This window comes from Phragmites australis, chromosome 18 (genome assembly GCF_958298935.1).
Source record: "Phragmites australis chromosome 18, lpPhrAust1.1, whole genome shotgun sequence".
Classification (NCBI taxonomy): Eukaryota; Viridiplantae; Streptophyta; class Magnoliopsida; order Poales; family Poaceae; genus Phragmites; species Phragmites australis.
In genome coordinates, this window is record NC_084938.1 from 4,096,052 (window position 1) to 4,236,901 (window position 140,850).

Here is a 140,850-nt window from a genome sequence, read left to right on the forward strand (position 1 = left end):
GACATGTTTGGCTTGGATGATGCCGTTATGCTCCTATTCACTTTTAGAGACCGCTCTAAGTTTGCCGGTTTTGCAGCAACCCCACAAGGAAACTCCGAATACATGCCGTCATCCTTAGTACAGATAGACCTTGCTTTGATTATCGATGACTTTGCTTCTTGCTCAAGTAAGCACCCGACATACCAATTCATTATCCTTGGGGCTCGTCTAGATTCCATTCCCTCGATCCACTCATTTAAATGATGGGATTGGGGCATACCAACCTTCACTTAGTCTTTATTTTTTTATCCATTCTTTATTACCCCAGAGGGGCCCACGTGAACACCATCCAAAAAGATACATGAAACAGGCTGGAGCTATCTCAAGATTACCTTTTTCTATTTGAATACCATGTTTATCAAATTGTTGAACATGGCCGGTGCATTGGTCAGACCAAATGGCATGACCATGTATTCGAAATGGCCTTGGTGGGTCTTGAATGCAATCTAATACACATCCTTCTCTTCCATCCTGATCTGGTGGTATCCCAAGGCCCATTTTTCAGATAATGGTGGCACCACGCAATTGGTCGAGGAGATCATCTATTAGTGGAATGGGATACCGGTTCTTCATAGTTTGTGTATTGAGAGCTCTATAGTAGAAACAGAGCCTCCAGCTCCTGGACTAGATAGGTTTGGCTTTGATCTGATCAATAGGAATAGGAGGAAGCATTGGAGAGGTACCGAATGACTGAAGAGGGACGGTCTATTCAAGGTTCTAAACTTATAGTGGCAACTAAACACAAGGGTTGCGCTTGTTGCGAGACTTAACCCAACACCTTACGGCACGAGCTGACGACATCCATGCACCACCTGTGTCCGCGTTCCCAAGGGCACCCCTCTCTTTCAAGAGGATTCGCGGCATGTCAAGCCCTGGTAGGTTTTAACAACCTTTGGTGAATAGAATTCCCAATTGCCACAAAGCGGCAGGCGTAAGGGCTTCCCCAATCCCTAAACGACTGAGGATAGTTTTCTCCCCCATTCGAAAGGGTAGGTAAGGACCACAACACCTTTCGAACCACTCAAGGTTTTCGTAAGAAGCAAATTTGTTGCTTCAACCTCTGCCATAAACATTGTTGACCAATGGAACGTTTCGCTAGCGAGCCACCAAGTTTGAGAATAAGGTGGGATGACTCCTTTTATGCAATTATGAATGGAACTTTCTCTATTCCAATGCAACTTATCCTTTTGGTCTGACGTTTGGAGTTGTCGTTCGTGCACTTGTCCCCAATAGAAGAATGAGTGATCCCTTCCCCTGCGGATCATGGCCCGACTTTCTATCCACTCTCAGCCAATCAAGAAGAAGCTAAGAAGATAGAAGACCACTCCCGTTTTTGTAAAAAAAAATCCCAAGGCAAGTGCTTGCTTACGCTTTATGTAGTGGTCGGCCTTCCTACCTTCATGCCTCTAGAAGCTTCTATAAAGCTTTGCTTCCGGTAGAAGCTAGTCACTTTAGTAGCTTGCTTTCCAAGCCGCCTATAGGCGAAGGGCCGAAGGATGGAGCATACAAAGTTGATCGTGACCTCCTCTTCTTTGTTTACCTTGAATTGAAATCTTTCGCAATATTTTTTTTATACTTGCTCATAAGAACCCTAGTCCCATTTAGGCACCTCTTTCTAGGGCAACTAATCCATTCTAACAAAAACTACGAAGTCATAGTCTTTTCATCCAAAAAAGCCTTTCTACTTTACTTAAGCTTTACATTTCTAGACATTCTAGTAGTTCGACTGTGGAATTCATTTGTTTTGGTATTTCTAGAATATGAGTGTGTGACTTGTTATAATTGATCCTATTGATAATACATAGAAAGGGCATGTTATCTCTATCAAGCTAGAGAGAATCATGCCTGAAGTAGAAAGAACCAATTACAAGTGTTCATAGTGGTCTAATAAACCCTGACCATGAAGGTTCCTAGTGTTAGTGTGCTCAGCTAGTGAGGAATGAAAGAGGTTCTAGTGATAGGTGTTTCTATGAGTTAGCATAGCCCCAAAGAAAGTAGTCTGCGATCTCCTTCGAAGTAAGTGAAAGGGTGGAGTGAGCAAACTGGATAGCCCCACAGAGTATCGGCGATGATTTCCCTCATACATCGAATTCAATTGGGATGAAATTTTGAGAAGAATTCAGCATAGAAACGACTTTGATCTTCGACAACCGAGGCCTTTGGAAGTGCATGAAATAAGAGATGCGAGCAAGTATTGTGTCTCATTTCTAAATTTCTTCTTAGTTATTCCCATCATCTGGTAACCACAGGATGATCCCAATCTCCTTTTAGTATAGATTTTTTTGGCTTTCTTTCGGCATGAATAGATAGCCACTTAGATAAGAATGATCAAGGCATAGGTCTGCTGACAAGAAATAGGTAGATATGTAGGTAGGATTTTGATGTATCTCCTATTCTCGGTAAAGGAGAAGAAGGCTGAGCTGTTCATCCTAGTCTCCATCCTGAAAATCTTCTAACTCAAATCATTAAGAGCATACTGCGAGTAGGAAGTGGTCGCCAGTCTTAGTTCTTAGAAAATCAAGTAAACCACTGCCTAGGATTTCTTTCTCAGGCTCGCCCCATCCTATAATGTTTCACACACCAGAAAAAACCAGAACGAAGCAAGCTTCATGCGTGGTACCAGATAGATGTCACCCTCTTTGGCTGATATCATGGATGCCACTTCCACTGACAGATTCACCTTCATATATTGCTATATTAGATGCACCTTCAGAGTCTTGGAAATCTCTCAGATTGTCAGCAAACACATATCTTCGCCTAACACAAAGGATCCATTATGCAAATCATCTCAGATCAATAGGCTCAGTTACGCCACTAAAATCACCAGTAGGAATCCAATGATAAGATCATCAGTGACGGGTCGTCCTAGCTAGTCATTAGTGACGGGTCAAGTTGTGACCCATCACTAATGATAAAGTCAGTCATTAGTGATGGGTCATAACTTGATCCGTCACTAATGATCCACTCATTAGTGACGGATCGTCCTATACCGGTTATTAGTGATGGATCAACTTGTAATTCATCACTAATGACCAACTCCAGTCACTAATGACGGTATTCGCAAATATTTTTTATTTTTATTTTATTTTTCTCTTATTTTTCTCTCCTCAACAGTATTAGAATATGAACTATTGTACATTTCTACTCAAGTTTGATATAAGGTGTGACGGCTATGGACACAAACGTGCGTTCCAAAAACGCTGCAGAAACTTTCAGGGGCGAGAACTGAATCTTCAAAGCCGTTTTTAGCCTAAAATTTTTTTCGAACCCGACGTCCGTAACCTTTTTTTAGATGTCTGTAGAGTCAAAAAATGTCAAAATCGGATTCCGTATGCAAAAGTTATGCTCGTTTTACCGAATGCACTCCGGGTCACCTATCAAATTATAACTCTCGACGAAATTTGGCAAAATTAATAATTAGTGATGGGTCATGGTTATGACGCGTCACTAATGACTTTCAGCAAAGAAGGTTAAAAGAATAAAATATCCCGTTTCTATCACAACTACGTGATAGCAGAGGTGATAAGGTGACTACACGCGTGAGGGGGAGGTCGTGGGTTTGATTTCCACGGAACACAAACTTGAAAATAATGTGAAAAAAATGTGGCTTGTGAGGTATATGGGATGGGCCTGCGTTGGGATGGCTTGAGTGAAAAATATTTTTTTCACTTTTTTGTCCAAAAAATACGAAAAATATTCATCGGTCGTTAATGACGGGTCAAGATTACAACCTATTACTAATGTTCAATCATTAGTGACGGGTCGTAGTCTTGATCATATCATTAGTGACGCGATAAGAGTGATGGGTACGAGACCCGTCACTAATGCCGATTATGACCTGTCACTAATAACTTTTTTTACATAGTGTATCTCTGTTAGGCACACATTTATATGGGTCCTCTAGATCCCTGGCCATCTCAAATTTCAAATGATTTTTTTCTGTATCTATTTCAAAAATCCGTTTGAACCATCATGTTATTTGAAATTAATGCAACAATATAAGATCAAATATGATAATATTATTTATTTGTTTTTATATTTTTAAAAAAATAACATTTCAAATGTACTAGTCAACATTTTGAATATAATATTTAAACATTTTCAAAAATATTCAAATGAGGTTTGAAAAAATGTTGAAGTATTTTTCAAAACTTTCGAATTCATTTTCTCAAATATTTAATCTTGTATTTTCAAAAGTGTTAAAGTAGGTTTTTGAAAAAATGTTGATGTAGGTTTTCCAAACTGCTGAATCTGATCTTATAAAAAAAATCAGCATTTTAAATGTACTAGTTTTCCAGAATGTTAAATTATTTTTTGAAAATTGATGGATCTGGTTTTTTAAAATGTTGAATGCACAAAATCTTAAATATATGAATTAATCATAAGGATTAAAAAAAAAAAAGGAAAGAGGAAGAGGAAAAAAACGAACATTTCCCCCGCGGTGGGCTAACTTGGGCGTCCACCCCGCGTACTTGGGCTGATTCGTTCGCTCCGGTGGTGGCCACAGGCTTGGTGGTCTGTCCAATGGGCTGGCAACTTTAGGCTACCCGATGGATAGGCAATCTCGATCCAACTGTTCATGTAGCTACCTGCTCACGCTTGTTTTATGTTCCCCAATTAAAAAAAATATGAAGTACCAACACATGATCTCAATATTGAGTACTATGCATAAGCTAGTTGATCTAAAAATTCTAAATTGAATAGATGGACAGATTATTTATACTTCGACACTCATAACACACTGATCTTGATCTCGAGAAGTTGGGATATACCACCCCGACTCCTTACATTAACTGTGCAAATGCTTCCTGTCAATTGTGCATGCATAAAATACAAACCACCAGACATGAGTACATATCTTCAAGTTTTTTTAGATGGTGGAGTAAGATTATTCTATTAACCTCTGCATAGTAAGATGCACGAGGTCGTTCATTATTACAACGCTACCGCTACACCACATTGAAATATGAAAAAGCTCACCCACAATGTATCTGCGTGTCTTGAATCGACCGTTCATACATTAAGAATTCTTATTAGAAGTGTAGACGGGCCTAAACTCGATGCCCTCGATGATGAGCCCGCGCTTAGGGTACCACCCCAGCACCTCGAAGCTGGCCACCACCTCCTGCTCGCCGTCCCTGGCCGCGCTGGTGTACAGCCGCCCTATCTCCATCTCCCACCACCCGTCCTTCCGCTGCTCCGGCCGCCTCGTCCCCTCGCCCCCTCCTACGGTGCCGCCCCTGAACTTGCACGACTCGGCGTCGTCGGGGCGTAGGCACACGGCATGGCGCGCCACGACGCGGCCGCTCACGGCCACCGCAGTCTCCTGGTCTGGGTAGCTCAGGCCGCGGTGGCCCTCCGCGGTGTCGTACACCAGGTACGCCGCATAGGGCGTCGACGGCGTGAGCGCGGCGGCGGCCGGGAGCCGGCCGTAGATGTCCAGGCTCGTGCATGTCACCAGCTCGGCCACCTCCGAGAACCTGCATGCATGCCAGTACACATGTTGTTTTGAGTGTATCTTTCTTAATGAATCAACTTGAGATCTAGATCAAATAATCAAATATTCTTGTATAATTAAGCCGTAGTTAAGCTAACAACTCGTGTCAGGATATAAGATTGTTTAATGATTTGTATATTTATATATGATCGAAGCAGATGGAAGACAATTGGATCCATCCATTATTCAATGCAGAGACGCGTGTCACGTGAGGACAATTGGGAAGTTAACATGTTGGAGAAAAAGCAGTTCACAATGACTTTCTCTGGTCCCACTTTAACTACAATATCTATAAATATATATTATTTTAAATAGAAATAGCTATTTATTATGAAGGTATATATATTTCATGATGAATCTAGTAACACCAACTTTATATTATCAATTTATATGATTATTGAGCTATTGATGATCAAATTTTAAAAGATTTAACTTATAACAAACCTAAATAGACTTATGTTTAGAATCGAAAGTAGTACGGGATTCATATCTGTCGCCTCAAGATTTCAGCATGCAGTATATAAGGCGAGGTCCCTTCCGTAGAACAGAACTAATCGTCTTCTTTATTATTATTATTGTTGTTTTTTACGCGAAGAATCGTGACCTGAACACCGTGGCTGATTTGATGTGTGACTAGTCAATTCTCGTAGTAGCTGCATTTACACGGCGCTGCGTGCAATTTTTTTCTACATCTTTTCCTTCGGCTCGTTGAAAATCTTGCGAGCTTTAATTTTGAGTAAAAATTAAACGATTAATTTTGACGTGCGTCAAGAACCGCCTGGTCACAATTCTCTGATCGCTTTGGAAAGATGGGACGTGGAACCAAGTGCGTGCCCGTCCGAATAATCGTCATCCAGAACACAGATTTACAAGAAACAGTTTGATTCTTGTAGATATCAGAGAAAAATCACTCGTTCTTCTAAACTGTTCCTAAGATCGACGAAGGATACCGCAAGATCGCAACCGAGATTAATTGATCCTTTAGCTAATCCAACAAAATTAGAATCAATATATCGGTCGCCGACAGTGGCGGATATACATGGAGACGTGAGAATCCTCACTCTTGCTGGACGTGATCGAGTACAACTCACAAATTTTATTTCTTGGACCTAGATACATCATACATAGGTAGGTTGAATTTGGAGAATGAACAGCTCGATCCGGCGCATGGCGGCATAGTATGTATGCAGGAAAATTGATTAAGTGAACCAAATCTTGCTGAGAAGAAGAAGAAGAAGTGAATTAATTACCTGGAGAGTGAGTGAGGCGTCCACCTCCAGCTGAACTCGCCGTCATCCCACGGCAGGCTGAGCCTCCTCGCCGACAGCGCGTAGCACTTGGCGCCACTCGCCCTCTCCAGCCACACCCTGCAGCCGCCGTCGCCGTTGATCGGCACGGCGTTGGAGCCGTCGCAGAGGCGGAGGTAGGCCTCCTTGCTGGTGCTGGTGGTCTTGGATAGGCTCTGTAGGCCTAGGTCCTCGGGGAGGAATCGCCGCCAGACGTGGCCGGAGTCGGCGGCGGCGCGGAAGGTGGGGGAGACGGCGGCGCAGCGGCAGGCGTCCCGCGGGGTGGTGAGCGCGATCGCATGCGCCAGGCAGGCCTGCGGGAGGTCGCCCACCCGTGTCGTGCCCCCCTGATCCGCCGCCGCCGTCGACGCCATGCTTCCTGTGAGGGCCGGGGAAGAACGAGAAAGCAGATATGTATGTATATGCTGCGTGTTTTCCTTGCCTGTACCGTGATTGAAAAATGGAAATGATCGATCAGAGATTCAGAGCATCCAAGACCTTAAATACTTTGATCGATCGAGCTTGGCAGCAACGACGACAGCAGATGCCCGTTTGTCAAGGCGGACGCAGTCATGCAGGCAGCTGCTTGTTTCTTTCCACTAGTGAGTTAAGACTTCAGAGAGGTAAGGGCTGTGGTAGATTATGACCAGGCATTTTAATTTTATTTTACAATTTTTTCATTCATCAGGGAATTTCCTGAAATTTTTGAAAGTTTGATTATTTTTCATTCTCTACCATGTGGGTCTCACATATCAGGATTTTTTTTTAAAAAAAATAGATATTTCATTCTCTTCTAAAATTCCCAAAATTCATAAAATGTCACCAAAATTTCGATGAAATTTTAATCTCTGATGATGACCGTTGATTAATCGTATCTTATATTCTCTAATGAAAAGATATATTGGCTCCACTCAATTAATACACAACAGCTAAAAGGAAATTAATGTAATAATACACATGATTATATTCCCAAAACTAGGCATGCATGTGTGAGCTAGACAGAAGTTTTGCAATTTATCGTGCAAAGCGTAGTGGTGGTCAGCAACATTGCTCGGCACCCATTGTTGCTCCAGTAGTTTATTTGTTATATCTTTTCCTCCGTCGTAAATTACCTCCTATCCTATAAAAGTATAATCGAAGAGTGAAGTCTTCTATTGAAAACCTCATGCATAATATTAAAATTCACTACTATGAAAATTATTTTCAAAGTTGGGTGGTAACTTATTACCAGAGGTGTTCAGCCATTCGTCTCTGGTCAAAGACCTATGAAAATAGATAATTTTCATATGCGTAAAAGAGATCTTATATAAAAATTTATTATCATAGATGGTTCACTTAAAAGAACCGTCTATAAAAATAGGTTTTTATGGACAGTTCTTTAAACGGATTGTTTGTGGAAATAGGTTTTCTTTGACGGTTCCTTAAGCGGACCGTTATGAAAACTGATTTCTATAGACGATTCCTTAAACGGAGCGTCTGTGATAATCGATCCCTAAGGTGATATTTTTTTTGGCAAAAAAAGCATCTTTTAGACTGACCAGACACCCCAACGGCTGTGACGTCATAAGCCATAAGTCACGTGATTTTTTGCGTGAAATATAGACGCGTGTGATTCTTGACACTCGAACTCAAAATCTCATAGCTCGTGCGAATCCTCCTTGCCATCCCACTATTGAATGACTACTAATCTTCTATCTAAAACTTCAAACGATTATTTGGGTATCTAAATAACTTCAAATAAGAAAAAATTAGCTACAAAGTTATAGATCTCATCGAGTGTTACAATTTTTATACAAAATTTAATTTGTCCTAATCCAACTTCGTATGAAAAAATTATGAATTTTTTAAGATAAGCTATCATTCATGCAGAGACACATGCTTATGTAAACTGCTTACGTTAATCACCCAAATTTTAAAGATGATTCACATAAAGAATCGTCTCTGAAAATGATTTATTACCACATACGGTTGCTATAAGAAACCGTCTGTGAAATCATTCCATTTGCACAAGTGATTCACGTAAAAAACCGCATACGTTAATCATTCTATTGTATAGACAGCTGTTGTAAGCAACTACTTGTAAAAAATTTGTTTTCACAGACAACCCGAAACTGCAAGTACTGCCGCCAATTACTCAGACTTTTTTATATAAATCGCTTGTGGAAAGGCATCCTAGACGTCTAAAAAATAGTTTTTATAGTATTAACTATATATTCAGAGCTTGTTCATCATCTTTGGAGAAGTGTCAGGAGGTACCACTAATCATAACTTTGGAGGTACAAGAGTTGATGTTATAATTTTGGTACCTCCCGGCGCAGGCAGGTGCACCGCCGCCGCGTGCGCGCCACGTACGCCGACGTTCGTGGTCGCCGTAGCTCGTGATTCAAACGGTTGAGGTCTGATCACGTCGAGTAGCCGCCGATGTAGCGGTAGCAGCAGCAGTGGCGTCACAAAGCATGGGATCACGGGAGCAAGGAGAACCCGGAAAGGAGGCAGCAGGGACCGGCGTAGGAGAACGAACCCGGTCTTCCCTCACAATCGATCACACGCGAGAGCACATGCAAGATCGATCCCATGGCCGGCCGGAGCAGTGGCTGCTGCTACGGGTCATGTGTGCAGGAGAAGATGAATGCATGCATGGCTACTCCAAGTCCACCGGGTGATGTGTGCTTTGATTAGTTGAGTGGACCGCCGCGAGGAGGCACCAGCTGCATGCAGCTGCGGTCAAGGCAGACGTTCAGCGTCCGCCTTGCGAATTGACCGAGCCGGTCCGATCATGAGCGATTGCTCTATGATTTTTTGTTTCCTATATGACGGAGCCGGGGCATTTTCGCCATTAGGGTGGGTGTCCTCAAAAGTCAAGACTACCGGTTCAATTCTATTTTTTAGGAACTACCGGTTCAATACAAAATTATAATTCAAATACTCTTGTTTGAAGTATTAACAAATCCAAGTCTAAAGTCAAATCCAAATTCAAATACTCCTACTAAAGTTTATCCCAAATCAATCCAAAACATTTTCTTTTCTTCTCGGGTCACATGTTCTTCTTTTCTTTTGGCACAACCCAGCTCCCCAACCCATCCGCGCGGCCTAAAAGGCCAACGACGCTGCTCTCCTCTCCCTCCATGTGCTGGCTGCCACGCTCCTGTGGCCCAGCTCCCCCGTGCGCGTGTAAGCCCACAGTCGTCCGCTCGCCCGCACGTGCTTGTCTCACTGACACGCAGACCCCATCGCCCTTCTCCCTCCTCCAGCGCAATATCATGTGTTGTCCGCACCACACTAATACCATCTTCAATGTTGATTACTGTCGAACCGGCACTGATAGAGCGCTATATATATATGATGTTTTGTAGTAGTGTGAGAGTGCTAGCGGTGTCTAAATTGTATAGCTTTTTTTTTTTACTAGTTAAGTGCTCGTATGTTACAACAAAAATATAAATATTGGGTACAATAAATCAAGTACAAACTTAAAGTATGAAGATGTAAATATGTCGGGAGCGATACCGTAGTTTGATTTCAGATATGATTCGAAAAGAAGTAAGGGATCATCTACTAATTTCTCTCCTAATTTCTTTATTTATTTTGATTAGTAAAATGAATCACATATTTGTAGCCAGTAACAAGGCGGTGAGACTAGAGGACAAAAGCGTATAGCAAAAGTAGATAAATTATTCAAATTTTATGAGTTTTTATTAAATAGGAGGAGACTAGAGAGAAGAGATGACGCGGGAATCAATTTATATTTTATATAGTAGAGATTATTAGTGAATTATATAATTATTGTACCACAAGACCTACCATACACAACCTCACAACAATTGATGCTTTTGTTTAGATTGCTGAAATGAACTAACTTTTGGCAGTGTTTACAATTAAGCAATGTCAATGTTACTTGGTGAGTAAAACAAAGTAATTCTCCTCTTCTTTTTCCTTGTACAATATTAGTAAAAAAATAAAAAGATCTCCTAAATTCTCCTAAACACTACCAAATAAGGCCAGGCCTACTCAAGGACATGAGTGTACAAATATACATCTAAAAATTTTATGTATTTTTTTTTCTATATGCCATGTTTTATAGGTGTGTTTGGTGACTGTGGTCCGCGACGGCCCAAACTTATCTCGCCACGACCTGATGGGTGTTGACGCGGTCACGCATAGCAGCCCCGAAGCCCTCGAGGCACGAGTGACGACCGCGTGTGTGAGTGCATCGGTTCCTAAGAGGTTAAGACTATGTGCGTGATTGTGTGATGACTGCGTGTGTGATGGCCCATGACCTTATGACATGAGTCGCTCTACACTTGACCCGTCAACCGTGAGATGGAGGGCAACGGCAACGCGGGCGTGAGCGAGGTGGGGGCTATGGGGGTGAAGAGTGGTGTGGGCGTGACGGCGACTGTGGTGCTGGCACGAGCGCAACGGGTATGTACATCTAAATTGAAAGTCCTGGGCCCGCCACTACTCTCGAACAATACAAAATTAACAAATTTTCTAAAAAAAATTGCATCTATACCACCACTTGCGATGTATTTTTTATCTATACCATCAGCCTATGTCACTGACATATAGAGCTAGACCTCATATGTCATTGACACATCTAATGGTACAGATGAAAAGTGTATCTAAAATGGTAATATGGATGCAATATCCCCAAATTTCTAATATGAGTGATCACGCTCCTCCCGTTGCTCGCACATGACTTCTTTTTGTCATAGCTGGCTTCCCTTTGACATTTGTGGGCCTTCGTAAACAACTTTTCTCCTCCCTTTTCCTTTCACATAACACAATGGAAGAGGACCCGAGGAGGGTAGAAGAGATCTTGTCTTACAACAACCCATCCCTCTCCACCTCCCACCGCAACAGGGCGCCATTCCATCTTCCGCTGCGGAGGGCGTCCCCTCCACCTCCATCTCCCTAGCGTGTGGCGTGGACTTGAGGAGGTGGCATCCCCGCCACACCGCTAGAGGACGAAGAGCTCGTGCGGCAGCGTCAGTGAAGAAGAAGGTAGCATTCTACATTTTGTATTTTTAGAATTTTTATGTTGAATTCCTTTAGTGATTTTTTTTTTTGAAAAGTTTGAAATCAAACATAGGTCTATTTTGTAAGATTTTTTGTTTCTTTTTTGATAAAAAATACTTCCGCGTTTTTCTAGGTCAAAATCCACATTTCTTCCAGATTTTTACCAATTTTTTGTCAAATTTTTTCCCCAGATTTTCTCTTTTTTCTCAAAAACTTTCTCTTCCATATTTTCTTCCAAGATTTTCGATCAATTTTTTTAACTCAAAAGCTTCTTCCCGATTTGCTTTCTTTTTTGGAAAAAAAAATGCAGAAAAATACAGAGAGGGAGGTGCGGTCCATGCGCCGGCCGCCTGAGGTGGAAGACGATATGGGGACCACTTCTTGTTTCCTGTCTAAAATCAAAAAGAAAATTCTATAGAACCCTTTAAAAAAGATTTCTATGAGACCCTGATCTATATTATCCTTCTCCTAATCTAACAGTTGACGCGTATAGAAGAGAGAAAAATAAAGGCACATATCATATTAGAAGAAGAGGTCTTTTGAATAATCCGATCGTATAGAATTTTCTTCCCTAAAATCGTGCTTGAGTTGAGGTGCTCGCATGCGAATTAGCAGGGCTCCAAAACTAAAGACATCCTAAAGTGTTTAAAAAAATTCTAGTTGCGTGCTGACGTGGATGACAACAATCTCTGCCCAGTGTGACAAAACCAGCACGTAAGGTTGTTGCCATCCGTATCAGTCAGGTAAGTAAACATATTTTTTAGCTGGAGCATTACTCTCCTCCTAAACAGCAATTTTTATACGTTTTCCAAAGAACTCATTGATTAATTGAGCAATTAAAATACAAGCAAATCCTAATCATAATCCAACCCATATTATCATTCACCAGTTCACGCCCTATATTTGTCTTCCCATTTCATCAAACCAACCCGTGCACGTGTTGGTGCGCATGCAGACGAGGAGCTAACCACCTGCGTGCGTGCGTGCGTTGGCTTCGCGTCCGGCGATGGGGTGCTCCAGCTCGAGGGAGGCGCGCGGCGGCGTGGTACCGCCGGCCGCGGTTCCGGCCAAGCGGCGGGAGGGCCTGCGCTCGCGGTCCCTGCCGCGCGCCGCCTCGGCGCTGACCTCCCTCGGCATGTGCCGCGGCGGGCACGACGGCGTGCACGCATACACCAGGCTGCCGTTCGAGGAGAATATGAAGGGAGGCGCCAATGACCAGGCCACGGCTGAGGATAGGCTCCCCGGTGAGGATTCGGCGGCGCAGGTGGAGGGGAGGCATGACGCGCCCAGGACGCCGGCAGCGGTCATGACCGACCTCGAGGATGCCGCGACGGCGGCTTCGTCGTGGACGGCGCAATGGCAAGAAGAACCAGCGCTGTCTTCGCCGCAGCTGCAGCCGGCGCCTGACCTTGACCCGGCGATCTTAGCCGGCTTCCGGCAGACCGTGGACGAGCCGTCGCCGTCGCACCCGGCGCTTCTCTACCCGGAGCACGAGAACCCGTCGCCGCGGGGGCCGACGGAGGAGACCTGCGACACTGACATGGGGACGCCAGCCGCGCGCGGCATACCGGAGGTCACGGGCTTCATGCGCGCGCGCGTCGACGAGTTCCATGAACAGATGGAAAAGAAGAAGAAGGCAACGGCCGACGACGCCCCCGACGTTAAGGACTACGACTTGCCGACGCCAAGGCGCCGGCCGGCGCACGCGGGGAAGGCGGTGGTGCTGTACTTCACCAGCCTCCGCGGCGTGCGCAGGACGTTCGAGGACGGCCGCGCCGTGCGCGCCATCCTGCGGTGCTACCGCGTGCGCGTGGACGAGCGCGACGTGTCCATGCACGCCGCCTTCAAGTCCGAGCTCCGCGACCTTCTCGGCGCGGACTTCGTGGGGCCCGTGCTGCCGCGCGTTTTCGTGGACGGGCGTCACGACCTCGGCGGCGCCGAGGACGTGCGCGCGCTGCACGAGGCCGGAGAGCTCGCGCGCGCGCTGGCCGGGTGCGAGGCCGCGCCGGCGGGCAGGCCCGGGCACGTGGGCGCGTGCGCGTCGTGCGGCGAGGCGCGGTTCTTGCCATGCGAGACGTGCCACGGCGGCTGCAAGGTCTTCGTCGACGACGAGGGGTGCCGCTTCGCTGGCTTCTTCCGGCGGTGCCCGGACTGCAACGAGAATGGGCTAATCCGATGCCCCGTGTGCTGTTACTGAGTGTTCGGTAGAAATCAGTGCTGTAATCAAAAAAGAAAATCATAGATTGAAGTGTTTATCAGGTTGCTTGTTCGTAGTTGGTGGGAATTGAACTCTACTTCTCAGTAAAATTAGAGTAGGAAGGTACTTCAAATGTGAAATTACGGTTTGTTCTCGTAGGTTCCAGATAATCTCCTTTCACCGGTTCATATTGTTCTATACTTAGTGAACCCTAGTTTATTTATAAAAAATATTTAGAATTTTTAAACCACTCTAATACTCTAGATAAAATCGTGAGTTAAATAAAAAACATTAACACACAGTACACACAACAGCTAGCTAGCACAAGACCGTGGATGGCCTTGTCCGAGTTTTTAGGACGGCTCAGCTCATATAGCATGTAAGAGAATATTCTCTTTAATTCAATTGGATGATCCTATCCACTCATGTCCACAAACCAAATACCAGTGAGAGTTTAATGATATATTTGGTTGCGTGTATCAGGGTTGGTTTGGGTTACGAGACAAGATATGCAAAGGTTCACGACTTAGTTCCAAGATCGAATCAGATAATCGAGTACTCCTACAAGTGCTCTGATAAAAAAAACTGACATTAGATGTTATATACACAATGACATATTAAGGGTACGATATAAATGGATACATATTTTACGCGGTTGCTCAAAATGAGAAGAGCATATATCAGAACAGTGATGTTCGTATAAATGCTTATAAGAATGACATACAGAGGGGCACATACTATGATCAAATAGAGGAGATCTGGGAGCTGAACTACTTAGGTTTCAATGTAGCCTTGTTTTGGTGTCGTTGGGTAAATAGGGCAAAGAGTGTCACTAATGACAAGTATGGATTCACTAGCGTTGATCTCAAACATGTTGGATAAAAGTCTGAACCCTTCATACTTACTAAAGATGTTCGTCAAGTCTTTTATGTAACTGACACAACAAAGAAGAAATACTATGTGGTTCTCTTTGAGAAAAGACATATCGTCGAAATTGCAAACGTCGTTGATGAGGAGGAGTTCAATCAATTCGATGAAATGCCCCCTTTTTCTACTGCAATAGTGTCACGCCTTTCGCTGACCGAGAAAGCTCCATACCTGCGCTCCGACCATAACGAAGGGATCCATGTCAAGAAAGCATGGAAATGACGAATTTGAATTTGAGTGTCAAATATTAATGTCAACTTATTTGAATTTGTAATATTAAGGTCAAATTTGAATTTTATGTTTCAAGTTATTTAAATTTCTAAGATGTGAGGGGTGATATTATTAACCTGTCACTTTTATAACTAATAGGTGACGGGTAAATAACATAACCCATCACATATGACATGTACAGCCCGAGTCAAAGTAAAAGATGACGGGTTAAGAATATCACCCATATATTACATATGTACAGGCCGAGTCGAAGTAAAATGTGACAGGTTAAGAATATCACCCGTCACATTTTACTTACAATAAGTGACGGGCGATACTCATAGGTGACGGATGACATTTATTACCCGTCACCTGTGACTTGTATGTATATAACCCTAGCTAGTCCACGCACATGCACACTCTCATTTTGCCTAAGTCTTTTTGCTATGCGCACTAGAGTTCGCCATCACCGTCACCCTCCATCAAGCCGGTCACCGTCACCGTCGAGCCCATCACCGTAGTCACCCTCGAGCCCTCTCCGCCCCCGTCAGAGCCCCACCAAACCCATCACCGCAATCGCCCCCGAGCCCTCTCTGCCCCCGTCGGAGCCCCACCACAGTTGGAGCAGCATTGTCGCCCTCGAACCCGCTGCCGTCACCACGAGTCGCCGCCCCCATCTCCATCGAGCTCGGTGTCCACCTCCCATCTGCGTTGAGTCTAGTGTCTGCCCACCCTCATCTCTGTCAGGTACGCCCCCGCTCCTCCCCCTCTATCTCCTCCCCCATCTTGTACTAGATCTGCTGTGTGGTTGATGGCAAATCATGATGTTTGTTGGAGGTCACTGGTGGATAGTCTTGGTTATACTTATACTTACTGTTGATAGTCTTGGTTCCCTTTTGTGAGCTGATGACATGGATGCAGTGTTTATGCTCTTATGTGTATCAATGGCTTGGCTAGTAAATTTTTGGCCGGCTATTAATGAATTTGAGTGTCCTGCTGCTAGATGGTTGGCCCCTACATTGTTGTCTTGTGGTGGATGATGGTTAGCATCTCAGTTATTTGATATTGTGGCCATGTGCTGCCCTGTTATGTTGCTCACAAGTATTGTCGGCCATTGATGCTTCTTTCCCCTAATGAGTTGATGGTTTGGTGCATCATCAGTAGTCTACTCATCATCATTTAGGTGATGATGTTCAAATTATTAGTTGGCCTTGGTACTTGATACTGTTTTTGGTTAAGGGAGGAGCTTGTTGTTGCCCTCTGGTGGTCAATACTGCTATTAGTAGAATGGTGAATGATTTTGTTCTTTTTGCACTTTGAGTTTTTATATTCTTTTTGCACTGAATAGCATAGTTGTACATTCTTTAGCTTGATGATGATCAAGTACATTGAAAATTGAACTAGCAAGTTGAGTACAATAGATGAGATCTTGAGTAGTTCTCTGATTATTGGATGATCCGGGCAGTAGCTATTTTTGCACTTTGATTCATGTTGGTCGGTTCTTACATACCAATTTTTTAGGCTTTGTAGTCAATCAGTTTACTGTCTGGTTGTGTTGATCTCCTGGACATGTTCTATTGTTGTCCATAATTTGAGTTACATCTGGTTGATTTGAGTTATGGATGAGCGGTATATATTATTGATTCAATAATAGAGGTTTTAGCCCTACTGGTCTGTCATGCTGCTAGTCTTGTGGTATACAAGTGCTTGATTCTTTTTCTAGTGCGCAAGCATCTTCTCAGTATCCATGTCCAAGAAGCAGTAGCATTTTCAGAGAATTTGTGCTCAGGATCTTTATCTAGGTGTGATCTCATTTGCTTGTTCAATTTGTGATTTGATTAGAGATCAGTTTGGGAGCAAACTTTTATAGTTTTGGAGCTAGCGGATAGAATTTTCTGAGACAAAAAAAATGTTAACTTCACATCCTGCTGTTCAGTTCTACAATTATCTATACATGATTGATGTTCTATATGTTTTTACGAGAACAACTTATATTTCCATGATCATGTATATGATATATGTTCAGTTTTGCTCTTGTTATGTTATTTGTGGATTTTTAATATTCATGCTCTTATTATATATATATATGAACTCTGATTCGGCTACCTCTCTGAATTACCATAGCAAGATTGCAAAGACCATAACTTCTTGATTCGGCTTATTTGTTTGTGTTTTTTCACCACCTCTCTTGAGCGATGACAACTTAAGGTGCAAGTTTATAGTAATATGAGCAGTTTGTAGTAATCTTGATTCCTTTTCTTTCCTTTATTGAGAACAGAATATACTACACTTGATTTTCATGGGACAGAAGAGGACTGTCACTCCTGAGAAACCAAAAGCACAGAGGATGCTAGGATTAGAGGCCGCCCCAGCACAATATGGGGTGGATAGGAGCCCAAGCCCGCACCCAACGTCCTCCTCTGGCAGCAGTAAAAGCCAGTATCATAGCTCGAGCGTTGTTCTGTGTGAGCGAGAGAGTTGACATCGGGCAAGTGACGAAGAATACAATCCCGCTGAAGATGTATTGATATGAGTTAATGCACTTTATACTTGTTGAATGGAGGAATATTTTTATTTATGTCAACTCCTCTTGTTTTCTCTCTAGATGGTGAAGCGCAGTCTCCAAGCCAGACAACTGGTAGTGGTGCACGAGCCTAAAAGCTAAGGATATAAACACAGTGGCCAACGGACATGGTTAGCATCATAGGAATCGATGCTGACGGGTTGCCCATGGATGAAAAGGCCCTAAATAGATTCTGGAGGGTCGTAGGGCTCATTGCTCGGGAGATGGTGCCAATAACGACTAAGTTCGATGACCTCAGTGACGAAGCAAAGAGGGACTTGTTTGATAATATCGTCAAGGAGTATCTGGGGTACCCTGGAAACATGAACGAGCGTCAAATGATCGACGTGGCCAATGCAGTAATGAAAACGATCGCAAAACTTCACCGAAGCTTTAAGAGCAAGCTTGTGAATCAGTACTTGGCTAAAGGGGTGGCGCCCTTCGAGAGCTACAAGCACTTGAAAGAGTAAGATTGGGATGCTTTTGTGCAGATGAAGAACTTTGAGTAGTTCAAAATAGAGAGTGAGGAGAAGAAGTAGCTTCGGGCTAAGAACAAGCATAACCATAGGACCGGCGCAACCAGGTATGCTAGGAAAAGGGTGAAATTGCAGGGAGAGGACAAAAAAATAGTCAGAGAAGGCCGCAAGAATCCTTGGTTTCAATTTTAGGGATGATCGCGATCATATTTGCGTGCAAGGGGTGAGCTGTCCGAAAGCGGGGAAATCACATTTAGAAACAGCGAAACCCAGTTAGTCACAGAAAAAGTCAAAGAAAAGGCAGTCGCAACCAGCCATGGTTATTTCATTGGGATCAAGGAACATGATGTTCTCACAACGGCACTGGGAAACCCAGAGCACCCAGGTCGAGTGTGTGGTGTATCAAGTTCTCAGGACTGGAAATATGGCTTTCCTGAAGACATCGGGATGTATAAGAATAGGAAGAGGTCTGCAGTGGACATGGGTGCAATTACACGGGATATTACCCAGAAAGTTTACGCAAGCATCATTGCGCAGCTTCCATCACAGGGAATACAGATTTCTATGCCACGGGAAGCTAGCCCCAGAGCTGTAGGGAAGAGTAGTTGTGCTTCTAAGGAGGTTGAGAAACAAGTAGCTGCTACCGTGACTGAGCCAGATACGATTGACCTGCTAGATGGGCTGTCACGTCCCAAATTCCGTAATCACATGATTAAGCTTAATCATGCATCATTAGCGTCATAATTAGTTTGGAGGTAAATTATTTAAGCACACTAGAGCACTTTTTCCGAGTCATTTGGATGAGAGAAAGAAATTCGGGAGAGAAAAGAATGTGATTCGTAGTGGAAACGGACTTTTTCTCTAACATATGGGACCTACCACCCAGCCCCACACCTCACTCACTCAAAGTGGCAGCAGCCCCACCTGCTCTCTCTCTCTCTCTCTCTCTCTCTCTCTCTCTCTCTCTCTCTCTCTCTCTCTCTCTCTCTCTCTCCCTCCCTCCTGCTCCCACCCGTGCTCAACCGGCCACAAGAGCAGTCGAGCTACTCTCTCCCTCTCTCTCAAGCACTCTCTCCTTCTCCCTCAAAACTCCACCTCAAGACTTGGAATCAAGGTATGCATGTGGTACTCACACGTTCCTTAGCTCCTAAGCTATCTATCCCTCCAATTTATTTTCGTTTTCCCAAAAGATTCGAGTCGATTTTGATATCTTTTGGTGTTCATGGTTAAAGCACAAGAAGCACCAGTGTTCTTTCTCTTTTCGAGCTTTCTTCATTCAACCGACGGTCCCCAAGCTCGGCAAAGTATCTTGGGTGAGTCCCCTAGGCATCCATGGCAAGAATCCGTGTTTTTGTTGGATAGATTTCAAATTTGGAGTTAGGATAGTGAAGTTTATGAGTTCTTGAGGGTTTGGACTAAATTAAAGGATTTGGGGAGATTTGAGTTAGGAATCGTGTTGCTAGGTTGATAAGTGAATTCTAGACTCTCTAAACTATCTCAAACATGTCTCTCTTTGGATTGGAGAAGCTCGCAAATCAAATTGGCCATTTTTCCCTGTGAAGAACAGTTGTTCGGGAAAGTCCGAAGACTCCGCAAAAATGTGGAGTCTCCGCAGAAATTCGCGGAGGCTCTGCAGTTATTGTTCATCAGGCGATGTGAGGCTTGCAAAATTCATAATAAATTCTCCGTTGCTACAAAAATTATGAAAACAATTTTGTTGGTTTCATAATAACCTTCTCTACCTATTAAAAATGTCCCCAGCTGTTAAATAATTAATTAGCATTTTGGGATGAATTAATTAGGTTAAGACTTCATTAATTCACCGTTAATTTTTTACAAGTCTAAAATTGACGAATCTAATTTTGCTAGTCTTCTTATGATTTGTTCTAACTGGGAAAAGTGTTCATGCATTATAAAGCATACTTTTTATGACCTTTCTTCATATCCATATGGTGGCATACATTGTTGCACTTCATTCATGCTCATTATTGCACACGTTCTTGTTTAGTGAACGAAGAACCAGCGCGTGACCCGACTGTGGATGAAGGCGCCCCAACCTTCCCGAGTTCTGTGAGTGTTGTGCGGGGAGTATCAGGCGGTCACCTGAGCAGTAAGACAAGCATCTAAACATATTGCAATCTTGAATGAATTGTGGAGTCTAAATTGATAAATTATGCTTTATGTATGTTCTCATGTTTAGTGAGTCAAAGTCGGGTCGATGTGGGTAGAACCTATGTTGATGCATGATCTCTACCTTGACTTCTTGATGAATCCGTATCCTTATAACCTGGGCTTCATATAAGGTTGTTAATATAAAAGTGATACGAGATGCTTAGCAATGCATAGGTCACCAGTAGAAGTCGAGTGGTGGACTGCTCCATCGCTCGTGAGCTATAGGTTTACTCATGGTTCATACTGCAAATATTGATGATGGTTCGATGAGTGGTGAGGATGAGATGAGATGTGGGCGGTGTTAGGGATATCATCTACCTTGGAGGAGGTTCCCGTAGACCGCTTTGCATCGGTTAAGAACCGACTGTTGGTAGCCATTGGCTTAAGCACTTACCGTACTCACCACATGCTGATCTAATGGTAAGGTAAGCCGAATACCTCTGTAGCTGTGATTATTTGGGCTTGAATATTGATGGTGTGAGCAGACGGGCTTGTAGAGGTATCCAGTTTGCTCTAGGAGTAGTTCTGGATACCTCCGCGCTGAGCGATGCATGTATCAAATGGTTGAGATTTATTGGAAAAGGTAGTCACGAGTACCCCCGTGTGTGCACTTTAGCAGGTGGCACAAGCCGAATGATCCTCGTGTCGTGTGGGTAAACGAGTATCCCCCTGCTGGATGTAAAAATATTTTGAAACGCCGCGCTCTTGGTCATGAGCATGTTTTCTGTCCACGTACACCATCGTAGAGTTTCGTTGTGGGTTAATAGTGGTATGGGTGATGGTTGGAAAATGTTGATGTTGGCTCTGATATATTGCTTTGGTTCCTTTTACACTCATGTACCAATTGTTGGATTTCAATTTATGTTGGTTAAGTATAGGTGCTCACAGATATGTCTAGGTTGCTTAAGCGTATTAAATGTACTTAACCTTGTGTTTGTTTCCTTGCTAATTGCTCAATGCATGATCCTTGGAGTCGGGTTATTTATATGTACTCTATATGGATTAAGTCTTGCGAGTACCTTCGTACTCAACTGCTCTACATGATTTGCAGGTGAGGAAGAGGTGGTGTTTGGCTACTTCACGTCTGCCGAGGGTGGTGGCGGGCTTGGGTAGTACATCCTACTCAGTTGGCATGCTTTTGTGATGGAGCCTAAGGGCACATGGCTCCATCCTCTTTTTGTTGTATAGCTTTTAGTCTTCCGCTTCTTAGTTCCTTTTGCTGGTTAGGAGTTGAGCATGTTTTAGTCGCCTGCTAGCTCTCTTTTGTCGTAAATTGTAAAAACTTGTTGAATGCTTAAGAACCATAATATAATGTTAATTATTCGCTCTTTCTTAAGCTTTGTTGTGATGTATATGTTGGAAAGATATGTGTTCCGATCTTGGACACAAAACACGTGCTGGGACTACCGGGATGATATTCTGGTTAATCATCAAGGTTATGATTATGAATAATGATCCTCTTGGTGATTAGTTAGAATATTATCTTGACGGTTCCTCACAAGGACTCACGCCCTGTAGCCTTTTAATTAGGCCTGGCGGGTATCACATCGAGGTTGCAAGGGGCCAGGTGCTTCCAGGCGTCCGTATCTTACATACGGTTCTGATACGTGCAGGCTATACCATTGTTACGGTGGATATGGTACATAGCAATGCCACTGATCATGTGTTGGAGCTCCCCCAAATGATGAAGTCACAACTCTGGATGAAGCTCTTCGTCAAAGGATCCAGTGGAAGAGGGGTGACATCGTTATCTCCAATGCATCCCAGTCTGGACGAGCTCCAAGTGCACCATTGTCGCTCCCCCACTTCCAGAGAAGGCTGCTTCACTGCCTTCTCCTCCGCATCCAGCAGCCTCGCTTTCAGATCTAATTCTGTCTCCCCCAGAGAGTCCAAAAAAGAAGAAAAAGGAGGCTGGGAAGAAAGGCTCTAAGAAGCACCTGCCAAAAGATGTCGAAGGCCATTGTACCGACAAAGAAGTCCACGGACATTGGAGCAGCATGGACTAGTTCCAACATGAAATTCTAATATAGGAAACCCATGATGACGGTTGATGGCCTAACAAGGGTGGGAAAAGCATGTGTCGGCCTGCATAATTACTACATGCAGGCTTCTAGAGACACTAATGCCACATCCATAGTCATGCAGTACAAACGACGACACCTCTTAAGTAATGACGAAGCTACTTCATCATGGGTTTCAATGACTTATACGACCTCTTCAACCTTGATGGTCTGGATGTTCGTTATTACGGATCTTCACATTGTAAGTCCCTTGACTAAATATTCATGAATTAATATCACTAAGTCTTGAATCTAACTATGTTCTTATGTATAGACACTTGATGAAAGAAACAAAGAAGAATAAGGATTTCATCGCATGTCTTGACCCTAAGGCCATTACAATATCGGTCATCCAACTTCACCTCGACTGTGTTGTGGACCATGTGGCCAGGGCAATGCAACAATATTCCAAAATGCAATACCAGATGGGTGCCCACAACACCGGTGGTCATTGGATCGTACTAGTCATTTGCCTCATTTGGGACTTGGTGTTCTACCTTGACTCGTTAAGACCAGTAGGACCAAAAGGCAAACTTAGACAGCATGATTACAGTGTTGTAAAAGGAATCCTCGACATATAAGTTCTGCCTAACTTAGTTTACATATTTAACTTTTCTAACATTCAAATGCTCCCTAATCGATTCATCTTTAAGTAGGGCTTTTGAAAGTACCTTCATGTTCAACCTGACTACAACAAGAAAGACGGCTGCAGATTGACACACAAGACCAGCTTCACGGTAAGTGCTACCAAACAGATTACCAAATGCTCTTTGTTGCTATTTTTTTCTTTTGATCTAACAATAAATTTTCTTTCCAGCAGTACCACCATAACCATCGGGCAACGCCTGCGGATTCTATGTTGCGTGGAACATGCTCCTCACGCTCGGCATGAAGGATATCAAATCCTCCGAAGTAAGTTTGAAAGTTTAGATGACATAGTCACTGAACTTGGGGATGGTGTTATGAGTGTTGCTAAAGCGATGCACGAATTCACGCAAGGTTTCTTTCTCCATTTTCTCACAATGGTAGAGATCGTTTTTTGTGCTAGGATGAACGTACGTACCTTGGAAGTTTGCTCTTAATACATCACAAAGCTGTTTCCACGAGTAGATTGTCCCTAGCGATAAATTAGTCAGTCATGTACTGGTTGCCCCTTCATGGGTTGTGGTGAGGTAATTCGCCTTTTCCTTCTCATCCCCCTAGCCGCTTGGATAGTCGTGGTACAGATCTGGAGGAATTCAATGGGATTTGTGCTCCTGTTGTATTTCTCGATCAACCCAAGATGGAATCTTATCGGCCAGCTCACGTTTCGTAGACCTGGAGAGAAGGCTAGGCACCCGTTGATGCCATCATGCTTGGTTCTGATGGCCTCGGATGTCTTATCCACAGGGGTCGAGGATCGGCCATGGCTAGAGTGGTGACGAGACGTCCTTTGATCGGATCGTCGAGGAGCGATCGATACCTCCTTAGGGGTTTTTAGTGTCTTCGTCGGTCGATAACCATTGTGCAAGTCGTTGATCGGGTGACCTTTGACCGATGAGGTCCTCCGGCAGTTAGTTGCTCGGTTATCTTCCCGGTTTATCTTGTTTCGAGAATTATGTCTCTCTGAGTCCGATCAATCTCGAGAAGGGGTGATGCAAGATTTCCCCTAATTAGAACTAGCGGCAGCCAGATGGGAGTTCTTGGCATGAATGAGAACCTTCTTCATCATGTTGATCACCGAGTTCATCCAGCCCTTGCCGACAGGGGTTGCCACATATGTGGTCGGGGGGCGCATGAGAGTCTCTTGTAGAAGGAGGAGCCTCTGCGCCGTTGTAGATCTATAGCGTCAAGCCCCCTCCTGATGGTTGTGAGATGGCAAACCCAACACTCCATTAGGATTTTGATTCAGGGGAGGTGTAGCTAGCGGAAGCTAACCGTCGCCTAGACCCGGAGCATGAGGGATCTGAGAGTTTGTAGGATTGTCACCATGATTGCCCGAATTGCCACCCCCATCTTCGACGGTAAAGACTTCTCAAGGGTAATCTCCTCTGGAGGAGGAGTACAAATCCATCATGTTGTCGAAAGCTACGGGGGAGGATCCTGACTTGTGGTGAATAGCTCATTTGTGGTTGTCTTGGCAGCCGAGTGGTTCAAACTCGATGTCGTAGTTTTTGACGCATTGATCCATGAAGTGACTTACCTCATCGCCTGAATCATCGCCAAATAATTCTTTATTGAAGTCCACTGGATTGATTGCTGGTTCATCAGTGGGAGGGGTGAAGTTGTCATGGACCCATAGTTTGAGAACCCGGTCCTCGGTATAGGTTTGGGTGAAGTCGGCGGCATGTTCTATGTAGGATCTTTAATGCTTATTGTCATGATCTCCATGGCTGGCATCAGCTGTCGACTATTGGTGGACCACTGATCTTACAAACTTGTATAAGAGGTGGAGGATGCTTCGAGTAGATGAATCAAAGAAACACACAGAAAGGTTTTTAGATAGGTTAGGGCCTCACTTAGGATAATAATACTATGTCATATTTGTCTTGTACTCCCTCTATTCTGATTTATTTGTCCTTTTAGATGTTTGCACAGGAATTAAGGAGCAGCTAGAATTGACTCATATGCCCTCCATAGCTATAAATTGTGGTCCAGCGCTAGAAGACCAAGGAACAGCACAACCCGTATTAATAGGGTCTAGCCGTCCAGCGCTGGAAGACCAAGGAACAACATGGCGGCAAACTAATGTATGAAAATTTCACATTTGAGAGCACTAAAATTTAAACTTAGAGCCAAATTACAGGGTTATATTGCTAGTACTCCACACAGAGCAAATACTTGCATTTTGGAGTATCTTGTTTCTAGACAATAATGGCTTTGGACCTTAACTTTCCACCTGCAGGAGATGGAGATGAATCTCATCCCATTGACCTTAACAAGAATCCTCATCCATGTGATGACTCAAGCCATTCTAATCATGAGTCCAGTGCAGATTTTGATGAACCACCCGTTGAACTAATGGATGCTGACTATTTGATTCAAGAAGATGAAGCTGACTATTTGATCGAAAAAGATGAGGTCGACCATTTGTTCCAAGAAGATGAGGCTGGCTATTTGATCGAAGAAGATGATGAAAACCATGACTATTGGTTTGATGAAGAGCTAGGTACTTAATCTTGCTGCCTTCAAATATTTATAGTCCTCTTTCCATTTTGATTTGTTTCCATGGAACAAACAGTCATGTCATACACTTTCTCTCTAAGATAAGGTCATGTCATACGCTCCATTTGTTTTGATTTGTAGAGAATTTTTTAATTAATCAGCAAGCTAGGAAGAATGTGGTATTATCAGACCAACAAAGGATATCAATCTATAATGCTTTATTGGAGAGAAGTGCTAATGGCAAATTAAAAAGGAATACAACCAACGAAGTTGCTGCTTTATTCTCAGTGCCCCTAAAAAGTGTACAGAGAATTTGGAAACGAGTCAAAAATACTCTAGAGAATGAAGTTGTTGATGTGTCGAGCAAGAAAATAGGCAATTGCGGTCGTAAGAGAATTGAACTAGATATCAGTGAACTTTGCAATGTTCCTCTAAACAGAAGGACATGTTTACGGACACTAGCTAAAGAGTTGAACTTTACAAGTCATTCAGTGCTACATAGATGTGTGAAGGAGAAGAAGATCTGACGCCATATCTTAAGGAAGAAAACATGCGAACTCGGCTACAGTTCTGCATATCTATGTTGGAGGGTAGCAGTTTACCTCATGAACCAAGATTTGTCAATATGCAGAACATTGTGCATATTGATGAAAAGTGGTTATATATGACAAAGAAAACCCAGGGCTATTACATGCATCTAGTGAAGAAGACCCTCTTCGAACTTGTCAAAGTAAGAATTTCATCAAAAAGGTCATCTTCTTAGTTGCCTTGGCTCGTCCTCGATATGATTCCAATGGAAATGAAGTGTTCTCGGGGAAAATAGGATTATTTCCTTTTGTGACCAAAGAACAAGTAAAGAGAAGAAGCAAAAACAGAGAAGCTGGGACTTTAGAAATAAAACCAATTACTTCAGCCAATAAGGATATTAGTAGAGCTTTCTTGGTTGAGAAGGTTATACCAGCAATCCGAGCTGAGTGGCCAAGGGGGGACTGTAGCAACACGATATACATTCAACAGGATAACGCAAGGACACATGTGAATCCAAATGATGCAAAATTCCAAGCAGCCGCTTCAGCAGATGGGTTTGACATCCGTTTGATGTGCCAGCCACCTAATTCACCTAATTTTAAGATTCTGGATCTAGGTTTTTTCAGTTCAATTCAGTCACTACCGCAATTGATTTCGATTCAGTCACTACAGCATATGCGATCTGTCGACGAGCTTATTCACACTGTTGAGAACGTATTTGACGAGTATTCCTCAACAAAGATAAATCACATATTTTTAAGTCTTCAACAGTGCATGATTGAGACAATGAAAGTCGAGGGATCCAATCGATATAAAACTCCCCACATGAACAAATCTGCCATGGAAACAAAGGGTTGTCTCCCAAAACAACTTACTTGTGATGCTACTTTAGTGCAAACTGTTAGAGCCATTTAAGGTGAGGACATCTAATTCTCTACAATGCCTCATCTGAGCGATAGTAGGCATGGAAGACAACGTCATCTAGTTCTCTGCAATGGCTCATCTGAGTGATAGTAGGCATGGAAGACAATGTGTTCTTTTGTCAGACTGATTTTTCTATATGGTTCCTCTATGTTGTGTTAATCCATATGGTTTGTTGAAAGTTGAAACTAATTTGATGTGACGTATTCTGGTGATTATGGTATGTTAATCCATATGAGCAGCATCGTTGTGATTGATTATGCATGTATTTAGCATTCTTGATTATTATCACTACTGAACTAATAGGGGTAACAAAGTTTGCATGTGACACATGAGATAGGATAAGTAGACACATGAAAATACACATGTTTTGATCACACCAAGGAACTACACCAATAAAAGCATAAAACTAAATAATTTGAGCATAGTGATGGCTAATACCCTTAGACATTCCAAGTTCAGCGGTAGATTACCATGGCCTAGTAGAATCGTGGAAGGTTACTCTTCAACATCACTATTATCACATTCTGAATCGCTTTGTCGGAAAGAAGGTAGCAATAGAACTCTTTGTTCTACATTACTAATGGGGGTAGGTGTCCTTATAATTTGATCAAACACTTATTGATAGAAGACTGCACAGGAAAACTAGTACAACAGCAAGGGTAGTCTAGAAAAAAAAGGCTCAAATATCACCTCGAAGTCCTATAAGGACAAATAAAACGTAACAATTTGGAAGAGCTAAAAGGACATCTAATTTAAAACAAAGAGAATATTGATCTTTAGGACTGTTATAAGGGGTATGTAGCTAGCCTAGATAGATATAACCTAGTTGGATGACTTCCTTACGTGTAGTCGAATAAGATCTAGCTGTGAAAAGCTTATAGATGCAGAGCTTCTGCGGGTGTGTGATGGCTTGTATCTTGGATTCTAATGACTTGTGACTTGTCCTCTGCATGGTCCCCGGTCTCCGTATATATAGGGGAGCGTATGTCCTCTGAAATCTTTCTTCCTATTCTTGGAGATAAATTTTCCTATTTACGAGATATCTAGAATGTCTACGGACAATTTCCATTCCTCTAAGGATCCTCTTCCCGGAGATAAACAAATGCCCCAAGAACAACGAAAAATCCTAGTGTATGCGGATATGGTAGTTACATACTGGACATCGTCAAATAGTTTTATTGGCTTGGCATTGACTCAACTTCTTGGTTTGAATCTATGAAATATTTTTGTTAGTGTACGTGTCTCCATATTTTGAACCATTTCGATCTCTCCTCTCTCGTTTGAACCGGTTTTGAGATGTATGCTCCAAAATCATGTGAAAATTAGGCATAAAAGTGTCTTAGAATTCTGAAATGATTTGCTAAGAGAAATTTCAAAACAAAGCTACATCATGCCTTAAAATTACTTACTTTTTACCTGACCTTAGAAATTATTACTTGATAGAAATAAAGTCTACAAACCATGTAAAAAAGGAGGACAACTCATGGACCAACATAAAGCCCAATATGAAGCTCTTAGAGAAAAAAAAAGATCATTATCCCTCCTTCAACTATTGCGAGAATCTGATTTTACCCCTGAACTCCAAAGAACATGTGTGAACCACATCTGTCATCCTCCTCTCACCTCCTCCCTCTCCTCTCTAGCCCCCCTCGGCAGGTCATTGTTCCTGGTGTTATTCTATCGTTCCGCATTGGGATGTTAATTGGATCCGTGGGTTCGGGTACCTACGGGTTTTGCACTTGACGGGTCTAGATTCAGGTCTAAATTTGCACCTATGGGTTTGCCAGGTTAGGTACCCGAAATGGGCTGGGTCAGGTTTGGGTTTTAAATTTTACCCACAGGTGCCCAAAGGTCCCCCAAAATATCAGTCCAACTCACACTGTCACCCTAACTCGTTGTCTCGCCCATCATCCCAGCCTCGGGCAGTCGGGCCTCCCGATTTTCTTGCCCAGCCTCTCCGCCGCCACACCGTCTGGCCTCCCCAACGGCCAGCCGTGGTCATTCTTATCCGCCTCCGGCCAAAGGACCGCGTGCGCCGCTGCCAAAATTCGTCCTCCACGGTGAGCCATCGGCCAATCCCTCTCTCTCACATCCTCCTCACCCCTTTCATGTATCCCTTTACCCTACATCATCCTGGATCTTTGGCCCACCGAGTCGCACCGGCCATTTCTCCATCCGCCGACCTCCATGCCGACGTGAGCTGCCTCGCCATCAACCGGCCGCTCCGAACCATCCCCGACCCAGCCGAGGCTGCGAAAAGCCTCCCCACGCTCTATGGATGCTAATGCCCACGGCCGTTTGGCTTGAGCTCGATGACAGTCGGCCCTCCACCATGCGACCTCGCTCCTCCATGCCACCTCACCATCCTCGACCACACTTTGGTAGGTCCTATCGGTCGAATGCCCTTGGGTGAGTTCGCCTTCGCATGCTCGAAACGTTGTTTCCCTCCTTTGGTCGAGCTATGGCTCAGCTCGTCACCGGCGAGCACGACCAGAGCCGCCATGGCTCTGCCTGCTCTGACCTGAGGGCACCTAATGGGTGCGAGTATGGGTCCTAAATTTTACCCATTTCCCATTTCAATCTTAGATCGAGTTGGAATCTAGTTTTGGGTTAGACGTGGTTTTGCTCCACCGGCCATGACCTAACTTGTTGTCATCCCTAGTTCCACCCAGCGTCGGCTCCATCCAGCTTGGCCACCTAGCGCTTGCTGAGAGATGGTATCGTTGCGACCGACGTCCCGGTGGCAGCAACACTATCCTTGGAGGCCTTGGCCTAATGGCCTCGGTGCCTACGCCTGAAATGAAGTCCTGGAGCATCCTCTCGATGGCATCAATGTCGTACACCTCGACATGCATGCTTGATGTTCTCAGCAGTGAAGCGGCCCAGCAGCTCTATGGTTAGGCTCTGGAACTCGTCACGACCGACAAAGGCTGCACCGGCTGACAACGCGTTGACGTCCGTGAGGTTGCCAAGTTTGATCTGCCATCCAGGTCGACAGGTAGAGGAAGAGGGACCATAGGCTGATATGTGGGCCTAACTACCTTTCTAAAATTCTAATTTTCTTTGTTTATAATTTATTGCCACGTGGCAAGAAGCATGAAACATGGTGTCTGTATTAACAAGTGACGTGCCAAAACCACTGCCAGCAACTGGGGTGCAAATGGCATGAGCGTGAGGAGATCATGTTTCCGGTTTGAAAAGTTCGTGTTTGAATTTCTCAATCGGTTAGGGTTCTTGAGGTGGTGTTTTGTGCACGTGAAACTTGCGTCAAAGTAGTATAACTTGAAAAGAGATAAATGTAGGTGTGCCAATATACATAAAGTATACGAGTAAAGGAGAATGTCGTAACGGAAATATTGAGCTTTATTAATTTAATATCGTATTCATAAAATACAAGTTTCTCTCATTACACATGTTGCTTATGGGATATGCTGCCTATTGCCTCAGATACTACTGATGAAGTTCGCTAAGGCCCAAGGTTGCATGTTGCCTTGGATACGACCAATGATATTCATACCATGTCCGAGGGGATTAGTAAGCTAAGCATGGCACCGGGTTCCCAATCGCGACTTAATTGTTGCACCGGTTGAATCTATGTGTCGTGTTGTGCTTCTAACCCATCTCTATCACTTTCACTATGCTTATACGACCGATGATGCCCTGAGTTGCCTATTGGTAGATGATGCAATGCTGAGACTAATCTTTATTTATTCCCTAGTGCTATCACCTCTAGAGGAGCTCAGAACAGGATAGCCACTAAGGTAACAAGCAAACATGCTGATCATCATATGCATCGGGCTATTTCCGGCACCTGCAACAGAAGCATCACTCCATGCCAATCACCATATAAGTTAAGCTACCAAAGTGATCAGCAATAGTATAACCAAGAACCATCATCCTCACTTGACTATAGGATAGCAGGAGCCAGGAAGCACCACCATGAATAGTATTTTCTTTTCTTTTTTTTTCTTTTATATTTATTTCATGTATACACATACACATATAAATAGATTTATGTGTGGGTATATATATATATATATATATATATATATATATATATATATATATATATATATATATATATATATATATATATATGCTCATTTGCTTCCAAAATGTCATCGTATAGGTGGCACCTGCCTATCTAGGTTGGAATCGACTCGGTAAAGTTGCTAGTATTTTCTTATAATTAAATTCTAAGAAGAATAATACATGCGCGTACGGATGTGTTAGTGGTCAAAGTGTATACCCGTACTATATAAGATTATACTTTTAATCTTGTTTAGACGAATGTTAGGACACATCTATATAGCTGTGTGTAAACATGAGTATTATATACTTACGTCTGATTGGTACTCTTAAAAAAGGAAAAGGTTGTGTTTCTTGTCTGGTTTGGCAATAGTTGAAGGAGTACATTTTTGAGTTTTTTATTTTTATCATTAATATTTAAATAAATAGATCTTTGATGGTAATATTTACATAAATAGACATCTACCGTCTTCTGAAAATGCTGCAGTATTTTTATAGGGGGGGTAAGGATGGCGACGTGGCACCGGAGGCCTTTACCGCTCTCTGAGAGTGTGGTTAGTCCTTACCGCTCACTCAATAGGTGAGTAGGACCTACCCCGAGCGCCCGCCATGCAGTGCCCCTTATCGCCCTTTGATAGGGCGGTTACCCCATCACTTGGATTTTTTTAGTTTAACTTTTGTATACGTCAATTTGAAAATTAGTGCACATTCATTCGGTGAAAAATGTTAGTTGTGCAAAAAGTGATCAAAATGGTATTGTGGAGTAGTTATTTTTTGAAAATTTTGGATGATGTAAATTTGTCGATATTTGTTTATTTATTTGATGTAAAATTGTATGAGTTTTTTTAGTGACGTAATGTTGGGAAGATACAAAATCTAATTTTTCGAACAATTATAGTTGCAAAGCAATATTAGCATAAAACCCGGCACAAAGGTTATATACGCTGACAAATATTACATGGGGCATGGGGTTTGTCATTGTTGCGTGAATGCACCCTAACCATAAAGACATAATGACAACAAATGTTGACATGCACGGTACGCCTAAAGACTAACCTAATAGCATGCCACTGCTAATCCTAACATGTCTTAGTGAATAAAAATATACCAGGTTACAATAGATACTCTCTACTGAGTGTACCTAGAATATTTGCCATTTCTCAGAGCATCGAGGCCACCCGCCTTAGCTTGACGGGGCCCTCTCTCGCTTCCTTACCCTCTCTGTTTCGTGTGCTTGAGCCACGGTGAGCTCTTCCGCTGTCTTTCTCATGCGTTCCTCCTCCTACCGCTTCAGTCGTAGTCTCTCCTGCTGTTGCTCATACTCCTGAAGTTCGTACGCTTCCCTCCTCCATCGTATGCTCATATCTACCCACCACTTGTAGTCTTTATTTTGCTCCATATCGAGCTATTCCATGAAGTCACAGATAGCTGGAGGAGACTGGACAAATGAAACAAAATATGATATTAGTAAAATAGTGCATGAAATCGTATGGAAAGTGACACATGAATGATCTCTATCGTTATACCAGTGGGTACTCATACGGTCCATATTGAGGCTTATCGTATTGATAGTTAGCACACATGAAGAAGTGTAGACTATAGATGTAGGAGATGTCTTGAGACTCGTGAAGCCTACAAGGGTCGCCACATGAGCACATCGGTGGTTCAACCTCGTGGGGATCAAAATCCCCCAATGTTTCTTGGGTGTACTTGGTGGAGCTAAGGAAGATATTGTAGTTGAGAGAGTTGAGGAATGAGTGGTCTATACATGGATAAGGGTGGAGTTATTTATGGTGGCTGAGGGTTTGTGTATGGACTGAGTGCATAGGCTTGGCTACGAGTTAAAGCATAGGATTTCTTATGAAAGATAGAAAAGTTGTGGTATTGAAGTTAGGCAGAGATTCCCTATGTCATGATAGATGAGTTGTCATTTAATTTATGATTAAAGCTCTGACGTGTGGTCATTTCATGTCTACAGGTTGCGTTAGGATAAGATATTATCATTTTATGGTTAAAACTGAGTCGTGTGGTCACTTCGTATCTAAAGTCAAACTCACGACAGATGTGTTGTCATTTCATATTTAAAGCTATGTTGTGCTTAGATAATACGTTAATACAGTAAATTTATCATCACATTGATTAGACCTAAAATTTACATCTAGTTTGTAACCTAATACGTTAATATAAGACAGAAATCATATAACCATTGAACTGAAATAGTAAAATAGAAATGTATATAAAATAAATAGTCCTAACCGACATTTGCATAGTTATTAATAGATACGTATTGAATATCTATATCATTCCAAGATAAAAAAAAACCAACATGATATGTTTAAAGCCCAAACAAATAGATGCTATCACCTACCTGGGCCGGCCCAAGCATCGGCAGCCGTATGCCATGCCGCTATCACTTGCTTGTCTGGTCGACCCGACTCGAGCCGGGTTTCGTCTGGTCGTGCTCAGCTCAGGTCGCGACACATCAACCCCCCCCCCCCCCCCTAACTCGCTTCCTCCGCTAGGGTTTGTGCCGCGTCGCGAGCACTTGAAGATTCGCGAAACCCAACCCGCGGCTATGGCCACCGTCCAACCCCACTCGCCGGGCCCCACCGCCACTCCTCCTCCGCCGGAGGAGCGGCACGTCGACGCCTCCGGCGAACCCGCCGCCGAGGCCGAGGCCGAGGCGGGCGGCGGGGGCAGCGAGATCGCGGCGCTCGACAAGCAGCTCGCCGTCGGCGGCGGCGGCGAGGAGAAGAAGGCAGGTGGAACTGCCGGCGGTGGGAAGCTGGTGGCGGAGGCCATACGCAAGTACGCCGTGCCGCGGTCGTCGCGGTTCCACGGCGTCACGAGGTATGGGCGCGGCGGCTCCGGCAAAAGGTGCAGCAAACCCTAGGTCATTATGTATGCTTTGGTTTGACTTCGCTGCTTGCTGCTGCTCTGGGGCAGGCTGAAGTGGAGCGGCAAGTACGAGGCGCACCTCTGGGACAACACCAGCCAGGTCGAGGGCCGCAAGCGCAAGGGCAAGCACGGTATGCGCCCGACCAACCCCGGATACCAGCTCTAGCTCACTCGCTAGATGTAAAAGCTTCTGATTGTTTAGGTCGGGTCATTACTGCATCTATGAGATAAGATCAACCCAATGGTTTAACTAGAAAGGCCATGATGCCATGTGCGCACTCGACGGTAATCAGTGTGGCACCAATATGAAACAGCGGGATGAGTTGTTCACTTTACGTTTATTTTCTCTGCAGAATCCAGGAAGTAGCTTGCCAGTAGGTAGAGTACATAACTACCACAAATATTGTTACCATCCTTATCCTGCCCAATGTTTGCAGGATGCCCTAATTGCCTCTTTAATACAGTAACTCATATTCACCAAATCACCTAAGATGGGATATCATGAAAAACCAAGTGCTTGTGGATAGAAAAGCATAACAGAGAAGGTGACTCTGTTAAGACTCTGTTATGCTTTCTATCTGAAATGAACTGTCATCATAATATAAGGTGTAAAAATGTCACCGTAAAAGATAAATGTAAATATGTCATGCTGAAAATGCACAAGGATCAGCTATTACAGCTTGTACCCATGTATGTATGTATTGGATGAAGAGCCATCCTCCCCTAATTGCTCACTTGTCTGTCATTTCCCCTTCTCTTCACTGATCCTTCATTTAATGTTCTGCATGGAATCTGGTTTCGACACTTGGATGCTATTGTGGTCTTCAGTGTACTTAGGTGAGTGGTGCTATTCACGGAAGGAGTTCATTTGGAACATAAAAACAGCTCAAGTTTAACATCTCATTTGGCATCACAGGCAGCTATGTTACTGAAGAGCAGGCTGCCAGGGCACATGATCTGGCAGCCTTGAAATATTGGGGCACAGGTCCAAACACCAAACTGAACTTCAATGTAGGAATTGCCTATTGCTGAGTTCTTACTGATAAACTGAATATCTTGTTCAAGAAGTAAATGACATTAATAGCTTTTACCTTTTCTTATCAGATATCTGATTATGAGAAAGAAAATGAGATTATGAAGACCATGTCTCAAGATGAATTTGTGGCCTACATAAGGAGGTCCGTGATAAATTTGACACCTATATGTTGTGATTTGTTTTTAACTGTTCTGGATTATTATTATATAGGCAAAGCAGTTGCTTCTCAAGAGGAACTTCCTCATATAGGGGTGTAACCAGGTGCTGTTCTCTGCCTTGCTAAAATGAATTAATGATAACCTTGTATCCTTTGAAATGTAGCATTTCCATGATATATTTAACTAAGGAACTCTTAATGGTCTATTGCAAGTTTGCAACTTTCTTTAATCAATCACTTTGACGAACAGGCGAAAGGACGGTAAATGGCAAGCACGAATTGGTAGGATTGGGGAGAGCAGAGACACCAAAGACATTTACCTTGGGACTTTTGGTGAGTAAAGTTTAGTTATTGATCATGTCGACCTTGTGGAACTTCCATGCTTTTTGAATGAGAGAATCACTATGGAATATGAGCTTGTTTGTAAACTTTGTTTAAACTAGAAAGCTATCGATTGATACAATTACCGTTTTTAAGACCAGCCCTCGTTTGCAGAAACTGAAGAAGAGGCAGCAGAAGCTTATGACATAGCAGCAATTGAGCTTCGTGGTCCTCATGCTGTTACCAACTTTGACATTACTAACTACTGTGAAGATGGTTTGAGAAAACTAGATGGCTCATCAGATGTAGCGAAGCTGGAAGGTACATCAGAGGTTATGAAGCTTGCTGAACAATAGATACTAGAATAGCTACATGTAAATTGCTTTCCGTTCCATTTCTTTTTTCATCATTTTGTTATCCTTTGGTTGTTCGTGGTACTTTTTCTTTTTGAGTTTTCTCCGCACCTTGTTGTCAAGTCAGTATTTGCCGGTTCCAAAGATAGGACAATGTTGTGTTTGTACTCTAGCTTAACAAAAGGGGTCTTACTAACCTTTGATGTCACTTGCGGAAGTCAGTGTCGTAGCAAGTTCTGTTCTTTTGAACTCCACTGCGAACTGTTCCGATTTCGGGATGCGATGTTGTTCTTTCCACTGTAGTATAAGGATAAATGTTCATACTTAGAAAATGATGTACGCTGCATATGAATCAAAATAATCTAAAGTTTAGCCCCAGTGTTCTGAATTCTTGGCTTTTGAGATAAAGCTGTGGCAGAGTCGCGTGTCAGCAGAATGGGGTGTTCTTTTTTTTTTAAGAGAAAAGCAGATGCATATTGCAGCCTTAAGGTCCGTTTGTTTGAACTTCTGTTTTTAGCTTTTTAGAAAAGCTATATTTTTGGTTTATCTGAAAAGGTGATTTTAAAAATAGATTGTTAACTTCTATAATAAATTTTAACTTCTCAACATATATCTTCTCAGAAAAACATCTTTTAGCGAGTTTCTCAGCTTTAGTTTATTTTCTTCAGAAGCAGATTTCTGACTTCTTCGGAAGCTACTTCTCTAAAATCCCGTTTATTCTGACTTTTGTCTTAGGCTGCTGTTTCTAATAAAATGGAGGGGGGTAGACACCGTCACAGTTTCACACCATTGTACTGTGAACAATTACATTACATACGACAGAAAAATGCATGCGATTCCTACATAAGCATTCGGCATATGGTTTGGCCGCCATATTTTGCAGGCCATTTAGGTGAGCCATGCAAGCAAAATTAGACCAATGTAGATTGATAATCTAGCACAAGTCTCCTAATCCTTTTCCATTCTGATGATCTTCTCTTTATGATTTTCCATTGTCCTGACGATTGCAGCCAAGGCGGAGCCTCCGTACTTTCATCTTTCCATTCAATGCTAGCGCAAGAACATCATACTCTTCAACATACCATAGCTCTGATACTGTCGCCTGAAATAGTGGTGCCAAATAGGTAAGCGGTGCATGTTAATGTTGCAGCCAAGTTGATTTTGCAATAAAATGTTCGGTAGAAAGGGGCATGTGCAACCTGGAAGCCACGAATCTTCCCATTAACTTGAGCAACCAGCTCATGGAAGAACTTGACATGATCAAAAGATGCTGCACTTTGCTACAAGAGGACACAATAAATGAAATGTCACATGAGATTAACAAAAAAAAATTAAAGACATCATAGCAAACTTTTGGAGATTCAGCGATGTTAACAGCAGCAAAACTTGTTTGCAGAAATGTGTAAGATCATGCTTGAGTGCAACTATGACTGCCTTATCAGGTTTGGGATCCTGTGCTTTAGTGCACTGTGATGCGTAATATAGTTAGCTGAACACAGTACCCTTTCTAAGTTTTTATTTAGTTCATACATTCCACAAATAGTAAAATAAAGAGGAAAAAACATTTTACTAGCCACTGCAATGCCGAACAGAACCTTAATCCCAGTCAGCAGGTTAAATATGTGGTTGTATTGCTCAACAGTTTGAATCTAAACAACACCTGCTGGCGTCCAAAATGGAATCAAATACTGAATTCGTGGAGGAAAGCTTAAGTTCTAAGTGGGCTACCTCTTGTGGGACCTTAGGATGTCCCAGAATTCGTGCAAAGGAGGTGTGAAGCAGAACAGGGTCATACTGTCAAAGGCAAAAATAAGGTTAAGGAACAGATTCATTAAAATGTGCAGAATATCATGTCAATAGCCATCAGTAACCAAAAAATATGTACTACACCACCAGATTGGATCCTGAACACTAAATTTAGCCAGGCACAGGAACCATTTTGTAAGGAAAATGGCATCATCTTTTTCTATACTTCTGTATCTATATCTATACTCTTATAAAATGCACCAGTAGTGACAGAACCAAATAATCTCTACCGTCCACCCGAGTTGATCAAACGGTCACCGTGCAAAGATTCTTCACGTTGCTTCTTTCAAAAATACATTTAAACTCACATTAATTGTCTTATATATCTTGATGTTTAATATTTACCTTCTATACATTCTAAAAATACGTTCACTCTCATTATTTGTCTTCCATAGCTAGACGTGCAATATTTACCTTCTATACATTGCTATACACTGGATTGATTCCAGTGTATGAGAAACACGTGTACAGTTGCTAGTGATGTTTTATTGTAAGATAATGCTACCTCTTGAAAATGGGGATGGAAACATGAGCAACATTTATATCAAATTAGTCTGAGTTGCTCGTACCAGTTGCTTTTGAGGTGCTCGAGGGAGAGCTTCTCTCAGTCTTGAGCGGATTTCAGCAGGATCAGTACCAGATTCAACCTAAAAGGACCAAATCAAATAAACTACAGTTCCATCTGAATACTTGCCAGGAGAGAGGATCACATGCTAAGGATACTTGAATTTAACATCAACAAGAAAACATATTTGTCCAAGAAATCAAATTACAGACAGAACGTTCTGTTTTAAAGATCCAAACCTGCCATAGGCCAAGAAGCACACCAGTTGATGTCAAAACCACTCGATCCAATACAATTTTAAGGGGACAAACAGTCTCGGTGACCTTTTTTACTGCCTCCACTTCGGCTTCAATCTCAACGATATCAGACATAGATATGTCAGTAAAATCTTTTACTCCCATGCTCAAAGAAACCAATCAGAAGGTGTGTTTACCTCATCCTCAGTTGCTACAATGGGCTCCGAGTGATGGGAGGCGTGAAACATACTGAAATGATACATGCTCGTATTTTGGAACCAGACAACTAGCAAAAAAAAAAATTGAACCAAGCCAAGTAATCAACATCTATTGCTTCAACAAAGTTGCAGCTTTATGTTACACTAGGATAAAAAAGATTAACCAAAGCATTCTGGAAAGCAGGCGATTGAAATGAGCATTTGTATTTAGCAACCTTCAGAATATTAAAGGAGCGAATGAGGTGCATAGATTAGGCCACTCAAAATCACCGGATGAAATTCAATTGTTTTGGGGATAACAAAGCAAGATCTTACCTTGATCAAAATAAGGAAGAAATACTTCCTTCACAGCCTTCCTGTAAGCACAAAGCACACTCAATAAAGCACTGTTTTGGCCTGGCTAAAACTTTAATTTATTCTCTCTTGAGGGAAATATCAACTAAATTCCATTTGCATTCCCAGAATGGAATTGGATTCGGGCAAAAGCTCATCACTCACGATATCACAGCGGCGAACTCCGGGTCCAGGTAGAGCACGTTCGCGCGCACCGGCGGGTCGGCGGCCTGAGGAGCGAGAAGCAGCACCAAGCCATATTCAGCGACGCCGTAACAGCCAAGCACACGCGAAAAGTTAACCAGCGGAGCATGGGGAGCGGAGAAAGCTCGCACCTTGAGCCTGGGCACGACGGCGCCGCCGGCGGTGTCGAAGAGGTCCGAGAGCGTGAGCGCCTGCGACGTCTCGCCGCCGCTGAGGAACGCCGCGCCGCGCTCGTCGAGGTCGCGCGCCATCTTCGAGTACAGCTGGGCGCGCCGGGACGGCACCGTGGCGGGACCACCTGCGGCCGGCCAAGAAAAAAAGGCGCAAGATTTCACGACTCAACCGAGACACCGGATGAACAAATTGCGTGGGGGGAGAAAGGTTTAAGAGGATTACGAGGGGAGGTGGGAGGGTAGGAGCCCATGGGCGACCAGCGGAGGAGGAAGAGGAGGAGGGCGGCGGCCGGCAGGAACCAGACGGCGATGGCTGGGGATCTGGGGCGGGCAGAGCAGCTCGGGGGCCTCGTGGCCATGAGACAGGTGGTTGGAAAGGAGCTCGGTGAGTGCGGCGTGCCGTGTGGGCTCTGGTCTCTAGACGTGAGTGCAATTTCGTTTCTCCCACTATCATGGACATTTTCGAGGTCTTTTAGAGCATGAATTAGAAAATATAGGAATTAAGAAAAAAATGTAGGATTGAAATGCCTTATGATATCCTATTCTATGGGATTTTAAAACATAGGAATGTAAGAAGGGTGACATTTGGATGGTTCAGAGGAAATAAAACATAGGAATTTTGGAAGGAACATGTGATAGAGTAGAGAGAGAAAGAGAGAGTGTTGCATTGAACTTCACGTAGGAAAAATAACAAGAGGTTTGAGTTAATGCTTATTTTCCTATGGAATTAGTGTCGTAGGAAATTATTGTCACACCCAGTTTTCAATGAACAAATCAGATATATTTCACATGTATACCAGAATCAAGTTTTCATACATACAGTAATATCATCAGTGATAACATAAACTGTGTCATTAATAACAAAAATATTCCTAACAAAAGGACTCGCAGGTCTAAAAGAAAACACTAATAAATCTTTAAGCGTCAGCAGGACTTACATCCATCCACAGGCGTTGTTCGAGGGAACACCAGCCTATGACATGGTCTTCAGAGTGACGCCTTCCTTTACCTAGAACTCAGCACCATCATCCGGAAGGTCTTTGAAAGCTTCGCCCTCTGAGCAGCATCCAAAATTTGGGAGAAGGCAAGCGTGAGTACACAAAGTACTCAGCAAGTGAGGAAAAAATATGACATGCAGGCTTTATGACAAGGAAAAGCTTGACTCAGAAAAACTGCATCTACGCCCAACTAAACAAGGACTCAAAAGACTTAGCAACCTAATTACTGGGTTATAACTCCAACAATAAAGAAACATAACTCATCGGATTCCATCCGACTACCAGACTCATCAGATATCACATATCCGGCTACCGACTCATCGGGAGTTTCACCACCCAACTACCCAAAACCCACCATATAAGATCCCCACTAATTATGAAGAAGTCCAAGCCCGCTCTTAACCATGAGCACAGCTGATCGATCAGTTTTATTACTCTGCAGAGTTTGCACACTTTACCACAAGTTGTGATTCCTGTTTTGCTTTACACTTCCGGAGTGTAGAGCTGGGGTCTCACTACAAGGCCGTTACAAAACGCTTTCAAATCTATATACACTCACTAAGGCTTCACTGCTAACAGGGATTTCATCCACTGCAGAGGTCCCCTCTTGTACCATTTAACCGTCCACTGGTGCGTATAGAACATGAAGGGTAACTAATTATTTGGTCAGGCCGTACCCATATAGGCCTTGTGGTTGTGTTGTTATGCCGAGTAACAGGCTTCACAAATTGGTCCTTAGGATCCCACACAGGAGCAAACACAACCCTGTTGTGCAGCTCCACCTCAAACTAGCCATCCAGTTGGGATCCCTATTTCATGTTACTACAAGATTACCATACCCAATTTCTTGTTACATAAATATTAGTCCATATTGATATTTACTCCAATCCTGACAGCACTAGCATAGCTACCCATTTTATTTCCCATGACCCTTCAAAGGCTACAAGAAAATATCATATAAATTCTAGTAAAACCGTAACCGTGGGATTTCATATTAAACAAGCATGCACTTAGGGAAAATAAAACTACAATATCCTACAAAGGTGTCAAAGTGGTCAAGAACACTTGCCTTCGAATGCAGGTTGCTCAAAGTCTTCGAATGCCTGGTCTTGTAAGCTGACACACTGCTCGTCTCCTAAAGCAATTGCGCACAAGGGAAAGCAAACAAACACAATAGCTAAGTACAGCACACAAAACAGAGGCAAATCACTCTAAAAAGGGTACTAATGGACAGTACACGCTGCTACGATCTCGTGAGCGCAAAAATCACCTAAATCGGAGCTCGTATGAAAAAGTTATAATAGTTTTACTATGCAGGAGCTTTTTTGAAAGATTATAAGGACTAAATTGTAAAACAGAAGGCTTTAGGGACCTATATGTAAAATTCAAGGACCTATTTGTGATTATCCAAAAGTTCAGGGACCTAAAAGCATAAAACATAACTAACCAGGGGTATATTTATGAAAACAGAAAAGTTTAGGGGCCTAAATATTAAATTACCTATTTTTTGGGAATAAAGGAATTATTTTTGTACTGGAAATCTATTTATTGCGTCAGCAGGCTGACTGGGCTCAGTGGGCTGACGTGGCTGACACGTGAGCGACACGTGGTACTGACGTGGACTACATAATCCAACTGGGATATGAGGCAACGTGGCGGCTTCCTATTGGTTCGCGAAGGGGTATGGGGTATTCTAATCGTGGCCATTCATCTACGATCGGTCGGTCGAGGGCGGTTGGGGAGGGTCGGTGGCCGACGACGATTGAAGGACAGCGGCGCCGCCTCGGATTTCGTCGGAGCATCGCCGGCGACACGCTAAAACAAGCTATAGGCTACCAACGGCTACGGAAAAAGGTGCAATCGAACGGGAAGAGGACGGGGGTTCTCATCGAGGGCTTATCGACGACCGGAGAGGTCTCGGCGGCAGTCAGCGACGGAGAGAGGCGACGGCGAAGGTCTTAGCTCGACGGGGTCTCGTCTACGGCGACGGAGGGGCGAATCCGACGGCCGGGGAAGCTTCCTGGGGAGCACGTGGTGCCGGAGAGAGGGTTAAATCGCTGCGGGGAGCTTCGGTCAGAGCTATCGACGGCGAGGTGGTAGTGGGTCTTACCGGTGTTCGGCGAAATGGCGACTCCGGCGGTGGGGAGGTGTTGTCAAGCGATGAAATGGACTCCTCGAGCTTCGGCGAAGCTGGCGACGGCCTCAAATGCGAAGGGGAAGCTCGGGTGCGGCGGATGGCGCTCGACGAGCTCGGTGGCGGTAGCAATGGCGCTCGGGGTTTCGGCGAGATGGAGAGATGGGGCGGCGATGCTCTGCAGGGGTGGCTTTATAGGCGAGGAGGAGCGCATGCCGTTGCGGGGTCGTGGGCGCGAGGGGCGGAGACGTGCCGGCGAATTCGTGCGGCGTGCGCATGGCAGTTGCGGGCATGGGCACGCGGGCGAGGAAGATGCTGATAGGCAGGGCTCGCTCGTTAGCGAGACAGAGAGGGAGGGAGGTGGGCTGGGCTGCGCTGAATAATCGGGTTGGGCCGGAAGCTGTGCCGCGGCTGAGGAACTGGGCTGGGCCGCAAAATTTCAAACGGAAGTCACAATTATTCTATAGGAATTTTCCAAGCTCAATCATTTGTTCCAAACATGCTTCATAGGGAAAAAAATCCTTAGGGTTGAAATCCTTAAAAAAAAATCTTTGAAAATCCTTCAATCCAAAGAGGACCTCAGATGTTCTTGTTTTGTCACTGAATTTTCCTTTTTGCAACTTCTCATTTTCACCAGTAATATGTTTATCCCAATCAAATTTTGGCCACTATAGTCTATATAATGTTTTTGCGAGAGATTCCATGTAAATTTGTAGGCAAATTTGTGTGCAGATGTCCTCAGTGTTTTTAACTAGATGTTATAAAGAAACAACTATAGTTGTTGCACAGTGAAATGTTATTGTGTGAATGTGTCGCTGCAATTTGACTCGGTCCTAGAATCCTATAGCAACACTTTTAGTTAGCGGTCATTGGTGTGCAGTGAAGCATGATTGTGTGAACGTCTCGTTGTGACCGAGATTTAAGTCATCTGACACTACAGTCCCTTGCCCACTTACGTCATTGCTCTAAACATATAAGCATAGTGTGGCCACTTCAAGGTACTGATGGCTTAAAGTATTTGGTTATATGCATTTCAAATGATTCACTTATTTTTATTTGAAGGAGTAACTTCTTTTGCAATTATAGTTTTTTTCCTTCACACGGTATTTTTTCATTAAGAATAGTGATATCTTTTCTAAAGTGGCTAGTAAACTATAGGTGCTTTTACCTACCAGTGATCCTTAAAAATGTTCCAAATGGTGAGTGTTCTTCCCGCATACATTCCCTTGAGGGCTACCCTATTCCCATAACTTTGGATAGATGTGATGACTTCTAAAAATCGACTCCCCAAGCTAAACTGAAATGAATTCAATCTTCGATCTCCATAGATTCAGCTTTGAACTTACATGCATAAGAAAATACAATTGCAAATAAATTTGAACTAAAAAACTTAGATATAGAATCGTTCGATCTTGAATAAAATGAAACTTTGAGGTACTAAATTTAACTTTGAACTCACATAAAGTTAAGGGATGAAGTGGTGGAGCATGTGGCTATGGAGGAAAGAAGGTGAATGATTGAGCTGGGATAGGTATTGCTCATGTAGGAAGGAATGAAGCTAGGGAGATAGGATGGATATCTTAATGAGGAACAAACATGAGTATCACTGTAATTAGATAGAGAGCCAATGACAAAGTGAAGCGAAGCAAAACAACATTTCTAGGAAGGAAAGGACTCTTCACCTCGACGGACTAGTTCGGCTTTGTTAGCTTGTGAGTCTCAGTGAGCCACTAAGGTATAGTCGATCAGGCGCTCATTATAGAATTTTCCAATGCACGCCTCATTATAGACCTGAAGTGAATAATTTTGTGTTCATAAGTGAAGACACGAAAATGTATTCTTTCTATTGCAGATTTGTTCTTATCATTCTTCAAAATCTATGTTGTTTGTGCATGCGATGTGGGTCTGTGGGCCATTTTAGTGTGAAATAAAAAATAACTTGGTGATTTGACTTTTTCATGCAATGATATTAGATTTTGATTTCCTTTATGACTTTGCATTGGACTTTTCTATCTTTACTAGAGATTACCGTCCCGTGTGTGTAAGGCAATCTCCTTTGTGCACACATGTTGCAGTGGGTGCATGTGTCCTTCAACTATTGGGCGTGTCCACATCCTTCAAATGTTGATCTTAAAAAAAAGACTCACTGCCCGTAGTGGAGATGCTATATATAATTCTTAGGATGGAATGTCTGTCACTACTACACACTTTAGTGATGTCGTTTATAAAATATGTACAAATTAATAAAATGTTCTCCTTAGGGATGGCTTTGCCTAGTTAAGCTTGTATCTCTCATTTACACTTGGCATTTGTCATCTCTCGTGCTTCTGCCTTATTTTATGTGTTGTTGGCTAATACAATCTCAATTGCTAAAACCACTTGAGTTTTTACACACTCTTGGTCAAAACTAAACATTGAACTATTTGCAATTTTATTTCTCATAACTTTATATTTCTGTTCCATAGTATTTTCATATCTCTACCAAAATCATTTTGTGCACCGTGAAGTGGTGATGCTTGATCGGTGACTTAAGGTGGTGGTAGTTCTCATGTAACATAAAAACGTTGATCCACATGTTTGGGGAAAGACCCATCATTCTTCCATAAAAGGCTAGGCCTTAGAGTTTCTAGGTGATTCATGTAAGTGGGAGTAAACATCCATCGTACTTGGACATTTATGCTCCGAATAGATCTACAGAGGGTACTAAACCTAAATCTAGATTGATTGAGAGGACATAGCCATTGGTGAGAGCATTGCAAGTTGAAGTGGATTTCTATTGCATGTTAACAACAATGTGACGGGTTGCAATAACAGAGTGGTGGAATAGAAGATAAGTGACATATGATGGTAGTGCTATTTTGAGCATAGACTAAGTTTTGGTAGTAGAATGAGTGCCAAGCTATAATGAGTGCCAGCGAGACATCAATGTTAGAGAGGGAAAGTATAAGTTGCTTTGAAAGTTAGACAAATGGCAAACACAATGTAACATGCTTTCGGGTAGGATGAGGAGTGAACATGTGATGCTATCGTGCTATCCTAAAGAACAAGGGGTAGACAGATGGTGTTACCATTCTACCGAGGACTATGGAGAGTAGACATGTTATCATGCTATCTTGAACGAGGAGTGTAGACTGATGACGCTACTATACAATTGAGGAAGATGAGGAATGACCATACAATGCTACTACTATGATCCCTCGCCAATCTCTTTTACATAGTTTTTCTATGTTTTGACATCTAATTTAAAATAGTTTATATACTTGTAGGATCATATAAGAAAAATATCTAGAATAGTTTAGATTGACCAAGGTAAAAATTACTCTTCAAATTTGAATCCGAAAAGAAAAAGAGGCAGAATCGTAAACACCAAAAATAGATTACACTAAACATCCATCGGAGCTAGAGATAGAAATAGGTTCCCAATTACTACTTTTGGATCACCACTTAATCCATTCTTTTAACTTAGTTAGATGTTAGTGAATCTTTAGTTATTTTTAATTTTTTTTAAATCAACCTAATAATCTAAAAATGTAAAACTTGCATCCCTAATCGGGCCTCGAAGTCTACAGAGGAAAAGGGGCAACCAACCGATACTAAAATCCCAACGAGAGACATCCTTCTGATCTCTTCCTTCCCTCTCACGCGACGGACGAAACCCTAGCCACCTCCCTGCATCGCCGGAACCCTCGGGCATCGCCGGCGTGCCGGTGGCGGCGAAGATGAATACCCAGAAGAAGCGCGGCGCGAGGATCGAGCCGTTCCGGCACCGCGTGGATACCGACCCCAAGTTCTTCGACAAGTCGTGGCGGAAGCTCCACGATGCCATCCGCGAGATCTACAACCACAACGCCAGCGGCCTCTCCTTCGAGGAGCTATACAGGTTCACATCGTGCGCGACTCCGCCCCCCTGTTTCATCGGATTTTATTCCCCCCGGTTAGATCGGGCTGTGCGATCGCGTATGGGAAGCGGATGAATCTGATTGTGGCGAGAGTTACGATTGATTGCGGTGCAGATTGGCGATCCCTAATTTTGTGATTTTAGCCTTGATCCTTTTACTGGCTTGTATGCATGTGAGATGACAATATGTGAATGTTTCTGAATAGACTAGTCTTGATTAATGGGTATTGTTAGTGTTTTAGGGATTGTCCTATATTCGTAATTTGTTATCATGGGATATTGGGATCTTGTGTCGATTCATGTTTGCTCATAGCTATGTGTGTACATACTGATAAATTTTGGTAAAAGCTAGACGTGTCCAACTATCAAGGACTGTCATATAGAGTTACATTAATATGAGTTGTTATCTAGATAACTTTAGTTACATTCCCTTTGTTATTGTGTAACTATATTTGCTAATTTGTTGCCATACAAGTTATTTTCATCTATGGTGCCACGGCGTCGGCACGCTAGTTGGAGCCTAGGAGTCCACTCAGTTGGAGAGGACACTGGTGCTTCACCATCATGGCTTGACTTAGCGAGCTCTTCTTGGTGTTGACTTGTCAACTAGGTGTCATCTGGAGGAGTTGGGTGCTGGAGTGGCATGAAGGCCAAATGGGTAGGCTGAGATGCGAAAGGTGGTGGGAGGCACTCATATTTGGGATTTGAGAGTGAGGGAGCTGTCGCCCACTCTTTGCCAGCCCAAATCTACCATTGCCTGCCTCTCTCCTGCTGTTCCTTCTCTGCCTGTAGACCTGCGGGGTGCTTCGGCTTGCTTCTTTTCATTGGGCTACCGCATTGTTTAACCTCTGTTTCGGTGCTAACATCGGCTAGGAGTGTTAATATATGGCACACTGGCACATCACAAGGAGTAGGAGCATTAATAACTTGTATGGCACTATGGCGCCGCATATCAACAAATGGAGATAATGGATGACAAGTAATGTACTTATGTTGTTATCTAGAGAATATAAGAATTGGTCTAATTTGGAATCATATTATGTTGCTGTCTCCTGATTTCTTGGCATACAAACTGTATATGTTTAACTATTGATCACGAGTCATTTATTGTTTTTATGTCCACCCTCTAACTCACAACTAGGTGGGCCCTAGTCAACTAGGCATCCTGCAATCCAGGGCCTGTCATGACATGCTGGATTGCCATAATAACATAACTATTTATTTAATTTCCTGCCTTGTATTATTTATCATTTTTATTTCCACTGTCTAGAGCCCCGTGACAACTAGGCTTTATGACTTCATATACATGCTGACTATGACAGAACTAATCTATATTGTCAATAGTAAGACCACAGCCTGGCTGTACGTCATTCTACCCGAGCTCTTACATGGAGAACACACCCAAAACCATACAGAAAGACCCAGATCTTGGTAACCAAGAAAGCATTTTTCAGTCGACATAGAAACATAAATTGATTTTAGATCCAATTATGAAATTGTCATGTCTTTCAGTTTACAACCATGTAAATATCACTGTACTACAAAAACACATGTCCTTTTGTCTCTCATCTATTGCTTGGATATCGTAAGTTGAGAAAACTTATTTTTAGCGTCAAAAGATGATGGCATATGCTTGTGAACACCATCTTATCTTCAAGTTGGCATGCTAAATATTAAACGTAGAACTTATTCTGCATCTAATAAGATAATAGAGCAGCACATGCATACAGAAAGCCTTGCAGTACCTGATGACTAGTAAGGTCTTTGAAAAACTAACAATCTCTTATCTCTCAGCAGTCAGCACCAGATACATGCAACTATGAATGCTCCTAAAAAACCTGAAAACACAAGGAACTCATTTAGTTAAATTTTGGCAACTGGTCACAACCGTTTTGTTTGGAAGATTGCTGCTAGTAGATATTTGGCATCTTCATTCCTCATACTTCCTCTCATCAGTGATTCTTTTTTATTTTGGAAATAGGATTCGTAAGTTGTGGTGTAGTATCTCTGATTAATTTTACCATCTACTAGTTACGTGCCTTTGTGTTGCAATGGGGACAAAATCTTTTCACGAGATACCATGTGTCGTCATCTGCTTAATTAGCCCTGCAACAATCAACAAGCAAGAACCTACCGTAGCTTCTGTAGCACCACATGCAGCTCTTATAGCCCCAACACAACCTCGATGGGCAACGACACATCTGCGGGCGTTGCGTCACGCACCACGAGATGGAACAGGTTGCAACAGACGGCGGTGCACCGAGATGACATTCAGACAAGGTGAAGCAGAACGACGTGAACATGACAAGCCAAACCCAACATCTGTTGCAACCTGTTCCAATAATAATAATATGGGGCATTTGCAAGTACCTCCCTGGTTTTTTATTTTTTGCAAGGGGATGCCACTCAAATGACAGTTTTAATGGCATTTTTGTAATTTTCTAGTGGCAAGCTTGCAATAACACTAGGAGTAGTGGTTTCTTTGCAATTGTCCCTAATAATATATACAGATAAATCATCTGAACCGGGTGGGACCTTATGCCCTAAGGCTATATTCTTAAAACACCAAACAAACAACAACAACAACAACAACAGGAGCTCTGATACACTACCAGGGACAAACAACAGGAAGTGTGTTTAGAATTACAATGATCCAGGACCTTACCCTGGCACACATGGTAAACACGTGGCAGTTCATGTTGAGACATGATCGAACAACCCATTCGTTGTTGCAGAATTGAAACACAGGGTAGGCTTTTTTTTTTTTTTTTTGCTAACGTGCGCCTCTCGTTGCAATGGCCGCCCCTATTAGCTTCTGCATTAGCTAATTGTGCAGCAATGCTGTCCGCTGAGTCAGAGGTTCCAGTTATGTGAACCCAACTTGACTGCCTCGAATGCATGCTAGCTCGGCCTTCCATAAGCTCCTCTGGAAGACCATCTCTGCTGAGATCTAGGGATGCATGGGCTATTCTGCCCTCTTTCTCATCAAACATGCCCCAAGGCTTGCGTCCAAGTCCCTAATATCAGCTGTCGTCTTTGGTTCATCCCAAGCTACAAGCTTCCTGCCCATTTCAAGATCCCCGATAGGCTTGTCCATGGTGGGGCTCATGAAACCTCTAGATTGTACACGTGTCTGTTGAAGCCCTTGCTCTACAGTGACCCTTACCCGGAAATTGTTCTTTGAAGGGGGGATAGTAGTGCAGAATATCTCTAGAAAATTGTTTAGAATACCTCTATTATATGGGTTAGCACGCTGATCATAGCGGTATCTGAAATTCTCGTACGTTGTCTGCAAAGAAAATGGGTAGCTATGAATTGCACCCACAGTGTTAGAGAGACAACAAATGGAACGATCTAATGCATACCTGGTTGGTGCTCATAAGATATAAATGGAACACAAACATACCACCGACAAACCACACACAAAGAAAGCAGTAGCCAATCAGAGCAATAGAAGCTAGTGTCTTTAACAAGGCCTTCCCAATTGACTCAGCATTTCTAATCTTGAACACATACACCCAACAGAAGGCAAATACATCCAGGCAGATCAATGTGGTCTAGAATATAAACATATAGAAGAACCGATAATTGCGTTGCACAGATATGCTGACTACCAGGCTTTCCAAATTTGAAAATTGGTCAGCAAAATTCTAAAAAAAAAGATAAATGTGCCCAGAAAGAGAAGCTTTGAAAATACCACTGCAAGTGCAAGTGCATGTGCATAACATGCTTGTTTTTAATAAGAATGCTTATAGAGCTGTTGGAAATCTCTAATAACTTACTAGTCCTATACATTGGCCAACCCATGGGCAGTGATGATCAAATCGTTCCACACAATTATTGCAAATAGAACAGTGTGAGCATCGAGGTGGTCGGTACAGCATGCAAGTATCATAGTATTTGACCCTTACACTGATTCCATTTACAACAACTTCCTTTGTGCGGGGCAAACGAAATTGTTGCGGAGTCTGACCTATATCATTGGTCCCATCAATGGCTTCAGGGTCAGGAGGATGAGTATTATGAGGTATTATACCAGGATCTCTACCAGAGGTAAGAAGCAGCAACATCAAATCCAAGTAGAGGAAAAGAAGTTCAGTTATGTGTACACTTATATAATGCACACTTCCTTGAAAATACAAGCAAAAAATTCATCAGCAAGTCAAGTGAGCTCAATCGAAATTTCTTCCCGAATCCACTGCTTTACCGAACTTTCAAATTTCTTTATTGATCTGTAATTCTGTATGATGACAAGTCAACTTGAAATACTTCAAGATACGCATCTGACTGTCGAATTCTTTCGACAGCCTGTTTTACACAGTGTGAAAATCACACACGACAAAGGTAAACGATAACATAACATACATCTAGAGCAAGATCTATATAATATCTTAGATAATAACTGTGTGCAACATCTAGCTGACACAAAATAGAATTGAATACCAGTTTAGTACTATATCAAGTCATGGACATGGATGAATCAATCCGACAAGAAAAAAACAAAAACAACAAATTTCTACTCCAATGACTATGGCAAGGATAAAAATGTGTGAACATAGAACAGAATATAGATGCGACAAAGGATCAACTAATTACTGAAACAATTATCACTGACTAATGAACAATGATATCAAAACATTAGCATCATAGCTACTTTCGAAGATTCATCGAGGCCATGGTTTCCAAGAAAGGAACACACCGTGCTTAAGGGCTGAATCAGAGCAGAAGTGTTTACATAATTAATTCACGACGGATAGCAAGAAAAGTAAAATAGTTTGTAGATTCAATTACTTTGGCAATAACGACTCAACTACAAAACACGCCACACCTGTTCGACGAAATTCCCAAACAAGCACAGCTGGAAGCACCAAGCACGGGACTCACCGAGGACGACGTGGTAGCCCTCCCGCGCCAGCGCCGCCACCGTCGCCTTGCCCAGCCCCAACGTCGCCTGCGCTAACACCATAGCGGGAGACGTTAGACAGACAACCATGGAGAGAGATAGAGGTAAACACGTGCACGCGGGAGGTTCTTGAGTAGTTGAGTACATACGTCGGTCCTTGGTCGCTGGCGGCGAGGGATGGTGGTCCGGCCGCGGAGGAATACGAGGAGGTAGGAGTGGAGGAGGGAGAGGGTCCACAGGATGGCCATGCGCCATAACTGCGGCTAGCACACCATGAGGACAGGAGGACGTCGGGGACGACGTGAATGGGCGCGGAGGAGGCCGGCGTGGATCTGTAGCGCGCGGCGTCGTTGGAGTCGGGGCGGTGGCGGATCCAGGAAGAGGGAGGCCGGGCCGGCGCGCGAGGGGAGGGGAGCTTCCAGATGCGACGATGACGGTGGAGGGTGGGCGGTGCCAGGTCAGAGGGTGAGGGCGGCTGGGACAATGTCGAGAGGGGGAGGGTGGAGGCACGCGGAGAGGCGGAGGTTGAAGCGGTGGTGGGGGCTGTGCTCATTGTCATGGCGAGGATGGGGGCGTGGGGGGGGGGGGGGCTGTGCAGGGGGCGGAGAAGTTAGGCGCGCGCTGTGTAGGTGGTGTTGGCGGCAGCGTGCTGGAGCGAGGGCAAGAGGTCGGGCGGGCGAGCAATCGGGACGTAGACGCGATCGGACGAGCGATGCTTGTGTGGGCGAGAGGGCGCAATCGGACGGGCGAGGAGCGTCCGGTCGTCCGAATGGGAGTAGACGAACGAATTCACAACACGCTTTTTAAGTAGTAGAGAATAACCAACTTTGTGGCCTTTGTTTTCAGCATATTGCAACATTTAATAAAATAGCAAATACATCATTGGAGCTATAGACTAAGTTTCTGCAAAATTACTATACAACTCACAATATTCATGCTTTCCATCTATTACTTCTAGGAAGATCATGCTCATGATTGATTCTTGTTCCCTGTTAATTTTTTGGACTCTTTGTTGCACATATTGTTTGTATATGTAAAATATCAGGCCCTCAAACACAAAATTAGCTAAACAGTAGTCCAAACTCTCCTGTAAGTGATTTTTCTGTATGTTTTGTCTATAGAAACTTTTTTCCTGGATATTACTACTGCTACGCTAAAAAAATAGATGCTGCAGCAGACAGGATCTGCGCTGCTGCTACTACCTTTTTAAATTTTGCAATGAAGAGTGCTCCATGTTTTTTGGTATGGCCTTGCATCAACATGTAAGCTCAGAAAATATAATAAGTAAACATTTGATGAATGAAAGAAGGACTGACAACCCCATGTCTTCTCAGTTCTCTCCCTCCCAAGTTTTTTTTTAAATATCTTTGCTCATGTTGTTAATATGTCCTGCCGCTTTCTTCAAAACCACTGCTTTTCTTATGGTCATATAATATTTCGTTTATATTATGGCAGGACTGCTTATAACATGGTACTGCAGAAGCATGGTCCGAAGCTCTATGAGAAACTCACAGAAAACATGAAAGAGCATCTTGAAGAAATGCGCACATCAATAGAGGCTGCTCAAGGTGGTTTATTCTTGGAAGAATTGCAGAGAAAATGGGATGATCATAACAAGGCATTGACAATGATCAGAGACATCCTGATGTACATGGACAGGACATTTATTCCCCCCAATCAAAAGACACCTGTCTTTGATCTTGGACTGGAACTTTGGAGGGATACCATCGTTCGGTCTCCCATGATTCAGGGGAGGTTGCTTGACACCCTTCTTGAACTCATACATAGAGAGAGGATGGGTGAGGTGATAAATAGATCCTTGATGAGGACTACAACTAAAATGTTGATGGATCTAGGATCTTCTGTTTATCAGGATGATTTTGAAAGGCCATTTCTTGAGGTGTCTGCTAGTTTCTACAGTGGTGAGTCACAGCAATTCATCGAGTGCTGTGCATGTGGTGAGTATCTCAAGCAGGCTGAGAGGCGTCTTAATGAAGAATCAGAGCGTGTTTCACAGTACATGGATATCAAAACTAATGAGAAAATTACTGCTGTTGTGGTAAAAGAGATGCTTGCAAATCACATGCAGAGGTTGATTCTTATGGAGAACTCAGGGCTTGTGAATATGCTTGTTGAAGACAGGTATGAAGACCTGACAAGGATGTATAGTTTGTTTCATCATATTCCTGATGGACACTCTGCAATTAGATCTGTGATGACGTCTCACATTAAGGAAACTGGAAAAAGTTTGGTAACAGATCCAGAGAGACTAAAAGACCCTGTTGATTTCGTCCAGCGGCTTCTAAATGAGAAGGATAAGTATGACAATATCATCAATGTTTCATTTAGCAATGACAAGAGTTTCCTGAATGCTCTGAATTCCTCCTTTGAGCACTTCATCAACTTAAACAACAGATCCCCTGAGTTCATATCATTGTTTGTTGATGACAAACTGCGGAAAGGAGTGAAAGAGGCCAATGAGGAGGATCTTGAGACCGTCCTGGACAAGGTGATGATGCTGTTTAGGTACTTGCAAGAAAAGGATCTATTTGAAAAGTATTACAAGCAACACTTGGCAAAGCGGCTTCTTTCTGGGAAGGCTGCTTCTGATGATTCTGAGAGGAGTATGCTTGTGAAGCTCAAGACAGAATGTGGATACCAGTTTACTTCAAAGTTGGAGGGCATGTTCACTGATTTGAAGACCTCTCAGGATACCACGCAGGGATTTTATGCGTCTAGTTCTGATGTGGCAGATGCCCCCACGATATCCGTCCAGATACTCACCACTGGGTCATGGCCAACACAACCATGCAGTACCTGCAACCTTCCCCCTGAAATACTAGCTGTCTCTGAGAAGTTTCGGGCTTATTATCTTGGTACTCACAATGGCAGGAGACTGACATGGCAAACAAACATGGGGACTGCTGACATCAAAGCAACATTTGGAAATGGCAGCAAACATGAACTGAATGTATCAACCTACCAGATGTGTGTTCTCATGTTGTTTAACACAGCCAATGTCATGACTTACCGTGATATCGAGCAGGCTACAGCAATACCAGCTGCTGACCTGAAGCGATGCCTTCAGTCGCTTGCTCTTGTGAAGGGTAAGCAAGTTCTGCGAAAGGAGCCCATGAGCAGGGACATCGCGGATGATGACAGCTTCTCCGTTAATGATAAGTTCACCAGCAAGTTGTTCAAGGTGAAGATTGGCACTGTGGTGGCACAGAAGGAGACAGATCCTGAAAAGCTTGAGACCCGTCAGAGGGTTGAGGAAGACAGGAAACCACAGATTGAGGCCGCCATTGTGAGAATCATGAAGTCCCGGCGAGTACTCGATCACAACAGCATAATGACGGAGGTGACGAAGCAGCTGCAGCCCCGTTTCCTGCCGAACCCTGTCGTGATAAAGAAGCGAATCGAGTCCCTCATCGAGCGCGAGTTCCTGGAGAGGGACAAGACGGACAGGAAGCTGTACCGCTACCTTGCCTAGACTTCCTCGCAGCTCGCATTCAAATTTATTTATGCTATCCATATAAACGGACCTTGAACCCCATGTACTTATGAAAGAAGGAAATGGGTCTCTGCACCCCATCATGCACTTTTAGTTGAATTGGTTTTTGCCGTGTTATCCAGGTAGCTAGTTGACTTATGTACATCGTTTACATGTTAATGATAGATAAATCTTGCTGGCCTTCCCTCGGTTGTTGCTTCAGAAATGGTGGCTTGATCCCCGTCCTGGCCGACTTTTTTCTGGCTTGATGGATGATTCGATCTCACTGAATCAGTTTGGATATCCTACTAAATTACTCTATCCAGTATGCAATGCTATGGAGCAAGTGATGTCCATGGCCAGCGGTGTGTGGCTACCACAAGTGTTGTTCGTCTATGTTGCATGCATCATGCAGCAGCATCTGTAATGCTTTGTTATGTCCTGGATTGCCATTTCTGACAAGAAAATTTATGAACCAGGTTCTTCCACTTAGGGACTGCAAATCTCCTTCCCCCCCCCCCCCCCCCTTGGTTAACCGAAAACTGATATCACGAGCAACTTTATTCTCTTTGATTTTATTTATTCGATGCTAATGTCGTGTAACACAGCGATGAACTGATCTAGTAACACCCAGTCGTGGACAGATGTTGAACGCCCAATCGTTTTCAGTTTTTCCTGAAGCATCGAGACACCACACGCGGCCACGCCCGACCCAACCCAATCATGCAATGCTCACGTAGGCCGGTACAGATATATATGGGCGCGATCGAGAGGCAGCTCAAGTGTGTGATCGTCTCCGGCGAGCCTAAATACGGCGGCGTGGCGAGATGGCGGGGCACGGGGAGCGGCTGACCGTGGTGCCGACGGTGACGACGCTGGCCGCGATGAAGTTGCGGCTGGCCGGCGCCACCCGCGGCCACGCGCTGCTCAAGAAGAAGTCGGACGCACTCACGGTGCAGTTCCGCGCCATCCTCAAGCGCATCGTGTCAGCCAAGGAGGCCATGGGCGACGCCATGCGCGCGGCCTCGCTCTCCCTCGCCGAGGCGCTCTACGTCGCAGGCGCGCCGCTCCGCCACGTCGTGCAGCAGTCCGTCGCCGGCCCCGCCCGCATCCGCGTGCGCGCGCACCACGACAACATCGCCGGCGTCCGCCTCCCACGCTTCGAGCACTACCTGGCCGTCGGCGCCGGTGGTTCGTCAACGTCGCTCGCAGGGCTCGCCGGCGGCGGGCAGCAGGTGTCCGCCTGCCGCGCGGCGTACGCCCGCGTCGTGGAGGTGCTGGTGGAGCTGGCGTCGCTGCAGACGTCGTTCCTGACGCTGGACACGGCGATCAAGGTGACCAACCGGCGCGTGAACGCGCTGGAGAGCGTGGTGAAGCCGCGGCTGGAGAACACCATCGTCTACATCAAGGCCGAGCTCGACGAGCTGGAGAGGGAGGAGTTCTTCCGCCTCAAGAAGATGCAGAGCTACAAGCAGCGCGAGCTCGAGCGCCAGATGGAGTCCGCCAGGCGCTACGCCGAGGAGAAGGTCGCTGGCAAGGTCGCGCTCAAACACGGCGTCTCCGTCGGCACCGCCACCAGCATGCTGGACAACGGCGACAGGGACGAGGACATCATCTTCTGATGCTCCAGCCGGTCTTCCACTACCAGCGGTCTGTCTGTCGTTGCATATGCTGGTCTTGTGACAATAATCCGTGCCTGCAAGCTACGTGTATATTCCATCTCTGCATGAATCGATGTGCTCAACGCAGCAGCAATAGTTTTCACCATTTTCACACGTGTTTCATCAGTTTTCTTTCAGGCATAGGCACTAGCCTGAACTTTCGCGTCTGTACAGAGTATATTTAAGAATAATGTTTACATGCAACTTGCAAACTACTCATCTGCACTGCTGCCTGCGAGGAATACAAGCTCCATCGCAGAACAAAATATGAATCGAACAATTATTTTGCTGTTGATATGAGCTTATTTCATGAAAGCAGAACGCAACCGTCAACACAGGAGGGAAAAAAGAAGAAGCCGTGATGGGTCTGTAACATGCCAGATCTGTGCTCATTGTGGATCTTCTGTTAGAATTCGGCCCCGTATCTCAGAAAATGTCTTCACATCCTCACCCCACAGCCTGAAAAATAATTGTCACAGAAAATTATACGCAATAATCAGTGATGTAATCACAGAAGAAAACATGGTTGAAATATGATATCTTCACGGGGAAAGGAACCAAAAAGGGTAAGACTTTGCATACCAGCACTCAAGTTCGATAGCATTAGCACCAGCCTTGTCTGCAATTTCATCATCTCCTACATGTACTGCCTTGCTGGTTTCCACACCAATTTGATCTGCCAAACAGAAAACAAGACGTTAGATCTATAGGAAAAATTACATGATTTGAACCTTCACAGAACACATGCCTGAAGCTTCTGGGAGGGTGAGTGCGACTGCAAGAATTACCTTCAATACTGAGTGTATCAAGAATCATGCATATGCTCAAATAAAAAATTAATTTCACAAACAAAATTCTATTTTATACCTAATGCTATTTTGAAGATCTCTGGCGCAGGTTTCTCATATCCAACCTCTGATGATACCACAATGGCATCAAACCTGGAGAGCTCAAGATATGTTAACATATAACCATTACTTGCAAAAAAGTATACATATGAAAACATGGATCTCATTGAAGAAAGATTGAGGTACTTAGACAGCACAATTTATAAGTACTTACATATCTGAGACATTGAGGTCCTTAAGTAATTTCCGTAGCCGTGTATCAAAGTTAGATACAACAGCTAGCTTAACTGAAATTGGGACACATTAATATGAGCCATTTGTACAGATAGAATAGAGTCAGATAATGGGTTGAATGAGGAAAGCCAAAATTTAAGTTGCAGTAAACAACTGGAGGAACAAATATGAAGAACTAAAAAAGGAAGAAGATACATGGGCTGTATGACCTCCAGCATCCTTTAGATCACGCAGTGTTGTGTCAGCTCCAACAGGCAAACGCCATGCATCTCCATCTGCATAATACTAAAAGATAAGAACAATTCATCCATTAGCCACATGGTATCAGTATGACATGGACATCTGACACACTGATAACCTGGAATATTTCCTTCAACTTTTTAAAATTACTTGATTTATTTGAGAAAGGTGAACTTTATCGCCTGGGCTATTGTTCTAACAGCATATTCAGAACACTGTTACTTGCTCAATTTCCTTTTTTCTTTTTTTTTTCTCCAGGGAACTAAGGTAGACTTATGCCGACCTGGACAATTTTCCTTACTCAAAATCATAGGAGAACAAAGATACAACAGCATGCCCAGGCATGACGGGCTAATAACTCGCATGAGAAAAGAGAGAAAGGAGGAGAGAGAATGATACAGGAGGAGGGGCACAACACAGAGACAGACGCATGACAAAGAGATGCAAAGCTCGTCAGCACAAAACACATGCCACTAGGACTTCAATCAGTGCAAACACAGAAGACTAATAGTAGTGTAAAAAAATATGGCATGTGAGATCACAAATTTCTTTAAGCAGATACAGAGAACCTGAACACATTCTCAAATACTCCAATCAACCTTCATTCACAAAAGAACATTCATCCAAACAACCTTAACTACAAATTACCACTACGCATTCGCAGAGAACAAGAACATGATGATGATACCTGATACACTTCTTCGAAATAATCATTATCAGTGCAATCAGTCGCTTCTGCTACCACAATTCTCCAAAATGGCCGCCCATCTCCCTGCAGTTACAGACCAAACCCAACACATCATCACCTCGAGAACAACCAAACCACAAATTCAAACCTTGCAAATGATTCCTGTCTACGTCCGTTACCTGGTACCTGAGCGTCTTCGGCCATGGCGCCGAGAAGGCCCGTTTGAACCCCTCCATGATCCTCTTCTCAGTCTTCGTCACACCTGGAGAACGACCAAAGTCACGAACCCCACAAGACCACACGCCATGCGTTAGATGAAATGCCCGAGAGAGACATAGCAAGCGCGGGAAAGGTGGTTTGTTGGGAGGCGTCCGAACCGTATCGGCGGCCGATGGAGGCGTACGTCTCGGCGACCGGCCGCGCCACCTGAAGCAGCGTCCCGCCGGCGTCGAGCAGCAGCCCGCTGTACGCCGGCGGCCGCCCGCCGCCCGCAGCACCCTCGCCGAGACGCCGCCGCATGCTGGAGGGGGAGACGGTGCCGCGGAGCGCCGCGAGGGGGGCCACCGGAGCCCGCCAGAGGAGGGGGCAGCGCGCCGCGGCGGCGGGCGGCATCTCCAAGAACCGTTCGCCCGGCGAGGGAGACGTGAGGCCGGAAGCGCGCGGCGCGAATCTCAAAGCACAGGAGACACGGCGAGACGCACGAGGGCGAGTTTCAGGCTTGAGAGGAGTAGGCGCATTTTGGTTTGATAAAAGCAGCAACATTAGCGAGGGAAAGAGAATTAGGAAAGGATTTTTTTAATTTATACTATTATAAATATCACGATTCTAAAATATATCATTGCTAATGAAATCACATTTTCAGTATTTAAAAAATATTATTATAAATCTAATGAAATTAAATACATGTTACTATCTTAGTCTCCATGCATATTTCGGAATGGTATGGATCTAATTAGATTTGTAAAAGTATAGATTCAATTTAAATTTTTTATAATGATATGGATATAATTTTAGAAGATTTATAATATCAAAAATTTAATTTAGAAGATTTATATTATCATCTTTCTGAATATCAAAAGTGTAGTTGTATATTTTAAAATCGTAATATTTATAATGGTATAAATAAATAAAAATCTATTAGGAGGAAAAGGGTACCTAAACCCTAGCCTCCTTTCGCTCCTCCCTTTGAGATTCCTCTCCACCGAACGCTCATATCCGTGCTTGCCAAGTGCAAGAAATTCTCCCCTGTGATCAGCGGGTGCTTTGCATTGCTCTGTGAGGAGTATGGCGGCTCCGGTAGCAAGGCAAAGAAGAGATTTTTGGTTTCTCGGGTGGCCTTATCGCTGATTGGGTACCCAAAGTTGGGATTTTTGGATGAGGCGGTAGAGAGGTGTGCTGAGATCATGGCATTGGATGTTGTTGATGGGCTTGATGGAGTGACTAGAGACATTGGTGATGGGTCCCGGCCATCTCCAGTTGTGATGGAGCAGTGCCAGGAGGCTATGTCTTGCATGTACTACCTGCTGCAGCGCTACCCATCTAACTTTACTGGTCTTGACAAGGCATCTGATGTCTTCAAGAGTGCTGTTAGGACAATACTCTCTGTTCTCAAGTCATCTGCCTTTTCGAGGGATTGTCTGGTGGCCTCTGGAGCGAGCTTCTGTGCTGCAATTCAGGTTTTCATGAGTGCCAAGGAGATTTGCCAGTTTATTTCTCAAGGTTTATTTGGTATCTGTGCAGATCATGAAGATATAAAAGATCTATGTGTGCACAATGAGTTCTCTGATTTTGATTTATGTGAAGAAATCAGAGGTCTTTCAGTTTTGAGTAGACTTTGTTTGCTAAGGAGGATTTTGACATCTATTCCAAGGACAGTACTCAATATGCACCAACTTCATTCAAATGGATCTTTATGGACTGTATTGTATGATGGTATTTTACCTGAGCTTTGCAAGCATTGTGAGAACCCAGCTGATAGCCACTTCAATTTCCATGCTCTTACAGTGGCACAAATATGTTTGCAGCAGATAAAGACTTCTGTTTTAGCTGATTTCACTGACTTCTCAGGGGACTATAAGCTTTTTTCAAGAGATGTTATCAACCGTATACTGAAAATCATATGGAGCAACCTAGAAGATCCTTTGAGTCAGACAGTAAAACAGGTGCATTTAATATTTGATCTCCTATTAGATATTGAAGTTTGCATTCCATCAGAAGACCATGAACAGAACAGCAAATTGTTCCTGTGCAATATTGCAAATGATTTACTTCGCCTAGGTCCGCGATGTAAAGGGAGATATGTCCCTTTAGCTTCTTTGACGAAGCGATTGGGTGCCAAATCTCTTCTAAGATTGAAATCAAACCTCCTTTCAGAAGCAGCTTATGCATACATAGATGATGACGTTTGTTGCGCTGCGACAACATTTTTAAAATGCTTCATGGAGACTTTAAGAGATGAATGTTAGAATGACGATGGTGTCGAGCAAGGGCATGATGCCTTCAGAGTTTTGTGCTTGCCTCCTTTGATGCGGGGACTTGTATCTGGAAATTCAAAACTACGTTCTAACTTAAATACTTACGCTCTACCTGCTCTAATTGAAGTAGATGCAGATAGCATATTTGCAATGCTTGGATTCATATCCATTGGCCCAAGTGCAAAGTCAACCAAACTGGATGTTGATTTGAAAAATGACCAGTGTATAGCTGCACTTGTTTCACTGCTTAAGGTCTCTCGAAATCTCACTTTTGTTGAAGGGGACATTGGTTTGGATTCTGTTAATTTGTCACAGCCTCATCAGGAGAATTATAAGGTGCTGCAGTTATATCTGTTAGTGGGATTAATGTTACAGTGCCTGTTAATTGGTTTGCTTTGGCACTGACACACAGTGATGAAAGTCTCCGGATCGATGCCGCTGAATCTCTCTTTCTAAATCCAAAGACATCAAGTCTTCCATCCTCCTTAGAATTGAGCTTGCTGAAAGAGGCAGTCCCATTGAATATGTGTTGTAGCTCGACAACATTTCAAATGAAATGGACAAGTTTATTTAGAAAGTTTTTTGCTAGGGTGCGAACAACACTTGACAGACATGTAAAGCAGGGGTCATGGGTTCCATCTTCAACCTCTAGTATTAAAGTAGCTGACTATGTTGATACTGCTAAGGCCGATGTTGTCCAGAGGGCTGAAGATCTTTTCCAATTCATGAAGTGGTTGACCTCTTTTCTTTTTAATTCCTGTTACCCCTCTGGCCCTTATGAAAGGAAAACAATTGCAATGGAGCTTATTCTTACACTACTAGATGTGTGGCCGATTTGTCGCTCTGAAGGGAAGAATGATCTTTATCCTTATAATGACAGCATAACATTGCCAGATTCAACAGTTTCATTTGTAGGGTCTATAATTGATACCTGGGACAGGCTAAGGGAAAACTCTTTTCGCATTCTACTGCAGTTTCCAACACCACTTCCTGGAAATTCCTTGAGTACATCCACAAATGATGTTATCAGATGGGCAAAAAAACTCGTGCTAAGCCCACGAGTCCGGGAAAGTGATGCTGGTGCATTGACCTTCCGTCTTATATTTAGGAAGTATGTTTTGGAGCTTGGATGCATTCTTGTGTTTTCTAAAGAATGTGATTGCCTTGAATGTTACACACAATCTACGAATGGAGATATGGAAGTTATTACTGGTCAAAACCCGGTTGCACCGTATATTTCATCGCTCATTCAGTGGCTTTGTACTGTTGTTGAAGAGGGTGAAAGGGATCTTTCTGAAGCATGTAAGAAAAGCTTTGTTCATGGAGTTCTTCTGACCCTGCGCTACACTTTTGATGAGCTGGATTGGAACTCTGAGGTAGTACAATCGTGTGTTTCTGAAATGAAGTGCCTGGTTGAAAAGCTTCTTCAACTCATAATGCGTGTAACTTCGCTGTTGTTGTGGGTGGTTTCTTCTGATGCATGGTATATGCCGTATGATATGGATGACGTGATTGATGATGATTCCTTCCTCTCAGATATATATGAGGAGGATCATCAACCTAATGTTGCTTCAGAAACAGAAGAGAAGAACGTAAAATCAGGGAGTAATGGCAAACCGGCCGAACATGTTGTTATGGTTGGTTGCTGGCTTGCTATGAAGGAGGTAATGAATTATTCCTTACCACTAAATTCACCTTTCTTTCTTTTTTTCTCAAAATCTACTTTTCAGCAGCTTCATTTTTCTTACCTTTTCTCCAGATAATTTGATCAACATCGCAAAGTCTACTAGCTATGATACTATAATTCTAATGCGAATATATGATGACTGATGAGCAATTACTTCCTAGTAGGTATTTTTTTTCAGAAAATATGTTTCTGGTCACTGAAATGTTGCATTTATTGAAAGGCTTGTCCTCCTACTTTAGGGCATAATTTTTTTACTAATTCATTAGATTGAGAAGGGGATCTTGTTTTCGAGAAGCTGTATACATTATCTCGATTTCATATCATTGTTACATTAATTTCATATCATTGTTGGAATGCAATTTTCTTTATATTGTGTTTAACCTTTCCGTTTTATATTTCAGGTTAGTCTACTTTTTGAAACCATCATTAGGAAAGTTCCGTTGCCTGTCTGTGCTCACTCAAAGTCATCTCAGAATGGTTTGTCTGACAATACTGAGGAGACAAGCATGTCTGTGGAAATCCTTGATGTGGAACAGTTAGAGACAATGGATAACCATTTTTTGCAGCTTCTTCTTAAAATGAAGCACAATGGTGCAATAGATAAGACAAGGGCTGGGCTTACTGCACTTTGCAATCGTCTTCTTTGCTCAAATGATTCAAGGTATGTTTAATGCTCACTGAGGCCAGTCACCGAACCTCTTCCCCTAAAGAATGGGACTTTTATGTGCATATAACCTGGAGCTATAGTTCTTGTTTACATTCGAAGTGTTTATATGAATAATTCACCAACAAGTGAAATTCAATCCCTGAGTTTGAGACGTTACAAAACAGCACGCTCCAAATTTTTCATTGATTTCATCCCTGTGGTACAATCATATCTCATATGAATAAATTGTGTCATATGCTGATACACGCACACCCCTTAACTCTGGACACCAATAAATTCGCTACATTCTGAAGGCTGAAATTAACAGCTGTCAGAGTAAAACTTTGCCTTCTAACAGATGCTTGAGTCATTAAGAATGTCTTATTGTAGTAACGGAAACATTAGTACTTTATTGTGATTTTTATTGAACCTGATTCTAGATTTACATGTATGTGTAGTTGAAACATTTAGCTAAAACAAAAATATACAATTGTGTATTATGTGGAATATAAACTTTTGGTAGCTTTCCTTCTTGCTGAGGATCTTTCTTTGTCGTCGTTTACAGGCTATGCAAAATGACAGAATCATGGATGGCGCTACTGATGGATAGGACAATTGCTAAAGGGCAAACTGTGGATGATTTGCTAAGAAGGAGTGTAGGGATTCCTGCTGCTTTTATCGCCCTATTCCTGGCAGAGCCGGAAGGCACACCAAAGAAGCTACTTCCAAGGGCATTAGAATGGCTGATAGAATTTGCTAAGACATTTTTAGCTAATTTTCAGAAAGACTGCAACCTGAAGTCTGGAATAATGAAAGATGGTCTTGGAGAGCTATGTGAATCACAATCAGGAATTACCTTAAGTGTACATTCTAATGGAAATTTATCTAAAAACCGAGATGAGGGCGTTGTTCCCACAGTGCATGTGTTCAATTGCTTAGAGCCACCTTTAATGATGCAAATTTGGCGACTAACACTTCTGGTTTCAGTGCTGAGGCAACAATAGTTGCAATACATGCATTTTCATCTCCCTACTGGGAAGTGCGCAATGCAGCTTGCCTTGCATATACTACACTGGTTCGTCGCGTGGTTGGGTTTCTGAATGTGCAGAAACGTGAATCGGCACGACGATCATTAACTTGCCTTGAATTCTTCCATAGGCAAGTTCATAACATTTATATGTGGTTTGCAATGTGGTAATTGTGGTCATGCGATGTTATACCGTGTTACTTTTATTTGTGAAAGACTCGAATTTTGTCCGCTGCAAGTGTAAAATCGCAAACCTTTTTACTGGTTCAGCACTTCAGTCTTTTCTGATATATGAGTAAATCACTCAGAAAAGAAAATTTCATGATAGCTGTTTTGAAGTCGGATGGTTATTACTTCCATTAACTTTGTATTACTGTGTTTGTTTGTAGTGAAATGTGTGTTTTGTTTTTTTAGAGGAGAATAACTTGGCTTGTATTGGAAGCCAATAAAAGAGTATACAAGAGTATACAGCGCCACGGAGAAGAGCGCAAAGTCAAGCTGAAAAGCTGGGGATTCCAGCGAGCAGTACAGGACCAAAAGGAGAAACTAGCCTATTACAATCCGAGCCGGCTACATTAGTAAGATCTCGCCCACATCAGCAACGGGTCCGGGAGTCGGATTGAAGTCACGCAGCCACCCCTGAAGCTGGGCTGAGGCGCTGTCCGTCATGATTTTATCGTCTTCATGAAGAAGGATACTCCATTTCTGCACGAATGATACAGCTAAGATCAGAACTTCATTTGGCCTTTTGGGGAACTTCTTCTCGATCGCCATAAGATTCCTCGTCCTCCACAGCGCCCAAGCCACACCTGCAAAGAGAAAAATCTCTAGATTTTGAGTCATAAGGTTCATCTAGTATGCTTTGTTTTCTTACGTAGGTACCCGGCACTTCATCCTTTCCTTTCTAATGAACTGAGAATTGCAACTGAACTGCTAGCTGATGGATTTTCCAGCAATTTGGAGTCACACAATGCAAAAGCTATACACCCTAGCCTGTGTCCTATTCTTATTCTTCTATCAAGGCTTAAGCCTTCATCTATAAGCTGTGGAACCGATGATTCTTTAGACCCTTTTTTGCTTTTGCCTTTCATCCAAAGATGTGCCACCCAGAGTAACTACCGGGTTTGTGTCCTTGCATCAAGGGCATTAATTGGTTTAGTATCTAATGAGAGACTGCAGTACGTTGTTAGTGATATACTGGATAATTTGCCTAATGGAAATCATGAAGTGGTGGCTCACAGTGTTCAGTGTTCTGGTCCGCCCGTATCAGCTAACATGGGAAATGGAAATTTACTTCAGCATTTGAAGTCTTTTTCATTCAATTCAATCCATGGCCTTTTGCTGCAGCTGTCTTCTCTTCTGGATAACAACTTTAGAGGCTTTACGAACAGTAGCAAGAAGGATAAAATTCTTGGCCAACTAGTTGTGGTTCTCTCAAGATGTTCTTGGCTTGGGTGCACCACATTATGCTCATGCCCTGTCGTAAGTACATCGTACTTACGGGTATTGGATCTCATGCTTGATGTTGCAAGGATAGGGAAAAGCAGACATGCTGAAGCCATCCACACTGCTGTTAGAGTTGAGCTCCCAGTGCTTGAACAATGCAACATCAATCCAGTATGCATTCCACGATCCAACCCGGATTGAACTTCAACAACAAGCAACTGAATAATTTTTTAGCTGTTGTGGTCTTTCTAAGAGACAAGATGAAACTTCTGAGGAAGATGTTCAGTTCCAAATATTGGTGAACTCACTTCAACCATGTCAGGATGCCTAGGGAGGAGGCCACCCTCCCTGAACTACATAAGGAGATTATGTCATGTCTCGCTGATCCTATATATGATGTTAGAATTACAGTGCTGAAGAGGATTCTCTGGCTCACCAAATCAATCGGACATGGTGATAATAAAAACATTTTGCACCAATGGGCAGGAGCTAATCTGCAGCCTGTTTTAACGGAGCAGTTATTTGTGGAAGAACACCCCAAGTGCCTTTATTATAACTAAAGATCATCTTTTCATGGAACATGGAATGCCGATTCAACAATGGAGAAGATTCCAGCACAATTTTGCCCTTCTGGGACAGATTAGTTCATTTGAACAGCACCATTTCACATGCAAAAACGAGAGAAATAATTCTATGTTGCATGGGTATGTGCATGAAACAGTTCGCTAAATTACTTAGGAATGGTGTTTTGAAGACCACTGAGCTCTCTGCATCCTTTGTCAGAATCAATGAAGGGAATAGATTTTCTGATGCCATGCTCAGAGCAGACTTCTTTGTCAGTCTTGCTAAGAGCCAGAGTGCACCATCGGAAACTGTGAATGCTCGAATGGCTGCCACTGAGGCAATTGTTGCTTCAGGTCTTCTTGAAGAGGCAAACTGTTTTTCTTCATCTGTGTCCAACATGTGCTTCCCTTCCGAATGTGATGAATGCCATATCAAAGAGAAATGCATGGAAGCTAGTGTTTTTGAATTTATCAGTCTTTATACATGCAAGATACTTGACTTATGGTTCACATGCATTCAGTTGCTGGAGGACGAGGATGCCTATCTGAGACAAGAACTTGCAAAGAATGTTCAGAAAATAATAGCAAAGGGTTCAGCTAATACCTTCTGTGATGATTCCACGCCACTGCAGGTTGATAGAGTTATTGAATTGAGCTTTGAATATCTTACTTCTTTGTTTGGCCACTGGCTGAAATACATTGAGTACTTGGTAAGGATAGTCTTGGACACTGGTAACACTCTGAACTCCCGTGGAGATTTAGTCCGTCAGATATTTGATAAAGTAATAGATAACCACCATGAGGAGAAGCTATTGATATGTCAAATCTGCTGTTCTAATATTCAGAAGCTTTTGCAGTCCAAATGTCAGGTGGAAACAGGAGGACAAACAGAACTGTTCCTGCAGAACTGGAGGCGGAGCTTTTTGAACGAACTCACATCACTGACCAGTGGCTATCTTGAGAAAGAGGGGAAAATTGATTGGATTGGCGGCATAGGTAACCATAAGGATGTATTCATATCGGTTTATGCAAATCTGCTAGGCTTATATGCGCTCACACAATCGGGTTCTCTGGAACAAGTGGACAGTCATGCAATTTATTTGCAAGAATTTTCAGATCTTCAAGGGTTTATCACACCATTCCTCAAGAACCCTTTGATATCTAACCTTCATTTTCTGTAAAACTGTCACATGAGAGGGCCAGATCCCCCAATAAGCCAGAAGACCAAGTGGATAGTTCATCTTCAAGTTTTGATCCGTATTTCCTTATCAGATGATTTTTTTTTCTCATGTACAACTAATTCTTCTTCATTCTTATTCCTCTGTTATAAGACTAAAGATTAATTGTTTTTATACAAATTTACCACTCCACAGACGCTTTACTTGACGCCCTGTATTACATTTTACACATCTGAGTTTTGCAGCCACTAAAAAAATGCCATTTGCTTCAGTTTAGAAGCTTGTACTTTGCAAAAAAAAAGTTTAGAAGCTTGTAATGGATGTGGAAATAGACACCAATGTTAGGGCTGCACATTCTATGGTTCTTTGTCGCCCTTGACATTCTATGGTTCATTGTTATCAACTTTTGTTACTCCCCATAACATTTCATGAACCATAATCAGATAAGAAGAGCCAACCACGAAACATGCTTTTTTCTTTAATAAGTAAATGGTTGTTACAAATATTGATAATGTACTTATGGTACAATTTGTGTGTTTCTCCTTTGCCAAATGGTTACTCCTTTAAGATACAACTGCAAGTGCTCAGCTAGGGCAAAAACCAAAGAAAGGCTGTGTCCCAGGGCACAAGGACTTCATGAAATGGCAGCACACTTGTACAAAGGAGATACTTTCTGCAAGAAGCCACATGAGCTATTGAGCTCCCGAGATGTCGCAGCAAACCATTTTCTAGAATTTGTGTCTGCTGTTCTGAATTTGCCTGTTTGCACCAGTCGGTTTGGTGATGGTGATTGTTGAATTGGGTCTATGAATGGTCGTTGTCCTCATTGGCTGCCCACTGAGAGAGGTCATCCTTGCTGGTTGAGATGACCTTGCAAGACTATTCTTTTGGATAGCAGCTTGCATTCTTGCTCTACTGTAAAACAGAATTAGATATAGTATCATAAATAGTTATTTCATTTTACGATCATAATTCCAAGAGTAACAATTACCTGTTAACCTCTATCCTAGCTTTTTTCAGTATAGGGCTCTTGTAGTTGGAATTTGACAGGTTGCTAGGTCCACCTCCTGTGAAGACTTGGATCTTAGATAAGTGCTGAAAAGAATAAAGTTGCACACCAAAATTCAGCAGAAACAGTGACAGGAAATTACCTCCGAAGAAACTTCTTTTGCTGCTTGGTGGCACCTTTGTACAAAGTTTAATTTGTTTGCTTTGTTTCTCTGCAAAAATGGGAGGAAAAAACATATTAGTGCTAGAATTGTATTGATAATGAACGCTCAAAAGTCAAGACTTGCATATGCAATGTGTACTCTCCAATTCAAGTTGGGCTAAGTTGGTCAAGTTATGTACTCGGTCTTATATGGCACATTGAAACACATGCAGTCAGATTTCTCCTATAAGTTGAGCTTACAAGAATTCTCCGTTTGGTCACAAGAGCTGAAACCGATTCATGATGGTGGTTCAGATCCCTCCTTTTGTATTTAGATGACCTCTAGAATGAGAGATTTTTTTGTTTTGTTAGAAAAAAAAAATCAGTTGAGCTCAAGAAATAGATCAAAAGTTCAGAGTACTTGCAGCCAAATCTCCAGAAATTCTTCTTTTGCCCCACTTGCCAATCCAGAGAAGCAAAGCCACGGTGACGATACAGAGCCGAGTGGAGAGAAGCAGCAGCCAGAATGAGACCACGGCAAGGTCCCTCAGCTGCAACGGGAGAGATCGGTGGTGGCAGCGGCAATGATGATGATGAGGACAAGGAAGGCCACCATGGCCACCACCTGGAGCCAATGCTCCCACATCAGCTCCCTAAGGTCCTCCTTGCTCGCCACCAAAGCAGCCAAAAGAGATCTACAGGAGAAAGCTTATGGAGGCAGTGATCCCATGCAAAGGCGACGGGATTTGGGAGAAGATCAGGAAAATGGAGTCGAGTAGCGGCAGGAGGCTGCAGTAGGGCAGAGGGAGGCTCGTGTGGTCCTGACCTCCACGCCCTGATTCCAGAGTCAAACCTTGCAACAAGCTGAACAGGGTGTGAATGTAGTATTATGCTTTCAAACATCAAGATCAAGTGCTCAACTTACAAATTTATTCACGGTATCAAGGGACTAATACATATATATATATACACACACGACAAGTCTATTCTGCATCTAGCCACATTAAGGGACTAATACATATATATATATACACACACGACAAGTCTATTCTGCATCTAGCCACATTGTAGTTTACTGTTATGACACCTTCCGGTTACAACTCAAACAACTGCCAGTTACAATCTGCTAGGTAAACCAGTTACAATCGCGTGTTCAGAAGTATATAATTGCAACACGAGAAGCTAACAAATTACGTTTTAAATTGCACCACGATTACAATCGTGTTCCAACAAGAAGCTAACAAATTACATTTTAGATTGTATTACGATTACAATCGTGTTCCTTAGGTTGTACATCATTATGCAAGGAATTCGTTAGGAGTTACGTTCATCAATAACGCAATTGCAACTCAAATTTTTTATTCATTTACGTTTGGTTGTAACTCGTTGTCTTGCGGATTGCAACTCTACTATTTTTTAGATTGTAATTGGGGGTGGCGCAACAGCAACTAGAGTTAAGGCTAGACATATAATATATATATATATATATATATATATATATATATATATATATATATATATATATGCACACACAACGAGTCTATTATACGTCTAGACGTACTGTCAGTTACAATCCACTAGGTAGACCAGTTACAACCGTGTGTCTAAAAGTATATAATTGCAACACGAGAAGCTAACGAGTTACGTTTTAGATTGTACCACGATTACAATCGTATTCCTTAGATTGTGCATCATTAGGCAAGAAATTCGTTAGAGTTACGTTCATCCATAACGCAATTACAACTCAAATTTTTTTTTATGTCTGGTTATAACTCCCTATCTTTGTGGAATGTAACTATACTCTACTATTTTTTAATTATAACTGGGGTGACGCAACAGTAATTAGAGTTGAGCCTAGACATGTAATATATATATATATATACACACACACACACACACACACACACACCTGGGGTGTATATATAAATATGCTCTTATACTATTCTACACCCCGGCTCAGCCTAGCCCATCTAGTTGTGCCAGGCGCGCTTCCGCCCAGCCACGCGCCTGTGCGATCCGCGCGTCCCCCCACGCCACGTGGTTGCGCCCAGTTTGCGTGCGCCCCGCGCACACGTGTCCACGTCAGCAGCGCGCTACCCGACCAGCGCGCGCCCCTGTGCCACGTGGCGTGTCCTCACGTGTCACTCGTCATGTGTCGCGGTGCTCAGTAGTGTTCAGTAGTTTTCCAGTAGTTTTTAAGTAGTTCCTGCTCAGTACTGTTCAGTAGTTTTTTAGTAGTAGTTGTCGCTCAGTAAATCTTTAATATTTTTTATGATTCAGATGCTTCAGTATGTCAGTAGTTTTGTTCAGTATTTTCCGCTAAGTAATGTTTAGTAGTTTTTCAATATGTTAGTAGTTTCACGTCATTGACAAACTGTTCAGTGGTGTCAGTAGTCGTCGCTATTCAGTAGTGTCAATACTTACAATTCGTAGTAAATTATTCAATAAGTGTGTCAGTAGTGTTAGTAGTTGTCAGTAGTTTTTTCAGTAGTGCCAGTAGTTGTCAGTTGTGCCAGTAGTTTATTTAGTAGTGTCAATAGTTGTCAGTAGTTGATGCAGGCGGAGGAGGGTCGAGGCTGCGGCGGCCAGGGGCCGGGGGCGGGGTGCGGCGGCCAGGCCCAAGGCGACCGGGGGCGGCGCGCAGGAGGGCGTGGCGGGGGAGACATGTGGCGGGTTCAGTCGGGTGGGTTGGGTCCTAGGTGTAGAATAATATCACTAACATATATGTATATATATGTATTGGCTCAGCCCAGCCGCGCGCACGCGCCCGCCCGCTGAGCCACTCCATGCCGCGCCACATGACCACGCGCCAACCGCACCTAGCCACATGGTCGTGCGCCTCAGCCCCCCTCCCCGCACCGCTCGCATCGCGTGTGCCCGCACCGCGCTCGCCACATGCTGCTCATCCTGTGCCATCCGCTCAGTAGTTGTCTAGTAGCTATCATTCAGTAATTCTTTAGTAGTGTTTAGTAGTTGTCATCCAGTAATTCTTCAGTAGTTGTTAGTAGTTTGTTGTTCAGTAGCTGGATAACTACTGAAAATTGTTCAGTAGTGTTAGTAGTTCAATATTTAGTAGTTTCAAGTTATAGTAAAATTGTTCAGTAGTTTATGTCAGTAATGTTAGTAGTTGTCAGTAGTTGACAGTAGTATCAGTAGTTGACAGTAGTATCAGTAGTGTTAGTACTATGACTCAGAACTACTGAACACTAAATTACTGGACGTACTGGGTGCCCAGTAGTGTTCAATAGTCCAGTAGTACTCAGTAGTGTCCAATAATTTGTTCAATAGTGTCAGTAGTATTAGAAAACTACCGACACTTACTGGGCTTGCGCGGGCGCACAGGTGTGCGGGTTCAAGCGGCGCGCTCAACTGCGCGCGGGCAGGTTGGGCCGAACGGACGGGTGTGGTGCGGGTGGGCTGGAGGGGTCTGGTTGGGTGCTAGGTGTAGAATATGTATATAAACACACACAAACTTCCCCAAACTATTCCACCAGAAGAACTAAAGATGGCATAATTGCTGAAATTAATATGTTGAGTTCCTGTTCCAAGAATTAAATGCATATTGCAATTCTGTATCAACAATTGCAGTAGATATGGCAAATTTTTTTGCCTGTAGCCAATGAAGTATGCCCATGGCCATCAGTTAAACCATTATTATTTTCTAGCGCAGTAGTCATATCCATATCCAAGTAATCCAACACACAAGTATTAACTCCATGATAAAATCTACTTACCAGCTTTCTCTGCCTGAAACTTCTTTGTGAATTTCTCGACCATCATATCTTCAATTTCCTTCTGCTTTTCTGTTTTTGCCTGAAAAATTATAGGTACGAATTTACTATGGGATAAAGGTAATCTATTTTAGTTATAAAGCCCCCAGACACAAGTTATGAACAGTTAAATACATATGTAATGTAGCCTCTAATATCTAACCAATTTATCCTTTTTGAGGAAAGCTCTAGCCAATTGTATTGTTAGCTTTGCTGAAAAAAGTAGTGGCAACTCTCATACTAATTTCTCCTCAAATTCACTCGCTGACCATTTACAGATCCTGCAAGCCAACCAAAAGAATGAAAAAACAAAGAAAGAATAGTATTTTACCCTGAAGAGATCCTTCCATTTGTAATGCACTCCGCTGTGCTTCATCCTCTTGATGACATGGTTCATATGGTCCTCGCCGAATTGCCGCTGATAGAATCGCTTCCACAGCGCATCCGTGACCGGGCTAAGATCCATCTGTTCCCAAGCAGGCGACACAAATATAGACAGTGACAATCTAACCTCCCAAGGAACAATTTGCAGGGCTACCAAGATGAAGAGTAAACTCCTATCCAATCAGTACCTCGGTGAGGCTCTCTATGCGGGTGATCTGCTCCAGCGTGCAGTGAGGCAGGATGCGCTTGAGCAGTTCGATCTCGACGCCGTCGACGCTGCCAACGTACCGGAGGTTGTCGATGACCGTCCGGACGCAGAGCTCCACCAAGCTCAGAGGCTTCCTTGCAAACTCCATCCTCTCCCTGCCAAAACAAACAACTGCTTGCTATAGCCAGGGAATTCTCAACTTCTTTCTTTCTTTTTTGTTGGCAAATTGCAGAATTAACCGCGCCCGCGGCCGCACCAGAGGAAGAATTCAATCGATCTTGCGCGGCCAGAGACGACGAGGAAGACGAGATTCAACCGAACCAGGGGCACGGATTGATGGATGGATTGGATTAGCAGCAAACCACCACCAAGCTGCCCAATCCGCTACGGACTGATGGAGAGGAAGAAAGATTTGGATTTGTTTCCTCGGTTGACGCGTTGAAAGATTCAACCGGAGCAAGTAAGGGGTGCTCACCGGGGAACGAGATCGATTCGGAGTCTGGATGTGCCCTCCCCTCCGCTCCAATCGGAACACGAGTCGATTGGGGACGAGGAGGACGGCGACGAGGAGGATGGAGGAGGAAGCAGTTCGTTGATGCGGGTGGCTGGCGTGACGTCATTCGGTTCGGTGTACGGAGTGCAGGTGGGCCGGGCCTTGATGGGCCCAGAACATGGTAGTTTGTGGGCCACCTTTCTGGTGAGCTTTGCGGATCAATTACCTAGTAAAGTTGCCCGTTCAAAACGAAAATGGTCGAAGAAGAAAATCATGTACTCTCTCCGTTTAAAAATACTTATCAATTTTATCTTACTATTTAAACTTTGATTTACTATAAATCTTTAAGTATCTAGTTGAGTAAAGTGCCAACAACATTATTATATTTGTCAAAGTACTTTAATCATGCTAATATCTAGTTAAGTAAAGTGCCAACAACATCATTAAATGTTCTAGACCCGACCACGGCCGCGTGCTCCGGTAGCTAATCTTTTTCTTTGCCCAAACTTTTTTTAGCTGCATCTAGTTAATTCTAGGTGGAGCATCCTGAAGGTGCCATAAACTGTTGTCCCCATTAACGCAATAATATTGCATACAATAATATTATCGTGCAGGAAATTGACGAGAACTTGAAGAGAGTGCAGCAAGAGATGGCGTCCATACGCCGCCAGGAGGACAAAGACTTCTACTTCATTCAAAGCAATGTGAGAAAGATTATGGCAACCCTTCACTGTAACAGGATGATACCTTGAAGACAAGAGCAGCTCAAGTAACAACACATTCTTCTTCTTTTTGTTTACAACAAGGTTATTGTACGGTTTGAATGTGGGGTGGGGGGGGGGAGTGTGTGCTGCTTCTTTATCTTTTCTATAGGTTTAGATAATTTTAGTGGAAAGCTTCTCCTTTTGCTTTTGGGAAAGGTTTAATTTTTGTCATTTGTGTTTGTGTAGTTAAGGTTAGTGTGTGAAGAAGCAGTGGTAGGTTTTCAATAGTTACCTTGATAATATTTTTGTGTATGCCATTATCCTATCTAGGGGATCATTAGGTGAGAGCATTGCAAGATTCTATCTCTATCGTGATGTTAATGTGATCATTCAGCGTGTTTTAGAGTGTCATTATGGTCCTTTTGCTAAATAATGAATATTAATGCCCCTTTTTATGCAAAGCATGCTTATTTTTTGAATTTTGTTTTTGACCCATGGTAAATGGTCGATTGTTGAATTTATCTTATTTTGGATTATTGTTAGTAAGAACTTGCACCTTGTGGATTTTAATTTTATTACGCTTATATGCTAAAAACCTCAGCTTTTAGTGAACAATCCCTCTATCAAATGTTTTGAGTTTTATCCTACCACATAGCCATATTATTATATTCAAGCTACCTATATGCATTCTTTTTGCTTGGTGAATCTTGCCAAGCTTGTACCCGCTTTAACATAGAGTTCTTTGATGTTGATCACTTTTTACGTAGCTTTCTTGACTTCTTGCCTTTTTAGTTCAGCATTGCCTGTTTTACACTGGAATAAGTGCAAAACTTCATTGAATTTTCCCCTCCATAGCCATATAAATATCTTTGACGAAAATCCATTCCTTGATACAACCTATTGCAAGCAAAAGTTTTCTTTGGCCAAATTTGGAGAATTAAAAGGCTCGTTGATAACAAATTAAGCAAGGTTTATACAAATCAAAGTGGAGAAAGGTGCCATGGCATCCTACAAGATGAAACAATTAGAGTGGATGAAGCTATTTTTCAAGTGTTGAAGGAAAAAATATTCAATAAAATGAATTCAAGGTTATCCAAGAATACTCCCAAGAATGAGTGTGGGGGAGTTATGTCAACAAGAAGTGCTGAAAGTAAGTAAAGTTGTTATCAAAAGCCCAAAACTCTTTTCCAACCATGTGCAATCTGATAGCAGAGACATCACTTGTGCCCTGAGATCACTTAATGCCATTTGTACATGCCAACCTTTCTAAAAAAAGTGTGTTTCCTTTCTTGAAACTGTCTCTTTTTTCAAGTGACCATTTTGACGAGAGTTTTTAAACCCAATTGTCATATCCTTTCTTGACTTGATAAAATCCGGGCACTAGTATATTGTTCCCATTAATATCCTTATAAAGCTTACAACATATAGGGGTGGGTGAGTGTTTTAAATACTTTGACTTAAAAGTAAAACTTTGATAGAGATGGATAGTATGTAATCCTCAAAGCCGAGGATCTATTTTAGTAAAAAAGACAAGTGCTAGTTTTGAAAACATGCATTCTCTATGAGAAGTTTGACTTTTGAGAATTTATTTGTGGAAGTCATAAAGCAGCTTTTAGATGAGAAGTTTTTTATTATTTGGGCAATGAGTTTTCGTGTGATTTAATAAAATGGATTTTGGCATTCTTCATCATTTGCTTTCATGCAATCCTTTTGTTGTTTCAATCAACTTACTCGAGACCAAGCAAGATCTGAGTGTGGAGAGTGTTGATGAGGCTAGTTATGTACATCTTTTACATTAAAATAGTAAATATATTATCATTATTTTATCATAAATATCACTTGGCATCTAAATGTTAACCCCATTTTGTGACATATAGTGTTTTGTGTTCGATTGTGTAAAAATGCAGAAATCTTGAGAAATCGACACGATGAAGAAATTCTGGAAGATTTCCAGCAAAGAGAAGATATTTTGGAGGACCAACAGCACAAAGAAGGTATTGTCAAGGCCTACTAAAAAGACCTAGACCACGCAACCCAGAATAGGGAGCTGCCACGTGGCACCCACTGTGCTGCGTGGCACCTACACAAGGTGAGGCCCATAGGACCCATCTTATTTTGTATGTCAGTTTGGCATGCCTTAGGGTTTCTGTAACCTTTCACACGGCATTAGCGGTGAGAATCAACCCTCTTTTCCAATAAAGATCCTCTTTGAACCCCTATAAGTACTCAACTAAACATAATACTTATAAACAATTGAATATTTTGGTCTTTGTGAAACAAATGGTGCGCCTCGGCAAATAAGGATGAACAACACAACCACTCTATAGGAAAGCAAATAAATCAAGTAGGTTTTTTCTTTTACCTCTATGTTTCATGCATGAATAAAGCTCTTGTACTTTGTAGTAAGCAATTGAACAACACTCCTAGCTGACTCGATATTGTCAACTACCAAAACTTTATTGTAGATGCCAGCAAGTGCATTCCATGCATTTGCAGATTTCTTGGAGAAAGATGCTTTAGTTGGGACAACCACCTTTTTAGCTATGAGTTTATGCACCTTTTCGTCATCGCCATCATGAGCCTTATCATCAAGCTCCAAAGTCACATCCGTATTAGAGATATCAAGCAAAGGATCCTCTGTCGGACAATCACACCAGGAAATCTCCACCTTAGAGCCACTAGGCATGCTCAATCGTTTGATGCTAGTATTAACAACACTTATTGGGGCTGACACTGATTGTGCATGCTGATTTATCATACTATGTTTGATCAGTTCCCTATTGTCATGTTTATTTACAATTGACTCAGATGATACATGTTCTCTTAGATTACGTAAGGAAGGGTAGTTTAAACCAATGTGATCTTTTGAAAGTTCATGATGTAGATATCTAGCCCGTAGAGGAGTGTACCCTTGTAGATGTTATTTGTGACATTATTGATGATTCTGAGATAAAATAGCCTTTTGCTCTCCTCCACCCATTCTTGTGTGCTAGTTTGCATATTTAAGTTGGCATATAGTCTAATCTTTGAAAATATCATTTTCTCTAACTCCCATGTCTGAGCTATGAGAATAGTCTTGCCGGTTAGCCGGAAACATTAGCAAAATTAGAAAGCACCAAAGCAATGTGAAATTCCTAAGTACTGCAAGACGATTAAAGGAGAACATTTTGGAGAGTGCGAATCGCTCCAAGCTACGATGACATCAGGGGCAAATCCACTGGGAGGCTGAGGGGGCTCAAGCCCCTACTGGCTGCAATGCCATTAAAAGAAAGAGGTGGAGGAGGAGAAGGAGGAGGAGGAAGAAGGAAGAAGAAGAGGGAGAGGAGGTAGAGGAGGAGGAAGAACATGAGAGGCCCCTCTACACTTCACCCCTGCGTCTGCCATTGGATGATAAGCTTGAGTGGACCACTATTATCATGTAGTGCATGGACATGTTCAAACAGTCATAGGCTATAGAACGTGACACCATGTTCCCTTGTCTAACATAACTACCATTGATCAGCAAAACCTCTAAACAATTGATAAAGATTGTATTTCTATTAACCAAGACATGGGCCTAATTAGTTCGAATCAAAAGGACATGCCTCCTAAGACAATCTTAATCATAGTGACAACAACATTGCAAATGCAAATCCACCTAGACATTAACCAAAACATCACCCTCACACCTAGAACAGCACACATATAATTTCTGACATAGATAAGAACCACCTCGATAACATCCTCTTTCCATTCTTCGAAGGTGACATTTCAACAACCCCTTAAAGGCCAAAACGAACATCGAAAGGCTCAACATGACATAATAGAAAATAAAAAAAATCTTTCATTCTACCTCTTGCATTTGGACAACGTTAGAGGCGGCGAGGAGCGGCGACGGTGGCAGTGGTGGTGGTAGCAGAAGGGTGACGATGAGAACCACGGTGGCACTAAGCTGGGGCACCGAAGCAACAATGCCAACGCTGCCATAGACCCCACGAACCGCCTTAGCTTAGACCTGACTCCTCTCTGCTCCACAATGGCTTTGCCACCCCCGCCAAGACCGAAGCCATAGGGCATCATCTTGTGAGAAGTGAAACACGCGAGCAGAGTGGATGGACGCAGGAGGCACGGCTAGAGCTCATGGTGGGATGTGGTGGGTAGGAGCATTAGGGCTCGAGTGCAAGGCGGGGAGGGCCTATGGGGAAGGCTGAAGGGGCAAGAGATGAAGAAGGTGGGGGTGGAGCGGAAGGAGAGGCGAGAGTTTTGGGGATTTTGGGGAGACATAGGTGAACGGGGGTTTAAGCGACAGGTGGAGGTGGGTAGCAGCAAAATCCGTCTCCGTGACTGGATGGAGAATCTGCATGGTGCGCATGTAGTGGGTGTGTTTCTACAGTGGAGGTGTACTTTGACTTTGGCGGGAAAGGATACTTAGAGATTCGGAGTCTTTGACAATTGGCCACTATACTTCCCAAAGTTTCAGTTAGTCGATTGCATGCTCTTTTACCTCCTCTGACAAAAAAATGATGCCATGTGTGGTCACTAGGTTAGTCTCCCCTTTCGGCTCTCACTCGTGTGTGCTCGACTATGTCAAGCATTGCTTCCAAAATCGTTGTGGCAGCCTATTTCCACATGGCAGCCTCATCCGGCCTTCAAGAAGGTAGCAAACGGAGAAAAGAAGATAATATTGTTGTGGATAGGGAAATGGGTGTAAAATGGCCATTTGTGTCTTTGCCATGGAAATGTAAAGAGTTAGACGATGAGACTTATGTTTGACCTTGAATAATTTGTTGGATCACTCGTGGAAGCCCGTGCCAATTACAATGAGTCTATTCGGGTGACAATGCTCTTGCCTCATCGCATCCAATGGTGGTGTTGTCCAACTTCTTGCATGATTGGAACCAGTGGCACATGACGACGGGAAGGTCAACTACGACTCTAAGAGGATTAAGGCTCATTCAGAAACAATATGTTTTGAACTATTTATATTCAACACCATATTTTTAAATACGTCGTATTGCACATTGTTCAACTAGTTGAAAAACTTACAAGTGACTCTAGAGTAGCATAAACGTATGAAGCTAACTTGAAGAAACTTGTTATAAGGTCGAAGCTAGGAACATGCATATTTGGGCGTTTCTCTTATCATGGCTAAGCCATGTTTGAAACGCAGAAAGTATGCAAAGAGCCTGCGTATTCTAACAGAGGTAGAAAAATTGTATTATGGATTTACATACTTAATGTAAGCACAGCGGGATCCGTGGCGCAATGGTAGCGCGTCTGACTCCAGATCAGAAGGTTGCGTGTTCGATTCACGTCGGGTTCAAACCCCCGATCCTAATCCGGATCCTTTTTTATTTTTCAATTCTGCATTTTCAACCGCATTTTCCATGTTTTTTTTTGTTCCACCAAGTCGTGGATCATCTTCGATCTCGATCTCTCCCACACAAAAATGGAAGCGAAAGAGCTTCGCCTCGCTGCTATTTAATGCAGTCCCATCACACTCACACTCATTTTTCTCCTTAAATTTCCACACAAAAATATCTTTTTGAGGAAAAGAGAAGGACCAGAAGAGAGCCGAAGCCATGGACGTGGATCCAAACAGCGCGGCGCAGGAGGCGGCGGCCTTCTTCCGCGCCGCGCCGCCACTCCGCGACCGCGGCCGCGTCGCCGCCAGCCTGGCCGCCTTCGTCGCCCGCCACTCCACCGGCAAGTGACCCCTCATCCCTGCTTCCATCTCTTCGGTTCGTCTGCTCCCGCCGCGGCGCGGCCCGGCTCCGGTTGGTGGGGGGAAAAAAATCAGATTTCGATGCGCTGCTCCTGACCCTGATCGCGTGCTGCACTGCTGCAGGGAGCGGCGGAGTGGTGTGCGTCACCTCCGGCGGCACGACGGTGCCCCTGGAGCAGCGCTGCGTGCGATACATCGATAATTTCAGCTCCGGCCAGCGGGGGGCGGCCTCCACCGAGTACTTATACAAATCACGCCCTCTTCTCTACTTGTTACTGACCTGCTTGCTGTAGAGCTGTTCTCTTCATCCCTTGGGTAAATGCAGGTATTTTCTCAAGGCCGGCTACGCTGTCATCTTCATCCATCGCCGGTGAGCCCTTCGAGCCTGAAAATTTGTATTGATTGGGGTGGAGTTGAAGTAGCTACATGCTCGAAATTTTCGCTGAAATTGGCTGTGTAATTATTTTCCATAATGTAGCTATGCTGGACTTGTGAAGTCCTCAGTGCCAAATGTCACAGAATGCTTGGTGTTGTTAGCTGCAAGCTGTTCTATTTCAGTTCTGAATGCCAGAATGTCTGGAAGTTGTGACACCAGCGCCTCTTTGCAGTGGGAGCAAGCAGCCTTACTGTAGATTTCTTCCAGAGGATTCATTTCTCGATTTTTTTGAGCTCGGTGAAGACTCTGAGATCCAAGGTTTGGGGATTGCAATCCTGAATTATGTATGTCATGCAAACTGAGCCAAATCTGTCTGGTCTGGCCACTGTTGCCCCTTACCTGTATGGTTGTATGTTGCTTGCCTACTTAGTTTATCTCCTTTTCAACCTTCTCACCTCATTCTTTTACAATAGTTTCAAGTAATCTCTAAATGAATATCTGTATCCCACTTTTGAAACATCTGTTTTTATCTGTGTTATACATCTCAGTTCCACAATCTCATTCCACGGTGGTCAAGGCAGCGATTAGCAATTATCGCAAGGTATATATACATGCACCTCTATTTGTATGCTACTTTTTCCTCTGATGCATTAGCTGTAAGTCAGATTGATATGGTACCATGACCGTGGCTTGTATTCATGATTGCAGGCAATTGATGAAGGCCTTCTCCTTAAACTTCCTTTCACTACGATTTTCGAGTACCTTCAGGTATTGCACACCTTTTCTTACCAGTACATGTTGCTACATATAATTTTTCGGAATGTCTAATCTTCAGTTGACTGAAATCACAAAGATTTCAGTCGACGGCTTCACTCGTCGTCGGCCGCTGTAGAGGTTAGGGTTCAGGTGTTAGTTTCCGGGGGGTTTACCGGTGCCTCCGGGCTTAGAGGGAGGCGGGGGAAGCGGCGGTGGGAAGTGGTCGGGCGGTGCGGCAAGGCGGCAGTGGCGACACCGGAGCCGCGGGTGAGTGAGCCGGCGTTGGGTGGGGTAGGAGGTGGGGGAGACAAGTCCAGGTGGTTAGGAGGCGGCTGTTGATCCGTTGGCGCAAGCTGCCGGAGGCAGAGGAGGCCAGGTGGCGCGGAGGAGGCACTGGCGAGCTTTGTCAGGAAAAGAGAGAAACTGATAGAACAGAGGAAAACAGAGGAGAAGATGAACTTGTGGCCGTTAGATGATGATCTGATGGCTGAAAATTGGTTGATTGAGATTTCTTTGGTTTTCAATCACCTGATTCCAAGTAACTTGAGCATATTGACAGTTTCACAGATGACACACATGTTGTTGCTGCCTGAATTACATTTCGCACCCTGTGGTTCATTGGTTGGAGTATTATTCAAGATTTCACCACAGTTTAGTTCCAATACCTTTATCAGATTATGTTGAACTTAAGGTGGAAAGAAGGCAATTTGGGTAAATTTTTGTGATGCAAGCAGTCTCATTAATCATATTTGTTAGCAGTTACTCTACTTCTTTTGTTTTAGACAATAAAAGCTTAGCTATAAGTGCATGATAGCTTAACCTCGTGAATGATTTTATACTAACATAGAATCTGAAATGCCTGTTCTTTTCTTGTTTCCAACAGTTACTACAGATGGTAGCTACTTCTATGAATTGCCTGGGGCACCGTGGAATGCTTTATCTTGCTGCCGCAGTTTCCGACTTCTACGTTCCATGGGAAAGCATGGTAGGTTCTATCTTCAGATAATGTCTTTGAGCGCTCATCATATTTGAACAAGCTAATCAATTGTAGCAGCTGGTGCATATAAGATGTTAAGACTGTTGGGATTCTAGATTGGTATTGTCACTACACATCATAGGTAGCAAAACATGATTTTATAATTTGCTTCCTCCATTAATTCGAGAGGAATATCAAGGTTTAACAAGTCATTTAGTTCACTATTGAAGAATCTATGTGCAAAAGGCTGTTGAAATTGTGTCCTTGCTTATTTGTTTAATTCTTGTTGTGCTGTCATTTCAGCTGATCCTTCTGTAGGAGATTAATGTCCCTCATACATGTTTCATGTTATGCTTGTGTAATGACTTGGAAAACTTTAAATCCAAGAAACATGATCATATTCTCCCAGACTCTTTTGTTTTCAGATGTTTGAATCCAAAGCTCGATGCACTAGTAAATGCAGTGCATGCATCAGTTTTTTTCGATAAAGGAAGCTTTATTGACTCTTATCGCTATATCAAGGTGATACAAACAAATAAGAGTACACTTTCGGCTTTTGTATAGCTCAACCCAAAAAGGAAAAGAAGAAGAAGACTAAACCAACAGGAATAAACAAAAGAATCGGCTCGCAGTCTAAATCGCAGTAATCTAAAGTCTAGACTGCCATCCAAACTGGGTAAAAATCTTCTTAACTGTCTGCTCTATAAGAGTACATACCGATGCCACCATATATTGGTGCTCCTGCCGCTGCAACACTGCTCATGTATGGAGCAACCGAGCACATATATAAATAACCTGTAAGGGAGAATTATTTTTCTTCTTATTAAAAACCACATCATTTTTGCATAGCCATAACAATCAACAAAAAACAGCCGCCGCTACCATTATTTTCGATTTCCATTGACTACTAATCCCACCAAGCTAGTTTCCAAACATGTCGAGACACTTCTTTGTGGGTATAGATTAGAAGCCACTTGGATTATGAACCATGCAAATCTCGCAAATCGGTTGCCAAAGAAGAGGTGCTTAATCATCTCATTTTTGTGACAAAAGCAATATTTCTGACTATCTTGCCATTATCTTTTGATTATGTTATTCTTTATTAGAAGAACCCTTTTACGAAGGTACCAAAGGAAAATTTTTATTTCTAAAAGAATCTTTAATTTCCAAAGCTTCTTGTTTACTCTGGGTTCGTCATTATGTATGAGTGCCCTGTAAAGTATGTTTTAACTGAGAATTTTCCAGTTTTATTCAAATTCCACTGAAATTCATCTGGCTCTTGGATGAGATTGATGTTGATAAGGCGAGGGTGCAATTCGTTCCACGCTATCAACTTTGCTCCGATTAGTTCCCGACGGAAAGATATATTTGGTAGGTGGGATTGAAGAACATTGGCTGTTGTATCTTATTTGTTTCGTGCTATGTTATATAAGAAAGGATATTTGTTACTCAAAGGTAAATTTTTTAACCAAATATCTCTCCAAAATCTTATTTTTGAGCCATCTTTAACGTTGAAGGTACCAAAGTGAAGAAAATGTCACTTCACCTTCATCGATCCTTAGGGATGGCAACGAGTCGGGTCAGGTGCGATTCAGCCAAAACCCGCCTGCCACGAAACCCAAAATCAAAACCCGACCCGCACCCGAATTACTAATCGGGTTGAAAAGTGCCCTCGCACCTGAACCCAGCGGAGACCCGAAACCCGGTGGGTACCTGTCAGGTCTTACAACAGAAAGGGTCTTCATCGCCCATCATCAATTCATCGCCCATCATCAAAAGAACACAATTTACACATGGATGCTAAACTAAATCCATTACAAATCATGAAAGAATAGAAAGGTGGAAGAATCATCGTGCCGAGTGGCTGTTGTTCAGGAAAGGCCATGGCAGGCAGAAGTAGCAGACTCCTCCCTTCAAATCTTTCGATCTTACCATCAATTTTGTGGAGGATCTTCTTGACCTACTCACATCCATCACAGTGAATGTTCACTTTCAGCACGCAGATATGGGAATTTGAGAGAAACAGAGAACAAAGGTCACTAAAATAGCAAACAAAGAGGTTTCAAGAGAGAAAAAAACACAGCATGCTGCAGGAGACATGGAAGGAAACACATGGTGAAAACAAAAGCAAGTAATTGGGGGGGGGGGGGTCACAACCGAGACGTTTCTCCAAAAAAAATTAGGGGATCTATCGATCTGATGCTATGATGGGTAACTCACTTCCTTGGACATCTCTCCATGACGCGCTCCGGCTCCTGCATGCCTCCTACCATCGGCTGTCCTCTCCTGCCAGCCTCACGCAGTCTGCTTCGAATCTCTGGTGAATGCAAACCAAAAGGGGCGGCCATGGTGGAGATGACATGATGAGCAGTCGAAGACACGGTGGAGACGACGAGACGCGGTGAAGGCGTGGAGCTATGACGGTCTAGCAGTCGATTGGATCTTGGCGTGCGCTGACACGTACTCGCGTGGCGACGTGGAGTGCAGAGAATTGGATCTGGATGGATTGATGGAGTCATGAACTCACCGGTGGAGGACTTGAGGCATGGCCGCGTGGAACTTGGATGGGCTGGGCCGCTCGTCGCTGGGCTGAGGCTGAGGCGCTGATGGGTGATGGCTGATCACTCGAATTCGGGCGGCCCAATGGACACCCGCAGGTGAAATCTAAAACCTGACGTCGACTTGACTCATTTCGGGTACCCAACCCGTCAAACCTGTTGGCGAAAAATAGAACCTGAACCGGACCCGTCGAGCGCATAACCCGTGGGTACCCGAACCCACGAGTTCAATTGCCATCCTTATCAATCCTGCCCAGAAGTGAGAGTCACCAACCTTCCAGTTTACTTGTGATAAGGGTTTATATCCTAAGTATTTGTTCCTGATAAAGTTCTGCCAGATCCCATCTTCGGTCATTAATTTATATAACCATTGGCATAGTAGAGAGTTATAACCAAGTGCATGCATCAGTGCACATTACATACCTATGGTGGCGTTGCAACTTTTAATTAGATATTCATAATGGTTTGTCACCACGATGACATTTCCTATTCCTCCCTGACACAAATGTTTTCACAGGCTAAACATAAAATCGAGTCAGCAGGTGGCCCTTTGAACATGCAACTCAGTCAAGTTCCTAAGATGCTTTTCATCCTGAGGAAAAATTGGGCTCCTTCAGCATTTTGTGTATCCTTCAAGGTTTGTTCTATATTTTCCCTCGTTTCACTAACTCTTTAGTAAGTACGCGTTGCCTTCATATGTCTAAATCTGCCTTGCCAATTGTACCTAATACCTGGGCGCTGCAGCTCGAGACAGATCCCAATATTCTTCTGCAGAAGGCAGAGACGGCTTTGAAAAAGTATGGTATGAACGTCGTGGTTGCAAACGAGCTAGCAAACTACAAAGATACAGTAGTGATGGTCACAAGCAACGGGAGGAGGACCGTGAGCAGGAACAGCAAGGAGGATGACCTGGAAGAACAGCTAACTGATCTCTTGGTAAAGATGCACTCGGAGCATATTACGCAGCCCAATTCAGAGGACCATCAAAAATGGACGAGCTGAGATGGTTACATTCGACATGGTGATGGCAAGTATCGGCTATTTGACTACTTTGTTCTCTTAGCAAGTTGCTGCAGAGTTCATAATGTCACTGTTCTTGTGGCGCAGCTGGGGCTCACCCTATATGATGCACACAGTGATGTAAAGAGAGAGTAAGATTGACTAGAGCTTTGCAAAAATGCAATCTATCCCTCATGATACATTGGTTTGGCGTCCGATGAATTCCTTGTATCCCAGCATCATTCTTTGCCTCCTTTTCGGAACCGAGTGTTTTTTTGTGGCGCGGAAATTCCTGTATAACTCTTGCAAAACTCCTTTCAGTAATTGAACTATCTCAGACTCTCTGGATGCATCATTCCCTCGATGCCCTGAAGTACAAAATGGTTTACACAATACATAATAAATAGTGTTCAAATGTAGGCCGTGCGAATCGAACCGCTTGATTCTCGACAAAGTTGGCTCTATTTGCAAGAAGTGGTATTTTGGCAACTATACGTATTTCGGCGGTATTTTGGCAAGTCGACGAAAGCATAATGATCTGAGGGCAATTTCATCGAAGTAGTATTGTTCTAGGTACAGAAATGAGGTGGCCGTGGACTAATGAAAAATTAAACGCAACAGGAAATTTCACTTCATAGCTTGCAATTCGAGTGGCACGCTCAAATTGCTACCATGAGCTCATGGTAGCAATCTTGAGTTCAACAGTTTCCTCAAATTCGAGTTTCCTCCTAGGAGTATAGAATAGGTGTCCTATATATATATATATATATATATATATATATATATATATATATATATATATATATACCGCTATGGAAAACCAACATGAAGTACAATAACACTGCTAGCTCTCCATCTACACACTCAAACACACACAATCTATTGCATAAATACAGTGAGCTCGATCTCAGCCATATCAAAGAGGCACAAACACCACAGTCGAAGAGTCCATATATGTGATTGATAAACATGCAAACTTAATATCACTGCGAGCCACTCGATGACGCGAAAGAAAATAGAATAAGACGCCTGTGCATCCTCCATGGCCGCCATGAGGCCCTCAGCGAGCAGATGAATCTTTTCCTCCGCGTATGCAAGCTTCTTCTTCGTGAACTCGTGGTCGTTGCACCAGCACACGCCTGCTGCAAGGAGCATCACTGCAGCGAAAATAACACAGAACAATGGCCACTATCGGCAGTAGCAGGTGACATGGTATACCAATATCCCAGAGGTAATGAAATGTTGTGGCCAAGAGGAGGGAAGCAGAGCAATAGGCGAGAGGGAAGCAGAAGCAGGGTGGAAGTCTGGAGACTTGGCTGCCACCGTCACACGGCTAGGTCTAAGCAAAGTAATTAGGTTTGAGGATGCATTGGGGCATCCTCCATTACTTTCTTGATGAGAATTTTATATTCTCTGCAGTCAAATTACTTAAAGTTTGACTATTAATATGTTTAAAACTATCAAGATCGATAATCTAAAAATTATATTACTTGATATATATTTAGAAATGTTTTCATAGAAGTATAGTTTATTTCTATATATTAAGCAAAAATAATTATTAAAGTCGCCTCTCGGAGACCAAAAAGTGAAAAATGTCATTTAAAAAGAATATAGAGAAGGAAACAAGCCATATCTTATTTGGTTGAGGGTGTAGATGTACAACTTAGATCACCAAGTTTGATTCCTCCTAATAAGGATGCACATAGAGCGATCCGTGGATCTATTTAAGTTTAATTCAATTAACTAACTAGTTATTTTAACTAGATCAAAATAACTAGTTAGTTAACTAAATTGTATTAATATGGATCCATAAATATCTAATGGTGCTACACGCCCATTCCTACCTCTTGGATGCAAATTTGAGTACCTATTTTTTTTAAAAAGAAGAATATAAAGAGTAACTGATACCTATATGTATTAAGGTTGGTTTTTATTCATCTCGATATGTGGCGTTAGCCTGACTTTGCCATGTAATTAGGTTTTTTTTTTTCGAATGCCATGTAATTAGTGAATGCTAGTATTTTTCTTGTAAAAAGAATTAGTTGACGCTAGTATACATGTTGTGTTCGGCTTTGACTTCCTGTAGTCCTCTATCAGGATCAACGGTACTCTACATGCAAGGAATTCCTATGAAGGGCTTACGAAACCTTAGCTCCACCTAACTTAAGATGCCTCGGTGGCTCGGCTTTCTTCTTCTCTTCCCCAAGCCGAAGCTCGCTCCTATGGCTCAACCTCGAGATTAAAATCTATAATGAAATTAGTCATCAGCAAAAGTAACGGATCGACCTACGAAACAATACACACGATCACAGATGACACCAGAGTTAAGGGGCGGAGCCAGGATTAGATGATAGGGAGGCTGAAGAGAGACAAATTTGAATTGGGTTTAGAAGAACAAAATATAGGTGTTGAGATGAGTCTATTTTTCATAATCAGCTTAAAATATTTTTATTTTTATTCATATACAAATTCATCCACATTAAAATATATGATCTTTTATATAATGGATAATGATATATATCTATTAATCGTCCTGATATTGCCTTTGCTAATTCGATATGAATCTACCATAAAAATTGCTAAAAATTTTCTATAGCTGAAAATAACTAGAGCTCAGATCAATAATGAGTAGAGTAATAGAACATGAATTATAACCATTAAGAACAAACGTTTTAAACTTAGTAAAGTTTAGCGAGAAAAAAACACTTCATTATGTGCATTCACAATAACCATGTGTAGTAAATTTATGTTAAAAAAGATATATAATACTTGAACATATATAATAGATAAAATAAATTTATATGTCAGTGAGCTTTTAGTTCTTTAGCAATATGTTGCTATGCTAGCAAACATGAGGTTTGTGTTGGTTCTACCAACGTTAATACCAGGTCTGATTCCACGATAAAAAGTTATTGCCAAGAAAGAGTATAATGGCATGAGTTAGAAATGAAGCATATAGGTCGACTAGCAAATAACAAAAGTTTACATGTATGTATAGTGTACAATAACATCAGTCCATTGATCGGTTCTAGATGTTAGATTATTAATTTATTTTTTAAAGAGAACAAATACAATTTTTATATTGTTAATAGATGCATACAGGGGTGGTTAATACATGCATAGGGGCCCGACCCCTACACTCCTTGTCTCTGCCCTTGCTAGAGGCATGATGTTTATTAACGAGGTTCAGTCAAAACCTATATTCTCGGAGTATGACTACAAGCGTTTTTCCTCAACTAGCAACACCGATCGTTTTCCAGGATTTTGGCAGACTTGATGCCCCCTGCGAATACCGTCATGATTACAAACATCGACACTCCTCTCATATTTATGAGAAGGTTTGATACAAGAGTCATACTAGGATTCCACTAGAGTTATATTAGAATTTCACTATATACCGCTAATATAATTTCAAGTCATATACATAACTAACTATGTACAATTATTCGACACATATCCAATAAACTCCACATTGGCGAATAGTTTGCCACCTTAAAGCAGTCATGTGAGAACCTCCATGTATACTGAACTTGAGTTGTCACTTTTGCCGCTCAATGAGAGTTGCTCGATGAGTTTTACTTAGACTCACCACCTTCCAAAGACACTGCTATCCCTACAACTTCAGGCTCCATAACTCCACCTGCAACTGAGCACGTTTCTCTTCTATCAACACAACCTCTTTGAGCGAAATCAGTTTCCTCTTTAGCTTTGACGTATTCCTTACCGAAATGTCACCTAGAGGGGGGAGGGGTGAATATGCGAAATCTGAATATTTAACAATCTGAACGCAATGGATTAAAAAAAAAATGCGAACTCTTCGCGGATTTGTCCGGAACCTCTGCATATATGCGGATACTCCGAATTTTCTGGAGAAATCTTAAATTGATGCCTATGCAAAGACAACGAGTATAAAATCCACAAATTACCAAGCACCAGAGATTATTTTTCAACCTGTATATCTAAGTACCTGCAGATCAAATCTTACAAAGAGATAGATCGGGTTGAAACCCTAAAAATCAATGGAAACTAGGGACTAGAACAAATCACAATAAATTGACAAATGAGACACAATGATTTGTTCATCGAAGTTCAGCCACTCCATAAGAAGTGCCTACATCTCCGTTGAAGAGCTCAACAAAGAGCCGGATCTCTTTCAACTCTTTTCTCACCCAAGCGACCAGAAAGATCAAGCTAGGGTTACTTACTCAATTGTAGGGGTAATACAAACTTTTCGGAGCTCACCACAAGATTGGGAGCTCGACGGGCGATGCCTAGCCGTCTAGGTGGACGAACCACCAAGAGTAACAAACACGAAATCACTGGCTTGACGAAGAAAACGAGTGCTCAAAGGATGAATTTGTATCACACTAGCACTACTCCTTTCTCTCACTCAATCCTACCAAAGATTTCACTAAGAATCACAAAAGGAATTGGAGAGGGGAGCTTTGAATGAACTAGAGCTTCTTGTCTCAGGTTAGGTTGAAAATGAATGTCTGGTGGCTGTTGAATTGAAAAGGTGTGGAGTATAAATACTCCACTCTCAAAAACTAGCTGTTACTCCTAGAAAGTGTGGACCCTCCGTAAAAGTGTGGACCCTCCTCAAAAGTACGGACCCTCCGCAGTTAATCCAAAGCAGCTAAAGTGCGAACCCTCCGCATTTTCTCAGTTCAAAAGAATTAGGGCTAACAAGGGTGCAAGAATTGTGTTCGATGTCTCTCATGGGTTTGTTAGTTCTCTCGTGATCAGAATATGGCAAAACACCAGTTGATTGAAGATTGCTAACAATTCCATCAAAACAAGCAAACATGGCATCCAAAGAATCTCTGAGAGTTTGCACAAACATTTGATATTTTTGGTTGTATGTGCTTTAGTGTATGGCCTTAATATGATTAGTACCTTCATGAAAGACACTCAGAGTAATTCAGATCTCCCGGGTAGTACGGAGGTGCTGAACCCTGTCAAACTCATTCTGACTTAGGCTTGTGAACAAATTATTTCTGGCCTTGTTGTTAGCCTCATAATGTTCAATTTGAACCTGAGTCGTGAAAGCAGTAGGGATCTCGTAGTTGGAATCAACTACCTCTCAAATTGCACTTCCTTGCTTAAGAGTTAAGCTTCCATGTGTACCTTCCAGTATGAAAAAATCACGACCATCAAACAGTGGAATCTTCCCACTTCTCTCCATGACGCCTACGGATCACAAAACTAGTTAAGGTCAAACTGGCTCTGATACCTATTGTAAAAACGAGATTGATGACTAGAGGGGGATGAATAGGTGTCTCAACAAATTTCTTGTGAAATCGGTGATCTTCTCCTATTTGGATCACCTAACGCATCTCAAAACTCAAGCGGAAGAAAAAATAGAGAGAAGTTTTAACAAGAGAAAATCGAGACAACACGACTTCACGGAAAATATATGAACCATATGTTTCATTTAAGATCAATTCATATGTCTTAGCACTCGAAAAATCATAACTTGCAAAGAAACAAGAAAAGATGAACATCGAGCAACAAAACTCTCCAAATTGATTATCTAGAGGCAAGGAAATTTAAGACCTCATCACATAAGCATGTGTATGTGAATTTTTTGTCTCTAGCAACAAGAAAAATGACCTCATAACGTACTAAAATTTTAGCCAAAAAACCAAAATAAAAATCAAAACTGAAAACTGAAAACCAAAAACTTGCAAACTTGCAAGGGAAATAATAAAGGGAAATTAGAAGGAGGGAAATTCAAGCATATGCAGAAACATAAACTTCATCACTCAAAGAGGTTAGCCCTATTTTAGAGAGATTACAAAGATTTAACTCTCAAAATTCTCATCTATTACATAGGCTAAGCACTCATCTTTATCTCATGTAAAATATTAGCTCTAAGCTCTCAAATGGGTGGCACAAGGGGGCTCAATTGCCTGGTTCAAACTCTCTCATATCCTTACTCCTCTATTTATAGGTCTAGAAAATTTGATCCCTAAGTTTTCTAGTTTTTTTTCTCCAAAATATTCATCTCTTGTAGTAAACTCTTACCTACCATCGATGGTATTTTAGTCAATTTTTTTTCTCTCTATTCATCAAACGGCCGCGGTGCCTTCACGACTTAGCTTTGTCTCAACGCAAGCTTCACGATGATACCACGTAATCCTCTAGTCTTCCGACGGTTTTGAGGCTAAACCTTAAAACCACATGCATGCTTCTCAAAGCATGACTCGCCGCTTGCTTATACCTTAAACAAGCACTTCGATATCGACGCGAGTACTCCGTCATGCAATCCTGACCGTCGGCAAGTCTCTTCCGCTCCCGATATCTCGAGCCGCCTTATCACTTGCACTGTCATCCTCTTCGCTTGACTTTGTCAACATACCATCTCTATCCGTCTTCCATGCTCTGCTTGATCTCCACATGTTCAACTAGAATCACCCTTGACTCCGTTCAGGCTTCTTGATCGTCCGGCACCAAGCACTCCGCTTCGCCCATCATTCCGTTGTCAACCGCTAAGTTGCATTCATCACCTACACACAATGAGACAAGCAAACACATATCTCCAACTCTAATTCCAGTTAGTTCATAATCAATATGCTGAAATGAAATCTTAAATCAATTCAAATCACATCAAAGCTCATACAAAACTGAAGATCATCAAACCAAATAAATACCAATATCAATCACTTATCATAAATAAATTAAGACACATATATTACCTTAGTAATTGGCCAACAAAAGGAGCCTCCACGTTCGCTCTTAAAGCCACAAAATTACCACGTTAATCTGAAAAAAGAAAAAGATCTAGACCGCTCATTGTTATAAACATCTAACGGTGGAAAGAGTCCAAACGTTTAATCAAAGAGTCCATACGGTAGTTTCGGTGGAAAGGAAAAGAAGGAAACAAATAGTACATGTCCCAGTTGTTTCGGTTACAGACATGTAACTGATTTGGATATAAACTCTGAGTTGGATGCGTTTCTTCTGTTTATATATTAAAGAACATGCTTCTTGGTTCTGCATCGCCATACAACAATTCAGACACGTCAAAATTGTAGCTGTAGCTATATCATCAAAGCCTAACAACAGATTTCTTGCCGAAACGATTTCTGGCCGACTTGCTTGATTCACCGAAGCTCTAGATCTAGATCTCTCTTTTATTGATTGAAGTCAACTTCCAGCGCCAACTTCTGGCTTCAACTTTGTAGATTGATTACAAGTTGCTTGATCTAGAAAGCTGTAGTCAACTTCTGGTATGCTACTTGCACATCTCCTCTTCATGGCTGTCACTGTATTGACATACACATTACATGTCATCTGATGTTTGTTAACTGCAAAAGTAATCTGCATATTTTTAAAAAAAAATCTTTTGAGGTTGGGATCTGAGATCAGCTGAACTGAGGTAAGCTGGCTGCATCTCTTCCTCTTTAACCTTGCTTTGCATGCAATGCAGCATTAGAATAAAAGAAGCAATTGTATAGTAACCATCCCAAGATGATTCTCTGGCCATTAAAAACTAGGTTAAGGCAGCTAGTGCAGTGCAGATCCAATTGAGGCCACTTTATCCAAGTGACTAATTGTATATAAAAAAAACTATAGAGCATACTCCAAGGTACTCCAATTGCATAGGTAGATTAACAGATGTGCTTCTATTGAAAACTTTTGTTATCCTAGGTGGTCAATAACTTTTTTACATGCTTACTATTCGTTCATTTTCTGTCAACATCATGAACATATTTTGTTTATTGATTTCTATCTGCCTTTTTTACTCTGAGGTACTATCACAATGGCATAAAAAAACTGAGTGAGCTCACAAGAAAAGGACAAACATGGAGTATTAAAGTGAAAGTGATACAGCTTTGGGAATCGATTCATAACAAAACAGATGAGATTATGAGCTTGGATATGCTACTAATGGATGAAAAGGTATTGTTATTAACAATATTTGTATTGAACTCTGGAAATGCATACTTTCTTAATGTTTGATAAATTCATCTTTGATTGAACAGGGTGAAATAATTCATGGTACTATCTGGAAGAGTCTAATAGATACCTATAGACCACTAATTAATGAGAGTTCAGTATATGCATTTAGCAATTTTAAAGTACAAGAATCCACCACATAACATCCAGTGAGCAATGAAAAAAAAATTGTGTTCATCTATAATACAAACGTGGTGGAGGTGAAAGAGCCATCAAATATATTACAGGAATTCTACTTTGAGTTTGCTAAAGGACATACACTACTACAACAAGAAAGTGATACCAAACAATGCTCAGGTAAATGTTCAGTTGTGTCCTTATTTATTTTCTAATCACTTTTAATGTTTATTAATTTATCTCTAAATTTTCATATGTGATTGGATTACTCACCAATATTTCACGGGTACAACAAAGGACAATAATGAAGAACATCACCAATCCGCGAACGAAAAATATTCGTGAGATTGAACTTCTCCTGTTAGAGTAAGATAAGGCTATTAATTAAATTTATGGACAACAAAGAATTTTTTGTTGCATTCAATTTTAACATTTAATGTTTCAAATCAAATGTCAGGGGTGAAAAGGCTTAAATGACATTATGGGGAGAACTAGCACATTATTTGAGTGAAGATGTAATTGGGAAGCATACAGTTCTTATTGTTACATCAACAATAGTTGAAGCTTCAAAGTTCAACGGTAAGGTCAACAATTTTGCAATATGTTATGATGCTTCCTGATCAACAAAGCTAACATATAAATGAATGAAACAGTTATATCTCTAAAAACCACTAGCAACAAGATTGTATACAGATTTAGATGTACCAGAAACATGGATTCTTATTGACAGGTATACAATATGTTCTCTGTTTTTTTGAAATATTATTAATTATTTATTTCTTTACATATATAATTATTACATCTTAACGCTATATTTACAGGCACTCAAGGGAAGAAACTTTATCAAAAATGATGGAGGTGAACAAAAGTACATATGGGACACTAGAGGAGCAAATATTTTATAACAGAAGGACATTACGAGACATCACTGAAATGAGACACGACAACCCAACAGATCAAGTATTAACATTAATATTACTTGTGGGGTTAATATTGTGGTTTTTAAGTTCTAACACTCAATTTTTTATTTGTAGGATTGTGTATTTACATCAAAAAAAGGATAGATAAGCTAAAAAAAATGCTAAGTGGTGATACATGTCATGCAACATTTGCAGCAAAATATGTACTAAGATAGATGACAAGTACTATTGTAACAATTGCAAAGAATATCCAAAAAAGCCGACACCTAGGTAAACATGGTGTACCAGCTTTCAGCAACATTGCTTCACTTTTACATGCATTATATTTAACTTTTTTTTCTATAACATTTTCATTACGCTAACAACTGTGCTATAATAGGTATTGGATTCGACTGCAAATAAGTGACCATACAACCACTATTACCTGCACTATATTTGATGATGAGGCATAGAGAATGCTCAACACATCTATCTCAGATTTACTAGATTCACTTAATGAAAATACTGAAGACGTACCAGAGATTATACAACAACTTTGTGAAAAAGCACTTATCTTTAGGTTCAAGCTGAGCAATCAAAATTTGACTGAAGAAAAATCAGGATACTTAGTTAAAAAAACATTTGTGCCTGACGATGAGCTTGAGACAAAGTTCTTGAATGATAAAGCTGAAAAGGTAAAGAACACTTTCTGCATATTTTGAGTAATTATATTACCTTATGTTATTAATTATTATCTTTGTGTATTCTGTTTGTTAGGAATTGATTGATCATGACATGGAGAACATGATGAAACAACAAACATGTAAACTGGAAGAGGCAAAAAATAAGGTGATTGAAAAGTTATGCATGCCAAAATTCCTTTTCCAAAACACGTGACTAATTTTTGTATATAGGAATGCAACATCAAGGATTCAACTAGCGAAAAAGCATCGATTTTAGTGACGCATGCTAAAGAAGAACTAGAAGATTGCGATGGAAGCAGCATGGAGCAAAGTGGATGTAAAGGAAACTATTCATCATCAAGAAAACTGAATCTGAAAAGAAGAAATCAAGCTATTATAATAGACAGTGACTCACACGAAGACTGCAAAGAGACAAGTATAAAAAAACAGCACTTGAACTTGAAAGCTTAGATGTTGACTTCATTCACGCGAAACTAAAATTAGAAGGAGCTATAGAGACTGGAATAAGATTGAGCAAAAAAATTGGTGGCAAAAAATGAAACTCAAGGACAATGGTGGTCAAACAAATAGGAAGAAAATTCTTCACAGAAAAAGAAAAGGCAGAAATGTTGTGATTGAGACTAAACATTCAGCTTGTGAGGTATTTGAATGAACATTGTTTTTTTGTTTGTATTCAATGCACTAAACAAAGTTTTGTTTTTTTAGGAAAAACACATCAATGACTCAAAGGAGCAAAAGGATGACAAGAAAGACAATGTCACCACCAATAAAAACAGAGAGACCCTCCAAGACACATCAAACAAGAAAAAGAGGAAGCATAAAGAAATTGGTGGTCAAACAAAATGGAAAAGAGTTGCTCATGAAAAAAGAAAAGGCAGAACAGTTGATATCGAGAAGAAAAATTCAGCTTATAAGGTATTTGAGTGAACACAAACTCTTTATTATTGTTTGTGTTGAATGAATCAACAAATTTTGCTTTTTTTAGGAAGAATACACCAATGATTCAGAGGACCTAAAGGGTGAAAGGAAAGGCAACATCACCAACAATGAGCACACAAAGATCCTCCAAAAGAGACAACACAAGCAAAAGAAGAGCCAAAATACAGGGATAAGATTAACTAAAAGAGACGATTCAACTGATCAGAGAAAGGGTGATCAGGTACCCCATAAATACAAAATCTCAATTTTCATATTTGTTAATTTATATTTAAATATACAAAAAAATTATTTTAAGTATTTGTATGAACAGCAAAGCAAACTTGCAAGAGAGAGGGATGCTGAGAGCGATAGCAATATCATCATAGATGATCCCGATCAAGAAAGGAACCCACAAACTGCGCAAAAATTAAAGCAGAGGAAGGTGAATAACAAAAGAAGTAAAAATGAAGACAAAACACCAATGGTAAATGAAGAGCCCAAGCAATATACATCAAAAATGATTAGTAAGATAGAAATTTCATGTGATGAGATATTTCTATCAACATGTTTTTTCCAGTTTATTCAGATTCACAAATCTTTATGCTAAGTACTAATGCAATTAATTGAAAAAGAGGGGTGAAGAAGAGATCAAAAACAGAAGAAACTTTGTTATTTCACTTGAGTAGTCCACTAGAAATAAATATTAACATAACTTTGTACTATATGTTACTAACTTTTAACACTAACATTGTTCAGAACAAGCATGAGAATAATCCAGAAGAGGTAAAGGATGACAATGAAGATCCAATTCTATATAGGTCACAAAGGATTCAAGTTCAAGCGCTTGTCTAAGTCACTGCAAGCCTGGGTCACAAACGATTTGGGCATGTGAAACTACAACTTCTTCTGTCCAAGGAGGTTCTCCACAGATTGGAGATTGCATAGGATGGCCGTGCACTCATGGATGATGAGGTTTGGTTGTGGCGTAAACTGAAGCTTCATTACCTCGATTTGGCGTCCCTCAAGCGCACTATTGCTCGATTACAATCTTGCATTGACTGGCTAAAGGAAAGAGACACCAACACAGGTTTCTTTCATTTGCATGCTCGTTACCGTAACCATAAAAACTTCATTGCAAGGTTGCAGGTTGAGGATCAGATTGTCACCTCCCAAGAAGATAAGCACCAAGCGGTCTTTGACTATTTTAGTGGTTTGCTCGGTTTGGCTAAACCTCTTTTGATGACACTTGACCTTGGGGTCTTCTATCAGCCAAACCATGACCTTTCCTTGCTGGATCTCCCATTCACAGAGGATGAGGTTTGGGAAACGGTGAAACAACTCACCTGACAAGGCACTAGGACCTGATGGCTTCACAGGCAAGTTTTATCGTTGTTGTTGGGAAACTATTAAAATGGATCTACTCGAGGCTCTCTATGTGTTGCAGTTTGGTGATGAGCGTAATATGGGGTTGCTTAATTCTACGCTTCTGACTTTGATCCTGAAATTAACCGATGCAATCAAAGCCAAAGACTATAGGCCAATAAGCTTAATTCACAGTTTCACCAAACTTGTTGCAAAGTTATTGGCAAACCGCCTAGCGCCTCGGCTAGGTGAGATTGTTTCCACCAACCAAAGTGCCTTCATACACGGCCAGTGCATCCATGATAATTTCATGCTAGTTCAACAGACATCGAAGTTCTTGCATTGAGAAAAGAAACCAAGGATTCTTCTAAAGTTGGATATTTTGAAGGCGTTCGACTCGGTCTCTTGGGCTTTTCCTCTGTAGGTCCTCTCACATGTGGGTTTTGGTAACCAATGGAGAAAGCTCCTTTGCTCACTTCTATCCACGTCAAGCACTCGGGTTTTGTTGAATGGTGAACCCGGTGAGGCGATCAATCACCGTAGGGGACTCCGATAGGGAGACCCGCTATCCTTAATGCTCATCATTATAATCCTGTATGTGTTGAATGCTATAATCGTCAAGTCCAGCGACGACAATCTCTTCTTGCCCCTTGCCTCACAGCCTCTTGGCCATCGTGTATCGCTCTATGCGGATGATGCGGTGCTTTTTCTCAAGCTATTGTCAGGAGAGCTTGGTCTCATCATGAGCATCTTGGAGCGTTTTGGGGAGGCAACAGAGTGAGGACCAATATTCAGAAATGCTCCGTCCTTCCTATCCAATGCCAAGAGCAAGATATTGAGGAAGTACAAGCTACAACTCCCTATGAAATATCAGTGTTCCTATGCAAATATTTGGGACTCCCGCTTCCTATCAAGAAGCTTAGAAAGGCGGACATTCTCCCCCTTTTGACAGGATAGTGGACTGCATGCCCGGTTGGAAGGTGAGATTGATGACAAAGGCATGCCGAGCTATTCTTATTAAGGCGGTTCTCACATCGATCCCTATCTACCATCTCATTGCGTTGGACATTCCCAAATGGGCCATTAAGGCTATCGATAAGATGACGCATAATTTTCTCTGGAAAGGTCACAAAGAAGCCAATGGGGGGAATTATGTGGTTGCTTAGCAAAAGTTATGTCGACCGCTAGAGTTGGGTGGGCTAGGCATACACGATCTGCAGGCTTTAGGATGGGCTTTACGAATGCATTGGTCATGGTTTCAGAAGACAGGACCAAACTATCTGTGGGTAGGACTTGAGCTTTAGGTCCATACAAACTCTAGCACCATGTTTGCAGTGTCGGTCACCTCCCTAGTGGGTGATGGTTCCTCTACTTCCTTTTGGATTGACAAATGGTTGCATGGAAAGTCGCTTAAAGACTTGGCTCCGGCACTTGTCGAGTTCGTGCCTTGGCGAGCACAAAATCAGTGTTCCGTCCGTGATGCTCTGCTAGACCATTGCTAGGTGTGTGGCATCAAGGGTGGTCTATCAACAACGGCTCTGGTTCAGAACCTCTAAATTTGGGAAACTCTCGAGCACTTTGAGCTCACGCCGAGTGAACATGACCAACATGCCTGATGTTACTTAGCTTCCGGTCAGTTCTCTACAAAGCTGGCCTACCTCTCTTTCCTCATATGCAATACTCATTTCAATCCTTGGAAGAGACTGTGGAAAGCTTTGGCGCCTAGACGATGCAAATTCCTCATCTGGTTGGCAATGCTCAACCGATGTTGGATGGCCGATCGTCTAGTTCGACGAGGAATGCCGCATTTGGCAAGATATCCTCTTTGTGATTAAGAAGATGAAACCATTCAACATATTCTCTGCTCCTGCGTTTTTGCGCGGGACTTATGGTTTAGGCTTCTCAGCTCGGTTGGTCTCTAGCAGCTCGCACCCTCCGCTTCAGATGTTGTTTTCGCGGATTGGTGGCAACGAGCACAACGACAGACATGAAAAGAAAGACACAAAGGGCTCGATTCTCTAATCATTCTTGGCGCTTGGTGGCTGTGAAAATACCGTAACAATTGTGTGTTCAATGGTTCCTCACCTCGAGTGGGGACGGTCCTACAAGAGATCTTAGACGAGGCGTGGCTATGAACTATGGCAGGAGCAAAGAGGCTAGGCGCCTTGTGGCATGAGTAGGGTGTAGCAAGAGGCCTCTATTGTGGTCGTTTCGTTTGTTTCTGTGGCGCGTCTTTTGTTTGAGTAGCTTTTCCTTTCCTTCCTCTTTCTTTCTCGCTCCAAGGGGCTCCCCCTTGAGACGTTATATTTGGATTGGTTTTCTTCTATTTTAATAAAAATGATACGTAGCTCTCTCGCTTATTCTATAAAAAAAAATTTATTCCGTTTTGAAGACGCGGGATATAGCATTCCGTCATTGCTAGGAAACACAGGAAGGTTTGTAAGATACATGATGGTAGGTCGCATGCTTCTTGTTACTCTGCTGTTTCATGGTCCGATAGAAACATAATTTGCCGTTTTATGTTTATGCGCTATGCTGGTGCCTTGTAGCCCCAACTTTGGTGAAGGTTTGTGTGGGCTGCAAAACTCTAATTTTGGAGAAAATTCCATATTTGCTATTAAATGATAACCTAGTGCTCTATTTGCTACTGGAAAATTTGAGTTTTCTTATTTGCCATGTTTCTAACTTTCATCCCCTGCATGCCATTGTTATCAATTTCATCCCCTGGAGAATGAGATTGCAGACCATGATAGACGCCGCGTGGGCCTGGATTATCTCCATGAAGGAGTACCAGAAGTTCAGGTTTCCTCGAACACATTGCTCTTTCTAAACCAAGCAAAACACAACGGCGGACATGATGGCGAGGAATAGTAGCACACCGACATGCGTGCGTGGGAGCCACTCCTCCCCTGTCACATCCACCCCTGGCTCCTGCCTTCCTTCCCCGCAGTCGGCGCCGCTGCCCACAACTGATGTGAGGGAGCCATAGCTCCTGGACCACAACCACAAAGACGCCACCGAGCCACTCATTCCTGGCACCCCCTCTCATCCCAATCCCCCATATTGCATCCACACATACCCAGGGAGCGAGATCCGCACCACGAGCATGAGATTCAGCATCGATAGCCTTAACGTCGGCGAGAGGCATCCAAGCGGGGGATCAAATTAGAGGGGAGCCGATACGGATATGTGCAAGAGGGATGTGACAAATGGGATCAGAGGTGGATGGGAGTTAGAAGCCAGACATGGTGTCAAGAGATGGGAAAGTGCCCCTTACAGCACGCCGAACAAACCGCAATGGCATATAAGGAATGTAAGTTAGAAGTAATGGTAAATAAGAAAACTCAAAATTTTCAGTGACAAATAGGGCATTAGGTTATCATTTGATGGCAAATAAAGAATTTTCACCTAATTTTGCAGTCTCATCTCCCGAGTAGAGTGAAAGCGAGCAATTCAAAAGCATCGCTAAGATTTACAGACCAAAACCTGCTAGTGGTCACCGGCTACCGCTACCAGGCAAAGGCAGGAATATTTCCAAATAATGTTCTTTTTAATCCTCGTCACTAGTAATTTAGTATATCTCATCATGTAACACCAATGCCATCAGATATCGATCCACATTCCAGAAAATTTACATTAGTCGCAACACTCTCACTGGAGTATGTGCTGATTTGACTCAGCAGTACCATATGCTCATGAAACTTAGATAAGGCATTCCTAAAGAGGACTAGACATCGAAAACACGTTAAGACTTGCTAAGTCCCTGTCATCGGTAACTACATGCAGACGGGAATTTACAGCTACCAGATGCTAATACAAGAGACGCAACAAAACTGATGCCCAGCCAAAAAGAACGGATCATGCAAGTCGAACACGCTGAGGCCCAAGAGAAACGCCTTCTCCAAATAAAATATATGATCTCTTCTGCACCCATTGGCTTTGCATCCGCTGGATATAATCACTTCCTGCCTGTCGCAAGGCGTGGCTTTCCTTTGACCTCAGATTCCTATTCAAAAGAGGGAGATTCGGTGCCAAAGAAGAATAATAAGATAAGATTGCAGGGATGAGTCTCGCAATAATATCAATGCTGTAAACAGAGCTTACCTGTGGACTGTGGAGATAGATGGATGTCTTTGCAGTTGCAGGATTGTGGTTCTCAGCCCCACGGCTCCAGTCATAGCATACCTATTTCCCAGTACTTATGGATTATGGAGGGTGCATAACGTGGAAGGGCTTACAAAATATTAGCATAGCCATCGAAAGGCCTTATTACAGCAGTACAGCACTACCTTTTAACGAATAGAAAAGACTAGCAAAACTACACTATTATACTAGTTTGGCTACGAATAAATTTTTCCTCTATTGAGTTTTGGAGCATTTATCTTGATCAAAATAGCATCATTAGTCCACATGTAAAAAATTGTTAAAAGGCTCAAGACCCATGGTTTTTAAGGCGGTAAGGCGAGGCGTGGCGAGCCAACCTCATCCAATCGCCTAGGCGCTCATGAAGTGAGGCAAGGCGATGCCTTACCAGCCCAAGAAAGAGAAAAACAGAGGCAGGCAGGAGGAAAGAAAAAGAAAAGAAAAAATAAAAGGAGGAAAGGGAAAGGAGAAGGGAGGGGAGGTCAACCCAGCCCACATGTGCTTCCCCTCCCGTAAATATCCCCTCCCAGGTCGATGCGGAGCCACTCCCAGGTTCTTCGATGTGCAGCGTTGCTTCTCTCTCTCTCCCCCCCCCCCCCCCATTGTGCCTCCTTTCTCTCTCCATTGTGCCTCCAGCCCACCACTCCTTCGCCCTCTTGCTCCCCTGCCCCCCTCACTGCAGGGCCCCTCAGATCAACCACCGCTTCCGCCCTGTTCCAGATCAGCCGCCGCCGCATCTGACCTGAGTTCTGCATAGGCCACCAGCGCCATAGCCAGCGAGGATGGGGGAGGCAACAGCTGTTGGCATTGCTGACCGGTTCCCCTCCCATTTTTCCTCTCTTCACCCTCCCTCCCTCTCTTCCGCTGCTTTTCTGGCAAGGCGATGGAGATGCCCAGATTTTCTGAGCGCCTTGTCGCCTAGGCGACGCCTTAAAAACCATGTCAAGACCACTTTGTACCGTTGATACAATTTGAATAAGCTAAATTCTCCGACATAATAAGGAGGATCCCAAACTAGTGCAAAGGTTGTCAAAATCCAAAAACAGTCAATTTGGTCCTCAACTAAACTTTTGTAACAGCTTAATCCCTGGTAGGATACTAATTTTCTAACCAATGTCAAGATTAAGCAACAATCATACACTTATGGGCCCGGTGTGGAACTGTTCCAAGTTTTACTACAGGGGCAAATTTGATCCCAAACCCAAGTAGGACCAGATTGGTCTTGCCCGGTTACCCTCCTGATAAATCATCTTTTGGAAACTAATGGCTCTACTACAATAAGAGTATGGATCCGTACTTTATTCGTTTCCCTGTTTCAACCATGCCATACTCTAAAATTGCCAAAACTTGGAGCGCCAGTTGAAACTATAACCAGACAATGCATTTTAAAATAGCATTTGGTCAAACTCATAAGTTAACGTATTACTGAAACATCAAAAAATGATTTTGTGCATTTTTACGATGTGCATTCAAGTTGTCTGAATCAAAGGTAAGATATATCTAACACCTTAACTTATCGGAAAAAGGGTGTTCAAATGTCAAAAAAAGCTTAATTCTTACAAATACAACAAGACATTGAACCATAACTTGCCTAGTTGACTTACCGCATAAGCAAATATGGAACCATCACTGTTGAAGGTACTGCAAGGAATAGGAAGGGGACATCTACTAAAAGCCTGTAAAAAACAGTGTCAAAACAAAATGAATGAATATGTCATCTAGAAAATAAGGGAAGGAAGTATATGGGAAACTGAGCATAAAAACAACCAATTCGGATTCACCCAACAAAATAGACCATTCACATGATAAAGGATTCAATATTCATGCCACTGAATGAAAATGTAACATGCTTTCATCAACAGCAAATAAGAATCAACTAGTAAATGCCAAATAAACCTACTCAGTAACAGAAAAACAAGTCCATCATCACAAGGTTGGACAAAAGGGAAGGGATGAACCCTAAACACTACCAATAAGCATTTTCTTGCTCAGGATTGCAATATTAAACTTGACCATGGTTTCATTTTCCAACTGTACAAACACAACAAATATCTATGTAGCACATTGAAAGGTACAAATCAAGTCACCAGAAACCCAGGTTGTCGGGGTCACTGAACAGGGTCCTGGGACACGGGTCATGTGTGCCTTGAAGTGTGTTTTTAAGAAGGGTACTGTTCTTTGAAATGCTAGTTGGACATGGGACGTGACCCTAAGCAATGTGGGTCAAGGAATCCAGGTCAATGGATCAACTATAAATGGAAATAATCGAAGTATATTGGGGAAAAAAATAGAAAATAGGGAAAACAAAAGAAGAGAAGGGAAATATGAAGAAATAAGCCCGGCCCACTTTCCACCAGCCCATCCTTCCCTCTTCTCTATCCCAAATTCCCAATCCCTTGACAACTCACCCTAGAGACCACGACTCTAGCCCTACTTCAACCTTAGCACCACCACATTCTCTCACCCTTGCCCCCACTCCCTCCCACTGCCTCTCCCTCCCTCCCTCCCTCTCTCCCTTCCTTCTCCCTCAATGAGCCACGACCATGGTGGATTTGGCGAGCAACGACAACAGCAGCAACGGCGACGAGGAAAAGCAATGGTAGCGATTGAGGTTAGATTCCACTCCCCATGTTCTCCATCGTCGCTATCCCCCTATTCTTCTGTCGACCCTCTGTTGTACCTCTACTCATCGTTCATGAGCCATCAGGCGGTGGCATCCTAGCCATGAACCAAGATCATGGCAATCCACAATCCAGGATGTGTTACGATGTTGCCTATCGTGGATGTGACAAACTACCCCAGTTACTATGGTACAAATACTCCACAGAAACAACACAAGCCGTAAACCATCATGTATCAAGAACAATCAAGGCAACAGAAATCAAGTGCAGTAGACAACAAAGGTGAAAATCAACAGAAAGAACCATGGAAATTGTTAAACCTTCAGCCTCTGCTTGCTATCCTTATCCCAGAAATTGAAGGCACCATCAGATCCCGCAGTCGCAAACGTGTGATGGCCCTGCGACAAGTTATAGAAAATATGAGTTCCTAAATGTAACATCACCAACTATGATTTACAAATATGGAACCATCTACAATTTCCAAACTTGAAACTTATCATAATCAAAAAAACTAATCGAACACGCAGGAGAGTTGTGTATCATTGTATTAAAGAAGAAAGGGTAGAACCCTGAGTACAAACATACACCGTCAGTGCTTGTTTCAATGAAACAGTCTACAATAAATTTGCTCAACTAAACCAATAATCTGTTGAAGTGTTGTTCTTTTTTTTGGAGGGGAGGGGGGGGGGGGAGGGGACATGTGTTCACTGTGTTATCTGTTTGGACTTAGGAGTACTTTTGCATCATTCATATGCCTAAGATTGCAATGCATTATTGTAGTTAGCTCAAACCACTGTATCACGTTAATTTTAACTCAAGACATTTTGTGGAAGACAAGTTGTGCTTATGCTATTGAACAAATCAAATGAGAATGGAGACAAGGTATTAAAACTGAAAATGACCTATTGCATCTGTATGCTCCATAGCAAGGGATGTTAAGCAATATAAGAGCAAACATAATCCTCACGTATATAGCAAATGAGTAAAGAGAGGGAAATCTTACAGGGTGGAAGTTGAGTGAATTTACAGAGAATATATCATTTCCTTCCCTGTGACATTTGAAAGTGAAGTTTTTGCTTTGCTGTGAATCATCAATATGATGCACACCAACTCTTCCTTCTATCGAACCCACCTTTAAATGAAAACAATATGCCAGTCACATGAAAATCGACCTTTGTTCTCAAAGTCATGCGGAAAATATTTAAAGAAAACAAAATATATTGTCAGGTACCGACCATTTTATCAAAGATATTGAGTTAACAAACCGATGTAGAACAAAGTAAATACTGAATACAGTCATGCAGCTACCAGCAAAACATTGACTGTTACAAGCCAGTATCAACGAGGAGTGAAGAACTCAAGGACTAGCTGAAAACAATTGATTGAGTACATATTTGTATTTGGTAAATACAGATTATTATGCCGCAAAAGATACATTAAAACGTATTAGTGAAGCACAATAAATATAGGCATATTCAAACAAAGGATGTTAGGTTTGGTAAATGTGAGAGTAAAGACCATGCGGAAAATTAAGCATTACCAGAAATCCTTGTTGATCAGGGAATGCAGCGACGCACCGTGTCTGGTATTTTAGTGGTGACTGAATACGCTTGAACTCCGTCTAATGATCAAAACACAACACATGAAATCAATCAGTTCAATAACACAACTTATTGGTGCCCACCTGAAATTGAAGGAACCAGCGCGTGCATAGTCAGTTTAACAACACAATCACCTGAGGATTCTGCAAGTTGAAGACCACAAGGTTGCGATCAGCAGTTCCCACAATCATAAGGGGGTAATTCACTGTAAGAGCATAGCAACGCTCTGGAAGTTGCTGAACATGAACAGGATTTGATTGCCTTGTGTCCCAGTACCTTAAAATAGCATGGTGATCAGCATTGAAGGTAGATAAGAACAAATTGGTGTCATCATAATCAAAGGTATCGGTTCCAATGCCATAATGGGATCAACATAAAGCACGACAGAAATGTATTGCGTCCAAAAGGGCACAGATGAACTAAAACAGGCCCAAAGTCAGAGCATATAGCCAGAAATGGAAGTCTTGACGTAATGTTTCCTAAATCAATCTGAAAAGCATGATCAGACATACGACCACCAATGCTAAACATTCCCAAAGAATATTTATAACAGTAATCGCATATTCATATTAACAGTAACTACTGCATCAATTGTTGCTTGTATAGCAACTCCACCATGGAGCAAAACTCTTGCAGCTGTAAACAGAACATGGATAGGAAATGATCATATGCTGGTAGTTGTCTATAGAAGACATACAGACTGGAATGGAAAGATAAAGAAAATGAGATGCATGCATCCTTCGCAGTATTTGAACTAGGGAATATTGGTAATTTATTTTCAACTGTTCAAAGCTATGTTAAAAAACTTGGCCAATGTACTAATTCTTTTAAAAAAACATCTGATAATAATAACCAGCCAATGGTAACAATGTAAGATCAAATGAATTGGGAATGTGCGACAAGATTCATCTGAGAGCAAAGGATTAGACTTTTGCACCTTAGAGTCTTATCCCAGCTTCCAGAGACAAGAAGATTCATCTGAGGAATCCATGCAATCTCCTTGACAGGTGCATCATGCATTGCGACCGTCTGGGCCTGCCCACCGGACAGCAGAGGCCACATTTTGACCTGCTTGTCACAGCCACCGGAGAAGACAGTAGTTCCATCGTCCTTCCAAGCCGAGCAGAGGACCTGAAAGAGGAAACAAATCAATCAGCACACCAGATATTAACTACCTGGAAATCAAGCTAACACAGTATATGAAAAGTTGTCTCAAGGAAAACATTGAGATCATACTGGCTGATCATGCGATATGGATGCCTTCGGCTGACTGTTCCCGCCAACTATCTCCCAGCACCTCACCTATACAAAACGCAAAGCCAGCCGATCCTTGTGAACTACATCACAATATCACATTAACAATGCCAACTGCGAATTACAGCATAAGCAAAGCTACCTGGTTATCCCAGGAGGTTGCCACCAGCAGATTACTCTTGGGGCTAAAGCTGAGGCTCGAGACGGAGTCACCCGGGTTAGGCAGGATCTGCATTCACAAGCAAACGTAAGTGATTCAAGATAATGTAGTGGATATGTATTACTAATCACTACAGTGCATCACAAAGCATCACACCTCGAACGACTTGTTCGGATTAGGGTTCGCGGTAAGACCGGTTAGACTCGCCATTTATCCCTATGCCAGATCCTGCAAGCACTAATGAACATCACAATCCAACCAAATCCGCATCAAACTGGGTGGATCGGAGCACCCACCCATCCACATCAGAAGGAAGCAACAAAAAATTAGGGTTCGGGTTCGAGGGTTCGCGGCAAGGACGAGACCCCGCGGGACGAAACGAGCAGCCCCTCGCAACCAAGCACGCTAAGGGTAGGGCGGCGCCTCCTTACCGAGGCGACGAGGAGGAGATGAGGCGTTGCGTGCTTCGGCGGAAGGGTCCTACGGTGGTGCGAGGCTTCGGGAACAAGAGAGGGGCGCCGCCGTCGGTTGGCTGGTCGGCGCGGCCGCCGGGAAGGGGAACGGAGAGGTGGCTTGGCTTCTCGAGGTAGCCGGTAGGGGGATTGGGGGCGTGCTGTGTTGTACTAGTAGTCCTTGGGCTCACGCGTAGCGTTGGATGCATGCGGGCAGGAGGAGGTGGCGTCATCACCACCGTCCAAGAGGAACGCGCGCTTCCCGTATGGAGGCCGTGGTACGTCTTTCGTGCCGGGAGGCGTAAAGTATACGTAAAATTCGTCTGCTCCGGCAGGAAGTGGTGTCAACTGTTAGTATCAGCGTTCATTTTAAGCTAGGTAAGGTATGTTATCCGATCGTGATATCGCGCATCATATATTCTATCTTATATTTTTTTATTAAAATTAGAGTCTAATATAGATGGCGTCGAATAAATATATGACTGTGGATAGTCTTGTCATAAATACGGATTAAATACGTAATGATTCAGATGTAAACAATATCAGTTACAAATATTTATTCGAATATTAAGCAAAAACAACAAACATATATATCATATATATTATGATTATTTCATCATTTCACATATTCAAAACTAACTACATTAGAGATCTAATAAGCAAATTAGTAATATATTTTTATAAAAAGAGTTATATTAGAGTGAAATTGAAAAAGTTAGGAGTACTCAATATGGTAGCTTCTATTAATTATTTGAATATATTAATTACTTCAAATAGAAAAAAGTATCAACTATAAGAGAACTATAATTTTCATATAAATATCGTCTTCATCCAACTCTGTATAAAAAAGATATAAATTTTGGAAGATATGCTCGGATAGTTATTGTATAGTCTTTAGCTATATCCAATTTTATTCTTAAATATCTGATATCCGACGAATATCTGGCTTTTATATCCAAATCCGATATCCGATACAACTATTAAATATCTAAGATTTATTACAAATATGTAATATCATATTAGCATCTAAAATAGTTCAAAAGATCAGACATACGGAAAAAATCCAGCATGTTTTCGCCCCTAAAGCCAGGTTTGTGTTATAGCTCATCTGTTCAACGCAACTCTGTTTAATTCATTCGAGCAGGTCTTTGAAACAAATTGAACGGAAGCAGAAGATTTCCTGATCCGAACAAAATATTGGATTCGAAATATTGAAAAAGAATGTGTTCGTGCACCGAAAGCCATTGCATGCACCTAGTAAGGCTATCTCCAGCAGCTAACTTAAATTTTCATCCTCAAAAATACTATTACAGCATCCCTTATCACTATTACAGCATTCCTTATTTTTTCATCTCCAGCAGCTACTTTATTTTCTACCTTTTACTTCTCTTTTTCTCTCTCCGGACCCGCTGCCAGCCTCTGTAAACAGTACAGCTACAGTAACAGACATTGGTTTCTTCCACGGGCCCACCGTCAGTCTCTATGAGCAGCGTGCTACAGTACTGCTACGGTGCGCTACAGTGTTGCGGGTGGTACAGTAACTCCGCAAATTTGTAGATCCGATCTCTCTCTCCACAGTACTGTAGCAACACTGTAGCATACCGTGGCGCCGGATACCATTCTGCTGGAGTTACTACAGTACGTGAACAGTACCCCGCAAAATCACTGTAGTGCCCGAATCTGCAAAAATGCCTCCTCTACTGGAGATGGCCTAAGGATTGTACTTTTTCCATCGGCGGCATCGGACAAAATCAGAGGAAGCACCAACGAGAGCCATATAGCTAGAGAAACAGCTAAATGAACGTGTGGCACTGAAAATGGCTTGTTAAATTACAACCTCGCTAAATTACAGGTTGAGCTAGAGAAACAGCAACTGCATCATAAATTGTGCTTCTTAGCCTCACAGGCATATACCATCCAAACAACTCCTTTTTTTCTTGTCAAAAAGATATGTATACTGTATTTACACTTCTAAATTTCTTGATCTGTCAATCAAATCCATGGCCTACTGCTGTAGCCATCTGAAGATTCAGAGCAAACGCACTGGTTGCCCGTGCAAAATGCAGAGCTGGAACCGAGCCACCGGAGAAACCCTTCTTTGGCTTCTTGCTCCGCCGGCCGATCCGGGAGTCAACCACGCGCGGACGTGCCGAATGCCGCTTCCTCTTCGCCGTCGACGTCGAGCCACCCATCGTTGCGCGCGCGCGCGCGGTTCAGGCCGGCTCCCGCGGGCGCGCCGCCCAGAGCGAGCTGAGCGCGCGCAGCCGCTGGCAGTAGTCCCCGAGCGCGAGCAGCCCCCGCGCCGCCTGCCGCGCCGTCAGGATCTTGTGCATATTCCGCAGCGTCTCCTGCCGCAGAAGGTCCGCCTACACCAAGAACGTAGATGCGCAGCTCGCGGGTCATGACAAGAACAGGTAGACCATGCAAAGAATCAATTTTCTCGTCGATCGGCAAGGGAATCACCTGTTCCACGAAGCCGGCGAGGCCGTCGAGCTTGCCCAGCGCGCTCGCCATCTGCTGCGCCGCGTAGCCGCCGCCAGCAGCATCACGGGAATCGACAGTCATCAGGGCCTCCACGAGCGTCTGCTGCAGCATGTCCATGCCCTGCGACAGCGCGTCCTCCAGCTGCCGCGCCGTCTGCTGCAGCGCGCGCACCTCCGACGCCTGCTGCTCAGCCAGGGGCTCCAGCTGCGGCGCCAGGATCTTGAGGAGCTCGGAGGGCCGGAAGCCGCCGATCCAGAGGAAGAAGCGCTCGGCGGGGGTCCTCCACACGCCGGACAGCACGAAGAAGGCGTCGGACCTGGCGGCCATGGACTTGGCCCGGAACAGCGCGTCGTAGTGCGCGAGCCCGGCGTCCACGAGGATGCGCAGCTGGATCTCCGGCGCGTGTGCCTGGAGCGCCGTCCTCAGCTCGGCGGCCTGCTTGCTCTGCTCCTCCACCCAGTGCGCGTACTCCATCTCAAACGCAGCGACACCTGGATCAACAGGTGCTGCTAGTCCAGTGGCGTACACGCCCTGCAGATCAGCAATGGCAGCTGAAATTAGCGATGAACCTGCTCACCAACAAATCAACTGGCGATCGATGTCCTCTCCTGAATTATTCCTACTTCTTGGCTTCTTGCTCTACCTGCTGCCGCCTGACCCCGGTGAGCTCCTGCTCCAGCTGCGCCAGCTTCATCTGGCTCGTCTCAAGATTCTGGATGTAGGCCTGCATACCAATCGATCAAAGCAAACGGCAATCAATCATCAACGGTGAGATGGTTTGATTCTTGCGTGATCATCACGGTGAGAACTAAAAAAAGCAACCAAGATTGGTTGGATTGGCATGAGTTGTCGCTCACCTTCTTCCGTAGCCGGCTCTTCCGAGCCGCCTCTCTGTTCTGCACGAGCCTTCTCTGAGCCTACGCAAAGTCAAGTCCTGGCAAATTAGTGAGGAATTCTTCTGCCAAGAACTCAGCTGGGTTAATCTGGGGGTTCTCTCTTTCTCACCTTCTCTCTGGGCCTGGCGTCGTCGTGGCCGAAGCTATCCGACGACGGCGCCGCTTCTTCCACCGGGGCGTCATCCTGTGCCTGCAACCAAAGCCAGTGAAGGCATGAGCACGCAGTCGACGAGGAAATCGTGCTGCAAGATGGCCAAGAAGCGCGTGCGTGACGAACGAGCTGCAAGTTGGCTTACCCAGCTGCCCAACTTGACCTCTGTTTCGATGGCGTCCATCGCCGTCGCCGCTCCGGTGACCGTGGCGGCGGCCGTGGCCTGGGCGTTGATGGCTTCGGGCCGGAACGGCTCGCCCCACGCCCCGGCGGCGACCAGCTGCCGGCGCGGCTCGTAGATCCCCATCGGCGCGCCGACGGACGCCGAGGTCATGTACCGGCCGGGAGCGCCGCTAGTCGCCAGCGGCTGGAAGCGACTGCAGCAGCAGCAGCAACAGCAGTCAGCTCCCGCCGCACTTCTCCACAGCAATTAAGTGCGAGGGGGTCGCAGGAGGAAGACTCCACGGACGAATATGGTTCGGCAAGAAACCGGAAGGGCTTTGGTTGTCGAGCTGGCCTCCAGTGGCATGGAGGAGGGCGTCGCTCAGCTCAGGAGCTGGGGTGAATAGGCGTGTGGCGTTGTCATCGTCTCTCTCTCTCTCTCATGATTGATGGAAGTAGTCGTACGTGTGTGATTCCTTGTTGCGTGCTGGCTCGGGCTACGGCGGGCGGGGTCCTTTCCGTTGTTGGCTACTTGGCCGCCGTTCCACACGACAAACCCCGGGCGCAGAAGCAGTCTGAGAGCAGTAGACGAAGAAGAATTATATTAGTTAAAAAATATATTTGATTGGTTGTATTTATCTATATAGTTTGAGTTGAGTTTTTATTTAGTTGATTGAATTTGAAGTTGTATGATGAGATATAAAAGTTAAGATTAATTGGTTACTCGTACGAAGATGATTTTATAACATTGATAAGTGAATCAAGCTACGCAGTGTTCACTTTTGAGCTAGAATGAGAATGTATATTTACACCCGTTGAGCCATATTGTAACAGTGAACATAGGCAACTAATTGGGCTTTTTTTCAGTATTCTACGTATCCGTTGCGTTGAGTCAGGATTCAAAAGATCTAGATAACTAAACACGCAATTGATCTCTCTCCTAAAATTTCATGGATTTGGAGGTATTGAATCAGGTCTTCGGATTCAAACGCCATCAGCACCTCCAACTTAACTTTAGACAGTGCAATGTGAACACTGGATTTGACTTGTTTAAGTACGAGGGTTAGGTTCACCACTAACTTCCGAATCCGTCGCTGTTATCAACCACTCCTACATACGAACTGCTGCCAGAACCTATCGATGGAGAAAAACGACATCTGAAACGCACGAGCATCAAAGATTATGCTAAGACAATGGAAATAAACTTATGGCCAAGTATCATCAAAACGATTTGGTTACAAACAAGATTTCTTTACCGATAAATAAAAATTATCAAAGATCACCGATAAATATGATTTATCAAATCTACTAACAAAGTTAAAAAAATAAATTTAAACAAAATTTAAATAAAATACTGATAAACATATTAAATCTTTTCTATTTTGTCCTACTATATAGATTAATAAATCAGATATATTAGATATATCGGCCAAATTTTTTAATTGTTTCGAGTTTGATGCAATATTGGCATCAGCCTCAAGTTAGACAACACAAAATATCTCCCCAACAGCTCATAGGTCATCAGAGGCATTGAATAGCTTATCTCGTGTAGACTTTGGGTCACTTGGCGAGGAGCATGACAGCGACTACGCCGGATGGAATCGAAGAGCTGGGCAGCGTCACGCGTGACGTCAGTCCGCGTCAGCGCAGGGGCAGGGGCGACGGTTGGACCGGACACGGCCGATTTGCTGCCACTCCTATGCCGTTTCTGTTTCAGCTCCGTGAAAATGCCCTCAAATCGCATGATTCTTCACCGGATTATAAAGAAGCAAAAGCTGGAACCTGGACGATGGGCACAAACGACCGGCCTCCAATTAACTTCTCCCACGAGTTAGGCCTCTCTTAATATTCCACCTTGACTTTTATCTTTGATATTAGTTAGGTGTTTATCTAAACAACGATATAATGTGACAATCAATTTAAAGAGGAGAGTAGAAGCTGATTTCGTATGGAAGATACTAACTCTTTGATCGAACCTAAATAACTACGAGACAATTAATTGCCTTAGAAGATTTAGAAACTAGAAACATACATATATTACATTGAAAGCTTATTTCTTAATATTAATATTTTACTCTCTGCTCTTAGATATATGCTAAGACATAAGGCACCGAATCGTCACCGTAAAATTAGTCTGCATATGTTGTGATACGTGCCACTATGTTAAATTTGAAATTAACATGAAAGCGGTCGAGCAAGAGACTCGACTTTTTTTTTCTAAGAAACGTTACGGTAGGCGCTAGGCCGACCTGAACAAAACCCAAACTCTTAAACTATTTTTCCGTGTAATTAGAACATTTTCCGCTTCAAGGACAAATTGGATGGTGTGCATGTATCGTCCAATCCTAGAACATATGTCGCTCTTTTCCACGAAAAGGTATGGAGCCTAATAATTATCGTAGAAGTGGAGAGGAGAAAAGAGGAAAAATTTCATTGGTGATTTTAGGTTAGTTGGCGATGATGCATCGGCCACAACTTTGCGATGCAGTGCATCAGCAATTGAGACCTTTTTGTGTTGGAATCGTCACTTGAGCGGCCATGCAGCCGCATGGAATCTCACTAGTTGGTTGGGACCCCAGGAGGCCAGGACGCAAGAAACGCAGGAATCAGGATCCCTCTAGCTCTCCTGCACTAGTATTATGGTCAAATAATTAAGGTTTCCCATCCAGTTTAGTAGAATATTATTCGACTCTCTCTCATCTTGCCCATGGGATCGTATCGTCTCCTTGAATTTTTAACCTTAGGTGCCATGTGTATTTGGGGGCATCTTGTTCGTTTAATGTCTATGCACCCTCATGATGGAGATTCCAAAGGCACAGAAGCATATATAGCCCCAACCTTTTGGGGGTGGTGCACTAGTCCACTTGATAGGCTAAAGAACTAGCTAGTGACACGAGCTTAGATTCCATAATTTAGTGTATTGTACATGTCATTGCATGAGTGAGGTTCCACTTTGTTTGCCATATCTTAGGTTATATAGGGTCGCCTCTATTTTTTATATATATTTGGTTCCATTTCTGTGACATCCATCATATAGTTCAATAGAGCAGGGGTGTCTAGGAAATAGGAATGATCACCAGAGTTTGTGGATGTTGAAATGGTCTTCAACATATCCAGGGTAAAGCTTCATTTCATGCTTCACTTGAATGACCTAAATCTATCATTTTTTTAGAAAAAACAATAGGTAAGATAAGAAACTGGAAAATTTGAAATAAAAATAGTTAGGGTGCTGGCTTCATAATAAACTTTGAACGTTCATCTGGATTATGGAATAATATTTTTGAGGAACTAAGTGGATATATGTCTTGGTTTACTTATGATAAGTTATTGATAAAGTTTAAGTTAAGTTGAGTTTGATTTGCATGAGTTTGTCTATATATTATAATGCATGGTTATGATTATGACTAATCAGAGTTGGAAAGAAATGTGGGTTGGAGTTTTTGTCTCTGAGCTAGGAAAATTACAAGCACCGGATGGTCCGACGCTTAGGAAGAAGACTACACCGGATGGTTCGGTGTTTAGAAGAAATTCACACCGAAGGATTTTGACTCAGAAGAGAAAATCGAAGACTTCACCGAATGGTCTGGTGTTAGGGAGGTGTGCACATCGGAGCATTTTCTAGGAAATATGTTTTTTGGAGCCAGAATGAAGTTAAACATCGGATGGTTCAGTGATGGGCAGTTGTGCACACTGGCGGAGCATTCTCTAGTTTTCGTCGGCTCGGTGGAGAAAGAGCTTATGCACGCGTCGGATGGTCCGGTGTGTACACCGGAGGCTTCACCAGAGCTTTTTTTCAGGAGATTTTCTCTCGACTTAGTGAAGAAAGGTTTTTCACACACCGGATGGTCTGGTGCTCAGAAAGAATGTATACCGGATCATTCGGTGTTCACAATTTTTCTGTAATGAGCTTTCAACTGAGAATTTTGACTATGACTAATTGGAGATGGAGTTGGGGAAACTTTTGTGCTTGTCTTGTCATGTGTAGATGACGTATGCAACTTGAGGGTTCACGGCAGGATAATCGGAGCTAAGCAGAGTGCTTAGTTGCAGACAATCAAGGAGATCGGGTGGAGTCAAGGGTGATCCTAGCTATATACGTGGAGATCAAGCAAAGCGTGAGAAAGTGGATGAAGACGGTGTGTTGACAAAGTCAAGCGAAAGGGATGCTGGTGTAAGTGACAAGGCACCCCGAGGGATCGGGAGTGAGAGAGAATTATCGGCGGTCGAGATCGCAAGACAAAGTACACGCGTCGACATTGGGTGGCTTGCTTAAGGTATAAGCAAGTAGCGGTGAGTTATGCTTTGAGAAGCGTGCAAGGTGGTTTGCGGTTTGGCATCAAAACCTGGGAAGTTTGGAAGTGCACGTTGCATCATCGCGAAGCTTGTGTCGAGACGAAGCTATATCATGAAGGCACCACGACTGTTCGATGGATGAAGAAAAAGTTGGATGAAAATATCCTCTGTAGTAGGTAGGAGTGTATTGGAAGATAGGGATATTTTGGATATCTATAAAACTTAAGGGCTAAGGAACATCTCTATGCCTATAAATAGAGGAGGAGGGTTGTGTGAGTTCCGAGAGCCAGCCATTTGAGAGCCTTTGGGAGAGAACTCTAGAGTTTTAAGCAGAGAAAGAGGTGTGCTTAGCCTATGTGTTAGGTGAGAGCTTTGTGAGAAAAATAGTTTATAATCCGCCAAAATTAAGATGTTCCTCTACAAGTAATAAAGATATTGTTTACTCTTATGCTTGTGTTCATCCCCTTCTAGATCCCTCTCTTGGCTCCCTTGTAAGTTATTTAGTTTTTGTTGAGATTTTTATTTTTATTGAAGAATTGAAATTTTCCACCATATTGGAGTTGTTCTTCTTGTTGCTAGAGATATAAGAATCACATATGAGTTGGTCTTAAACTATACCTCACCTCTAAATCCATCAACTTAGAGATTTCCTTCACCCGGTGCCTAGATCTTTAGATCTAAGTGCTTCTACATCTATTTGCGAGTTCTTGAGAGCTATGACACTTGGATTAATCTTATATGGAACTTAGAGTTTAGATCTATCCATTGGAGCTATGGTTTTTCATGGAGATGTTTGATGTGGGTTATGTCTCTCGGTTTTTAGCTTCCGCGATTTTGTTTTGAGGTGCGTTGGGTGAAAGATTGGGATAGACCATCCAATAAATTGATGAGGCTCATATTCACCCACCTCTAATCGTCTTTCTTAGTCCTTCAATTGGTATCAAAGCCGAGTTTGATCACTAATTGACCTTAACTGGCTTTGTTGTAGCAAATATGCCCTTTGGGAGATTGCAGCGACCATTTTAGGACATGTATATGATTTTGGTGATTAATGATAATATAGTCAATGGGACTAACATGTTCGTCAAGTATATGCCTTAGTAGGTCTCATAGATACAAGACATGAAGAAGTCACCGCAGTCGGGACAAAAATTGACTGAATTGGTGAAGTCCCAGGAATATTATTAACGTCGGATAGTCCGGCGCAAATGAGTTTGTACTCACCAAAGCTTTTCCCCCGGGTGTTTTGAACACGTTGGATGGTCTGACGATATGAAGATGGTGCACGTCGGAGCATTTACAGAGGAAGGAGATGAGGAAGCTACACGCCGGATGGTCTGACGCTCTGAAGATTGGCTACGCCAGAACATTTCCAGTGGAAGGAGAAAATGCACAATAGACTGGATGGTCTGATGCTATGAAGATTTGCTACGCTGGAGCACTTCCAATGGAAGGAGAAAATGCACAACATACCAGTTGGTCTGGCGATGAAGAGGTTGCTACGCTAGAGTGATTTTTTCAGAGAAGGTCTCAACGTCTAGTTTGGCGTGGTTGTACACGCCGAATGGTCTGGCGATGAAGATTTGCTACGACGGAGTATTTTGCACAGAGAGAAGTAGCGCGATTTGGCTCGAGTGTATGAACCGGATGGTCCAACATTAGAGTTGAAGGCAACACCAAAATATTCGGTGTTCAGAATGGTTTTGAGTGTGGTTTCAACGGCTAGTTTGTGGAGGATGTACACGCCGGATGGTCCGGTGAGTACAATCTATTTACATCGGATCATCCGGTGTATACAGAAAAGTTGAGCCGTTAGGGCAACGGCTAGTCCGCAGGGTTGAGACTATAAATATCCATCCACTCGATCATTTAAAGGTGTGGCAGTGTGCTAGAGTCTAGAGAAGCTTATATCTACTTGAGAAGACATCCAAGCCACCAAAGTGCTTAAAGTTATCATCTAAAGCAATCAATCACAAGATTAGAGAGTGATTAGTACTAATAGGTCTAGAGAGAGTTGTTGCTAGGTGTTGATGCCTAGAGAGTGGATCAAGGAGTGATCCTATATTGTACCAAGTGGTACGCTGACACCTTGGAGTCTTAGTGACTCGCCGACACTTTAGGCCTTGGTGGATCAAGTTTGTTAATCATCCAACTTGGTGTGGAGCGACAGCAAGAAGCTTGTACGGGGACGCGGAGACCCTTGCCTTAGTGGCTTAAGCTCTGAAGTGAAAATGACAATAAGTGACCAGAAGAGAGGCTTATGGTGAAACCTTTTCTTGGCGGCTCAGTAGCTCATCTTGCTTAAGACCTTGCCTTGGTGGCTCAAGAGCTATGACCGAAAGAGTCTTGGTGACTGGGAGCATATCCATAGGGAGCTCTAATGTGGACTAAGGGTGGTGTTTATACCATCGATACTACGGGATAAAAATCACTTGTGTCGAGTTTACTTTCTCTACCTTATTTACGTTTTCGCATTTACATACTTGCAATTTACCTTTCTAGATAGGTTGTAATTCCTTTTGAATGGTACAGTAGACACACTAGATAAAGCTAGAACACATTTAGATAGAAATTGATATATGTTTATCTTTTGAAGTCTTTGGAGCTGAATTATTTTAAGTGTCCTAATTCACCCCCCCCTCTTAGGACGTCACTGATCCTTACAAGTGGTATAAAAGCTAGGGCTCACACTGACTTTACAATTGTTATTAGAAGCTCACATCTTTCACAAGGTTTTGCCAATTCAAGTGGCAGTTGAGCCGTAGTCTCATTTTTATCGCTTAGGCTTCATCGCCTAGTGAGTTGTGATATCCAAAGACGGGACGAATACCGGTAGTGCTCCACACTTTGACGGCATAAACTTCCCCCGTTGAAAATTTTTAATGACTTGTTTCTTGTAAGCCAAAGGTCTAAAGGTTTAGATGTTTAGAGAGTCACCGAGAAAGGGATGAGACAACGCCTCACAAACAAAGAGAGGCAATATGATGCTATAGCGAAGAGTATTCTTTTATCATTTCTATGCATAGATGCTTTCAATTGTGCATATATTCTCACCAATGCATATGATATTTGGACTAATCTCATTGAAATACATGAATGCACAAAGGATGTGCGCAATGAAAGATATCATGTGCTAGTCTTTAAGCTCAATAGTATCAAACAACTTGCTCATGAAAGTGCTAATGATATATACTTACATTTAAATATCCTTGTTAATGAGATCAATGAGCTAGGTTTGATGCCAATTGGAGACGATCAAGTGGTGAGAAAAATATTTTAAGATCTTCTTCCAAAGTACAAGTTGATAGTCTCCATCATCTACGATAACAACGACATCAATAAGATGACTCTAAGTCAAGTGCTCGGTAAGATCATCACCCATGAGATGACCATGAATATAGGGGTTGAAGCTCCTTCCTCATTCGACGCCAAGAGCTTCGCCCTCACAAGCAAGCAATGTCATTGCCCACATATGACGATGAAGATGAGGAGAAAAGAGCAAGAGTCAAGCTCAAGCGAAGATGATGGTGATGAAGATGAAGAGAGCAACGAAGAAGATGAGAAAAGCACCTCAAGTGACGAAGAGATGGATCCCAATGTCACCAAACTCATCTCACAAATGGAGAAAAATATCAAGAGGATCAATGCCAAGATTGATCATCTAATCTCTATGAAGAACTTAGTCAATACAATTGATCATATTAAGAAGGAGAAGAAGATCAAGATCAGGAAGAGGGAGGCAAAGGGAAGATGCAAAGCATTTGTAAGCTTAGAAAGATGGGTGAGTGAATATGAATATTCAAGCTGAAGTGATGAGAGCTTCACCACTCACTCCTCCAAGAGAAGTTTTTTCTCAAAGTTTTCATCATGCAAACTATCACGCAAGTTATCATCATACAAATGCCTTATGGCTAAAAATATTGAAAGCGATATAAGTGATGATGAATCCGATAAAGATTCTTCCTTCCAAAAAGAACCCCTTGATTTGATCAATGAGCAAAAAATGGTCTTATAGAAACAATCTAAAGAATTAAAGAAATTCAATGTCATTAATGAAATTCATGCTATCTTTGCGTTTAATTATAAACAATTATCGAGCAAATTCGAATTGCTAAACAAGGAAAATGAAGAGCTTAAGGCAAATTTTGAAGGCATTGAATCTCATCCTAAGGTCCTTTTGAAGCAATCTATCTCTCTTTTTAATTTAAATCCTAAGGTAGATGCTTCCACTTCTTGTGATGACTTAATTATTTATCTAACTCATCCATTTGCAATGAGACTTGTATTGAGAATGTTAGTGTAGAACTATCTAATGAACTCATTGCACAAGAGAATGATGGGCTCAAGTAAGAAGTGGAGAAGCTCAAGAAGAACTTGACAAGATTAAAAGACAAGAGTCATGTTCAACCTCCTCAAGATAATCATGTTATCATGATAAATAAGCTTGCGGAGGGGTCTACCGTGATATGCTTCAAGTGCTATCAAGAAGGTCATAAGTTTTTCCAATGCAAGCAAGTCAAGAAGGAGACTAAGGAGAAGAATAAGATGAGAAATCTCTCCAACAAGATCTCTAACTCTGCACCAAGTTTAACTACAAGATCAAGTCCAAGAGCAACCACTACAAGCTCAATAGAAGTGATTCAAGTAGGTCTCATCAACTAGGTATATTGTTACATATCCTAGAAATATTGTTAATGCCGGATGGTTCGGCGTAGATGAGTTTGTACTCGCCAGAGCTTTTTCCCTAGGTGTTTTGAACACACCGGATGGTCTGGTAATATGAAGATGGTGCATGACGGAGCATTTACAGAGGAAGGAGTTAAAGAAGCTACATGCTGGATGGTCCGACGCTCTGAAGTTTGGCTATGCCAAAGCATTTCCAGTGGAAGGAGAAAATGCACAACAAACCGAATGGTCCGACACTCTAAAGATTGCCTACACTACAGCATTTCCAATGAAAGGAGAAAATGCACAACAGACCGGTTGGTCCAGCGATGAAGAGGTTGCTATGCCGGAGTGATTTTTTCCAGAGAAGGTCTCAATAGCTAGTTTGGCGTGGTTGTACACGACGGATGGTCTGACGATGAAGATTGGCTACGACAGAGTATTTTGCATAGAGAGAAGTGGCGCAGTTTGGCTCGTGTACACGCCGGATGGTCCGGCGATAGAGTTGAAGGCAACGCAAAATATCCGGTGTTCAGAATGGTTTTAAGTGGGGTTCTAACGGCTAGTTTGTGGAGGATGTATACGTTGAATAGTACGGTGAGTACAATCTGTTTACACCGAATCATTCGGCGTATATAGAAAAGTTGATCCGTTGGGGCCACGGTTAGTCCGCAGGGTTGAGGCTATAAATACCCCTCCACTCGGTCATTTGTAGGTGTGGCAGTGTGCTGGAGTATAGAGAAGTCTATATACATTTGAGTAGACATCTAAGCCACCAAAGTGCTTAAAGTTATCATCTAAGGCAATTAAGCATAATATTAGAGAGTGATTAGTATTAGTAGGCCTAGAGAGAGTTGTTATTAGGTGTTGCTACCTAGAGAGTGGATCAAGGAGTGATCCTACATTGTACCAAGTGGTACGTCGGCACCTTGGGCCTTGGTGGCTCAAGCTTATTGACACTCCAACTTTGTGTGGAGCGATGGCAAGAAGCTTGTATAGGGACATAGAGGCCCTTGCCTTTGTGGCTTAAACTCCGAAGTGAAGATGACGACAAGTGATCAGAAGAGAGGCTTGTGGTGAGACATTGACTTGGTGGCTCAGTGGCTCATCTTGCTTGAGGTCTTGCCTTGGTGACTTCGTGGCTTAAGAGCCGTGATCGGAAGAGTTGGCAACCAGGAGCATATCCTTGATGGAGCTTCAACGTGTACTATGGGTGGCGTTTATGACATCGATACCACGGGATAAAAATCCCTTATATCGAGTTTGCTCTCTCTACCTTATTTACGTTTTCACATTTACATATTTGTAATTTACCTTCCTAGATAGGTTGCAATTCTATTTGGACGGTAGAGTAGACACACTAGATAAATATAGAGTACATTTAGATAGAAATTGATATATATATATATATATATATATATATATATATATATATATATATATATCTTTTGAGAGCCAAATAATTTTAAGTATCCTAATTCACCTTTCTCTTAGGACGTCACCGATCCTTACACTTTGTGATTCGTAGGCTACAATGGAGAGATATGGAAAGATTCTATTTTTTGAAGGTCGTGACTTTTCATACTAGAAGGAACACATGGAGGCTTATCTCTTAAACCAAGGACAGGCTAGATGAGAAATTGTTGACTCTAACTATGAAATTCCCATTACTCGTACTTGTTAGGCCTAGATTGAACAATATGAAGCTAAAAATATATTGTTCACCAGTCTGAGTCTCAATGAGTTTGATAAGGTTCAACACCTCCTTACTGCTAGAGAGATTTGAGCACTAACCAAATCAAGGCTAGGCATTAGAGCGCTTACAATAAAGAATATTAAATATTTGTGCAAGGTTCCAGAGAGTCTTTGGATGTTATGTTTGCAAGGTTTGACGGAATAGTTAGCAAACTTAGATCCACTGATGTCGGAGAGTGAACTCCTGTCGCAGGGATCCCGAGAGACCCCTCTTTAGAGATTCGGCCGGGGGGATGATCCTAGAAAAGCTTGTACGGGAAAAAAGCGGGAACGGAAGTAAATGCGCTGGCTTGCGGGTACACCGGGTTTTTGAACAGGTTCGGGCCGCGCGGGGGCGTAACACCCTACTCCTGTATGAGTGTTATATCTATCCTTGAAGGGGATCCTTCAAGGATATATCTGGTTCTCCAAGGAGAGCTGTTTACAAAGAGCTGGAGGCTCTTATGTTCTAGCTAGCTGGTCTCTTGATCGTCTTGCGATCGGGGGCTGTTGTTTTCTTGTTCTTCGACTGACTCTCTTCTTCTCCTTTTTCCTTCTCTTTTCGGTGTCCTCCATCCTTTCCTTTTATAGATGCGCCGACCTCGACATATCCTGAATGGGAAAGAGGGGACGCGAATGCCCAGGTGCCACGGAGAAAGGCGTAATCATTTCATTTTGGCGAAGTGACAGGGGCGGTGGAGGAAGGCGGCGTGCATTCGACCACCAGCCGCTGCGGAAGCTTCGGGGTGCTCTGAAAAGGGCCCACCGGACAGCCTCAGAGGTGCCCGGTGCGCCCACCCTGTCTTGTTCTCCTGCCAGGGCAGGGTGGCAGGCCGAGCGCTTCGATTCTGGCGACGTTATCCCGAGGCGCGCAGGCGAAAACGGGACGGGACCCATGCATTTAATGGACCCACGCCCCCCTGCCATTGCATGGCAGGGTCTGACACTGGGGCGTGGGCAGCCGAGAATGTCAGGATGTCAGAATGTCAGGCCACGCGCGCCTATTAAATGCGGCATCGGGCCCTTGACTGGATGACACCCTGACGACGGGGCCCTTCGAGTCTTTGAACGAGCTTGCGCGAACCTTCGGGGGACCGAGTCCTCGGGGGCTGCCACGTGCAGCCCCGAGCACTCTCTCCCGAGCACTTCAGCGGGACCTTCGGGGCACCGAGTCCTCGGGGGCTGCCACGTGCAGCCCCGAGCACTCTCTCCCGAGCACTTCAGCGGGACCTTCGGGGCACCGAGTCCTCGGGGGCTGCCACGTGCAGCCCCGAGCACTCTCTCCCGAGCACTTCAGCGGGACCTTCGGGGCACCGAGTCCTCGGGGGCTGCCACGTGCAGCCCCGAGCACTCTCTCCCGAGCACTTCAGCGGGACCTTCGGGGCACCGAGTCCTCGGGGGCTGCCACGTGCAGCCCCGAGCACTCTCTCCCGAGCACTTCAGCGGGACCTTCGGGGCACCGAGTCCTCGGGGGCTGCCACGTGCAGCCCCGAGCACTCTCTCCCGAGCACTCTGTTTCTACCTATCTTGCAGGGTGGTGATATGTGGTGGACGGCCGGTCTGGCCTCGGGACTTAGGGACCCCTGGTTCTAAATACACCGACAGTAGCCCCCGGGCCCGCTGGCAGTCGATGGGACGGAGACTGCGAATGGGCCCTTCGTCGCGACCGAGGCCAAGGCTGGCCGGATGCCATGTGGCAAGCTTTCGAGAGGTGGCCCCTGCGGATTTTAGACCTCAAGTATGCCCCAACGGGAAAATGAGTGGTCGCGTGTCCATACAACTTCCGAGGGGCACGATAATCATACGGGCGGCCCGCGCGGTCGCCGCGCAGATCGAGGAAAATACGCCTGGCAACCGCTGACATCGCGCGATCGGCGGGAGATTCGCCTGACAGTTGCGTCGACCGAGGCGACGCTTCGCCGAGCGAATCGTCCGGGGCGGCAGTTTTTGAATTTTGAGATATAAAAGGGGGAATGGATCGGTCCGTTCCCCTTTTTCACGCTCTCTCGCACCCGTGCTCCTGCTTCCTTTGCGCTTCGAAGCCCCTAGGAAATTCCCAGGCGACCGGAGCGTTCTTCCTTCTCTCTCTCTTCACCACCAAAAAACGCCTTCCACTCCGCTGAGATGACGAGGGTTGGAGGAGGACGCCGGGATAGGACTCCGGACAGCATCTTGCCGGAATCACGCCTGAGGAATGAGGAGGCGGCGGATAAAATCAAGAAGCTGCTGGTGCCGGAAGGTCAGGAGGGTGCTGTGGTGGTGAGGCCGGCGACTCTGACGCCGACGACGACCGTTCCTGGACGAACCGTCCTCTTCACCTCCTTCGTGGCGGCGGGGCTAGTGCCGCCGTTCTCCGCCTTCTTCCTGCAAGTGCTGGAGACGTACGGCATCCAAATGGCGCACCTAAGCCCCAATTCCGTCGTGGCGTTGGCGGTCTTCGCACATCTCTGCGAAATGTTCGTGGGGGTGATGCCGTCGGCGACGCTGCTTCGCCACTTCTTCGTCCTTCGGCCGGTGGGGAAGAAGAGGGGGCACTCCACGGCGGACGTCGCGGGGTGCTGCAACCTTCGGCTCCGGGAAGGCCTGGGGGACCATTATATTCCCCAGGTGGTGCGCAGCAAGTGGGAGGAATGGCGACGGGACTGGTTCTTCGTCGACATCGACCCCCACGAGCGGCTCGAGTTGCCAGAGAAGGCGGCGGAACCTCGGCGATCGACGTGGGAGGCGCCGCCGCCAGAAGATGCGAGGCTAAAGCCGGTGCTGGAGCGCATCTTGGAGCTGCGCGAGTCCGGGCTGACCTCTGTTATGGTGGTCGTGGACTTCCTGCGTCGACGACTGGCGCCCTTGCGGGAGCGGGCCCGACCAAGCTGGTTCTATACCGGGCCGGAGGACATCACTAGGACCCAGATCGGCGCGAGTTGGGATCTGGGGCAGGCGGAGCTGCGAGGGATGACCCGAGTGATCACCGGGTCGGAGGACATGAGCCGGGCGGAGCTCCCGTGGCCGGAGATGGCGCTCTGCGCCCATCCCGACCGGGTGGCTATCATGAGGCGGCTGCCGGAGTTTGACGCCCAAGGGCCCGTGGACCGGCCAAGAAGCCGGAGTCCCGAGGCCTCTGAACTCCCCGGGCTGGAAGAACTCCTGGGTGAGGAGGTTGTTGGCAGCTCGGCGCAGGCTGGCGACGGGGCCGCCACAAGCAGTAGCCGCCGCGCCAGAGAAGAGGGCGCCCCTGAAGCTGCTGAAGAGTTGACGTCGGGAGACCGGGGAAAACGACCCCGGGCCTTGATCCTGCTGCCGGAGTCTCCGCCGTCGCCGACGGCAGCGGCGGCGTTTCCGGTGCTGGAGCCGCGCCTGGTGCGGATGGGGCCCGCGCCGACGCCTGCGACCTGCGCGGCGGAGACCGAGACTCGTGCGGCGGCACCCGAGGCCCGCGCAGTGGCCCAGCCGAGCCCTCAGCGGAAGAGGCGGCGGGAGGGGTCCGGACCGACGGCACCGGACCCGGACATTAGGCTCCCAGCGGCCAAATGGCGGTATCGGTGAGTCATTTTTCTTGCTTTTCCATGGGTCCTTTCGGCCCGAACTAAGTTTTGACAACTTTTACTTGTCTCCCGTAGGCCGGCCGCAGGCGTTGCGGCGACGGAGAGGGAGCAGGCGCCAAGGCCAGAGCCGAACCTGCCCGCTGCGCCAGCGGAGGTCAGTGTAGGAACGGCGGAGGCGCCAATCGACGTGGAGGCGCCAATCGACGTGGCGGCCATAGGGAGAGAGGCGGTGGCGGCGACTACCGGAAGGGCGCCGGCGGAGCCTACCCCGGGCGCGGAGAGCCCGGGGCGGAGAACGGTGGAGGCGGATGCCTCGCCGGGGCCGGTGGGCAAGGCGGCTGATGCGGGAACGCAGCTGCCGTCCGAGGCCTTGGCTCCGGAGGAGCCTACCCCGGGCAGGCAGAGCCCGGGGCGGATGGCGGCACAGGGCCCTGTGGAGAGCTCGGCCCCCCTGGAGGCATCCGGCGGAGAAGCCTGGGACCCACCGGCGCTCGCAGTGCCTGGCCGGCCTGCCGATCCCCTCTTGGCCGCCATTGAAGGCGTCCGAGCCGCAGTCGGGCAGTTGGGCGCGGCGGTGGAGGCCAAGGAGGGGGAGCTCGAGGCCGAGCACGCCCGCCTGGTACTGGAGAAGGCGCAGCTGGCGGGCGCCCGAGAGGAGGCCCGTGCGGCAGCCGCGCGGGAGCAGAAGCTCCTGGAGGACATCCGTGCGGAAGCCGCGCGGGAACGAGAAGGCCTGAGGACCGCGCGGGCAGAGGCCGCGCGGGAACGAGAAGACGCCGCCCGCCTGGCTGAGGCGTCGAGGCAGCAGGCTGCCGAGGCCCTTGCCAGGATGGGGCAGGCGCAGGTGAGGGAGGCGGCAGTCACGGCCCGGGAACGGCTTGCAGAGGAGCGGCAGGCCGAGCTGGCCCGCCGAGAGGGCGCGGTCGAGACGACGCGCGCCGACCTCCAGCGCTGGGAAGACGACCTCCAGAAGATCAGAGGAGAAGTCAAGCGCTGGGAAGAGGACGTCTCCATCCGGGAAGTGGATAACGAGCTATTAGCGTCTGATCTCGGAGCCCGGGAGGATTCGGTGGTCCAGCAGGAGGAGGTGCTGGCCCGACGGGAGAATGAGCTGAGTCGCCGGGAAGGCGAACTGAATCGCCGAGAGGGCGAACTGAGTCGCCGGGAAGGCGAAGCCGCTGCCGCGGCGGCCACCGCGGCTACCAGGGCGGAAGAAAATGCGAAACACGAGGCGGAACTGACCGCCCGTGAACAAGCCCTGTCCGAGGTGGTGGCTAAGGCGAAGCTGGATGCCGTCCCCGCCGCAGCTGGCGGTTCTTCCGGTCCGGCCGAGGACCAGGGACTCGAGGCACAGCTGCGGGCCGCCAGGGAGAAGCTCGAGGCAGCCTTTGTTTCGCGGGTCAACCTCGTGCAGATGCTGGAGGATATACTCCGGCGGATGCGACGGGCCATGGAGAAAGGTGGTCTTGGGCGGCTTGTCGGCGACACGAAGGGCGACGGCCCCGCACGACAAGTGTTGGAGCTGCAGCAGGTCTGCGAGCGCCTCGAGACCCTGCCCTGGGCAGTTCAGGAACTTGCCGCCCGGGAGGGACGTGGCTTGGCCCAAGCCGTGGCCGAGCATGTCCTGGCCTGCTACCGAAGCAGGGACCCGGACTTCCCATTGGAGCCGGCGCGGGAGGGAGTGGTCGAGGCTGAGGAGGAGGTCGCCCGAGCAGCGGTTAGGAGTACCGCCTCTGCGGTGGCGGCCGGCTTCAGGCGAGAGGTGCCGCCACCGCCAGCCCCCGGGGACGACTCAGAGGACTCAGCCGACGCCTCTGCCGCTGACTAGGCCTTCGGCGCCCTTTTTTCTTTTGTTGTAGATGCAGGAGTGAATATTAGGAGTGAACCCTTAGAAAAATGCTTTGTCTATGTCTTGTGAATATAATGGCAGCTTTTCCTTGGGCTCGCAACTCCAATTTCTCTGTATGCTTGATGTTTCCTCTGGCGCTCCGCCTGGAAGTCCCGAGGAGTACTCAGTCGGGCCGCTCCCGACCTTCCCATCCCCGAGAAATGAAGTTGTTCTGGTTGCTGGCGTTGGCGCAGCCAGCCTTCAAGCTCTCGCGAGTCCGTACTGCCTAGTTTAAGAAACAAAGACACAGACTCCCTTGCTCGGGAGATGGAACGGCCCTGCCCGGAACACGCCGTGCCCAGCGGACACCTTTTCACTTTGCGACCACTCAGCCGGTAGAAGGGAGACGCGTGTGAGCGAGAATGTGACCAAGAGTCCTCGCGGTCCGGTGGTGCCCGGGCTCAAAAAGGGCCGGACCGAGCACTGACAGCCTGCCCCCAAGGCCTGAGCTCCGGACTACTCGAGCAGCTCGAGTGATAGGATTACCCAGGGCACCTGAGGACCCGGTAGTGCTCGGGGTCCTTAAGAGCGGACCGAACACCACGACCACCACGAAGGGCTTCGGTCAGACGTTACCGCACGCACGGTACTCCTTTCTACGAGCCGCTCTGTCGTTCTGGAAAAAAGCCGACACGCGGCAGGGTTTTTGCGTGCCAAGAGACCACCTCACCGAGCAGATTAAAGCGCAAGAGCCCCCGAGAATGACTCGGGAACATAAATTTACTGAAAGCAGACTTGTCTGAACATAACCACTCACCGGACAGCCGTCGGCCTTCCGGCCAGCCGACCCAGAAGGGGTTGATTCCGAGCTCGGGGGCCCGGGGACTTGATCCTTTCAACGGAGCGCCCGAGCGCCCAGAGTCATACGAGGCTCCTAGGGTCGGGTGATCTCGACCACCCAAAGACCCTTGGGCCGACCAGAGACCGGGGCATTGAAGCCCTCGCGGCCGAACTGCTTGTGATTGCCGACCTGTGACTTAAGAGAGAGAATATAGAATTTCTTTGTCTGGTGCGCTCTGTTAGTGCGGTACTTGCCATAGACTGCTCTCGTTTTTTCGACCCGAGACCTCTCGAATACCCGAACCGGCAGACAAAGGCGGACAGAGGCATAACCTAGAGGTCCTATGGTTCGGTGGCGCCCGGGTATGACAGGCCAGACCGAGCACCGACAGCCCGCTCCGAGGGCCTGAGCTCCGGCCTACTCGAGCAGCTCGAGTGATGGGATTACTCAGAGCGCCCCGAAACTCGGTTAGTGCCCGGGAGCCCGTCACGACACCGAACACCACAGCCTACCATGTCGGACGTAAGTCAGCGGCGACTGCTCGCATGTATACCGATTGGGATTCTTTTGTCAACGGGAAAAAATGAGAGAGCGAACTTTTTCTCGCACAACCGAGCACCTCACCAGACAGATTAAACATAGGGAATCCAGAGATATAATTTGACATAGTGATTGCTTATTAAAATACTGAATGTACGATATTTACAAGGTTGCGTGACAGCAATTTACCACACGGGGCGAAGCCTCCAGACTGCTCGGGCGGGGAGAAGCCCCCGGCCTTATCAACCTGAACCGCGAGCTTGACCGTCTACGGGTAGAAGCGTCGAAGATGCTCGATGTTCCACGGATTCGGGAGTGGCTGCCCTTCCTCCGTAGTCAACCTGAAAGAACCTGCCCGGGGTAGGGTCTCGAGGTGATCCAGAGGCGGACCTAGCGGCCGGGGCCCCGACCATCTGCTGGGGGTCGGAGAGTACGCCGGCAGCGGCGGCGCTGATGGGCCCAGCGCCCTGATCCCCTTGGGCGGGAAAAAACCTCTTGGTCGTGGGGCGGCGTTCCGTTACTGGAAGTGGAGCCGGAACGCTGGAGACGGTGCCCACCGGCCATCTTTTCCTGTGGAGAAAAAAGGGAAACAAACAATCTAGGGATATTCCCCCCTACCTGGCGCGCCAGCTGTCGGAGAGTGAACTCCTGTCGCAGGGATCCCGAGAGACCCCTCTTTAGAGATTCGGCCGGGGGGATGATCCTAGAAAAGCTTGTACGGGAAAAAAGCGGGAACGGAAGTAAATGCGCTGGCTTGCGGGTACACCGGGTTTTTGAACAGGTTCGGGCCGCGCGGGGGCGTAACACCCTACTCCTGTATGAGTGTTATATCTATCCTTGAAGGGGATCCTTCAAGGATATATCTGGTTCTCCAAGGAGAGCTGTTTACAAAGAGCTGGAGGCTCTTATGTTCTAGCTAGCTGGTCTCTTGATCGTCTTGCGATCGGGGGCTGTTGTTTTCTTGTTCTTCGACTGACTCTCTTCTTCTCCTTTTTCCTTCTCTTTTCGGTGTCCTCCATCCTTTCCTTTTATAGATGCGCCGACCTCGACATATCCTGAATGGGAAAGAGGGGACGCGAATGCCCAGGTGCCACGGAGAAAGGCGTAATCATTTCATTTTGGCGAAGTGACAGGGGCGGTGGAGGAAGGCGGCGTGCATTCGACCACCAGCCGCTGCGGAAGCTTCGGGGTGCTCTGAAAAGGGCCCACCGGACAGCCTCAGAGGTGCCCGGTGCGCCCACCCTGTCTTGTTCTCCTGCCAGGGCAGGGTGGCAGGCCGAGCGCTTCGATTCTGGCGACGTTATCCCGAGGCGCGCAGGCGAAAACGGGACAGGACCCGTGCATTTAATGGACCCACGCCCCCCTGCCATTGCATGGCAGGGTCTGACACTGGGGCGTGGGCAGCCGAGAATGTCAGGATGTCAGAATGTCAGGCCACGCGCGCCTATTAAATGCGGCATCGGGCCCTTGACTGGATGACACCCTGACGACGGGGCCCTTCGAGTCTTTGAACGAGCTTGCGCGAACCTTCGGGGGACCGAGCGGGCTGCCACGTGCAGCCCCGAGCACTCTCTCCCGAGCACTCTGTTTCTACCTATCTTGCAGGGTGGTGATATGTGGTGGACGGCCGGTCTGGCCTCGGGACTTAGGGACCCCTGGTTCTAAATACACCGACAACTGAAGTTTTGCCTTATTCTGATCATGAGAGGGTGATCAAGCTTATCTATGTTCTTGACCATAATATTTGGAAAGTAAAGATCTGTAGTATTGAGGAGTCATCCAATTATGATACCTGACTTGTGATGAACTCTTTAGGAAGCTTAAGCCTATAGAAATAGACAAGCCGACTAAAATAGATCTAGGAAACTCCTTGTGTTGAGTATGACGTTGGTTTCAAGATCTAGTAGTAGTCAGGTAGAAGTTAGGGCCTGTTTGGCAGAGCTTCTTCTGATTCAAATTCTCTAAAAAAATTGATTCTCTGAGGAAGTGATTCTGTGGCTGAAAATGATTCTTAATGATTCTCTAGGATAAACTCTATGAATCAGGAGAATCAGCGTGGTCAGCTCCTCAGGAGAAGCTACTTTTTTCAGCTCCTCAGCTTCTAGTTCATTTCAGTGAATCAGGAGAAGTGATTCACTCAGGGAGCTAAAGCCAAATTCTGCCGTTTGGCAGAGCTCCTCCAGATTCAGCTCAGAAGCTGAATCTGGAGCTCTGCCAAACGGGCCCTTAGTTTTTCTTGTGCTGTAGCATAGTATAATTTTATCTGAAATAATACTTACACAGATCCTATAGCATAGTATATATATATCTACCATTTGTTCAGGGCAGACTATTTGCTTTAATCGTTCTACTCTGGCTTAGATTATTTGCAGTATTATTTTATGGTAGTATAGAATCTCATACAATCTTACTAGAGAGATGAGATTAAACAAAGGAAAAGGTGTGTATAATCCTTTCCCTTATTTCTGCATGACATAAGAGCAAATGGTTGTCGATACGTCAGTTGTGTCCAATTAACTGAACATGTGTGGACGTGTGATGATTCTTGAATATGGAAGAAGATATACTCTTATTATATTTTCTTGAGGAAAAGATATGCTCTTATAATATACATACAAGATATGCTCCAGAAAAGAGGTTTACGTGTTTGGTCATTCACCCTGAACGCTTCATTCTTTTTCTTCGAGAATAAACACATTCTGACAATACATAGCTTGTTAGGATCATGTGATACTAATCCTAGAATAACCAAGTTTTGCTTGATTGCTGCTAATTGCACAGGAAATAAATTTTCAAGGACACTCCTTACCTGTAATTGTGGTCTTGTGGACAGATTATTAAAACTCGTTTGTATTATGTAAGAAACTAAGATGAGGAATCCTGTACTTCTCTGAATGAAACTTCTGTATATATGTCCTAAAAAACCTATAGTTTAGTCAGTTACCCATGGTGTATGAGAATTCTCTACAAGGCAGAACATGCATGCTACAAAAAGAACATACTACTACATGCTGTATGCTATGAAAAAATGTGGTTTTATGTAAGTAAAATGGCGCATCTCTGTACAAGCGAGAAGCATCCCAGCCCCGTTCACTAAACTAGTAACTAAGATGCACAAAATGAATGTAATTAACATCTATAAACTGAATCAATTGAACAAGGTTAGAACTACTTAAGAGGTGAGTAGTACCTTCTTTTAAGGATGAGCTGATAAGGAGAGGCAGAGATCACCAGTCAAGCAGCAAGAAGTAGCTCCAGAAAGCTCCCCATGTATATCTATCTCTGTGCTAGCTCTGGCTTAAGCTCCAAAGGACACACAGCTTGCCCACATCAGACCATGAACGAGTCTATATAAGGAGGCACCCCATTTCCCTTAAAAAGAAAGACACAGCTTGCATGGCTGCTTTCACTAACAAATGCTATCATTGGGGATGGGTGGGCCCTCTTGTTAGCTTAGGATGCACTAATCATGCTTTACAGTGGGTGGGCCCTCTTGTTATGCCAAGCATGCTTGTTTTCAAGCAATCATTACTAGGATTAGGATCAGGCGATCTGCTAATAAAAAATCTCAAGGTTCTGAGAGAGAGAGAGAGAGAGAGAGAGAGAGAGAGAGAGAGAGAGAGAGAGAGAGATTGATGAAATTAAATTGAAAATCATGGAAGCAGTGATTAGATTCATTCACCAACTTATTTGGCGCGTGATGGGGCTTCCCTTTTCTGGATTGTCCCCGCAGAGCCCAAAAGGGGTATCCTTACACGTTTGCACACACTTTTCCCAGGCTATCAATACAGTGATGTTGCTTGTCTTCTTCATCCATATTTGCTTTTTCGGTGCCATTTCAAGCTCTATAGGAACGGGGGCACGGGTCTCACTTATTTTTTTATTTAGTGGATTGTAGATATTTTTACTGTAGCTTCAACGTTACTGTAGCTGACAGACTCCACTCGATTTCTAGGCTGAATCCGCCCCTGATTGCAAGTTACGGTCACTCATGATTAAGAGAGTACAGAGAGTAGCATTGCTTTTCTCAATAATTAGATGAGGCCTGTAATCATGAGAACTATGCATTCCTTGTTAGATTTAATGACACACTTGCAAGCAATGGTGGATGATCAAGATTCTCACATCAGAAATTGTGAGGGATTCCGTCTCCAAGATCAATGGAGGATGATCAAGATTCTCACATCAGAGCTGTGGTTGTATATGCTGCATGATGTGCGCATTCAGATCCCTAAGCCCCGTTTGGAATGCAGCAGTTTCTCCGAATCGTGCAGAAACTGAACTGTTCCTAAGCTTTATAACATTGTTGTGTGGCTTGTTTGGAATCCAGACATTTTTCAGGAAACCATGTAGGTTCCAATCATTTTTCTTAAAAAAATTGCGAACAATATGATAGAGGTTCCACCAACAATATAGAAGCAAGGCGCAGGTTGGTAAAGTTTCTCTCGACTCTTCCCCCTGCTACAGTCGCTCCAGGCGAAAAAGAGGCGACCTTCTCTCCGGCGTCGATTCGGCCGGCCCCCTCTCCTCCGACGGCCTTGCCGGCGTCAGAGGCGGAGGGTGGCCCGGCCATCGGCTTCTGGTAGTGTAGTTTTCTAGTTTTTCAGGCTAGTCTAGGGCTTTCTCGGTGGTGTCGGCATGGATTCCATCGAGCTTTTGGATTCCCCACTTCATCTCTGGCGGATTCGGCGGAGACGTTGAGTTCCATGGGGCTGAGGTGAGGTGGATGCTCTACTGTGCCTCTGCGATTTGTCTGCGGGGCGCTTTTGTGCTTCCCTGCCTCTTCTTCGGCTGCGGCGGCGTCTGTGTCGGTGTTTGCCCCTACGAGTTGCAGTGGAGGCGGCCTATCCTCCGAGGCAGTTCTGGTGATGTTCTCTCTGGAGATGTCCTCGTGAGGTTGTGTCTTGCGATTGGGATGGAATTTTCTGTTACCCCCATGATCGCTTTTGGTTTCCGAGCCGGCCCTTTGGTCGTCGGCGCCGACGTCCTCTTCTGCGTGGTCTGCTTGGGTGCTTCCTGGGCGTGCTACTGTAGACTCCTCTCTGGGCTGCTGTTGTTTGTTGATGATAGCGGCGCCAGTTCCTCTTCCCTCCTGCGCCTGGCAAGTCGGCAGCCGATGTCCGTTCAGTGGTCCAGATGCGTTGTGGTGTGTCCATGGCGTTGGTTCTTGCGGCTTTTACCAATGTTTGGAGCCCCTTGCCAGCGTAGCTGTGGAGCCGCTTCCGGTTCCGGTGTTCGAGTTTGGCGGCGGCAACCGGAGCAGTCGTCGTCGATGAAGGAGAAGACCCAAATGGACTTCGATGTTATTTTCCTTTTCTTTGGGTTCTTCGGTGTAACTTGGGGATGTTTTATGGTTTCTGTCTAATATATTTTCATCCCTTCGGAAAAAAAAATATGATAGAGGTTCCTGCAGAACATATTCAAGGCACCCATGTTAAAAAAAGACACAAAACTATAAAAATTGAAAAGTCATTGTTTGATCGCGACTTGAACATGGAAGAAGTGAACGGTGGAGGACCAGAAGTTTTCCATCTTTTCTTTTTCTGAGGGAGGGCCTCGGGTTTTAGTTTGCCCAAAATCAACCTAGTGTAGTGTGGTGAGTCACTCTAGGGTCCCCCAAATTTCTCTTTTTGCAACATTGTTTGATCTCAATTAGGATCAAAAGTGCAATGCACCAAGGATGAGCTATGCATGCTAACATGCGTACTCTACCTTCTAATCAAAAGAGGGCAAGATCTAGTTAGTTAAACATATCGTTTAGGTGTTAAGATAATGCTGGATATTTCATTGCAAGGGTATAGTGATCAATAAGACGATGACTAGATGCGGCATAAGCCCATGGCATTGGTTGCTCGGCTCCATGGGCAGCTAGCAGGTGCCGCGGCCACTGGATATCTGCCTATTGGTTGCTCCATGGGACGATTCCTGGTATGCCCAAGAGGTCACCTTGCATGCATCATGCATGACATCTTCCAATATGCCCGAGTGACATGTCTCTTTTCATACGGGATAGACGTCGTGGGTCAAATTATTGCATGTTTCGATTCTAGGAATTTTACATAAATTTAGCAATATTTTGATAGGAAGCAGTTCAATCTTTCGTTTCTAAAGAGGTCATAGAAGATATATCACATTTGAGTTTCTCACTACGGTGAAAATGCGCTTCGCACTAAGATTAAGGGAGGTGTGTTACGGGTAGGAGATAAAAACTTGTCATATAATTAGGAGATAAGTTTCCTTTAATATTCTAATTTTTCCTAATCTATGATCTAATCCATCCTCTAGCAGCCGACATCGTTCGGCTATCCTCCTGACGAATGTTTATTCCTGTTGTGATCCTAGATATTATGATCCTATGATCATAATAAGAATAATCATCCGTTATGAGGATAGCTAGACGGTGTCAGTTGCTAGGGAAGAAAATAAGAATTAATCTCGTCTCCCCTAGCAGTCAACGCCGCCCTGCTATTCTCTTGGTGGATAATTATCCTTATTATAATTATAGGATCATAATATCTATAATAGGGATAAATATCTATAGGGAGGATAGCCGGATGATATCGGCTACTAGGGGAGGGACTATTGTAGATTGGGGTGGCTTATAATATTTGAGAGCCTAAATTAATTCTTCTTTATTTAATTACAATGATGTGTGACTGCCCCTTTATATATAGAGAAAATTACAATCATAAATGAATTTCAAATCCTAACTTACCAAATTTATCTCCTACTGAATTAGAAAGCAAATTAAATTTATCTCATAACCAAATCAAATCCGACTCCTACCAACTATATCTATAAGTCTTATCTTCTAGCCATAACAAGGTGCTAATCTTCATGTGCTTAAAATCAACTCAATTCACTCGATAAACAACAACCATCCGATCTGCATCCAATGATCGTCGCCCTTTCTTCTTCCTATTGTCACCTCTGTTGTTTCTCTTCATCGCATCGGCCGCCTGCTCTTCTCCACAGCATGCTCCCCCATCCTGCCTGCCTCCTCCCATCTCCAACAGCGCTCTTGCCGACCGCCGGATCCATGGCCACCAACCCTGCCCCACTAACCCGGCTTCGTTGATCCCACATCCTTGCCTCCTCACCACCAATACTGCCCAATGGATATCCCCTGTCATCCACAGCTAGTGGCATCCTCGCTACCTCACCGCTCACCCATTGCTCGCCTCTCCTATCAGGCTGGCCTGCCTCCCAAGAAGCTCCCTCTAAGGGGGTGAGCCCTCCGGAAGCCCCTCCCAAAGTCCTAACTGGTTGCTGGAGTGCAAAAAGTTGTATGCCGTAAAGAAGGGAGATTTCAGACGATTGAAGCTGAGGAAGTGTAAAATTAAACATTATATTTACTATGGATAATTGTCCGATTAGCCAAGAACACAGCACTTGGTCATATAACTATAGATTCATAAGAGGCTTCAGATTTCAAGAGGGCCAGGCAGGTTTTGGATAACCTCATCAGTGCCATGCATGGGTATATATAATACTTTATCATTTGCAAAGCTCTGCCTTTGTTAGTTAAGAATGATCCTTGCAGAGAAGACATTTCGTGCACTCAAGCTTAAGGCTAAACTTTTGACTGTACCAGAAGGATAGTGACCTCACTTCTTATTAGAGGAAATATGCTAGCCCACAGTTATCACTTAGGAGACATCATATAGAGCTCATTCAGAGTTTTCAGACTTCGGATTTCTTGAAGAAACTAAAAGTTTCTAAAGGCTGTGGATCCCTCCGATTACCGTCTCTCGAGACAGGAGAAGTAGCTGACCTTCAGAGGGAATATCTACGGAAGGAGAACACCAACTGTAATTGTCCTGACAAGAAGTGACCAGCAATTAATGACGGTGCAAATGGTGGCTGTCCTGACATCCCAATGTAAGTAGATACCACTCTGACACCTGGGACAGTGTGGCGCGCAGTTTACGATCGGCCAAGCCTCACTCTTTGGGCCGGTTCACACCACTATATTTGCCATGGTAGATAATATCTTTAGATAATGGTAAAAATATTCTACTTAGACCCATGCTGTGTGATTCAACCGATCAAGGTCTCTGTGATATAGTGATAACCTGTATCACTATTTTTATAAGAGGCATACTTATATACTTATACCTGATATGACACTATAAATACAGACCCATGGCCATCAGATCTGAAGAAAAGATAAATATATGGTATTCCTTCATTTCCACTTCTTTTCTAAGCTTAAGTCTCCTCTCTCGGAGAGGTTCCCGTCGCACTTGGTAGCGAAAAACATTTCTTTCACAACACTTCTTTTATATCATCTTGAGTCAAATCGACCTGGCTATTTTATATCAATGGAAAGCATGTTGATGGACATACGAATAATATTGTGTGCATGTCCGAGCAAGATATGATCATGGACAACATTACCAACATGCAAGGCTTAGAGTTTCGCCGCAGGATCAAAGGTTCTCACACATCAATTAATGAAACGAGCGTCGAACGGGTGTTGGTCAGTGATCATCACTCTATACTGCAACACAGTTTGGAGAGATCTCTATCTGTCGGGAGAAAACAGGGCTTACGGAAAGACTTTTGCTAACAGACGTTCCATAGAAATCTTCTGTCAGGGATACATCGGTCTGCAAAGTTCTTTCCCGGTGGACAGCAGAAATTTCCCAGCAGAGTGGCTTGTGGTGTGTAGTTGGAAGATGCTGAGCCAGCAAGCTAGAACCAACAACTAAAGGGGACCTAATGAGCAACTTTTGTCTTGTTCAAATCAAGATAATTTTAAGTTCACCCGCAACTGCAAAGAAAGATCAAACAGTGCCCTACACACAGCTAGGACAATCCTTTTCTCCCACTCACAGGGCACTTATTTGGCCAAAGAAAGGAGGCAGCAGCCACTGTCAACGTGCATGCATGTCATCTCTGCCTCTCCTTTTCCCTTTCCTCCCACTCCTGCATGGACAGGCATATATATATATATAGGTTGCAACTTTGTGCCACACATATGGAGGACCCAACACAAAAGCCACATGGCTTTCAGAATATATACATAGCTGAATATAGCACTGTGATTTGCCGGCCTTCAATTGCTCATGGAGCCTTAAGGTGAGTAGGGCTTGTAGGTGGTAAAGGAGGGTGCAATGTAGCTCACCGAAATGCTATAACGTGTCCAGATTCACTATGCGTGTTGTGCACCTTTCAGTATAGGTGCCTGGCTTAGTTTTGGAATGGATTTGGGGTTCTTGAGTTTGCCACTTGTAGTTACCTATTTTTGTTAAATAAAATCGGTTTCTTTGCATGCATTTGCAGAAGAAGGCACTGTGCATAAATTTCTGCTCCTTGATGTTGTTTATTTAAGAAACACCACCTCTAGACTGGTTGTTACCGCTAAGTCCAGAAACCAACACCATGTTCTGAGATATAAGATTTCTGAGACCAATCCAAACTGCCTTGGTTATATCGATGGACTTGAGTTTGCTGAAGAGTTTATCGCAAGTTAACGTGTTATAGTTTGGTGACTCTTCAATGCTCGAGATTTTCACTTCCCCTATATTACGATCGAGAGCATAGAGAAGCTTGATTACCTTCTCATGGTCAGAGTAAGGTAAAACACCAGTGGATCTAAGGTTGCTCACAATTTCATCAAAATGAGCAAACATAGCATCCAGAGATTCATCAGGCCCTTGCACAAACATTTGGTATTCTTGGTTGTAATTGCTTTGGCGTCTGACATTAATCTGATTAGTGCATTCATGGAAGACACTTAGAGTAGTCCAGATCTCCTGGGTAATACGGAGGTGCTGGACCCTATCAAACTCATTTTGTCTCAGGCTAGTGAACAAAATATTTCTGGCCTTGTTGTTGGCCTCATGTTGTTCAATTTAAACCTGAGTCATGCGAGCAACAAGGATCTCATAGTTGGAATCAACTACTTTCTATATTGCACTTCCTTATATTAGAAGATAAGCCTCTACGCACATCTTTCAGTACAAAAAATCTCGTCCATCGAATAACGGAATCTTTCTACTTCTCTCCATATAGCCTATGTATCACAAAACCGGTTAAGATCAACTAGTGATCAAACCGGCTCTGATACCAACTGTAGAACCGAGATAGGTGACTAGGGGGGTGAATAGGCGACTTATAAATTTCTTATGAAATATATGATCCACTTCTTGTTCACCTAACACACTAAAAAATGTACAAACATAAGCATAAACTTTAGAGAGACAAAGCGAAAGAGAAAGTTCCAAGATAACATGACTTCACGGATGGAATATAAGCCATAAATGATATTCAATACTATTTCATATGTCTTTGTGCACAAAAGCTTAAAACTTGAAATAAAAACAAAGTAAATGATAGTCACCAAAAGAAGCAACTCTCTAAGTTGATGGTCTAGTGGCAACGGAATTCAAGACCTTTTTAAAATGCATGAGAATATGAATATTTATGCCTCTAGTAATAAGAAGAACAACTTTTCAATGTTGAAAAATTCAGCTCAAAGGCAAAAATGAAAAATAACAAGAAAATCGAAAAACTTGCACCGAAGGTAAGGAAACCAAAGGAGAGTAGAAGGAGATGAACACAAGATCATGCAAGAAAATTGTCGAATATCTAAATATGAATATATGTTCATAAGGAGTACATCACACATAGACATGGTATGTGCAACAAATATTAAGAATCTTCAAATATCACAGAATCGAATTAGCGGTATCTGATATACCCGGAATCAAGGAAGTATATATCAGAGAGGTTTAGATTGGTTACCCAACCTGATATGATCAGTATTCAAAACAGATTTATCTACTTGGATGTACAAAGAATACAACTCTCTATCGACTATGGTTAGATAGGAGTCGGTACTTCCCCCTTATATAAGGCGGAAAGGCTGGGGAGGAACAACAAGACAACTACACAAAACACGTGAGAGAACTCGAGGCAAGCATCAAGATCCTAGCAGAGAAGATATTCGACGACTTTAGCCTTATGTTAGATTAGATCCGATCTACTCTCTGTAATAGTTTTAGCCATATTACTTGTACTTGAGATCATCAATATATGACAACAACACCCCCACAGGATGTAGGGTATTACTCTAATCGGAGGCTCGAACCTGTATATATCGATTGTCTCGTCTCGTAATTAATCCCTGCACTCAAAGGTACCCAGTCAATTTACGGACATATTGTCAGGAACTAATCTTTGATAGTTGGCGCGCCAGGTAAGGGCCTTCTTCTGTTTTGCAGGATTAATCATGTCTCGGGCTCACGTTTACGTTGGATTCTCCGATAACGGCTTCTACGACCACTTTGAGTCGGCGAAGGACAGCTTCGAGTCCCCTCTCGTCGACTCAAAAATTATCTTCAAAAATATGGTTTTCCGTTGGGATGGTCAAGGTGGACTGATCCACACTGGTACCCTCGAATCCAAACCAGTGGATGCGTACCGTGAGGTGGGACATCTCGAGTGAGATCCCGCGAAGCCTAATGTTCTCCACTGTATGGACACCGACAGCGACGAGGGTGGTGACGGTGATTCTAATGCTAGCCAGAACAGTCGAACAGATCGATTTGTGTATATGGCTAAAAGCAACAACCCCCCATCGGCTGACCTAATGGCGATAGATCCAAAGGTCGTGGTCGACAACGGCACGGAAATTCCCAAAGATCCGGTGACAGCTATCGCTACCAACGGTACCGGCGCCACGTTACCACCAGAAACATCTGCAGCTGGAGCCTTACGTGCACCTGACACGAGCCTCCACCGGCGAACCACGGGAGGGCGGATGCCTCCTGACCTCTCCCGACGACTCCCGGTGGGTGCGCCTCCGCCCGTGACGACCCATGGCTCAAGGGAGAAGCTCCCTTCGAACAGTCACCATGAAGCTTCATCGGCTCGATCGCCACCGAGCCTCGGTAGCGACATATTCAGTACTCCGAACGCTAACATACAAGGAGCTTATCTGATTCTCAGTT

General features: G+C 43.9%; 11 protein-coding genes, 1 non-coding gene and 1 pseudogene across 21 annotated transcripts; 7 read left to right on the forward strand and 6 right to left on the reverse strand.

Annotated features, from left to right (window-relative positions):
* Positions 1 to 4,865: 4,865 nt before the first annotated feature.
* LOC133899248 (F-box protein PP2-B10-like) lies at positions 4,866 to 7,375 on the reverse strand. Its single transcript, XM_062340228.1, has 2 exons — positions 6,787 to 7,375; positions 4,866 to 5,519 (listed from the first exon to the last, which is right to left on the reverse strand). Exons 1-2 carry the CDS (start codon positions 7,194 to 7,196, stop codon positions 5,060 to 5,062), a joined length of 870 nt encoding a protein of 289 aa, XP_062196212.1. The 5' UTR covers positions 7,197 to 7,375; the 3' UTR covers positions 4,866 to 5,059.
* Positions 7,376 to 12,844: 5,469 nt separating this feature from the next.
* On the forward strand, positions 12,845 to 14,035 carry LOC133899456 (uncharacterized protein At5g39865-like). Its single transcript, XM_062340443.1, has one exon. It carries the CDS (start codon positions 12,845 to 12,847, stop codon positions 14,033 to 14,035), a length of 1,191 nt encoding a protein of 396 aa, XP_062196427.1.
* A 19,538-nt stretch (positions 14,036 to 33,573) lies between these two features.
* LOC133898816 (AP2-like ethylene-responsive transcription factor PLT2) lies at positions 33,574 to 36,066 on the forward strand. Its single transcript, XM_062339571.1, has 8 exons — positions 33,574 to 33,918; positions 34,015 to 34,097; positions 34,795 to 34,803; positions 34,883 to 34,977; positions 35,071 to 35,144; positions 35,213 to 35,263; positions 35,410 to 35,492; positions 35,655 to 36,066. Exons 1-8 carry the CDS (start codon positions 33,644 to 33,646, stop codon positions 35,834 to 35,836), a joined length of 852 nt encoding a protein of 283 aa, XP_062195555.1. The 5' UTR covers positions 33,574 to 33,643; the 3' UTR covers positions 35,837 to 36,066.
* A 493-nt stretch (positions 36,067 to 36,559) lies between these two features.
* LOC133898815 (uncharacterized) lies at positions 36,560 to 39,812 on the reverse strand. Its single transcript, XM_062339570.1, has 10 exons — positions 39,592 to 39,812; positions 39,327 to 39,493; positions 39,157 to 39,221; positions 38,974 to 39,014; positions 38,638 to 38,726; positions 38,444 to 38,557; positions 38,209 to 38,286; positions 37,562 to 37,627; positions 37,033 to 37,113; positions 36,560 to 36,935 (listed from the first exon to the last, which is right to left on the reverse strand). The coding sequence occupies exons 1-10, from the start codon at positions 39,725 to 39,727 to the stop codon at positions 36,813 to 36,815; spliced, it is 960 nt and encodes a 319-aa protein (XP_062195554.1). The 5' UTR covers positions 39,728 to 39,812; the 3' UTR covers positions 36,560 to 36,812.
* A 6,257-nt stretch (positions 39,813 to 46,069) lies between these two features.
* On the forward strand, positions 46,070 to 54,999 carry LOC133898777 (cullin-3A-like). Its single transcript, XM_062339498.1, has 2 exons — positions 46,070 to 46,380; positions 52,757 to 54,999. Exons 1-2 carry the CDS (start codon positions 46,220 to 46,222, stop codon positions 54,792 to 54,794), a joined length of 2,199 nt encoding a protein of 732 aa, XP_062195482.1. The 5' UTR covers positions 46,070 to 46,219; the 3' UTR covers positions 54,795 to 54,999.
* Positions 55,000 to 55,376: 377 nt separating this feature from the next.
* Positions 55,377 to 56,424, forward strand: LOC133899547 (V-type proton ATPase subunit D-like). Its single transcript, XM_062340544.1, has one exon. It carries the CDS (start codon positions 55,622 to 55,624, stop codon positions 56,414 to 56,416), a length of 795 nt encoding a protein of 264 aa, XP_062196528.1. The 5' UTR covers positions 55,377 to 55,621; the 3' UTR covers positions 56,417 to 56,424.
* Positions 56,425 to 56,549: 125 nt separating this feature from the next.
* Positions 56,550 to 59,172, reverse strand: LOC133899546 (uncharacterized). 2 transcript variants are annotated; one of them, XM_062340543.1, is made up of 9 exons: positions 58,843 to 59,172; positions 58,645 to 58,727; positions 58,466 to 58,549; positions 57,747 to 57,822; positions 57,518 to 57,590; positions 57,323 to 57,396; positions 57,038 to 57,131; positions 56,834 to 56,914; positions 56,550 to 56,785 (listed from the first exon to the last, which is right to left on the reverse strand). In XM_062340543.1, the coding sequence occupies exons 1-8, from the start codon at positions 59,075 to 59,077 to the stop codon at positions 56,845 to 56,847; spliced, it is 789 nt and encodes a 262-aa protein (XP_062196527.1). In that variant the 5' UTR covers positions 59,078 to 59,172; the 3' UTR covers positions 56,550 to 56,785; positions 56,834 to 56,844. The 2 variants fall into 2 exon arrangements, with proteins under 2 accessions (XP_062196527.1, XP_062196526.1); XM_062340542.1 differs by having other exon boundaries at positions 56,550 to 56,914; positions 58,843 to 59,168.
* Positions 59,173 to 59,407: 235 nt separating this feature from the next.
* On the forward strand, positions 59,408 to 67,584 carry LOC133899457 (uncharacterized; annotated as a pseudogene).
* A 346-nt stretch (positions 67,585 to 67,930) lies between these two features.
* Positions 67,931 to 73,619, reverse strand: LOC133898466 (uncharacterized). Of its 6 annotated transcripts, XM_062339174.1 has the most exons (8): positions 73,474 to 73,600; positions 73,255 to 73,389; positions 72,979 to 73,153; positions 72,738 to 72,872; positions 72,371 to 72,449; positions 68,638 to 68,706; positions 68,478 to 68,553; positions 67,931 to 68,401 (listed from the first exon to the last, which is right to left on the reverse strand). In XM_062339174.1, the coding sequence occupies exons 3-8, from the start codon at positions 73,144 to 73,146 to the stop codon at positions 68,215 to 68,217; spliced, it is 714 nt and encodes a 237-aa protein (XP_062195158.1). In that variant the 5' UTR covers positions 73,147 to 73,153; positions 73,255 to 73,389; positions 73,474 to 73,600; the 3' UTR covers positions 67,931 to 68,214. The 6 variants fall into 6 exon arrangements, with proteins under 6 accessions (XP_062195158.1, XP_062195155.1, XP_062195160.1 ...); XM_062339171.1 differs by lacking the exon at positions 73,255 to 73,389 and having other exon boundaries at positions 73,474 to 73,619; XM_062339176.1 differs by having other exon boundaries at positions 67,931 to 68,398; positions 73,255 to 73,595.
* A 5,806-nt stretch (positions 73,620 to 79,425) lies between these two features.
* TRNAW-CCA (transfer RNA tryptophan (anticodon CCA)) lies at positions 79,426 to 79,497 on the forward strand. Its single transcript has one exon. It is a non-coding gene; the product is annotated as a tRNA-Trp (tRNA).
* Positions 79,458 to 85,795, forward strand: LOC133898467 (phosphopantothenate--cysteine ligase 2-like). The gene is made up of 9 exons (XM_062339177.1): positions 79,458 to 79,884; positions 80,027 to 80,137; positions 80,225 to 80,269; positions 80,508 to 80,593; positions 80,824 to 80,876; positions 80,984 to 81,043; positions 81,915 to 82,016; positions 85,083 to 85,202; positions 85,310 to 85,795. Exons 1-9 carry the CDS (start codon positions 79,757 to 79,759, stop codon positions 85,565 to 85,567), a joined length of 963 nt encoding a protein of 320 aa, XP_062195161.1. The 5' UTR covers positions 79,458 to 79,756; the 3' UTR covers positions 85,568 to 85,795.
* A 15,260-nt stretch (positions 85,796 to 101,055) lies between these two features.
* Positions 101,056 to 107,923, reverse strand: LOC133898985 (protein RAE1-like). Of its 2 annotated transcripts, none has more exons than XM_062339835.1 (12): positions 107,737 to 107,923; positions 107,462 to 107,533; positions 107,288 to 107,374; positions 107,128 to 107,193; positions 106,829 to 107,022; positions 106,026 to 106,167; positions 105,831 to 105,911; positions 105,294 to 105,422; positions 104,611 to 104,688; positions 103,274 to 103,345; positions 101,631 to 101,711; positions 101,056 to 101,532 (listed from the first exon to the last, which is right to left on the reverse strand). In XM_062339835.1, exons 2-12 carry the CDS (start codon positions 107,513 to 107,515, stop codon positions 101,485 to 101,487), a joined length of 1,032 nt encoding a protein of 343 aa, XP_062195819.1. In that variant the 5' UTR covers positions 107,516 to 107,533; positions 107,737 to 107,923; the 3' UTR covers positions 101,056 to 101,484. The 2 variants fall into 2 exon arrangements, with proteins under 2 accessions (XP_062195819.1, XP_062195820.1); XM_062339836.1 differs by lacking the exon at positions 107,737 to 107,923 and adding an exon at positions 107,602 to 107,732.
* Positions 107,924 to 109,551: 1,628 nt separating this feature from the next.
* Positions 109,552 to 132,207, reverse strand: LOC133899027 (transcription factor TGA7-like). Of its 3 annotated transcripts, none has more exons than XM_062339919.1 (7): positions 132,081 to 132,207; positions 111,434 to 111,665; positions 111,247 to 111,327; positions 111,099 to 111,158; positions 110,885 to 110,965; positions 110,221 to 110,772; positions 109,552 to 110,123 (listed from the first exon to the last, which is right to left on the reverse strand). In XM_062339919.1, the coding sequence occupies exons 2-7, from the start codon at positions 111,620 to 111,622 to the stop codon at positions 109,971 to 109,973; spliced, it is 1,116 nt and encodes a 371-aa protein (XP_062195903.1). In that variant the 5' UTR covers positions 111,623 to 111,665; positions 132,081 to 132,207; the 3' UTR covers positions 109,552 to 109,970. The 3 variants fall into 3 exon arrangements, with proteins under 3 accessions (XP_062195903.1, XP_062195902.1, XP_062195901.1); XM_062339918.1 differs by lacking the exon at positions 132,081 to 132,207 and adding an exon at positions 111,758 to 112,045; XM_062339917.1 differs by lacking the exon at positions 132,081 to 132,207 and having other exon boundaries at positions 111,434 to 112,045.
* Between the last annotated feature and the right edge of the window lie 8,643 nt (positions 132,208 to 140,850).

Excerpts from the sequence above, each read along its gene's own strand:
- LOC133899248 (XM_062340228.1), bottom strand. The coding sequence starts at position 7,196 with ATGGCGTCGACGGCGGCGGCGGATCAGGGGGGCACGACACGGGTGGGC. Across the intron at positions 5,520-6,786 it reads ACGCCTCACTCACTCTCCAG|GTTCTCGGAGGTGGCCGAGC; the intron begins GTAATTAATTCA and ends GCATGCATGCAG.
- LOC133899456 (XM_062340443.1), top strand. The coding sequence starts at position 12,845 with ATGGGGTGCTCCAGCTCGAGGGAGGCGCGCGGCGGCGTGGTACCGCCG.
- LOC133898816 (XM_062339571.1), top strand. The coding sequence starts at position 33,644 with ATGGCCACCGTCCAACCCCACTCGCCGGGCCCCACCGCCACTCCTCCT. Across the intron at positions 35,145-35,212 it reads TTTGTGGCCTACATAAGGAG|GCAAAGCAGTTGCTTCTCAA; the intron begins GTCCGTGATAAA and ends ATTATTATATAG. Across the intron at positions 35,264-35,409 it reads TCATATAGGGGTGTAACCAG|GCGAAAGGACGGTAAATGGC; the intron begins GTGCTGTTCTCT and ends TTTGACGAACAG.
- LOC133898815 (XM_062339570.1), bottom strand. The coding sequence starts at position 39,727 with ATGGCCACGAGGCCCCCGAGCTGCTCTGCCCGCCCCAGATCCCCAGCC. Across the intron at positions 39,015-39,156 it reads GAGTTCGCCGCTGTGATATC|GAAGGCTGTGAAGGAAGTAT; the intron begins GTGAGTGATGAG and ends TTGTGCTTACAG. Across the intron at positions 37,628-38,208 it reads GAGCACCTCAAAAGCAACTG|TATGACCCTGTTCTGCTTCA; the intron begins GTACGAGCAACT and ends TGCCTTTGACAG.
- LOC133898777 (XM_062339498.1), top strand. The coding sequence starts at position 46,220 with ATGAATACCCAGAAGAAGCGCGGCGCGAGGATCGAGCCGTTCCGGCAC. Across the intron at positions 46,381-52,756 it reads TCCTTCGAGGAGCTATACAG|GACTGCTTATAACATGGTAC; the intron begins GTTCACATCGTG and ends ATATTATGGCAG.
- LOC133899547 (XM_062340544.1), top strand. The coding sequence starts at position 55,622 with ATGGCGGGGCACGGGGAGCGGCTGACCGTGGTGCCGACGGTGACGACG.
- LOC133899546 (XM_062340543.1), bottom strand. The coding sequence starts at position 59,077 with ATGCCGCCCGCCGCCGCGGCGCGCTGCCCCCTCCTCTGGCGGGCTCCG. Across the intron at positions 58,550-58,644 it reads CGAAGACGCTCAGGTACCAG|GGAGATGGGCGGCCATTTTG; the intron begins GTAACGGACGTA and ends CTGTAACTGCAG. Across the intron at positions 57,591-57,746 it reads TGATCTAAAGGATGCTGGAG|TTAAGCTAGCTGTTGTATCT; the intron begins GTCATACAGCCC and ends TCCCAATTTCAG.
- LOC133898466 (XM_062339171.1), bottom strand. The coding sequence starts at position 73,146 with ATGGAGTTTGCAAGGAAGCCTCTGAGCTTGGTGGAGCTCTGCGTCCGG. Across the intron at positions 72,873-72,978 it reads GCATAGAGAGCCTCACCGAG|ATGGATCTTAGCCCGGTCAC; the intron begins GTACTGATTGGA and ends GCTTGGGAACAG. Across the intron at positions 72,450-72,737 it reads AATGGAAGGATCTCTTCAGG|GCAAAAACAGAAAAGCAGAA; the intron begins GTAAAATACTAT and ends ATAATTTTTCAG.
- LOC133898467 (XM_062339177.1), top strand. The coding sequence starts at position 79,757 with ATGGACGTGGATCCAAACAGCGCGGCGCAGGAGGCGGCGGCCTTCTTC. Across the intron at positions 79,885-80,026 it reads GCCCGCCACTCCACCGGCAA|CGGCGGAGTGGTGTGCGTCA; the intron begins GTGACCCCTCAT and ends TGCTGCAGGGAG. Across the intron at positions 85,203-85,309 it reads CATTTTGTGTATCCTTCAAG|CTCGAGACAGATCCCAATAT; the intron begins GTTTGTTCTATA and ends TGGGCGCTGCAG.
- LOC133898985 (XM_062339835.1), bottom strand. The coding sequence starts at position 107,515 with ATGGCGAGTCTAACCGGTCTTACCGCGAACCCTAATCCGAACAAGTCG. Across the intron at positions 107,194-107,287 it reads CAACCTCCTGGGATAACCAG|GTGAGGTGCTGGGAGATAGT; the intron begins GTAGCTTTGCTT and ends CGTTTTGTATAG. Across the intron at positions 105,423-105,830 it reads CTGATCAACAAGGATTTCTG|GTGGGTTCGATAGAAGGAAG; the intron begins GTAATGCTTAAT and ends TTTCATTTAAAG.
- LOC133899027 (XM_062339919.1), bottom strand. The coding sequence starts at position 111,622 with ATGACCTCGGCGTCCGTCGGCGCGCCGATGGGGATCTACGAGCCGCGC. Across the intron at positions 111,328-111,433 it reads AGGTCAAGTTGGGCAGCTGG|GCACAGGATGACGCCCCGGT; the intron begins GTAAGCCAACTT and ends CTTTGGTTGCAG. Across the intron at positions 111,159-111,246 it reads ACGCCAGGCCCAGAGAGAAG|GCTCAGAGAAGGCTCGTGCA; the intron begins GTGAGAAAGAGA and ends GACTTTGCGTAG.